The following is a 144,179-nucleotide window of genomic DNA, read 5'->3' as shown; positions in this document are numbered from 1 at the left end:
TACCTGGCATTTGTTAAATATTTTTTTTTGTGTATTTTACAATCAATTTGTGAAGTGCCAATTACAATTTCTCTCTCTATGCAAGAGTATACTTCGCATTTGCCAAGGGAGGTGATGTGGTGGTACATTTGTTTATGCAGTTCAGCAGTGTGCCATTAGGTGTCACCCTAGGCACAATCCACGAGGAGGCACTTTGACCCACACAGACCCAGTCACATCTCAACCCCAGCTAAGCATTCATCCCTCTTGTACACAATATACCCTTGGCATACATCTTACCATGTTGAACTTGGTCTTTTATCCAAAGAACTCAAATTATATCTGCTATTCATTCAATGTCTTTAAATGTGCTTTATAAGAATTTCCTAGCACCACCTGTACCAAAATCATTTCCAGCATTCCCACACTGTTTAAGGCTTGCTAATGGTTTAACTCTAACATTAATTACTTAACCAACCTCCCTGCTGCTTACTGCATTATAGGGATTAGAAGGAAGAAGTAGTGTGTTGAGCCAAGAAACAAGGGTAGAGAAAGGCAAGGAAGCCATATGCTTGATGTTATCTCATGCAAGGTTAGGCATTCAGTAGTTCTCCGGAATCTGTTAAACATATGGATTAACCAGCAACAAATGAGAGGGATGACAGCTATACTGTGTCCCCTTCAATTGAGTTTATCATCTGCCTTTATTGAATTCTAAAGTTTGTATGTTTTGCATTTGTTTTCAAGGGAGTTCAAGAAAGAATGACAAGGAATGATATGTCTCTAAAAATATTAACAGCAGTGCTGTGAATACTGGAGATTGCTTCATCATTGTCAATGACAAAATTGACCCTTCTAGTTAATCATTTGATGCTTCATTAAAGTGTGTAGATAAGTCAGAGGTCAAATCAATTCCAAAAGTTGACCGTAATTTGTCTGGCAATGAGGAAATTATAAATTTGGGGATTGTGCATTTTTATGTTTGCTTATTAGCCATCTGTGCTTTGAAACCAATGCAACTTAAGGTTTCAATTTGCTCTTTAAATTTGAACTATCTCCCTTAAACTGTCTTTTCCTTAAACCTCTAATTTATTTTCACCCTTAAGGATTGCACTTACCATTGTTCTCCTTTCATAAGGACTGCACTTACTATTGATATCTTAACAGTAGTGGTTAGTAGAATGTAAACTCTTCCATTAATATTTTTAATTATATGGAATTATTTAGAAATTGCTGCATGTGAAATGATGGTCTTTTTTCTTACAGGACCCTTTGTAAGATGGCAAATTACACATGCCCAATTAAGGAAAAGGTTTCATGTTAACATCTCTCAGGAGAAATTATTAATCAAGAATTATTAGTTTTTTTACCTTTGCCTCAGGAAAATCCCTTTTACTGAGAAAACATCTGTTTTTGATGAGCAGCTACCAGGACACCTGTCACATGTGATTACCAAAGAAATCATTATAAAAGTCCAAGCCTTGATCCTTGCTGATCAATAATTAAAAGTGCTTCAAGTAGCAGAGGCCATGAATGCGTCGACCAGAATGGTAATTAATATTTAACATAAGTTGGCGATGAAAAAATGTTCTCCCCAATTGATGCTGCGATTGCTCATGGTGTACAACAAGCTGATTTGGCTGACAACTTTGAGCAATTGAGTATTCAGCAATTTAATCAACATCTAGAGGAGTTTTGTGTTGAGTTATCAATGTTGATAAAACCTGGATTCATATAGATTGTTTCTTTGTATTGAAGAGGCACCTATCTCATGCATTATTTAGACAAAGGAAGAATGATCACTAACAAATACTACATTGAGTTATTGGAGCGTATTAATAAAAACTTGTAGACAAGGCTTCATTTGGCAAAGAAGAAGGTGCTTTTTCACCACAATAATGCACCAGCATATTCATCCAGTGTAGCTACTGCCAAACTGCATTAACTACATTAGGAAATGCTGCAACATCCTATGTATTCACCTGGAAAAATTGTTATTCAAACAAGGAAGTTATTCCTGAGACAGAGGTGTGTTTTGGAGAGTTAGGCAAATCTAATTTTTTGGAGGGGTTATACAAATGGCAAAATTGGTGAGAGAACTGTATATTTCTTAAAGGGGACTATGTTGAAAAATAAAATAAATGTTTTTTTGAAAAAATTGTTTCCTTATTTCCAACCTGGGTACTTATTGAACCTCCCTCTTAGATGCCACCTTGAAAGTGTACTTGAATGTTAACCTGAGACTGAATACCAGTGAAGGGAGGTAAAAAGAAGAGGATTTATTTATATAAATAAACATTGATTAATAATTAAAACTTTAAATATTTAGTTCTTTCATCCTTTGTTTTAAAAGAATACATGTGTATAAATCCAGGTAATAATTGCATCTCTGTTTTAATATTACATGCAGCATCAAACTGCAATATATACAGTGTTGCATCCAAAAGTGGTAGGCCTGATTTTCTCTGGCAGGAATGGAGGGGGGTCTGCCTGGCAAGGTAAGATGGAGGGGGCGCAAAGTAACAGACCAGCATAAACCTCATTTGCCTGCAAGCCGTCGTTGAGTGAGGACACCGTTTTTAGTGAAGCAAATTTTTTGTCCACGTCAAAAGACAAAAGGAATCTAAATTTAGAGCTTTATCCTGTGAAGTTTTGTGCAAAACTTGGGAAGACTAACTAAGACCTGCGATATGATCAAGCAGGCTTATGGGGACACTGGCTTATGCCATTCCACTGTATTTGAGTGGCACAAGTTGTTTAAAGAGGGTGCGGAACTCATTGAAGACAACCATCACTACGGATGGCTGTCAAATGCAAGAACTGAGATAAATGTGGACAGAGTGAGGACACTGCTAAACACAGATCAATGCTTAACCAGAACCAGTGAACAAATTGCAGACCAGTTGGGTCTGTCTGCATCCAACGTCCAATGCATTATTTCACAGGATTTGGCCATGTGCAAGGTGTGCGCCAAGATGGTGCTTAAAATTTTGCCATGGCATGCTTGTCGTCAGACAGCTCTAGGGCAAAACTGCATTGCGACATTGTTGCACCCGCCCTATTCCCCCATCTGGCGCCACCAGTCTTCTTCTTCCCCCTGATTAAAAGAATGCTCAGGGGATGACGTTTAGACTCAAGACCTTCAAGAGGCTTCTACAAGGGTCATCAATGCCAATGGGCGTATGTATATGGAATGGGAGCAATGTTATACTAAGTGTGTAGCAGCTCAAGGAGCATACTTTGAAGATTATTAATCTGATGTAAGTATTTCGTCAATAAAATTCTTCTGCAAAATCAGTCTTTCCACTTTTCGGGCAACATTGGGTATGCTATTGGAGATTTTGCCAATCCAGATAGATACAATTAATACTTAAATAAGCCAATAATTTGCAAACCTAAAAATTTAATTAGGTTTAAAATATGACCAAATGAGAGATAGCTAACCATATTTATATGAATAAATATGCATGATAATAGCGTAAAAAATTACAATTAAGCTGCTTTTAAGCTTTAAAAAATGCTTCTAGAGATTTGAGAGAATTTATCAAGGGCCATTTGGAAAACAGGCTTGCATACGAGCAAATATCATAAAACTTACTAAACTTTAGTCCAAGTGACTCAGTGACTGATGTTGAACAAAAATCAAAAAAGGTAATAAAATTCAATTAATATCAGAATATAAAAATTCCATCTGCTCTTTTTGCAGTGGGGTTTTTTACACCACATATTTAAATTTTTATTTAATCTAGTTTAAAACTTTGTTTATTGTGTCTCTTAGACTCCTTTTTCATGGTTACTCTGTTCAAAAACCAATTTTTAAAAATGAGAATGAGTATACTCATTTCCAACCCCTAGCTTTGGAATTTCCTCAACTGTTCTGACTAAGAAGAAAAAGGTTTTTATAGCTGTTTACACTGGTAAATGTGTAAAATTTATTATTCTAGAAAGGTAAGAATGCTGTTATCCTTATGAAATGCTCAACGGTTTGTTACAGAACCATTTTTTAAAAAATGAGGTTTGGAGAAACAACTATTTCTGCAGCAGCATTTTTTAAATCATTAATGTCTAAAAATTAAACTTTTTCAATTGGTAAAGCTTTATAACAAAGTGTTCTAATTATGAGTTGACTCTGTGTGGCTTTTTCAATCTCTTTGGTTGTATTTACAATTAGATACATGAGAATAGATTAAAAATTAATTCATACATGTTTGCAGACCACATTGAAAAAGACCTTCATGACCATTTCTTGTGATATTTGGAAGTCACCTTTTTTCTTAATAAGCATGCATAATTTTTAAGTCATTGCATTCATCCAGTATATTTGAGGAGTATCTTTGACAAAAATATATTCTAGGGCTAAAGCAAGGAAAGGTAAACCTTATGCTGCTATCAAATTTCAGTGATTTAGAGAGTTGATGAATAGAAGATGAAGTTGTTTCAAGAATGACAGAATTCAGTTACCTTAATGAGGAAAATCCTCATTAAGCTGATAATTCTCCTGAGAGAACGAAAAGACATGATAATAAGGGATAAGTATAAAAGTTCTAAACTAAACACGAATGGTATTCCAATCAGAGAAATATTTATGATTCTAGCCTGGGTGCAAGTGTGTTTAGTTTCTAAGCAGAGTTCCAAATGGTTCCGTCAAATAGAGTCTGTAATCAAATTGTGGCAGAACATGATTTCTGATTAAAATTTCAACAGGGTCCAAAATCCCTTGGAGAAGCCCTCCCAGAAGGATAGCACTCAAGTGCCACAACACAGAACATTATCAAAAAAGATACAAAACATCATGTATGACATTGAGCCACCAAAAGGGCATGAGATACCTTAGACCATGAGGATAGCAAAAGAAAAGTTGCAAAATAACTTGCATTAAGGAATATGGATGGGTATACTCTGGGCAAGGTGAGTGCTGCATTTCTTAAAAGCCCTTTAAAAGCAATCTTCCCAGCAAAGTTTCATAGATTCCAGAAGTTACCAACATATTTAACCTTGCCGCTCAGTGCCAAAGAAACCAAAGTGAAAAGCATATGTTTCAGCAAATTGCAAACAAATCCAAACCCATGCATTTCAATCCCAGAATACCAACAATTTCATTTATATTTCCAACTAAGTGCCATTTCTCCAAAAGAAGCAAGAGTATTTGAGATGATTAAATTTGAAATGTTTGGATGAGTAAAACTTTCTTCATAGACCCCTTATTTTGCTCCTTAAACAGTGTGATTTGGACTGAAATACCTTAAAGACTCCTTATCTGGAAGGAAAATACCACAAATAGTAATAGCATTCCAATCTTTATTTTTATTTAGAAACAGATACTTTAAACTCTTAACTTCCCAATGCACTGTCTCAAAGACAATGTCAGCATTGCAATTCCATTAATGATAACTTAGAACTAGGGAATTCCCTAGCAGCTTTTCAGCAATGAACCCTATGTAGATATACCTCAAATTCATTTGAACTAAATATTGTGCAATTGAAAATGGATTCCTAATAGATTTAACAATATTCAAATGATAGATAGCAAAATAAAATATTTCATAGCTGGTAATTTTTATTCAAATAAGTTACACAAAACAGAAGAATGATGACACTTTTTGAAAAACTTGAAATAAATGTAGTAGGATTGTCCTTGGTAGTGATATAATTATTTGGAAGAGTATATGATCATTCATTCATACATTGCCTCTGTAACTCTTGGGAGAAGGATTTGTATAATTCAAGCACTTTAGTTTCTTACTTTTGTCTAAGCCTTCCTGTATTCAATGATGATGCTTCGTTGTTAAAATTCTGATGAACGTGTAACTCATTTATGTGGGCTTTCAGAAGTATATGGCTGTGAATAAGGCTCCAGTTGTGAACATGAGTCAATGATATTGAATATTATTTACATTGCTCACTGATCATTTTGCAGTATGTGACTTCATGTGTGACTTGAAATTATTGTTCTGAATGAATGCTTTAGAACAGATCCCGCACTGATATGGCTTCTCACCAGTGTGAGTCAACAAGTGTCTCTTTAGATTAACATTCAGAGAAAATGCTCTTGAGCATATCTCACACTTGTGGCTCTTTTCTCCAGTGTGAGTCAACAAGTGCCTCTTTAGATTACTATTCAGTGAAAATGCTCTTGAGCATATCTTGCATATATACTTCTTTTCACCCGAGTGTGTCAACAAGTGAATTTTTAGATTACTACTCTGTGCAAATCCTTTAGAACAGATCGGGCACGGGTATGGCTTCTCACCAGTATGTGTCAACAAGTGCATCTTCAGATGACTCTTCTGAGCAAATTCTCTTGAGCAAATCTCACACTTGTGCATCTTTTCACCAGTGTGGGTCAACAAGTGAATTTTTAGTCTACTATTCCCAGCAAATCCTTTAGAACAGATCCCGCACTGGTATCGCTTCTCACCAGTGTGCGTCAACAAGTGTCTCTTCAGATTAAAACTCAGTGCAAATGCTCTTGAGCATATCTCACACTTGTGGCTCTTTTCACCTGTGTGTGTCAACAAGTGCCGTTTTAGATCAATATTCTGAGTAAATGCTCTTGAGCATATTTCACATTTGTGTCGCCTTTCTTCAGTATGGGCCAAAATGTGCCTCATTAGATACTGCTTTTGAACAAAACCTTTCAAACATATTTCACATTTAAATAGTCCTTCTGCAGTATGTGATGACTTGTGGATTTTGAGTCTACTCAAAAATAGAAAGTTTTTGGTGCAGAATTCACATTGATACTTATTTTTTGCAGCATGCACCAAGTTGATGTGACATGCAAGGTCATTTCTCCTGTCAAATGCCTTTGAGCAAGAGTCACACTTAAATTGTGTTGCCTTCCTTACATGCACTTGCAAGACATGATCTTTGAGAAGGTCCCTTTGTGCAAATTCCTTGTAGCAAATTTGACAAGCATGCAATAAAATGCCTCCTGCATCCTTCCCTGCACCATCTTGTTTCTTACAATAATCTGAAAGATTTGAAGAAAAGGAATCAATGAAAAATTATATACCTGCAATTAACAAGTTTATTATCTCCAATTGGTGGTAAATAGACTTACATACATAAAAAATTATCAAGAAAAGGGTTCAATGCCATCATTCATTACATATCCACAAATGATTACTTAGCATATACAAATGCCTAGAAAAAAAATTTGTAAAAGGATTTTCAGAAGAAATAAGAATATTTCCTGTTTTAAAAGACTGGAATGTGAGAAAAGACAAATGTATAAAGAAAGGAAATTCATTTCCTAGGGAATAGATATTTCATTGAAATTAACTGTGTGGCTGTTTTTTACCCAAAGCACAAAGTCCAACAATAGAAATTAAAATACCAAAATTACAAAATATAAGATGGAGACTTAGAGAATGACATATTTTATTGATTAATAAAATCATCAATTCATTCATGGACAAATTACTAATCAGGTAAATTGGTCAATTTAGTGAATGATTTAGTCATTTACCTCAAATAATTTATGTTCAATACTTAATTTATTTACTACTTCTATTTCATTGTGTGAAACTACTATTAGTATGGCAATCTGTGATTTCCAGCTGACAAATATAGTGCCCTTAAAATTACTTTTATTAAGAATTTTTATACAATTTATCTAATAAAGACTTCTTACATTTTCCGGCATAACATTTCCTATAGTGGTCCTTGAGATTGCTTAAGTTTTTAACAACAAATATATTTTACATTGGAAATTTAAGAAAGAAAATAAAACCCCTACTTTAACTTTTCTGTCAATAAAATGATTTAATAACATATTTAACACTTTAAAAGGAAATTTTTTTCCGGGTATATGATCAGAAAACAAATTTTATGGTGCTTCTTTTAATAAAAAGAAAATATCAGTGTATAATTTATGACAATTCTTAAATTAAAGAGTATGATCTTGTTTTAATCATGGGCAGATAATTCTGACTCAATTATATGTACTTAAATATTTCTAAAGAAAAAATTACATTTACTGAAATATTCTTTTTCTTGATATTTTTTAAATTTCATCACCTAGCAATGAAATAAATATAAGACCAATTGGCAAAATTACAACCTCAAAGTGACCAAGCTAAGGTAATATTAAACCATGCCAAAATAACTCATTAGGACCTTAGAATTAATAATATGTTAGTAGCTACTAAACTTACTTTTAGCTGAAATAATATTATCACACAAACATTACAACAGAAGGGATATTATTTTTGATTTTTTGTGACTTCATGATAATGTCAAATGTGCTTAATTTTTAAAAGGTAATTATTTCTCACAAGGACTTAAATAAGGACTAGGGGATTATTTTCCAAAAAAACTAGAAACTAAATAAGCAATTTGGATATATAAATTTAAGGATGTAGGCCATTTCTATAAAAGTACAATATATGAAACTTTTGTTTTATACACAAGAAAAAATTACATTATTAAGGAATTATAAACAAAACTAAGAAAATACTGAAACTGCAAAATTTGGATCTGTACACTTAATAAATAAATGGCATTGACAACTAGGGCCTGATAATACAGCTCTTCTTAAACAAAAGGCTTCAGACTTTTTTATGGAAAATAGTGGTTTTTGTGTGAATCCAGTTATAGGGTCAGTATAATAGGTGTCAGGACTGGCCTGCTGTAGCCTAAATAGAGCATTGGATAGGTAACTGACTTGTAGGCTTAGTAGAGGATATCTCCAAAAATAATAAATATTAGTTTATTTGGCTTTGTGCATATTGAGAAAGATGGTGGATATTAGTTATGACTGATTTTATTTTGTTTTCATGCAAGCAATGAGTGTATATGGGAGCGATTCTCTAGTTCCAGGTTTAAATTTGGAGACCTGGAACAAATAAAACAGGCTTATGAAGAAAATGTTTTAAGCCAGAGAAGTTTTTGAGTGGTAAAAAATGTTTAAGAAAGCATGACACCTTGTTAAAGATAAGGGCCATGTAAGTTACCTGATGACCACTCCAACTGACTCTCAGATGGCTAATATATAACTGTTTTTCACTATGATATGCATTTAATAACCTCCCTTATTAGTAAAGAATCCACCCTTTTGGGTAGAACTTCATTAACAGTTTAATGAGGATCTTGTATTAAGGGAGATATGTGCAAAGATGATGGCAAAAGTCTTGGGCAAGGAACAAAAATAGAAGGAAGCTTCTGACTTAATTTGCCATTCCAATGCTCTTAAAAGCCCTGATCTGGCTATACTGTCCCTTTTCTTGTATTTGAAATAAAAAGGCAGATCAAGAGATATCAATTATACTCCAATCTAACAGTAAAATACTGATGATGAATGCTGACACAATATTCTGAAAAATGATTTTCAGTAAACTGTTGACGAGTGGCAGATAAACCAACTTGGTATATTGATGCAGGAAGAACATTTTTTCAATTTATCTATGTAGCTGTGAGGATAAAATCATTGGCTTTTGATTTTTAGAGCCAACAATAATACTTATTGTATGGATCCTGCTTAATTTTATGCCAAAAATCCCTAAAGAGAATAGTAAAGGGTTAAATATTCAAAACAAAAAAGCTGGAATACATATAGAAAAAGTTTTACTATAAGTTAAGACCATAATAAATAAACCTGGAGTTAAATTGATCAGTGCACTAAAACCTTGACAAAGGAAACTTCAGAACTGAGCAAGAATATTCAACAATTTCAATTACAATCTTGGTCAAAAGGGGTAAAGATCCTTTCTGTTAGTTTGAAATGTAAAAAAGGCCACCATTGAATATTTAAGGTTCAACATATGTATCAGATTGATACTCAAATTATTAAAGTTTGAAAACAAGAGGGACTTAGAAAATAACAACCTGCGGCAGTGAAATGAAATCTATTATGTGCAGTTTATTTTATTTATTTTTAGGATTTTTGCCCTGCCAATGCCTGAGAGCATTTTATTTTGCAACATCTTCTGTTGCAGTTATTTTTGGGATCATAAACAAAAGGAAAGAGAGTAAGGCAATCAATTACTTAGAGGATGATCACTTTGGATAAAAGAAGGTGGGAGATACATGTTATGCCATTGCAGTAATGAGATTATTATTCAAAAGGAATATAGAACATACCCAGGAATTAATTGCCTGTTTCTTAGATTTTGAAAAAGCTTTGGATAGAGTGAATTGGGAAAAAGTAATGAGTATAATGGAGAAAATAGGAATAGATTAGAGGGAAATGAGGCTAATCTGCTACCTGTTCATGTCCAAGACTGCTCAGCTGCAAGTAGGGAATGAGGAGTCCAGATGGGCAGTGCTAGAAAGAGGTGCAAGGAATGGTTGTCCATTATCACCGTTGCTGTTCAACATGTAGCAGAGGAAATGAATAAAAACGCATGGGAAGAACTGGAGGTAGGAATGAAAGTGGGTGGGGAATTGATAAAATCAGTTAGGTTTCCTGATGACCAAACTTAGTTTGTCAGTTAGCCAAGGGGCTACAAGCATTGCTTAGTGATTTGGCAAATCAGTACAACAGGTATGGGATGAGAATCAATGTTGATAAAACAAAGAAAATGCAATTTTCTTGGATGAAAAAGGCTAAGCTTAACATTAAAATAGGATGGCAAAAACTAGAGCTGGAAAAACAGTTTATGTATCTCAGTATTGATTGGACCAACGCAGCAGAAGTAATAGGGACATAAGGATAAGAATTGCTTTAGGTGAAGGGATGTTGAGCAAGGACATTATGAAAAGACTCTTTAGGAAACTTTGAAATAAAAGATAGCTCTGTATAGCGCAGTCATTGAAACAGGAGGATACACATTGACTGAAGGATTTTTAAATGTAGGTGTGGAGAAGAATGGAGAAGGTAAAATGGACAGAAAAGAAAACAAATAAGGAAGTACTTGGTATAATGGGCAAAGAAAGAGGTTTGCTTGGATATCTTATGGAGGCAGGAAATGTTTCTGAGGAGGGTATTGACTTGCAGCTGGATGTTGAAGACTAATGGAGGGTAGAATGTTAGGCAAATGAGGAAAGAGAAGGAACAGAATAGGGATGTTAGACTGGATGATGGGAGGAAGAAAGAACTCAGAGCTAAAGAGGGACCTGATATAGCATAGAATCTTGTGTTTTGCAAGGGGTCGAAATTATTAGTTAGTTTTTATGTCTATCCATAAACCTACATTGACCGGTAGATTACCTGATAATAATAATTTTGTTACAGGTTTATTCGGATTTAAATATTTTCCCATCAATTTTTTTAATTAGTCATAATAATGTATCTGACATTTTCAGTATTTCTAAAATATTCAAAATGCAAAAGTAAGACAACAGTCTCTCCAGCTCCCCTCACCTTGTGTCTTCAACTGTTCCGATGGAATTCTATCCATCTCCTGCAAAGTATCACCATTACATTCTTCCTTATTATCTACTTCTTCATCAGAGGATAAATGCAATTCTAAATCTTCTAAATCATCCTGAAAAATACCAATATAGCCAATGTAGATTGTATTCATGTAAAACATTAATAAAATGCCCAAAAAACTTTCAAACCTAATCTATAAAATTACACAAGGTTTAAAATTATACATTTCGATTTAAATTAATAATTTTACCATGCATTTATACAGAACATTTGTCTTAATTTCTTCAAAAGCATTAACATTATTCATTGAACCTTCTAATACCTAATGATATGGCCAGTGTTTCAATTCAAGTTTAGAGAAGGTAAATTATAGGAGAGCTAACTGTTAAAATATAAGTAAACCTTTGATATCCATGGATTGAAAATATAAAATCAAAATATTTAAATACTGTTAACAAGAAAATGCCTCAACATTGTGAATAATAGTTTTGGCCCACCAATTAAATTAAATAACATATGAAATACAGAGAATAGGTCTTGTGGCTTATTTTTCTCATAACAATAAGCTTCCTTAACAAACTATAAGAAGTCATCACATTTTTTATTTGGAATCATGATCTTCTTCAAGAATACAACCTGGTCATTTTGAACATTGACAGCCCCAATTTATCACCAAAGAACACTATCTATAGCTCTCCTCATCTCTCATGATACTAATGCCAAGGATACCCATTCTTATCTATTATGACAGATGGTCAAAATTTCAAAATAATTTAATCAGGAACAAAAAACTTCAGACATAATTTCTTCAAATTACTCTGGTACTTGAATCATTTGGTAGTCCTTCATTTTCTTAAACACAGAACATTTGATAGTGTTAATAGTTGAATCAAATGAAAGTATTATTCAATAATGATATTAAAGATTTTTTATGCTGGTCCTAATTTAAAGAAAGATTTAGCCATGCAGAACCACATGGAAGGCCATTTCATCTCATAACACTACCTAAGATTGAAAAGCCCTGCACTCAGGATATAACATAATGCATATTGTTATGAAAGAGCATTGGTAATGAAAGCAATGCATAAAAGCTTTCTTTCCTTACCTGAATATCAACTTCTTCACCGTTATCATCATCCATCAAATTCACATTACTCTTGGCTGAGTAATTGTCCTCTTCCTCAATTGATGACTTTTGTACTGAATGGCCATTATCCTTCATTGAGCTTCTCAACACCATCAAATTTCTTCTTTTACCATTTACCAAATCAACACCATGACTCTCTGAATCCTTCTGAAGGCTTGGGTGCACACACAGCTCCTTAATAAACATAAATAATCATACTTGACACCAAGATGTTTGATAGGTAAATATAAAGGTCACCTAAAAATAAGCCCTATATAAGCATTTCATATTTTTTTACCTAAAAGTCCTGAAAGGGCTAAGAAAAAGTGTCAACAAGGTTATTACAACCAACAGAAAATACATGAAATTATATAAAAAAAACATTTATGACACTTTATGACACCTCCAATTAGCCTTACCATGACACCTATTACTGTTCCTTCAAAATGAAAACTCTTAAAAAGACATTTTGATAGGGTTCTTCAATGCAAAACAAAAATCTGTTCTATTTTGGGATATTCACGAGTTGTAAAAAGAAGCATTTAAAATAACAGCACATATATCACCAAAATAATTTGGTTATATTGGTGACATTATGGTAAGAATGTTTCTTAAATACCTCAGAAGTCACGTCTGGATTCTCCACATTGTTGTCCATATCCCTATGCCTAGCTGGAACAGTTTCCTGCTGTTCAATTGCTATTTTATCCATGTCTACAATCGTCTGCAAAGTTAGTTAAATGGTGAGAAAACAGTAAAAATAAATGATTTTAGGTATAATTTAAGTATTTATGAGTTGAAAAAAGAAACATGAGCCATAATAGCACTAATATCAGAGATTTAGTTTATTAATTACCTTTAGAGAAGTTCCTTCCAGATTCTTGACATTTTGGTCCACATCTCCCTGGCTAGCTACAATTTCATTGGTGTCTTGGTCTTCAACATCCACTTGCTCTGTCTTCACTACGATCCCCTGAGTTAATTGAATAATAATTAAACAGTAAAAATATGGAACTTCAGTTACTGATAGAAAATTATAATAAACAAATTTCTAATATTAAGTAAAAATCAGTGTCACTAAAGTCTTTTCAAATGCAAATGAATAAGTATTTGCAAAATAACAAAAGCTTTGGATAAACTTTGAAAATGTCAACCTGTTCCAGTGTCTTCCTTACCTGAAGAGAATCTTCTTCATGATTATCCATAATGTGGTCTCCTATTTTTAGCCTAGCTGTCATTTCAACAGTATCCTGATCTTCATAATCTGAAGTTTCTCTTTTAACTGTGATCTGAACCTAATTGTTCAAAATATATATATTGAAAAATATTTTAAAAAGGAGATGAACATCAAAATTGTATTTCAAATTCTTGATAAACATTTTCCATTTCATTTCTATGCATATATATTTCTTATGCATGAATGCAATTCAAAATTACACACCAGTGCATTTCTCTTAATATTTTATGGATATGATATGAGAGTATCAACGTTTACCTGAGGGGGATAATTTATACCTGAAACATGACTAGATATAACAGCAACAGCAATTATTAAAAGATACAATTCGAAAATGCAAAACCAGACCACCTGATAGATGATTTCAGCATTAAAAATGAGAATTTTAAGACATTAGATACATAATATCAGACCATTATTGACATGTATGAAGGATTTAAAAAAATCTCAGTTTCTCATGATTTGCTGAATAATTAGATTGAATGGATTTATTCAAAATTGTTATCAAAATTCTTTTATTAAGATGCCAGAGGATGAAGGTATCCATTTTAGAATTTCAATGATTACCTACATTGTTTACACTGGGAATGCATATTTCTCCTAATATGCTTGATGCTCTAGTGACCACCCGCAAATTGGCAATTCCCACATCACTATCACTGGAGGCATCATTTGACTCCCTCTCTACCTTTAGATTCCTCTACAAACAATCAATGGAGAAATATATTAAAATTAACAAAACATTATTATTATTATTATGAAATATATATTTTCCAGTGGATACAACAGTACTCCCCTTCCTCTCTACCTTTAGATTCCTCTGCAAACAATCAATGGAGAAAAGATAAGCAAAATACTGCAAAATGAAATTGAGTGGCCTGCAATTATACAGCCTTTATTAGATATTAATAACTATTTAAATAGGGTCATTGCTACTAAAGTTAACAGAAGCCTTAGTTTTTGAGCTTAAAAATATTAAAAAACTGTTCAAAAAAATGACAGAAACACCATTTCTAAATTACATGTTATTCATTAAAATAGAAGATATCAATTGAAAAAATATATTTATTAATAAAATATATCAAAAGGATCAATCTCTTTCCAACATTCCACTCAACACTTGTATTTTTTTATCTTTTTAAAATTATGATGACTAGATGGTTTGGCTTCACAAAATAATTCCTACGAATTACCTTTAACATCACTAAATAAGTGCTATCAACGAGTTTATTGTGGTTTAACTTCATTGAGTTACAAATATTAGAGGCAATTTCATTAAAATTGAAAGACTTAATAAAATTACGAATAAAAAAGTTATTCTAGGAAGTACTACATGATCATATTTTAATACGAGATACCGTTGTTTACATGGACATTTATATATTATAATCCTTTTCGGTTTACTCACAATTTATGAAAACTGATTGCATAAATACATTCAATATTTTCACAATTTTAGTAAAATTCAATCTTAGTACACTGCTACTTGAGATTTCCAATTGAATATAGAACGAAATTGCATTAAATGTTACCAGGAGCGTAGTTACTTCCAAATTTTTATATAAACGCCATAATTAGTCATTTGCTAATAAGACCTTAAGACTTACTTACAATAGGGAGGACAATTATTAAAAATAAAACATGTTCATTATTCAATTTAAGTTACTTCCGTTTACGCATAACGTTATCCACAAACATTGCTCATAACACTACAAAATACCAACCATAATTGGCCTCGACTAACCGTTGCGTGGCGGTTTTTTCTCTCCGCGTGTTTCTTTGCCCTTTGCCTGTTCAATAGATGGTGGTTTTCGTGGCACTGCTGCTTAAACATGTAGAAATCCGTCAGCAGTTTAAAGCATTTATAGCACAGCAACCACGGGTTGTTCCTTTCCCTGACTACCTATATAAACATGATTATCAAAGTATTAAACCCTAAACTTTCGCTCTTAATGGGGCTCCAATCACTATCTGAATAACTTACAGGCTATTTTAAGCTAAAATAGGGCACTAACGCACATTTCGTGGTTAATTTACTATAAAAGCCTCATAATCAATAATACGTAAACATACAACGGGTAGCTTACTTCCAATTCCAATAACTCTTCTATTGCTTCCCGCACCAATTTCTCAGCATCGTTGTTTTCATAAAAAATATTTGTGAACCGTCCACCACGGCTAAGACATAATCTACACTTTAAACTTTCGTGTCGAGGCATCTTTGGAGCACTTCAATCAGTCAACATTAACTACACCAAAACAGTGATTTTCAAAATGGCCGACTACATTTCGATGGGTCGTTCGTTGTGAATCGATTACTAATTGCGAGTTCGAGAGTCGATTCTGTTTTGTTTCGGCGCTAGGTGATCACCATATTCAAATATATTTCAATATTTTTAAATTATTTAAACATCCACTCAATAGATTGTGGTAATTCATACTTACATTGCTACTGCACTACCGTTAAATTTTTAAAAATACTTCTATTTTTAAATAAGAGACATTAAATCGAATATTACCTAAAACGAGTATATTTTATTTTCTATGTAAACTGAAAACTTTAATCTTGTTAAAGTGATGTTAAGTGTATATAAATGGGTTCCCGGCATAAAAATTTTAAGAAGAATAATAGCAAAATGGAAATTATTTTCATTAATTCTTTTCGTTGGAAAGCTCTGAAGTGAACTTAAATGTGGCGAAAAAAATGCATTTACTTAATTTAGCGGATTCATTTAGAAAATGATAATTACGTGGGTTATCTGAGAGGAGGGGGAGGAAAGGATATGTCCGTCTCAAGCTCAACATTGTGAGCCCGGACCCTGACCACGGGCCCTAAAAGAATCATCATATAAATAAGTATACATGTACACATGAAAAAATTGGATCTAATTACGTCTAAATAAAAATCCTCGAAGCTCACGCAAAACACGTATACCCTGTGAAGGCTGAGGAAATATTATATGCAATCACAGAGGACGTATAATCAATCCTTAATCTCCTTTATTCGCGGCAAACGCTTCATTTTCCTTTTTTTCCACGTCTTCTTCTTCTCCACCCCTCTCCACAGTCAATTTTCAAAGGGCTCAAAACGGCACATTTAATACATATTAACATCACAAGCAAAATCGCAATACACCCCATGACAGAGTGTTCTCTTCACGCGTACCTGAGAAAAGTCTGAGAAAACTAATTGTTGCGCATTAGCTTCATGTTCCCCCAATTTCTTAATTTGTTCTTCATTTTAATTTTTAGTTTTACAAAATATATGCTACAAAATCTACTTTAAGACATTTACAGAACTGGAAAATACATCCTCATTGTATTATATTTGTTCCTGTACTTATTAGTGCCCTCATTGCTATGTTAACTTTCACCCTCCTGATTTAAAACTGAACATGTGTTAGAGGTTATTCCTTTGACATTGCCCTCCATCCTCTTGTAGATACATTTGAGTATCTTGTTATCTTCCTATACTTCCGTATTTGTTATAAATTGTAGAATTACCATTTCTTGGAAGAGGAATTCAAAGTATTTTGAGAATACTTTCAGAGGAGTTATGCACTCATATCTATGCAATGATATAATCCTTACTTATTCTTTCTCTCCCATATTCATTTAGCCAAAATCAGTTTATTATAATTATTATGTTATGATGATTCAGTATTTCAGATTCTTTTCACAATTATAACATTAGGATTAGAAAGTAGAATATGTGTCTTAAATAGCATGTATGTACATAGCTAAATAATAGTTTACAAATGAGTAATAAAATGATTAATATTTACTTCAAACCAATTGATTAGAATGTGCAATGAAGCGGAATATGAAGTGTACTGTTTGTGATGAAACAGGTTTAGAGTGTAAAATATGTTTTTGGCTAAAATAGAAATTAGCAATTCACCTTTGGAAAATACTGCAGAGAATATTATAAATGTTAAAGTAAATTAAGCTGTCCTGTGGACATTTTTTTTTAATTCTTCGCCGACCCTATCATCAACTCTTCCTTTGTTTTTTTGCTTTTAATTCCAAATTATTATCAAATGATATCCCCCAGGAATGCATGCCTTTTATACACATGCCATATATCCTATAGCTGATAATAGTATATTCTATCAATCTCTCTCTCCTTATGTTTGCGTAGCAGCATGTAGATCTGTACAATGAGGAAGGGTATCAGTTCCTTGTGCACTTGTACTAAAAATGTTTTCTAAGTTAATAGGTCTATATTAACTATGGTTTAAGCAATGTTTCATCAATATTTTTGCTAACCTGATATTAAGTGTAAGGAATGTTCAGGGGTTTTTGGTTAAGTATTTTGTTTTGCCAGGTCTCATCTAAGACATAGCCTCATAGCAAAGGATTTTCCAATAAATTATTAGTTATGTTAGTTAACTGAAATGGTATGCATAATTTTCTTTACTTAAAGCATGTGTTAAAAAGGAGGAATAATTAATAAATTCTGACCTAGTGCTCATATTAGGAAGTATAAAATAAGATTTCTTACTCAGAACCCAAGGTTTGATTCATATAAACATTTCTCTGGCCCTTCTTTACTGTATATTTGAGTTGTATGATCCTTACCAGGATACAAGGTGTTCTGAGAAATTATAGGTAGGCAAAAGAAGAATACCATACTCCTCATGAAAGAATAACCTGCAAAAGGTAAATATCACATAATGCTATGTAGGTCTTAGTTATATGGTATTGGTATGCTGGTATTAGTTCAACACTAACATTAGCTACTCACTTATCTCTTTGTTTCTCATTGCATCTATTGTTTGTAAGGCAAAGAGTGATTTCCTGAGCCAGTACAAGGCGCAGAAGGGCAAAGAAGGGATACGGATTAAGGTAAGCCATGCATGGTTTAGGCATTGAGTAATTCCATGGCATCTGATAATCATGTATATAGACTAGCACAATTTGACAGGGATGAATAATTTACCACCATTTCATTAATGATTAATAAGATGGCTAATAATTCTATTGAGTGAAAGTATAAGGAAAAGACCCTGAAATTTATGAATCCATGTCAAAACAAATGCTGGTTCCTAAAATTTTACCATACTGTCTTTAAATGCTAATACTTTTGAAAGTGCATCAGCTCGATTTATAGAATTGCTAAGTGTTTATGTTTTGAATTAATTTCCTAGTGAGATCAGGAAACATTTGATCAGTACAGACTTTCCTACGGTATTATTGGCATCAGTGCTGGAGATGCTTTAAATGACATGATCTTAATCAAAGAGGAGATTGACCCTGCTAGTGCATGCTCTGATGCCCCAGAAGAGTATATATGTTTTCCAATGGACAAATCAATGCAAGAAGGTGACAGTAAATGGTCGGTTTGTGCTTTGAAACCAGTGTTACACAAAGTCAAACCATGCTCTTGCAATTATTATCTCCGAAAACATGACTTTTTCACTAAATCTGTCATTTAATTTAACCAAATGTGACACTTAAAACTGCATTATCATTCTCTTTGCAGTAGCGGTTAGGAGAATTTAAATGGTTCCATGAAAATGATTAATTCCATAAAAATATATAAAAACATTTATGAATCTGTAATGTTGGTCTTTGTTATAGTAGTATCCTTTAAAAGATGAAGAATTGAATTTGTTCTTAATAAGGGAGTAGGTGTTCATTAAGGAAGAATGGATAGCTGTTTTTCTCAGGAAAAATCTGGCAGCTAAACTTTCACAAGAGCAAAGTAAGATGTCTCAGAACTCTTCAATTTTTACTTATGCCACAAGCAAATCCCTTTTGCTGCTCTTAGTGTTTCCTCTTTAGTCATTTAGATCTTTGTGTATATATAGATGAACATACCATTAGTGTATGTAAAAATTTAAACAAGTATCTTTCATTTGCAGGTAATTTGTTATTGTCATTTCAGGACCATGGCCTAATATTTAGTCCATTTTTTGGGACATAAATTATGGTATAAGAACTTTTAATTTTTTATGATTTAGTCAGCAAGCATGCAATTTTGAGGATACTTTTGACTCATAACATTCAATTGAGTTAGGTTTTCCCCAGCGGTTTCCTCTGACATTTTTATTAGCACTTCTTCATTTGATTTTCTTTCTGTCAACTTCTATTTCTCCAAATCCCAATTTTAAAAGCAGCCAATTACTGTCTTTCATCTTGTTTCAATTAACATGGTTCTGAAGTGCACAAAACAAAACATATAAGATGAAATTACTAAGACTGGATCAGGTACCAAGCAGAAAAATTGATCGATTCCAAAACAGCCACTCTCTATCTTCGAAAACAGAAGTCACAAAAATACTTTTTTCGAAATTCTTCTCAATTACCTTTAAACTATCAGACCTTAATCAGCCATCCCTCTCTGAAACTTTACCATTGTAAGCCACTCACTACTTTCTGGCCTTTTTCAGGGGCAATATGCATTGGAATATGATAAGGAGATGAAAGTATAGAGGAGCAGATATGGGAATAAGATGCAGTAAGGGCTGATCCATTGCATCTGTTAGCAAGAAATCTGGCTGGAAGACTTTATAAGATCAATTTGAGGCATGTCCAGGTTGCAGGTTTGCTTCCCTTCCTTCCAATTAATTCTTCTTGGCTGCAATTTGGTCTATATATTTTCCTTTTTCATAGTATCTAATGACTTTTATAAATATTTCAAACTGGCAAATATAACTTGGTTGTATTCTATATTCTCTTTACTTTCTTATCCGATTGCTACTATGGCACCTATGCCTCTCTCCTTCCTACTGTACAACTCATATGATATACCTTTTACATTTTTCAGAATAAGAAATAAGGCTGATTTCACTATCTTCTCACCAGATTCCTTCCTCTTACTGTATAGTATGCCTTAACCTAACTTGAGCTTTCTCCAACATGACATGTTCCCTTTTTCCCTTTTACATTTTTGCAAATACACATTACCAATGAGTTGCTCTTATGCTTTCCAACACTCTTGAATCTTTTTTATGCCAACTATAAACTGAAATTACTTTTCCCTACCGGTCAGCTCAGATCTTCCCTTCTTTCTTCCTCATTGTGATTTTTATCCTGCTATTTAGTGCCTCAATTTCATCCTTCCTTGACACATTTTCCATATCTTTGAAACCATGCTTCTTCAGCTATGTTAGTGGCACATTTAAATTTATTTTTCAACTCATTGTGCTTCTTTTTGTATAGGTCCATGTTAATGTTCTTCCATTATTTTATATAATCTATATTTCCTATCATTTCATCTGTGAATAATGGTTTCTCTGTCCTTTTCCCATTAACCATTCCAATAAATTCATGGAAAGCTCTATATTTTGATACATTCCCAATTTTTCCATAATACTCACCTCTTTATTATCTTATATGTTTCTTCTACAGCCTGCCAGTACTCCTACCTTGTCAATCTATTAAATACTTCTAGAATCCATTTCCTAAATCATTGTCCCAAAATTGACTAAGCACTTCATAACAGCCAAATGGTGGCATGATTCTTCATTGGCTTCTGGGATGATGTGCACATTGAACATAATGTTCCTTAAACTGTGAATAACAAAAATATTATCGAACTGTATTTATTCTTAGTCATCTAGCGTTTTTCATCTATACCTATGCCTTTAATGGTGTGGAAACCATGATTTGATAATGATTAAATTTTGACTCCTTTGGAACTTAAAGGTCTCAGAAATTTGACAAGTATTTAAATACATTTAACAATCCCTGAAAGTTTGTATGTTTATCTATACTGAGGAAAAGTCTCACAAATGTGAGTTATGTTTGAAGGATTGTTTCTCACTCAGAAAATAGCTTACCAAGCACAGTTTGACATACAGTGCCACAAGGCCCCTCAACTCTGACTTATGTTCTCCAATGTCCAACTAACATTCCCATAAAAAAGAACTTTTAAAAGCCTCATAAAATCATACATGGGTATCAACCTGAAGCCTACAAATAACCATGTGGCAACTGGTGCACATCAACTTCCCCCTGGGACAAAGAATATCTAGATAGAATATCAATGTTGGACACTTGAATGCTGAGAAGCTTATGAAACCCTAATTCATATATGTTTTAGGAATCATATATAATTAGCAAAAATAATGAAATCATTTTTTTATTTTTGGTAACATGCCTGTTTGAATTAAAAAAACGTTCTATAAATCCAAACATATAAGGCATCCTGAAACTTCTTTTCCCACAAATGTCTTTCTCCTTGTTTAACCCACGCTGATTTTTCCTTATTTATTATTTAAATTTGACCTGGATAATCTTGTAGATGATATTGAGCATAATGATAGCAGCATGCACAATCAAACTTCCTCTATTTTTTAATTCCTGACAAAGTGAATCTTTCATCTTTTTTAGAATAGGAACTAATGTTGATCTGAGGAACATTTTTGGCCAAATTACTCCTTTATTTCAATGCTATGATTGCAGTTTGGTACTTTTTCTCCCTCATTTTCCCATAAGCTGTGTGCAATAACAGACTTCCTTATCCCTCGGATGTTAGAGCATTTAATTTTTTAGGTAAAGGAACTGACAATAATCTGACCAATTTTTTTGGGAAAATCCTCCCTCTTCTCAAGAATAAAATAGATTCTCTAGAAACATTTCCTCCTATATTATGGCAAACTGGATTCTAGTAATTCATATTCTAATTCTAATTCATTCTAGTAATTTATAATATCACTTTTTTCATAATTGATTACCATATGATAGCAATATGCCTAGGTAAATAATTGACAATAATATGTAAGATCATGTCCAAATAAAGGTTTATATGGTTATTATAAACCATTAAATGATAAAGTTCAATTAAAACCATTCATAGGTTTCTGAATAGATTTTATCACATATTTCCAATTTTAAATTTACAGAACAGCATTTATAGTATCATGCTATAAGAATTATTTGCATGTGTTTTTTTATTCTTACTGAGGGGTTTCTTTCAAGGATATCATCCGAAAGGAACCAAAGAGAAAAGTTTTAAAATTTAATTTAAAAACAGAATATTTTTATATTTATCTAGAGGTATGTAAGCTAATGCATGCATGAATTTATAGTTATACTTCAATGCTTTGGTCAAAAAATTACCAATTGCAAATTTAATGATCTCAATCAACAAAAATAATGCATTAGACATTGACAAACAGGCTCCAGGGCCAATGAATATTAAACAATTCCTGTTTTACTTCATGAGCGCATTAATATCTTAAGGGGGTTGATTACTTCTTTTGTTTATCTAGTTACATAATCAAATTTATTCAATGTAAGGAATTTATCTTGACTCTCTTCATAATTTCTCTCCATATATGCAAATGCAAGTTATTATCTTAACAACCTTCATATAATTCTTCAAAGAATGCAAAATTACTCTAAAAGACCCTAATTAGGACTTGTTTACACACAACTTTATCAAATCTAAGCTAAGAAATTAAAGAAATCCATATTAAAATCCTTCATAATGCCTTAAATTAGGGATCACCATTAGAATGTGATTGTAAAAATAAATATAATTACAAACACACTTTATTATATCCTTGGTCAGTTTCTCCTGTAGCAGCCAAAAAGGATCTTGTTTCTGCTTCCACCTTAGATGACACTAAGTTACGTGTTTAAATGGTCATTGTTTCAACCTGGATAAGGATTAAGTGACTGTAACAAAAGTATTTATCTTTATTGATCAAAGAGCAGCAGTTATGACTGAAATTGTGGTCAACAAAACATACAAATAAATAAATTTATTACTCCATTGAATATTTATGCATGTACTTTATGATTGTGAGTTGTACAGAGCTTGGCAGAACAACAAACTCACCGGTCATAGTTAAACATGTTTTTAGTCCAAATAAGAATTAAAATGGGTCAAAAGATTCAATTCTTTATCATTTATCATGCTAAAATTAAATTAATCTATTCATACATCAGTTGTCTTTTTTACAGAAATGTAAAAATATTATAAACTTACTATGATGTGCTTCTATTGACTTCCTTTCTATATACATGTCAAAATAATTCCTTCGTCGTTGATGAGGCCCCACTTTATTGAAAATAAAAATATGTGGTTAAGTATAATATAAACCTTTGATTGGTTTGAACCTAACAGAAATCATTTTATTACTCATTTGTAAACAATTATTGGCTTTGTACATACATACTACGACCCCACTTTTTAGAAAATTCTATATTTGTGATAAAGAATAATATAAACCTTTAAATGGTTTGAAGTTAACAGTAATCATTTTATTACTCATCTATAAACAATTATTGGCCATGTACATACATACTACTTTAAGTTGTACACCCTACTTCCAAATCATATTTTTATGATTACGAAAAGAATCTGTAATATTGAATCATTCAACTCATGATAAATGAATTATGGGCCAATTAATATGGGGAAGAGGGAGTAAATAAGGATTTTATCACAGTATTGAAAGGAGAGAGTAACTTGTCTGAAAGTATTCTCGAATTTCTTTTAATCCTAATTCCAAGAAAAAAAATTCTTTAATTTTTAAGGAATATTGGCAGTTTAACTTTGCACTTAGCTGACAAGATACATTTGGTTGTATAAGAGAGAATGAAGAGCAATGGCAAATGAGTAATAATAGTTTATTTTCAGGAAGAGGAAAGGCCTTGCAGTAATGGTGGCCCTTTAATGTACGTTAACAAATGAAATACAATCAAGATGTATTTTCCGATTCCATCAATATGTATAAGTAGATTTTTTTGCATATATTTTGAAAAGATAATATTTTGAATAAAGACCAAATTATAAAATTGGGAAAGCATGAGTCTAACAAGTTTATGTCTCAGACCGCTTACAGGTACAAACAGAGAAAATATGGCAGTATATGGCAATGTATATTAAAATTTTGTCTGTGATACCAACATATGTAACAAGCATTTTGTGGAGAGCTTTGAAAATTGAACGTGGCGGCGGATGGAGAAGAATTAGAGGTTAAAAGGAAAATCAATTGCAACGAGAAAAGGAGATTGAGGATTGTTTATTCATTAATTTTGTTTAGACTTTTAGTTTCTCTGCCTTCACAGGGCGTACTTCTATTGCGTGAGCTTTGAGGCTGTCTTTTTATTTAGATATCAAAGGCATTTTTTGCTGTAAACATGCATACTCATTTTTGTGATACATCTTTAAGAGACCAAATCACAATATGAAAGGTTTAATTTTAGGATGTCCCCTCAAAAATTAAACACTGAAGGTCAAAATACTTAAATTCTAAATAAATATGCCAAATTTAGTTAATGCATATCGATGATCAAAACATACAATTTTCTCTTTTAGAATTTTATTACTTAATAAACAATTGCACAATTTCTAGTCATTATACTACCTAGAAATATTTATACCAGGAGCCTATTTATTTATCATAACATCACTTTAACAAGATTAAAGACTCAGGCCTTTCACTTATGTTATCCCATATAACTACAGCAATATGATACATTACATCACTTGCAATTTCAGCTCTTTTATCCTCAGAATAAATAATTGAGCTGCAAAATCTATACTTTTCTAAGTTCTATTTGGAATAGTAAAAAAATATATCTTTTAATGCAACAATTTCAGAGGGTAAAAATCATTCGCCTTGACTGGGATTCGAACCCAGATCCCTCAATATCTGGTCAAGTGCTTTAGCCACTTAAGCTACCGAGGCGACCGTTAGCGGATGACTCCATTAAAAGTTACTGTTGCGGTATCTCCCGCAGTTTCTTTGGAATGTATCTTTTAGTTTAATTCTGACCTGATCCCTACATTTACCTGAATCATTTGGGACCACTCCATCCTCATTTCCTGAACTGTTATTGTCAGGTGATTCTCCTTCCTCATTATGCATTCAATTATGCTAAGATATTTCCCCCTATTCCACATTCCGAAGAAACAGACATTTATAAGGCTTAACTAAAAAAAGTATAATGGGATCTATGAAAATGACAATACTTAGTGATTAATAAAATAATGAGTTCAGTCATGACCAATTATTTAATGAAAAAAATGGTCAATTTAGTTAGTGAAGCTTTTAATTCACCTAATACCAAGCCTTATATTTAATCATGTGAACCTAATTATTGGCGCAGTATTATTAAGGGGACATATCCTTATCCTGTGGCACCTGATTTCCCAATGAAATATATGGGACACTTATTATTTTGATTACTTTTTGTTTAGCAAAAAATGATGAAAAAGAATTATCTAAAAAAAGAGGTTCCATGTTGTCTTGCAAAACTTTTCCAAAAGTGTTAATTTAGAATATTTATTTTTCAAAAAAATATATTTTTTACAGGAACTTTTAGTAGGAAATAAGAGCCAACCCTTAACTTAAACAAAATAATAAATATATCATTAAGCAAAAAAATTCTTTAAAAGGTCAAAATACAACTTTCATGCTGCTGCTATTAATCAAAAGCAAACAATAAATCAATAACAATTGATATGGCAACACATATGTCAGTGAACTTAGGGTAATGTCATTCCCTAGTTTTGGCAATGGCATATTTTATGGAGCATACAGATTGCTATTCTATTAAATAACTGTAATTTTTTCTTGGCTTGCCAAGTCTTTTCTCTGGAACAGGGATAGGGACCGGCTCCTTTACCCTGATGTGTTGGTGAATTCCATAGTCGGGCTTAGTACTGGGTGAAATCTACTGCTTGCTAGCATACAAACCTTTAAGTTGATTACAGTTTATAGATTAACCTCTTAACCACTTAGCTGCATGTTTAAATATACTATATATATGCATGCATACTGTATGTATATAATTATATGTATGTATTTACTGCTTAGCCACATACAAATAGGTAAATATATAACTCTCCTAAATGAGAGCAGTTCAGTAAGTACCCGTGTTTTACAACAAAGGACATTTCTGAGGGAAGTATATGTTTTTACTGTGTGCTGCCATTTATCAAATGACGGGAAATAAATTTCAGAATGATTTAAAGGTTAGTTTGGATATGGCAGCAATTTGAGAAAGACATGCTTCGTGATTTTTGCTGAGATGGAAAAAGAGTGGTATTACTCAGTAGTTCACTTTTTGTTTTTTGATTCGTTGAAATGCAAGGAGATAAAAGCAAAGTTGGTTGCTGTTTATGGGTAAATTTTGCCAACCATGATCACAGTTAAATATCAGTTGAATGAATTTTAATGTGGACAAATATCTGTTTTTGATGAGAAGTGACCAGGACATCCAGCAGACATGGTCCCTCAAGCAAGTCTACACCATGGTTTCTCATGGTGCACAAAATAGCAGGCATCATGGGTGTGTCAACCAGAATGGCAATACTTCACATGATAAGAAGGGGATGAAAAAATTGTTGGCCCAATGGTTGCTGCATTTGCCCATTGTGGACAACAAGCTGATCTGGAGTTGTCGCCACCAAACTGCATGAGCTACATTATGAACTCCTGGCAAATCCCTCTTATTTACCTGATCTGGCTACATGTGCCTTCTTTATATTTCTTAACATGAAGAAATGCCTTGAGAGAGAAAAATTCAGCTCAAATGAGAAAGTTATCGCTGAGACATAGGCATATTTTGGAGATGTTGACAAATCCTACTTTTTTGGAGGGGTTAAAAAATTTGCCCCATTGTTGGGAGAATTATATATTTTTAAAAGGGGACAATGTTGAAAAATAAAAAAAATTGTTTGAAATGTGGTTTCTTCATTTCTAACATGGGTACTTATTGAACTGACCTTGTACATGAAGAAAAGTTGCAAGAAACTTTTTTAAGGAAGGGACGGAAGGAACTAAGGAAATTATTTTAACAGAAGAGACTGAGGATGCTGGATGGAAAGGATAGGTTTGGTATGATATGGAAAAGTAAAAATTGGATGATGGGTTTCTAGAAGGATGGGAATAACATGTAAGGTGTTGGGGATAGAGGGGATTATCATTTGTGAATGATCTGCAAAATTGAAAAAAAAACACCATTTAACTTTTGTTTCCAGAAGTAATGATTATGTATGGAAAACTTATTATTCTGTATAAATCTGAGGATTTGATGGAGAGAGGTCCTTTTGAAAAGGACAGCATAGGTTTGAAAGAAAAATATCTCAATGGTCTGGGTAATTACAGACTATATCTTTTTATGGACTGGTAGTAAGGAATGGACCATTTGGTTGGATATGGATAGCAACTGTTACAATATAAGCATTGCTCTAAATTGTTCAGTTGCGTATGTACGAAGAGTAAAATATGGGTTCAGGAACATCTCAATCAGTGTAAATACTTTGCATGAGGCCGGACATGATTATTAATTCAAATATTGAGGGATGTGACACACTGTCCAATATTAGAGGGAATGGCAAAGTTGGTGATTCAGAAGATAAACTACATTATTGGAGGTCATGATGAGGAGGGAAATGGTGAGAGAGTTAAAAACTGTATGGGATATGGGTGAGATTCTGGTTTTTAAAACAAATATTTTACATTTGATTTTATTGCAGGGAATGGGAGTTATTATTATAAGAGGTTGAGATGTTAAGGATGGGATTGTTTGATTTGAGGTTTGATAAGTTGGTAGGGCATTTGAAAGTTAACAAGAAGCATTTAGGAAAAAGAATAAAGAAGGAACTATCATGTTTGAGGTAAGGCTAGAGATCTCTAAGGATTGATCTGTCTCCCTGATTCATGAAATCCCCTGGTACTAACCTAGGGTATGTGGTAGGGAATGAATGTAATAAGGAATAGAAACCTTTTAAATTTTGTTGAATGGATCATTAAGCTCTGGCTCTGTGTTGCTTGGAAACATAGTCATTGAAACAAGAGGAGAAACAAGAGTTGATTGCTTTTGAAATGAAGGTTTGGAAAAGAAGGTGGAATGGACAGAAAAAAAAACATAATAGAAAGTGCTATTTGTGGAGAGAAAGTGGACTGTAAGGATAAACCCAAAGGAAGCAGGATTGATGGATGGTCCTCATCCAATGGCATTAGTCCACAGAATTTGCCAATTGGCATGCATGCAGACTACATCGTGAAAAATAAACTTGACTTATATTGCACAAAATGTTAAAAAAGAGAATAAAGTGTTATCAAAGACATTGCTTTGGCTTTTACAAATAAGGAACATTAACAAGTTCCTTGAAATTTGGTTTTGACACATACTGTTGGTATACCCAATAACAGTTCTATCTCACTGAATAGGAAACACTGAGGGCAATGAAAGGGTCTTGCCTAAAGAAAAGTGAAAAACTAATAGGCATGAGACCTTACCTTGTTCCTGCAACAGATCCATTCCCAGGCATTTATCCTCTTGAGGAATGTCAAAATGAAGGTTTTCCTTAATATCCACTTCCTCATTAAAGGATAATGAAACATCTCCATCTTCCAATGGTTCCTGAGAAATTTCAAAATGACAGTCTTCCTTAATATCCACTTCCTTATTAAAGGATAATGAAACATCTCTATCTTACAATAGGTCCTGAAAGACAAACATTACAGATAGAGTGAGATCTCATTACAGAGAGATGTGTTTTCATAGAACAATAATGACTAACGAAAGTGTAAATATTCTCCTAACAACTTCTACAAAAAGGAGAATGGGAATTGAATTGCCTAATGGTCAAAAACATACAGAGGAATGAAAGCATAACAAACAATCAAGTGCAACCATCAAGATAAAAGGGGGGTTTCAAGAAAATAAACAGGAAATTTTATTCCAAAGAAACTGAAGGAGATGCCACAAAAGTAACTTTTAACAGAGTCATCTGCTAATCTGCATTTCAATGCAACAATTTCAGATTGTAGTGGCATCTCTCCCAGTGTCGTTGAAATTTGTCAATGTATAAATGCCATAAGTGTTTAAAGTTGGCTTTAACCTTGTGGGATGTGGCACGTTGTGCATAAATACCAATGCTTGTGACATTGTATGCACCATAATTCAAAACAACATCTAGTTCCTTTAAAAGCCCCAAAATTTCAGAGTTTAAGAGGACGCCTCAGTAGCTTAAGGGGCTAAAGAACTCTACCGGATATTGAGGGATCTGGGTTCAAATCCCAATCAATGCGAATGATTTTTACACTCTGAAATTGTTGCAAGGAAAGTTTTACCTTAAATAGGCTACATTACATATCCAGATGGTTAATTGTGTACACATTGTTATACATACACACACAACATTATATATAGACACTCATCAAATTCTTTGCTTCTACATTACTGCACCAATGATTTTCACCTTCCTGAATGCATGCAACCATTGGCAGTTCTACATCCCTTTCTGGAGGAAAAGAGCATCCACTAAAAGTGTCAGCCCCTTCTTTTACAATAAACAAGTCATCTTGGACATTCATGGCACTACTGCCAACAGTGTCAAATTCGAATGCATCCTTATCCAAGTCTTTCTGATTCTCAGTGGGCAACTAATGGAAAGCATAAACAGGTTATAATATCATAATGGCAGATGATAAACATTTACAAATAAAAGCATCAGGACAATACATCTTTCCAGTTAAGCAAACACTAGAAACAGCAGTAAAAAACTTGATCACGCCAAATGATATGAGATGCTGCAGCATTACTCAAAGCCCATAATTTGCATGACCTACCACAAACCATATCCTCTCCTAGCCTCTATGCACCTTTGTTGTCATTGCTCAGGGCATCAATCTCCTTATTATAAAGCATTAACACAGCAATCAATGGGAACCTCCACTTGGCAGATGATAATGTTATAGTTCACCGAATGTTAACCCTCACATGTCATTATGTGAAATTCAGCCATTACAAGTGTATTAATAATTGGGAGTAAAAAAATTATTCACTGTGCCAACAATGATTTTTCAGGATTACATCTGGTAACAAAATAAGATTGAAAATGCTGAAGTCCATGGTATAGAGTGACTATAGTGGTGTGTGTACAAATCCAATTGAAGTCTCCCAGTTGGCGATTCAATATCTATCACCTGAGGATCACACCTCAATCTACCACTTATATTTCTTCTTAATCCCATTTAAAAAGCAAAGAAACATCCTGCCTTGATAACATTTAATAAAACCCTTCTCAATTCATTGGAAAAACCTTTAGTATGAGGGAATGTCATTGATGGACATTGACCCCACCAAATATGCAAAATTAAATATCAGGGTGGCCAAATTATGATTTGAAAAAGTAAATATAAGCCTAATCAACATAGACCTAGCAAAAGATAGAATACCATTGGTAGAAGTACACAGAACTGACAGACTTGATTATTGATCAGGTCTTAATGCCTCTGAGCAATCATGAGGAATAAATTGACATAATATACCATCACATAGAAGACATAATAGGGTATGTTTCACTCAGGGAAACCCTTGATAGTGACTGCAGAGAAATATGCAATACTGTGCAATGGAAGAGATGGTGATGACAAGGGAGACTATGGTTTATGCGCAACTAATGCCTGTAGGGAGAAAGAAATTGAGTTCTGCAGGAGAGAGACAGCGGATAGTCATCAACAAACTTGGCAATGACTAACCAAAACCAAAAAATGTATTTGAATACAAGGAAAAGTTATTCCAGGTGACTCAGAAGATTATCAGTAAGATTACTTATTATATTCAAGAAAACATTTCCAAATCCATTCCAGAGAATATGCAATAAAAGATTCCCTCTAGCTCAAAGCTGTATTCGTTTTTGATATTGTTCAATTTAATGAATTAATATTATAGAATACATGTCCGTTTTTTTTAACTTTTTTAAAACGAGGAAAGTTATCTCTTGTTACAAATTTTCCTAGAATATAAAATTTAGAAACTTTGATTTTACCCCTTTTTAGGATTGGGTATCTTCGCAACACTTAACAATAACTGGCATTGATCATGACCTTGGTGATGACAAAATTCTTTTCCCGCAGATTCGTTTTCGCAGAGGAATACAGTATTCGTTGTTGATACAGTTCAATTTAATAAATACAACTGACCTCCTCTCGATTGGTTATCCCCTCCTTCGTCTTAAAATTGCACCCCTTTTTCATGCGATCATAGAAAACAGACAAACACTCCCCATATTGACGCTTAAATAGCCGGTATTCAGTCAGTAACTCCATGCAGAAAGAACACACCAACCAGGGATGAATTTCATCCTGCACAACCTGATTAAATATTTCATAAACAGATATTTACCAAATAACGCACTAAATCTTCTGGTCTTAATATCACCATTATTTTACGAAATAGTGTACGCGACATACAAACGAACTTCTATCTCGTATAAGATTTTTTACGCACATAACATACTAAGCACTGAACACAGACAACTAAACTTACTTTGAAATCTATTAAATCTTCTATAGTCTTTTGCAGCATGATTTGTAATTTAATATTCTCGCCGAAAACATTGATCAACAGTCCACGACTGTTTCAACACAATCTGCACACTTCAAATTCGGCTTTACCGCACATTAAGAAAGTTTTAGACTATTCCGAATAATTTATTTTACAATGTTACCAAAAATAATTCTGCAATATGTCACAGTTTACTTGAAATAGAACTAAAGTTTATTAAAACAGGCGATAACTCAAAGTAAACAACTCAACAGCTGGACACTTGCATTCCGTTCTTCATCTGTCACACTCTTCAATGGAATTGAGTGATATGGAAAAAATGATCTTAATCCGATCAGATATATGTCTGGGTATTTCAATGTAATCAAGTAATTAAGGGGAGGAAAAATAATTCCGTTTTATATCATTTTATTAGTTGGTGAAGAATGACCGGCATTCTTTGGTATTATATACAAATCGAAAAAACTAAAAAGGTCTAATATGTTCCGATCATTCATTTGAAAGACCTGGATCAATAGATTCAAATACGTTTTGGTGATGATTGCTAAATGTAAGAATAACCCAGTATTTATACATGCGAAAGTTATTGTGCGTTGTAGACATATAGTGTATTAAAAATATTACAAGTTCCATGCTCCCGTCTCTTCATTCTGTTCATTCCTGAATAAACATCAAAATAAATCTTCAACCCGTAGGAACCGGACTTTGACGAACTGAATCTTTGTCTGACGATCTGAATCGATGTCAAGTTAACATTGAACGTTGTTTGTCATGGTTAATCAGATAATTAAGATCTCAAAATAATCTTAAGGTAATTTTAAGTGTCAACGTTTCGTGATACGTCTAATAATTCCCAAATATGTTCATATGTTCTGACCCAGATTCAGATCAACTATACTCGTACCATTCCTTTGATTTACAATAAATACCGCAGAAAAAAAATGAACAGATGAAGAACCAAACGCATGTGCCCAGCTGGGAAGTTTTTTTGTTTACAAAGGTTTTTTTTATCAATTTTTGAACAGTAATTCAAGTAAATTGGGAACGATGTTATCATATATTTACCGTAAGGTTCTTCAGTAAATCCCTGTCCGATTCCTGTGACACTCCATCCTGCTCAAATCTATTTAGAAAAACACCTATTCCGCCTTTTATTCATCTCTTACTGGATTAGACGTGATTCACCGGGTGGGATTCGTCAAATTGTGTAATGTGAGGAATTGTGATCCTCTTTCTCCAAAGAGTCGGTCATTTTTATCGACCCTTTGGCTCTTGCACATGAACTGCTGTGTTGAAGAAAAAAGAAGAAGAATGAAATGCCAATCTCAAGTTGTCGAAGCATTTCTGATGTTGTATTGTGTGAATAATCGAACTATTTCACGTAATTTTTGACTGATGTTTATATATTTAACGTTATATTGTCCGGTCAATCATCCGCCGTAATCTTAAACGTTCATAATGTGTGATAAAATTGATTTTGTGGTATGCAGATTGTGTTTAAACAGTGGTGGGGTTCTGATAAACATTTTCGATAAGAATAATAAATCGGAATTTATGTTGGAAAACACTATAGAGGATTTGATAAATGTAAAAGTAAGTGAATTGTATGTGTGATGTCCTTTCTAAAATATTTTTTGAAGATCTTCGTTGTACTTAAATGCAATTAGTTCTTGGAATACGTAAGGTATTGGGGAAAACTATAGTGATTAGTAGACAGGAGAAGATTTCAGCATTATAATGTCAAAATATTGATTGGATGTATTTTATCAGGTTGTGGAGGATGCAAATTATCCCTGGTTGATTTGTTCGACCTGCATCGAGAAGCTTACGGAATTCCGGCTATTTAAGCATCGATGTGCAGAGTGTCTGTTTGTTTTCTACAATCGTATCCAAAAGGGGTTCAATCCTGTGACGGACGGCTGGTTAACTAATCGACAAGAGGTCAGTTGCATCCATTAATTTGAAAGATGTAACAAAATTATATCTTGCCCCAAAAGAATATATTTCATTGGAAAGCTTGGAAAAGTGATTTTGTTTAAATTACTGTTTATTTCACCACTCCCAAACCGACATATGCAAAAGCATCCTATCTTTTATTTCAATCATATTGCATCTTCAATTACCATGTTCCCGCACATTTCATACCTGCACTCCATGTCAAAGTAAATGCGATCATTTTTTTGAACATCCTTTCATTACGCCCTGTCATATCTATGTATAAAATAATTCAAATGATTCAAAAACCATTCTTATTTGACATTTTCACACACTTTAAACAGCGGGATTGGGTTTGATTCCCTTATACTTCTTAATGGGGTCCACGGTAATAGGTGAATTTAACATAATGCCATGAAGGACTTAGTATTGGGTGAATGCTACCATCACCTACCAAACCAACTGAATTTGATTACTGTTTTTATTGTTTATAAGGAGGTGAGTGATGTCCTGACCCAAGACAATAATAATCCTAGAGAGCATATGGTTGATGGTACATCAGACAAAGTGTGGGCTTCAAGTAGTACCGTGGAATCTGCTGTACATTCCGTGGGAACAGCATCAGTTGAGATGAAGAACCCATATTCACCAGTCCATGGAATGCATTTTATGGCCATGAATGATTGCAATGAAGTGAATATTGAGGTGAGTGAATTGAGCTGTTATCCATTGCAATAATAACCAATTCTATTTTGCAAATTAATATTGTAGTGTCTTGAAAGTTTAAGTTTTTTTTTCTTAAGCATGGAGAAGAAGTGCAATAGGTATCAATGGCTCTGGCCTTTCAAACACCTACACTGAAATGGTGAACCATAATATGATAATGTTTATTCCATTGAATGAAGGTGGATGCATGCAATTTAAGCACCTAAAGTCATAATCATTTTCTGTTTAATGAAATAATGGATTCCAAAATTATTTTCGAGCAAGACTTACATAACAAAGTTTGACCAAAAAGATTTTTTGCTCTGAATCACTTATTTTGAAATGTTAATAAAATACCATTATTGAATAATGATGTTTAATAATGTGCTTTGAATTAGTTTCCTGGTGAGATCAAGAAAGAGATTGAAGATGAGACCATCGCCAGTAATGCTGTTGACGGTAGTGAGGTGGATGTCCAAGATGACATGATCATTGTCAAAGAAGAAATTGACACTACCAGTGGATGCTCTGTTCATCTGAAAATTGATACTGGCTCATCAATGCAGGAAGGTGACAGTCATTGGTTGGACAATGAAGATTCAAGCCATTTGGTGATTGCATCTATTCATTTCAGGAGCATAATTATCAATCTACACTTTAGATCAAATTTTCTTTTCAGTTTCAAAGTGGTGTTATCATCGACAAATGTAATGAACATTTCAATTTTCTCAGACTGATTGGGCAAAGATCACGTAAGATAAATTTTGTCTGCCAGATTTTGTGTATAGGGTCAAACTTATAACCATAATACCCTCGGTCAATAAGAAGCAGAATGAGTCAGAATTCTTTAAATGCTCTCCCATATATATATACAGGGTTTATTCCAAAAGTAATGCAATCACATTTCCCATGCCACTCCTATTGAATAGAGTGGATTTAAGTCACTGTTGGTAAGAAGGATGGTCTCTAAGCTATGCTTCAAACCAGTTTCAGTGCTCTCCAAGTTGTGGAAGCAGCAGGACATCAGTTATTGTGCGCCAACCAGCAATCTGTATCTACTGTAAATTTGCTGTAAATATCATGGTATTTACTTAATGGTATTAGTGTATATAAACAAGACTACTGCTTTTGTTGTATAAGATGATTGCAATGGTCTGCATATGCAACTCTATTCAAATGAAAATGACAAAAGCATTGAGTTACTGCTCATGATAAAGGTGGTGTATTCAAATAGGTAAATGTAGAAGTGATTTGTCAGTTTTTTAAGAAGAGATAAGATATGCCCAGGATTCTATACCGAATAGAAGCGTTAGGATAGATAATGGCTATTATGTAGCATTATATGTATTAGGTTAGTGTGAAAGTTATGGCAGGATTTAATTTTCAGAACAGGAAATAGACAGCTTGTGCAAAGTAATGACTGTTCAGGTAAGCCAGAATTGTAGACATGCTAGGTGTTTGCTGGGATGACTTAGCATCTCTACATAGAAATCATATTATTTGTTCTTTCCATGAAACAAAATTTATTATTTGTAGCCAGGTATTCGATGCATTGGTTAGGCTGAAAGGCCTTTAATGACAGGAGCACTCTATCTGTCTGTTGCTTGACAGTTTTTTAAGGTTTTTAATCACCTTAACAGAGAAGTGGTCTTCAAAAATTGGTAGTGGGAAGCAGGTTGATTAAGGATGGGATAGATAAGGATCATGATGGTTTTGGTAAAATTGTATTATTTATGTAGAAGAGAGAAAGGGTGATGTTTAATTGACTGACGTACTGAGCAGGGCAGAAGTTAAAGTAAAGGCTAAGTTCAAAGATTGTTAAATTTTATGGTATTTGGTCAAAGAAGTGATGATAAGGTAAGGGCTTTTCAGGCAGTTTGGTTCAAAGAGAGAAGTGTATTGGGTTGAAGGTTTGAGAATTTTAGTATTCGGCAGTTTTTCAGGGTAATCACTTTTTCTGAGACAGTAAAGTAGCTGGTTGGTGTATTTTTAATGGAGAGGAGTTTTCTTGTTGAAACAGAAGCTACAGAACGAGTCAGAAGGAGATGAAGGACTTTGCATGTGAACAGAGGCCACAGTTGGAGATAAAGTTATTGTTGATAGTTGGTAAGTTTCATTCAGACTGAGTGAAAATTATATTTCTAGGGGTGAATGTTGATAGCTCGGAAAGTTATATTAGAGTCAGATATAGATGAATTGAAAGATTCTGGAAAAGAAGAAGAAAAAGACATGACAGTACAGTGGGGATCAAGATGGTGCGGGGGCTAATGTACTGGCTTCCCACTCTGAGGGCGCGGGTTCAAATCCTGGCAGTGTAGAATATTTTTCAGAGGTATCTCAATCCCTATTTAAGGTGCTTTGTGGAGGGCAATTGAGTGAGTATGCATCCATCAGATGGGACGTTAAGCTGCAGACCAATTGGCACCTTTCATAATGAGTTGGCTAATGCAGATGCTGGGTTTCTCTCCACCCTTCAACCTTTCCTATCTATCCCCTATGGTGCAAATGACCTTGGCTGTTGGTTGCCTTCCCTGAATAATACTACTTGATTTCAAAAGCTCGTTTGTTAGGTTGAATTGGGATGAACTAGAGTAAAATGCAGAAAATAAGAATGGATAGGATAAACAGAAGTCTAATCATTTATCAAGTAGAGGTAGAAGTACTCAGAGATGAAGTGGGACTTAATGTAAAGTATGTCACTGGATTTTGTTTTGTTAGCAGTCCCAAAATATTTATTTGGTACTTATGTCCATCCATAATCTACCTAACTGGTAATTACCTAAACAAAATTAAAATGCATATGAAGTTATTACATGTTTGCAAACTATACAGCCTTGTTTGATGGATTCTTATAATCCGTTCCATTGGACAGAGGCCATAGAAATATTATGTCTCAAGGGTCATTTCTGTTCATCATTTTTTTAAAACAAGTGGTTTTAAGAGTTTTTCACCCTGTAGTCATATGTAGTTATTTCTCTTGTGTTTCTCAACAGAACAGAGTGATAACTTTACAGAAAGTCTCTGATTATCTCTGTATTCATTAATCCTATCATCCTAACCAATGCAAGTAAATTATTTGAAGAAAAAATTTTTTTCAAGAGGTATTAGCTAAAATATTATTTATTATAACAATTTAATGTATGCCAGTTAACAATTTTTTCATCTTAATTTTACAAATAACCTGTTATTCAAACATTTTTCATGGATATCCTGAAAATCTGTTATTTTTTTCTTTGATCTTGCAGGATAATTTGGAGGATGCAGAAATAAGTATGCCCTCCGAGGAGGAAGTAAACATTAAGGAACATTTTGATACTGAAATTCCTCAGATGGAAGTAAGACTGGAATGGGAGGTGTTGCAGGAACAAGGTAATTAGAGCTGAGGACTGTGCTATCACTTCACCTTTGCTACTTTCTAGTGTAATACAACTATTGTTGATTAACCCTTGCAGTACCATTAATGTATCTTGGAAAGACTGAGTTAACTTTATAGAATTTTATTTAAAATATCTGAAAGACCATTTAAAACAGTATGATAAATTGCAAAAAGGATGATAATATTGTCATCCCTTTTTTGCAATTATTTATAACATATTTAATATTATTTTAGAAGCTACTCAGACTAGATCTTTTAATAATCTTGCTGCGTTTTCAAGCCATTTCTTTGTTTGCTTGATTATTCTGATTTTAAATTTAATTGCTTAGGACTTATAAATGAAATAACCCAAAACAACCATTTTGACTTTCAATATCTTATGTTTTTCCCCAAGTAAGATCTAAACTTAGTGTGAAAGGCTGAATTTAGCTCCCTGTAACTTCTTTAGGTTTCTCTGGCTCAAAAGAGCCTTGAAAGGAAAGCACTTGCCACTGAGGAAGGTAAAACCAAAATGGCTAGATAGCCTAATTCAGGTCAGCATTAGTTGATGACATGCTTTGTTCCTCGGATTGAAGCACAGCTGATGTTGCTAAAATGTATACATAGAGTGATGAATTTCTACAGGAAAAGACTAGACATACGTTAGTATGCAAATTCATGTACACATATGTGATTCAATGTGAACATGCATATCTATAATTATAATTTTACATTAATTAGTATATTCAAACTTGTGAAAACAATTTTTTCATCAGAAGTATTTATTTTTTAATGAGTATATACTTTACCTTATGCTTCAAATCTTTCAGATAAACACCAAAAACAAGTAAATGCAGGGGATGATGCTTCAGCCTCTCAAAGCTATATGTGTGCAACTTGCTACAAGGTATTTGAACAAAAGGACCTTCTCAAAGATCATGTAATGCATAAGCACCTTAAGAAAATGATGCAATTCAGATGTGATGTTTGTTTGGAGGCATTTAAGAGAAAAATTGACCTTGCTAGTCATATCAAATTGGTGCATGCTCTTAAGAAGAAGCACCAATGTGAATTCTGCTCCAAAAACTTTCCATATTTAAGTAAACTCAAAATCCACATGTTGACACATACTCGGAAAAGACCATTTCAATGTGCATTTTGTTTAAAAGGTTTCGCTGGAAAGATACATTTAAAGAAGCACATGTTGACACATACTGACAGAAGGGAACACATATGTGAGATCTGTTCTAAAGTATTTACTTGTATTGGTACTTTAAAGAGGCACTTGTTGACACACACTGGTGACAGGCCTTACAAGTGCAGGATATGTCACAATACCTTTACCAGAAATTTTACCTTAAAGACTCACATGTTGACACACACTGGTGACAAGCCACACAAGTGCCAGTTGTGTCTAAAAGCATTTACTGTCAAAAGCCATCTAAAGTCACACATCTTGACACACACTGGCGAAAAGCCTTACAAGTGCAGGATATGTCAAAAAACTTTTACCCATAGTAGTAGTCTAAAGACTCACATGTTAACACACACTGGCGAAAAGCCTTACAAGTGCAGGATATGTCAAAAAACTTTTACCCAGAAGTGTCATTTAAAGACTCACATGTTAATACACACTGGTGAAAGGCCATATAAGTGCAGGATATGTCACAATACCTTTACCAAGAATTGTATTCTAAAGACTCACATTTTGACACACAGTGATGACAAGCCATACAAGTGCCATTTGTGTCTAAAAACATTTATTGTCAAGAGCCATCTAAAGTCACACATCTTGACACACACTGGCGAAAAGCCTTACAAGTGCAGGATATGTGAAAGAACTTTTACCCAGAGTAGTGGTCTAAAGACTCACATGTTAATACACACTGGTGAAAGGCCATACAAGTGCAGGATATGTCAAAAAACTTTTACCCAGAAGTGTCATTTAAAGACTCACATGTTGACACATACCGATGAAAAGCCAAATATGTGCCGGATATGAGATAAAGAATTCACTTTCAACAGTCAGCTTAAGTCTCACATGTTAACACACTAGTGAAAAGCCATTCAAGTGCATCATATGTTCTTAAAGGTTTACTAAGAGTAGTTATTTAACTCTTTGCTGTCCAATATTTATTTCGGAATTCCAACAGTCTGGTCCAAATTATTTTAAGAAAAAAAGAAATAAAACGTCAGATGCTAATGTTGTATATTTTATTGTTCAGATTTGCATTTTTTTAATGTGGGTTTCCTCTTTATTATAGTGTAGCACATCAAATGATTTAATTTATTCTTTAAAATCTTAAAGCGTGTTATATCTTTTGAAGCAATTTCCTACATGTAGTCCAGGATTATGGTCACAAGTTTCACATATATAGATTGTTTCCCTTCTTCCACCCGGCACATTTCTTTTCGAACACACAAGACAGTCTTTGTGCTTTCCCTCTGGATTCGGAACAATTATATGTAGCTTCCCATTTAGTCTCCGCTCCTTGTCTGAATCGGAAGTTCTTCCTCTCTTGGTTGCAGAATTTCCCTGGCTGAAGTTGCCAACTAGCTCCATCTACAACTGCCTTCTTAATCTTAGGTGACTTATAGGTTTTTTATTTTGAATCTTGCAGTTTTCCTGGTAAAGGATATACCCATTTATTATTGATACCTCCATGCCCCAGAAAAACAGCTTTCACCACCACTTTAGTCTTTCGAAGGAAGCAGTAGGAAGAGGTATATTGATCTGCAGTGTCCACTGCACCCATATTTTTTGTATAGTGCACAACGACACTTGGCTTCTCAACCTCTTGAATCTGACAAGTTCCCTTTGCTTTCCTTGAAACAGCCTCCGAAGATGATGTGCTCCAAGTACTGAGCAAAGAAACAACGCGTTTAACGTCACAATTTAATCCAAATCATTCCCGAAGCTGCAATCTTCTTCACTAGACAAATCTGCAAACTCGTCATCAACATCACACATATAGTCATCTTCGTCACAACTATCAGCATAAATTTCTTTTCTTATCTCATCTTCATCCATTTTTGAACCACTAAAAATAAGAAGAGAGCTTGTAAATGAAATCCATAGAAATGAATCACTGGTATAAAAAACAAAGAAAACTGACTTTACTATGCATTATGTGCGCAATATTTGGAACGGAATAATAATACATTCTAATAATTAGGTAATTTTACAAAAGAACTAACCGATAGTTTGCAGAAACCTCCAAAGTTAGTTGAAAAACACTGAAAAATAATGTCAACCATGGCTAAATTGCATCAGCTACGATCGTAAACTATGCAAAATTGAACATCACGTGTTCCATTGTATTCATATCCTTAAAAGGTATTACATCCAAGAAAGACACGTGGAAAGGTTTAAGTAGGTCTAAGAAGTACAACCAAATATTACCAGATGGTAGAACCATACTGATAAGGCGTATAAATGCCGCACGCAGCTCTGTCGAGCCTGACTCGACGTTGGACCAGATACTTACGTTGAGACTGTCGAGTCCGACTCGACGTTGGACCGCAAAGGGTTAAGGCTAAATGAGGTACCAGGCAGAGATAAATCTTGATAGATTAATCTTAATAAGATCATTTGCTATTGTCAAAACATAATTCATCTTTAACCTTTTCCCCAAATGCACCTTCATAGCTTTCAAATGCCCCATTAACTAATGTTTCAAATTAACCAATCCATTTCTAAAATCACCAACCCATCCCTATGCCACTCACCAGTCCCAGGCTCTATTGAGAGAAGGTTAGCATTGGAGCAACATGATGAGGCAATAAGGGGTTGTGGGAAGAAAGGTTTAGATCTACTAAGCTGACATGTATTTATTGGGGTTTGTTGCAAGAAGAGAAACTATGAGGACATTTCTTAGGGTGGGAGTAGGCAAACAGATCAGTTGATATCATAAGGCTTTTTAATTGGCAGGTCATCTATAGGTGAGAGATGAACATGGGGGCTTTAAAAATGAGGTACCATTGTTGCAAAGTGAAATAGGCAATAGATCTTTCAGAAAGGATTTCAGTCTGTGGGATCCCAGGAAAAAGGTGATACAAAGGTTGAATCCTATATCAGATGTGTGGCTTTTTCTGTAAATTGTGATGCTGGGTGAAATGGTTTATTTTATTCTCTTTGAGATTTTTTGGGTATATCTTTATACCTTTTTGAGGAGTACATTGCATAGATTATGGGGTGTTTGCTAAGGGTGACTGTAACGTTATAAATTGGTGGTCAGCAGAAAGTGAGACAGCAAAAATTTTGTCATTGTCAAGCACTTGTGGTCATGCTCTTCATTTTATGCAAGGGAATGGATTACTAACTTGTTCAATCAAATAAACAAACTCCCTTACCCCTGTTATTCCACCTTCCTCTCTTTTATCCAATCTTTTTACAACCAAACAACAATTCCTTGGACCAGTGATCTTCTATTACCATCCTAGAATCCCAATTGAGCCAACAATATAGAGGTAAGACCTCATAAAGCTTTGTTTATATAAGATTACATATTGTTCTAAAAAAAGTTAAAAGAATTTCATGAGAAACGACCCCTTAAGTATCATATGTTGACCCTTATTGGGGAAAAGCCTAGCAAATACGAAAAATTTTTCAGGATCAATATCTGAAAAGAGCAATACATGGAATGTTATATGTGAATCAATACTGGGGAATCAAAGCCTGCACATTTGTGAGGTCTTTAAGTGTTAGCAGTACCTCAAAGGGCACATTTCCAACTATAAAGAAAAATCCCAGCAATGACATATTTCTTCATGGAAGAAAATATTGTTAAAGATAGTTCAATAAGTATCTGTGATTGATGACAAAGGGTATTCCTGAGGGAAGTGTATGTTATCATTGTGTGTAGCCATTAATCAAATGATGGTTTAACAGATTTAAAGGCTAATTTGGATTTCACAGCTCTTTGAAAAAGAGATGTAACCTGATTTTTGCTAAGATGGAAAAAGCAGTATTCTTCAGTAATTTGCTTTTTTTGAAATGCAAAGAAATGCAAGGATATACAAGTAAATTTGGATGCTGTTTATGGTAACATTTTGCCATCTATGGCCATAAAAAGATATTGGTTGAACAAATTGAAGTGTGGGAAGACATCTGTTTTTCATGAGAAGCTACCAGTACAACTGTCGGATATGATTACCAAGGAAATCATTCAAAAAGTCCATGCCATGATTCTAACTGATCAACAATTGAAAGTATGCAAATTAGCAGGGGCCATGGATGTGTCGACTGGGAATGGCAAGTAATATTTTACATGATATGTTGGTGAAGAAAAAACAGTAAACCTAATGTGTGCTGCAATTGCTAATGGTGTACAATAAGCTGATCCACCTGTCAACTTTGAAACATAGTTTACATCAATTTAAGCAAGATCCAAAGGTGTTTTTGTGTTGAGTTATGAATGTTGATGAAACCTGGATTCATCCGGATGGTTTTTGGGATGCAAAAGGCATTAACCTGGTGGATTATTTAGAAAAAGGAAGAATGATTACTGGGAAACTCTACAGTGAGTAACTGAACTGCTTTAAAAAAAATTGGAGACATGGCTGCATTTGGCAAAGAAGAAGGTGCTTTTTCACACCAATAATGCACCAGCACATTCATCTGGAAATGTTACCACCCAACTGCATGAACTACATTATGAATTGTGGCCATTCACCTGGAAAAAATTTAGCTCAAACTAGAAAGTTATTGCCAAGACAGAGGTCTATTTTGGAGAGTTAGATAAAGCCTCTTCTTTGGAGGGGTTCCTTCTGGGCAAACACTGCCTAGGCTGAATATCAGTGAATGGAGCTAAAAGGAAGAGGACTCATTTTTATAAAAAAATATGAATTAGGAACTCAACCTATAAATACTTAATTCTTTTATCCTTAATTTAAAAATAAAATAGGTATAAATTTATGTATTAATTGCATCTCTGTATTAATATTACATGCAACAGTAAACTGCAATATATATATATATATATACACATATTTATTCAATTGGCATTGTCCTGTCATATTTATTTTTATGAATCAGGTTACTAAGCTGTAATTTGCTTTCATGATATAAACTAGGTGATTGAGACTTACTTCTTACATTATATTTGATGTTTCATCGAGTTAGTTTTCACAGAGAAACAGCTTCAACCTAAAAGGTGGGTAAGAAAGATGTGATATTTGAGTTGAACAATTTTGGATTATTTTGAAAAATTGCGATGACCATGTCCAGTTTATCTTCTTACATTAGATTTCTTTGCAAAAAAAGGAAATTTCCTTTTCTCTGTGTCTTGTCTCTTTAAAGCAGATGTAATCAGTTTACAATAGTGAGACTGTTTCATTGATGCAGAAGTTGTAACTTTACCCTTCATATGTCTCTGTTAAGTTATGGTGATTAAAATATTTATTATCCCTACCAGAAAAGATATTGAAATTACTTAAAAAGGATATGTAAAAAGTGCTTGTTAACTTTGTGAAATGGATAAATAATGGGACAATTTTTTAACATTAAGCTTCATTGCCTTTTTAAAGCTCTCAAGTTGAGTGGCAATATTAAAAAATTCATTTTGCTTCAGACCAAATCACAAATTTTCATGATATTTTTATTTCTGCTAGTTTCTGTAATTTTTGTAGGAGAAATTGAATTTTTATACATGTTGAGGAGGAGATGGTGTGTAAAATAAATTTGGATAAATACCTGGCAAGGTATTGGAATTCTTAATTGTTATATAACCTGGTGATACAAAGGTTAAATCCTATTTCAGATGTGTGGATTTTTTCTTTAATATGTGATGTTGGGTAAAATGGTTGATTTTATTATCTTTGAGATTTTTATGGTATACATTTTTGTGGACATTACATTGTCTAGATTATGGGATGTTTGCTGAGGGTGACTGTGATGTTGAAAATCGGTGGTCTGCAGAATGTGAGAGAGCGAAACTTTTGTCATTGTCAAGCACTTGTTGTCATGCTCTTCATTTTATGCAATGGAATGCATTACCAACTTGTTCAATCAAATAAACAAACTCTCTCACCCCTGTAATTCCACCTTACTCTCTTTTTTCCTATCCCTTTTCACACAAACAACCATTTCTTGGACCAGTGATCTTCTATAACCATCCTAGAATCATAATTGAGCCACAAATGTCAAGGTAAGAACTCATGAAGCTTTGTATGTACTAGATTACATATCATTTTAAAAAATATTAAAAGAATTTCATGAGAAACGAAACCTTAAGTATCATATGTTGACCCTTGCTGGGGAAAAGCCTTACAAATACAACAAATTTCCAAAGATCAATATCTGAAAAAAGCAATATATGGAATGTCATATATATATCAATACTGGGGTGAAGCCTGCACAATTGTGAGGTATTCGGGTGTTAGCAGTACCTCAAAGGGCACATGTCCAACCACAGAGAAATATCCCATCAATGAAATATTTCTTCATGGAGGAATATTTTGCCAAAGGAGGTTCAATAAGTATCTGTGATTGATGACAAAGGGTATTCCTGAGGAAAGTTTATGTTATCATCGTGCACTGCCATTAATCAAATAATGGCTTAACAGATTTCAGACTGATTTAAAGGCTAATTTTGATTTCACAGCCATTGGAGTAACACATGTTTCCTGTTTTTTGCTAAGATGGAAAAAAGAGCAGAATTCTTCAGTAATTTGCTTTTTTGGGATGGGAAGAAATGCGAGAAGATATAGGTAAAGTTGGATGCTGTTTATGATGACAGTTTGCCATCTATGAATATCCATCGTTGAAAAATATGGATTATTTTTAAAATTTTGATGAACATATCCATTTTATCTTCTAACATTAAATTTCTTTGCAAAAAAAGGAAATTTCCTTTTTTCTGTGCTTGGTGCCTTTAAAAGCAGATGTAATCAGTCTATAATTGTGAGACTGCTTCATTGTAGCGGCAGATATAACTTTACCCTTCATGTCTCTGATTAGTTTTGGTGATTAAAATGTTATCCCTACCAGAGAAGATTTTGAAATTGCTGAATATTATATGTAAAAAATGTTTGTTAACTTTGTGAAATGGATAAATAATGAGACAATTTTGTAACATTAAGCTGCATTGCCTCTTTAAAACTCTCAAGATGAGTGATAATAGTAAAAAAAATTCTTTTTCCTTTGGGCCAAATCACAACTTCAAACATTTCATTATATTTTTATTACTGCTATTTTCTATAATTTTTGTAGGAGAAATTGCATTATTATACATGTTACTCAATGCTATGCAAGCAAAACTTCCCATAACCTAAAAATCAATGAAGTACTTGAAATTAGTTCTTTTAAACTCATTTTTTGTTAATTATATTGCTCTCTGATGTCATTCCATATTTGTTCAATTTAGTATGTCCTTTGCTATCCATGAAATCTATATTCTAAAGAATTATTTTACTGAGTAGAAAAGGTGATGGCATGTAAAATAAATTTAGATAAAAACCCTGGCATGATATTGGTATTCCTAATTGTTATATAACCTTTCAGTATAATCCTTTTTCATCATACATATTATTGTTTGGTAATCCCTAAACCAGTTCAATGCTTTTAAAGTCAGTGAAATTAGCATCATTTTGCCGGCTTTACTGAACACATCACAAGACAACTTCATTGGGTTTATGTAAATTAAGCCAAGGTTTGATACAAAATCATTTTTAGTATCATAAAACTGTAATTTGGCTGTACAAGTATCCATTTTCAACTTCTGCTTAGTTCAACAACTTTAAGTAAATTTTAACTTAAAGCATAAGTCTAACTAAGGTGAATGGAAATAATTTTCTGCCTTTTAATCTTATTGTAAATGAGTAACATGAAAGTAATATAATGAGTTACAAATTAAATTATTTGAAATTGGCTTTGGGCAAAGTTATTTAAACCTCTACTTTATCAATTCTTTAGTAATACTGTTTAAATTTTAAAATAAGTATACCTGCAATAAGGAGAATTTCTTGGCGTTAATGATCAATTCTGGTCACTTACAGTGCATGTACATACAGAAAAATAGCATAAGTGACAAAATTCTCTCATAAAGAATGACAATATAAGATTACCAGGTCCTAATTTACCATTACACAGGGGTTAGATTCACACCATACCTAGATCTCTACACTTCATCCATAATCATTCAATTTTTTAAAAATATGAATGAGTATTTTAATGGCAGACCCCTAGCATTGGAATTTCCTCAATTGTTCTGATTTTTCAGGAAAACCTTTTTTAAAGCTGGTTACACCTTGAAAATGGTTTGTTTTTAATCCATAAAGATAGAAATGCTGGTTTAAGTAAGAAAATGCTCAAGGATTTTTAATGGTAACATTTAAAAATAATAGGGATTTTTTAGAGCTGAATAGTAATGCAAAATGGTTTTTTGTTTTCATAATATTCTTAAAATTAGGTTAAAATGGGTGAACCTTTCTAATAAGCTGACTCACTCATGACAGTTTACTCTTGGCAGCTGTTGTAGGCAAGCAAGTGTATGCTGATAACTAATGTACACATGCCTGTAGATCACAAACAAAATGACCTTAGGAAGCACTCCCTTTGATATGTGAAAGTAACCTTTCCCCTCAGTATGCATGCACTGCTACGAGATTTTTACCTTCATCCAGTGTATTTTCAGATTTATATTTTATAAAGATCTGTTCTTGTGCTATTGTAACAAAATACATATAGTTTCCTGTTGTCAAATTTGATTTAAATAGTTTATTGATAAGGAGAGAGTTATTTTCAATGATGAAAGAGGAATCCAGTCACTTTCATTGAAAATATGGACAATAAAACAAGAAATCTCTTAAGCGTATGAAATGGCATGATATAAGGAGGCAAGTAAAAAAGTCCTCATCCTGACATAGAGATGGTACTCATATCAGAGAAACATTAATGATTCCTGCCTGGGTGCACTTGTCTTTACTTATAAGCCAAGTTTCAAAATTGTTTTCTCCAATAGTTTGTTTACAAATATTGTATGAGTACATGTCATTTATGTTTCTGGTAAAAATTGGAAATCTTTAATTTCTTCTACCAGTAAATTTCTTTGATTTGAATGTATCTACTCTTAAGTAAATTCAATTAAAGTTAACAAAAGTGAATAAGGACTCTGGTCCTTTTATTTCAGCTGCTGAATAGGGGGCTGCTGATTTTAAACATGGTCCAATTCACTTGGAAATAACCGATGAGAAAGATGGCTGCAAAATGATACCATAACATAAAACATCAGAGATGCTAAATATTGAGTTTGATGTTAGGCAATTGGAGGTGTATCAGATAGCTAAGGCAGTGATGATATTCAAGGAAAATATGCAAAATGACTTGCACAGAGAATTAGGGATGGGAAAACTCTGGGCAAGGTGAGTACTATAATGGTTAAAAGCCTTTTTCAAGCAATTTTCCCAGCAATATTTTGACCAATTCTAGAGGAAACCAACACAATTTGTGCAATGATATACGTCCAAAGATGACACATGGATAGCAAACTATAAGGCAGCAACTAAAAGGCAGTCAGAGAAGTGCATAGAAGCTGGGGGCTCAGTACCAAAGAAACAAAACTGGAATATATCTGGTTTTGCAAAATGCCTTCTTATCCAAACCTATCCATTTCAAAGCCAAAGTACAAACAACTGGATTAATATTCCCAACTAACTAACGTTTGTTGCCCCAAATGTTGGTAATGATGAAGAAAGCAAGGATGGGAGAATTGCCAGGGTGGCAAACCTATGCATTTCAAACCCTAAGTACAAACAACTTCATTAATATTCCCAATTAAGTCACACTTCTTGACCCAGATGTTGGTAATGATGAAGAAAGCAAGGCTGGGAGTATTGTCATGGAGCTTGACTGCACCTTGGCATTGTTACAAAGTAAAAAAACACTTTTCTTGGAGGCATATCTTTAGACTCAGGCTGTTATAAATGGAAACACATGCTTCAGGTAGAGGCATACCTCATCACTAAGACTGCTTAGAGCAAACTGAAGGGCATTTGAGTTGGATGGACTGATATCTCCTTCACATTTCCCAAGGAGTTCTGCCTCATTTTCATTGATAATCATCTCACAATAATAAAATGTGTATAATTTCATGATAAACATTATATATTGAACATATCCATGTCAAATTTGTTGTGTTAGGCATGCCATAATGGAAATTGCATTATATATTTAAATGAAATAAAATAATTGACATTTTAATTCAACACACTTTAATTTAAAAAACATGACACAGGTTTCTGGGTTGAATGTCATTATCAGGCATTGAACATCATTGTTATCCTGATGATGACGTTCAATGTCAAAACTGGGATCATGTTTTATAAAATAATGTGTGTGGAATTACAGTCAATTATTAAATTTCAGTATCCAGGTAATTTGGGGACAGACCTTATAAAGGCATTAGCAGAAATTAGTATTACTACTTTTGTAAATCAGTTATTGACACTTTCACATTTCATAATATCTTAGTTTAACATAATATCAGTTTAGAACTCAGCCAGAAAATAGATATTGGTAATATATTTACTAACAATTATTAGTTAATACCCTCTTTGTTTAATCACTTACCTTACTGCTTGAGAATTCCTCTTCTGTTACAGCTACAATATCATCCAAATTATCTAACCCTTTTTAAACAGTGTTGGTCGCATAACATAGTGTGTTCAGAAACTGTTCATTAAACTTATAATTTGTACATCTATATCCAAGGGTGGAAACAATTTTTCAGATGTCAAATAGCTGAGGTAATTAGCAAAACAGGGAGGTGTAGCAATGATGGAGTTAAACCTAGTACTAACTACCTAACTGTTAATGATGAAAGGAATCAATGGGTAACATAGGTTAACTTCTCATCTGATGGACAGTGTTATCACTCAGAGTACCTTCTACAAAAAACTTCTTGTGCCTATTAGAAAGTAAATAAAACTACTTGCCATCTCATGGATTCAAACCTGGGCCCTTTGAATTATAAGGCAATACATAACCAATGATATTATCTGAAACCACAAAGATATTTCAATTTTTCTTAGTAGTTAGGATTTGACAGCAACAGAGAAAGTCATTAACCATATAATTTTTGAATCTAATCTTTGAACATTTTGATATACCTGGCACACTCTTAAAAAGAATGAAGATTAGAAGCTAAAGTTGGCCAATGAATTAGTAGAATATTTTTTTTTTGTTTAAGAGAAATATTCAGTTCAAACATTTAGGGATAAATAAATCAATGCCTAGGAAAAACATAGTTTAGAAATTTTTTGTTTTATTTAAGTTTTTAATCCAACAAAATAATAGATTATATTGAAATAGATATTTGATATTTTGGTTCTAACATTTTTGTATTATCCATTTGGAAAATATTGACAGTGATAGATCCATATTCTTGCTCAAAGACAACATTAGGTGATTATTATGCAACAGAAAGCCATATGCAAATACATTTTTATGAATTTCATGTGACACATCAAGATTTCATTTCAATATCAAACATCTTTAGCAATTCCTTTGTAAAGTTCAACATTTGCCAAAGCTGTGTTTTGTCAGGCTAAACAATTGGTTTAGGCAGCCATGATGAACATTTTCTTGCATTAATTTGATATTTTGATTTTCTTTTACTGTATTTACATGATATCCTTGTCTTAATTGTGTTTAAAAGTACAAAAAATAAAATTTCCGCCATTATTTAAAACAATTATTGTATAGCTTTATTTATCAAAGTATACAACAACCCTAGTTAAAATATATAAGTTATCTGGGCCCTTTAACTATCAATCAGGCATTCATTAGCATAGAAAATATGAAATTAAAGAATATTTTATCCATATCGATTAAAGTAAACATAATTCAACAATTTCAATTGCAACTGTACATAATGTAAAAGGTATAACATATACAAGGTCAACTATAAAAGTAATGCCCTTTCTCTGGGAAATAATACATGTATTAATAAACATGCTTGTACAAATGTTAAAAATTCTTTCATAAATACCTCTCTCCCCTCTTCATTAGCAATTTGCTTGTGGGCACGTGTCTACCATATTCATGATGGCTTCCTAGAAATCTCAATAGGAATTCCTCTCTCAGGAATGATGTGACATGCTTTCGAGTGATTAATCCATTAATTTTTTTTAATGCTTCCTTCCTATCTTCATTTGAAGAAACAAGTCAGTTGTGGATTCTAACAAGAGTTGAAGAAAATAGTAAGATTAAGTAGAGAATGAAGAAGTTAAGATTAGAGATTATTCAAATGGATAAGGAAGTTTTGGAGAGTTAATTGTTGAGGGTTTGGTATTAGAAAGGAATACCTGTTTAAAGCTATGTTAGAGAGAATATTAAGACCCAGTGGCAAGCATAAATCAACACATTGGTAGAATGTTAATAAAAGGAGCCATTTTCATGATACCATGTGATAATTACGGATTATAAAGAAACTAGTATCCTCTTAAGTAGCAGATTTAACTCCAAAGAGGCTTTTCTTCTTTCAAAAGCCACATTAGGAAGTTACAAGTTACATACCAATGGTGATTGAATGATATTTCCTGCTCTGCTCCCATTAATTGAAATTGAATCAAACTACTTCTCACAGGGAGAGGATTTTCCTCAAAAACCAGTCTTAATTCTCTTCAAATAATTTAAGCAGCAAGAAGTTATTGTAAACCCCTACTTGCTGACTGTGTCATGAAGGACCACATAAGCAGATATTTAAAGTAAAACTTTGCAACATATTAAATATGACCATGATAATTTAGACTATTTTGTCAATGATTATAAAACCTCTTATCATAAATACCATCGCTCTCCAAGTGGTACACCTAATTAGTCCCCTAAGCCAAAAAAGGGATGAAAGAGCAAATCAAAAGGGAAACAATTCTACTTGTTTCTTTTTTCAGTTAAAAATGGTCCATAATGAACTTGTTCTACAAAGACAGGCAGTAAATGCTGCTCTCAATGTTAATTTCGCAAAAAGACTTCAAAAAAGTGTTATTAATATGAAAAACAAATTTTTGCTACCTGGAAACTCCATCATGACAATGTGCCTTGCCACAATGTTCTATGAGCCAAATACAAGGTATCTCCTTGTAAATTCTGATTAAAGTAGTCCATTGTGTGGTTTAAAAGGAAAATACAGCTCTACAACTACTGTTACCATAAATGTGGACCATATTGAAACATAAGAAAAGACAAGATTATTTAAAAGTAAGGAAGAAGGCTACAGAAAAATGTGTAAGCATACCCAAATAAGGGTATCATCATTTCAAAGCAAGCCACCATTAAAATGGTATAAAGCCAGCAAAATAGCAACATAATGAAATAAAATAAATATAAAAGTGATAATATTTTACAATGGGTTTCAGGACAAGATGTAACAGAAAAGTTGAAATGTTTTTATAAAGAAAACTTGTAAATTTCCGCTTTATATGCAATTGAAGATTTTGCATCCCTAGATAGATACAATTCATATTTAATAAACAAAAAATTCCCAAACCTGAACGCTTTAATAGGTTTAAAAAATGACCAAAAGAGAGGTAGCTGACCATTTTTGTATGAACAAATATGCATGATCATAGTGTAAAAAATTACATTTTAGCTCTTTTTAAGCGTTCATAAATGCTTCTAGAGATTTGAGAGAATTTACCAATTGGCATTTAAAAAACAGGCTTGTATTACAGGCAAATAACTTAATTACCTTCTTCATTTAGTCTAAATCAGAGACTGATGTTAAAAAAAAAGGTTAACGGAATAAAAAATTACAACTGCTATTTTTGGATTGGGGTTTTTAATTTAACATTTTAATTTTTATTTATCTAGTTCAAAACTGTGTTTATTGTGTCTCATAGGCCCCTTTCTCCTGGGCACCCTGTTGAAAAACCGATTTCAAAAATAGGAATGAGCATAATCATTTCCAACCCGTAGCATTTGAATTTCCTTCATTGTTATGACTAAGAAGGAAAAGCTTATTATAGCTGTTTACACTGGTGAATGTGTAAAATTTATTATTCTAAAGAGGTAAGAATGTTGTTTTCATTATGAAATGCTCAAGGGTTTGTTACAGTAACATTGTTAAAAAAATGAGATTTTTGGAGAAACAACTAGTCCTGGAGCAACGTTTTTTAAATCATAGATGTCTAAAAATCAAACTTTTTTAATTGGTAAAGCTTTCTAACAAAGTGTTCTAATTATGAGTAGACTCTGTGTGGCTTTTTAAATCTCTTTGGGTGCATTTTTAATTAGATACATAAGATTAGGTTATAAACTAATGCATACATGTTTGTAGACCACATTCAAAATGCCCTTTTTAACCATTCCTTGTGTTTTTTGGAAGTCACCTTTTTTCTTGATATGCATTCAAAATTTTTAAGTCATTGCATTCATCCAGTATATTTTGAGGAGTATCTTTGACAAAAACATTTTCTTTGGCTAGAGCAAGGAAAGTTAAAACCTTATGCTGCCATCAAATTTCAGTGATTTAGAGAGTTGATGAATAGAAGATGAAGTTGTTTCAATGACGGTGACAGAATTCAGTTACTTTAATAAGGAAAATCCTCACTAAGCTGAGAATTCTCCTGAGAGAACGAAAAGGCATGATAATAAGGGATAAGTATAAAAGTTCTCAACTAAACACGAATGGTATTCCAATCAGAGATATATTTATGATTCTAGCCTGGGTGCAAGTGTGTTTAGTTTGTAAGCAGAGTTCCAAATGGTTCTGCCAAATAGTTTCTTTAAACAAATTGTGGCAGAACATGATTTCTGATTAAAATGAAGAACTTGAATTTATTTCTGTAATAAAATACCTCATTATAGAGGGATTAATAGGAAATCCATATGAAGTTTACAAAAGTAGAGAGGGACTCATTTAATTTCAGCCAACCAAAACTGAGTTGCTGAATTTTCAACAGGGTCCAAAATCCCTTGGAGAAGCCCTCCCAGAAGGATAGCCATCAAGTGCTACAATACAGAAAAATATCAAATAAGATACAAAACATCATGTATGACATTAAGACACCGAAGAATCATGAGATACCTTAGACCATGAGGATAGCAAAAGAAGAGTTGAAAAATAACTTGCAGTAAGGAATATGGATGGGTTAACTCTGGGCAAGGTGAGTGCTGCATTTCTTAAAAGCTCTTTAAAAGCAATTTTCCCAGCAAAGTTTCGCAGATTCCAGAAGTTACTAACACATTTAACCTTGCCACTCAGTACCAAAGATACCAAAGTGAAAAGCATATGTTTCAGCAAATTTCAAACATACCCAATTCCATGCATTTCAAAACGAGAATACCAACAATTTCATTTATGTTCCCAACTAAGTGGCATTTCTCCAAAAGAAGCCAGAGTATTTGAGATGATTAAGTTTGAAATGTTTGGATGAGTAAAACTTTCTTCAAAGACCCCTTATTTTGCACCTTAAACAGTGTGCTTTTGACTGAAATACCTTAAAGACTCCTTATCTGTCACCGCAGGATGCTCTCCAACTCCTTTCCACTCAAAATACCTTGACCCCCACAGGTAACATCGCTAATCCTTGTCCCTCATACACGACTGAATTCCCCGATAATGACCTTGTGTCATTACATTTTACCCAGCTACCCACAAAATACCAGTTCGGATTTCCCCAAACCTTTTCGCCCTTAGACCCTTTTGCACCAGAATTCTTCCCTAAAAGCCACCACAGATCCCTAAATCCTCTGGCACCGGAATTCGTCTCTTTCCAACTTGAAGGTAAAAATACGTCTCGAAGACTTTCCTCTGCAACCATTGATCTACGTGAACAATACGTGGCTCCAAGTAAATTCTTTAACAATAAATTAACCTTATGCAGCATTTTTAGATCTCACCCTCGTTCTTTTCAAATAATTTACCTCAACGCCCAAAGTCTCTCTGCGCACCTTGACGAATTGTGTCAACTTCTACCTGACAACGACGTTCATGCAATTTCCATCGCTGAGACTTGGCTTAAGCCTCATATGCCTACCTCATCCATCGACATTCCTGGCTACAACTTCTATCGACATGATCGTATCGGCAAGGGTGGTGGAGGCGTAGGTGTCTACGTGTGAAAAGATCTCTCATTCAAAATTATATCAAAAAGTTCTTCCGTTTACTGCAAAAGACCCGAGTTTGCATTCTTAGAGATAACCTTCAACCTACAAAAAATTCTTTTAGGCATAGTTTACCGCCCACCCAAGATAGGTTATTTTTCCGACTTGGAAGAAGCATTATCTTCCCTCATTCCGAACTATGACCATGTTATTATTACTGGTGACTTCAATGCCAACTTTCTTTCCTCAACTCATGACTCTAAAACAATTACTAACTCTATGTCATCCCTCGGTCTTAGTATACTTCCCCTAGAACCTACCCATCATACATCTTCATCAGCCACTTGGCTTGATGCAATAATTACAGCCAACCCTGACAAAATCACAACATATGGGCAACTTTCTGCCCCAGGAATATCCGTGCATGATGTGTTATTTTTAACATACTCAGTTAGATGTCCTAAATTTAAGCAGAAATTCATTCTTACTCGCGATTTCAAGTCCATAGATGACAAATACCTGGTATCCGATGCGGCTACCATTCTTGGCAGTCTATAGAATTCATCAACGACATAGATAAAAAAGTAGAACTATTTTATACGTTCTTAAATGATCTAGGAGACAAACATGCACCGTTTAGAAAAATCCGACTGTCCAAACCACGCTCCCCTTGGATAACAGATGAAATAAAATACTTGATGCGTAGGCGTGACGCAGTCTATAGCCTGTTTAAAAAACATAAAAACGAAAATGTATTCAATATCTACAAAAAACTGCGTAACAAAACTAAACAAGTCATTAGAAATTCCAAAATCAGATATGCCTTCCAAATATCTAAAGAGCCCCCGTCACATATTTGGAAAAGCTTGAAGTACCTTGGTGTCGGAAAAACTAAAAATCAACACTCCCTACCTGCTGACATTTCTCCAGACGACCTAAACCGTTTATTCACAACCCCACCGACGGAAATCAACTTTAATGCGAAAAATGAATACATATACAGTTTGAAAAATTCTGAACCAACTCCAGTTTCTGCTGGAAGCTCATTCAAAATTTCTCCCGTCACACAAATGGAAGTCCTCCAGGCCCTCGAAAAAATCAAGTCCTCCTCAGATGGAGCTGACGGAATTTCAGCTATTCTCATACAAAAGTTACTTCCCATTGTACTTCCTGTTTTAACTCATATCTTTAATTGGTCTATTTTAACTGAAACATATCCCTCCCTCTGGAAACGTGCCCTCGTCCGTCCCATCCCCAAAAAATCCACACCCACTAACATTGCTGAATACAGACCAATCAGCATCTTGCCTCCTTTATCAAAAGCATTCGAGAGACTCATTCATGAACAAATTTCAAAGTTTCTGAATGAAAATAACTTACTTGATCCTCTACAATCTGGCTTTCGGTCCTCTCACAGCACTGCTACCGCTCTCCTTAAAATAACAGATGACATCCGACTATCCATGGATCGCAAAGAGGTGACAATAATGACTCTCCTAGACTTTACCAAAGCCTTCGACTCTATTGACAAAGATATTCTCTTAGCAAAACTTCAAAACCTGAATTTTTCTTCCTCGTCTTTACTGTGGATTCGCTCATACCTAAGTAACCGATTCCAAAGTGTCACTACACCTAATTCATCCTCTAACTGGCTTCAAATACACAGGGGTGTTCCACAAGGATCCATTCTTGGACCTTTGCTTTTTTCCCTGTATATAAACGATATTAGTAAATGCATTTTAAATTGCAATCATCACCTTTATGCCGATGATTTACAAATATATCACCATTCCCGCCTTCAAGACCTACCTACAATTATAAACGAAATTAATGCAGATCTGGCTGCTTTGTCACTATGGGGAATAATAAATTTATTGAAAATAAACCCAATCAAAAGTCAGTCCATCATAATTGGATACCATAAAATACATTCTAAAATAAGTATTGATAAACTACCACCACTAAAATTGCAAGGATCTATCATACCATACCTAAGGACAGTAAATAATTTAGGCTTAACCATAAATGAAACATTATCTTGGACTGATCATGCAATTGCTATCTGCAGAAAAATTAACTCATCCCTGCATTCACTGAAAAGGTTAAAGCACATTGCTCCCCCCTCCTTAAAGATGCTTCTTGTGTCCACTCTTCTCATACCCCACTTTGACTACTGTGATGTAGTATACCAAGACCTTTCAGGCGAACTAAAAACCAAACTCCAGAAGACCCATAATTCCTGTGTGCGGTTCATATGTGATCTTAGGAAGTACAATCATATTTCCGACTTATTTAATAGAATATCCTGGTTAAAGCTAGAAGGCCGCAGGCATTTACATATTCTTTCACTTCTCTACCGAATACTTTCAAAGCACACACCTAAATATCTATACAAAAACTTCCTCTTCATCAACTCAATCCACAACAGAAATACCAGGGGTAATAATAAACTTCTTGTCCCACACCATCGCATGGAAATCTATCACAAATCTTTTCATGTTACAGCATGCCGTCTGTGGAACTCTCTCCCAGATGACATAAAAAACTCTTCATCAACAACAACATTTGGAAGAGCACTTCACAAGTTCATTTTCCTCAGTTACTTAACTTAACCAGTATCCCTCCGTCATTCCACTAAGCTGTTTTACAGATCACTGTGTCTACTTTGTTTTTTACCCTGCTTTTGTTTTGTCATCTCAAGCGGTAGGAGTTTGCATAATTATTTTTAAAAACATCACGCTTCTCATTACTCCGCATGTGTTGTCAATGTATTTAATTTCTCCAATTCAATTTCAGTAACTTAATAATATGTATACTCTGTAAAAATGATTGTTACAATGTACATGTATCTTTCCTCTAATTAATAGGGTTTTCGCAGGTTTTTCACACCCCCCTTCTCTTCATGGGTGTTTTTCCTGCGTGGGTTTTTACTAGTTGAGCAATGCCACGCTCTCCCTAGCTTTTCCCACAAACCTCATTCTTTGCTTAGACTTTCCTCATTTTATTGTACTATATCTTCACTGTCATTTAATTTGAGTATTTTAAGGAGTATTCTTAATTTATATATGTATATGTATGTATGTATGGGTGTGTATGTGCGTACTTATGTATGTATTTATGCATGTGTATGAATGCATGTATGTATGTTTTTATGTGTGTATATGTATGTGTGTGTGGATATGTATGTATATGTGTATGTATGTGTATGCATATAGGTATATATGTATGTGTATGTGTGTGTCTATATATATGTATATACTTTTCTCTTTTCGATGTGCAAATTTGGATTAATGAATTTATGTCCATCTCTTTGTGTTTTATTTTAGATTTGAATGTAACTGTAAGTTTAAATGGCTAATATAATATGTATATGACGATGGGTTAAATGGAAGAAGGGACCATTTGGTCTCAATTACGCCCAAATAAAGACCACTATCTATCTATCTATCTATCTGGAAGGAAAATACCACAAATGGTAATTGCATTCCAATCTTTATTTTTATTTAAAAACAGTTACTTAAAACTCTTAACTTCACAATTAAATGTCTCAAAGACAACATCAGCAATAGAATCACAATAATGATCACTTAGAACAAAGGAAATCCCTTGCAGCTTTTCAGCAATGAACTCTATGTAGATATACCTCAAATTCATTTGAACTAAATATTGTGCAATTGAAAATGGATTCCTGATAGATTTAATAATATTCAAATGATAGAAGCAAAATAAAATTTTTCATAGCTGTTAATTTTTATTCAAATAAGTTACACAAAACAGGATAATGTTGACACTTTTTTTTAAAACTTGAAATAAATTTATTACAATGGTCCTTGGTAGTGATATAATTATTTAAAAGAGTATGATCATTAAATAATCGTTATTATCTAAATTATGCATATCATTCATACATTGCCTCTGTAATTCTTGGGAGAAGGATTTTTATAATTCAAGCACTTTAGTTTCTTACTTTTGTCTAAGCCTTCCTGTATTCAATGATATTGCTTCATTGTTAAAATTCTGACAAATATGTAACTCATTTATGTGGGCTTTTAAAAGTATGTGGCTGTGAATAAGGCTCCAGCTATAAGCATAAGTAAATAACTTTGAATAAAATTCACACTGCTCCCTGATCATTTTGCAGTATGTGACTTCATGTGTGACTTGAGATTATTGTTCCGAATGAATGCTTTATATCAGATCCTGCACTGGTATGGCTTCTCACCAGTGTGTGTCAACAGGTGTCTCTTTAGATTAACATTCTGAGTAAATGCCCTTGAGCATATCTCACACTCTTGGCTTTTTTCACCTGTGTGTGTCAACAAGTGCCTTTTTAGATAATAATAATGAGTAAATGCTCTTGAGCATATCTCACACTTGTGGCTCTTTTCACCTGTGTGTGTCAACAAGTGCCTTTTTAGATAATAATAATGAGTAAATGCTCTTGAGCATATCTCACACTTGTGTCAACCCTCACCAGTATGTGTCAACAAGTGCCGTTTTAGATTATTTTTCTGAGTAAATGCTCTTGAGCATATTTCACATTTGTGTCGCCTTTCTTCGGTATGGGCCAAAATGTGCCTCTTTAGATACTTCTTTTGAACAAAGCCTTTCAAACATATTGCACATTTAAACGGTCTTTCTGCAGTATGTGATGACTTGTGGATTTTGAGTTTACTCAAAAATAGAAAGTTTTTGGTGCAGAATTCACATTGGTACTTATTTTTCGCAGAATGCACCAAGTTGATATGATTTGCAAGGTCATTTTTCCTGTCAAATGCCTTTGAGCAAGAGTCAAACTTGAATTGTGTTGCCTTCCTAACATGCACACGCAAGACATGATCTTTGAGAAGGTCCCTTTGTGCAAATTCCTTGTAGCAAATTTGACAAGCATGCAATAAAATGCCTCCTGCATCCTTCCCTACACCATCTTTTTTCTTGCAATTATCTGAAAGATTTGAAGAAAAGGAATCTTATCAATGAAAAATTATATACCTTCAATGAACAAGTTTGTTATCTCCAATTGGTGGTAAATTGACTAATATACATAAAAAATTATCAAGAGAAAGGGTCCAATGCCATCATGCATTACATTTCCACAAATGTTTACTTGATATGAACAAATGCCTATAATTTAAATGCCAAATAAAACTTGTAAAAGGATTCAAAGAAGGGATAGGAATATTTCCTGTTTTAAAAGAATGGAATTAAGAAAAGACAAATTTATAAAGAAAGGGAATTCTTTTTCAAGGGAGTAGATACTTAAATGAAATTAACTCTGTGTGGCTGTTCTTTATCAAAAGTCCAAAGTCCAACAATAGAAGTTAAAATACCAAAATTACAAAATGTAAGATGGGAACGAGGAGAATGACTATCTTTTTATATTTATTGATTAATAAAATCATCAATTCATTCATGGACAATCTACTATTCAGGTAAAATGGTCAATTTAGTGGGTGATAAAGTCATTCACCTCAAATCATTTGTTTTATACTAAATTTATTTATTACTTCTATTTAATTATGTTTAAATACTATTAGTTTGGCAATCTCTGATTTCCAGCTGGCAAATACAGTGCCCTTAAAATTACTTTTATTAATAATTTTTATACAATTTATCTAAAAAAGACCTTTCACAATTTCTGGCTTAACATTTCCTATAGTGGTCCTTTAGATTGCTAGAACTTTTAACAACAAATATATTTTACACAGGAAATTTAAGAAAGAAAATGAAACCCCTACTTTAACTTTTCTATCAAAAAAACCATTTAAAAACATGTTTATCACTAAAAAGGGAAATTTATTGTTTGGTTTATGATCAGAAAACAAATTTTATGGTGCTTCTTTTAAACAAAAGAAAATATCAGTGTATAATATGTGACAATTATTTTGGGTTTAAGAGAAAACATGTTATTGAAACAAGTTATTATTACCAAATTTAAGTGTCACAAAAAGTTATGCTGAAAATCTATTGCTAGCCGCTGGCTAGCTTTTGCCAAGATCAATTGTGAGGCACATCTGTGTCATAACTATTTCAAATGCCAGCATTAATTGTGCTTTAATTAAAAATAGGAATTAAAGGGTATGATCTTGTTTTAATCATGGGCAGATAATTCTGACTCAATTACATGGGCTACTTTTATAAATATAAATAAAAAATTACATTTACTATAGCATTCTTTTTCTTGATATTTTTAAAATCAAACTATCTTGCAATTTGAAAAAAAGACAGATCAATAGATATCAATTATACTCCAATCTAACAGTTCAAGAACTGATTACAAATGCTGACACAATATTCTAGAAAATGATTTTCAGTGGAAGGTACCAAACTAGCTATTAACCAACCAACTAGGTATTAAACCAACTAGGTATATTGATGCAGGATGAACATATTTTCAATTTATTTAGGTAGCTGTGAGGATAACATCATTGGCTTTTGATTTTTAGAGCCAATCATAATACCTATTGCATGGATCCTGCATAATTTTTTACCCAAACTCCCTAAAGAATATAATTAAGGGTTACATATTCAAAACAAAAAAGTTGGAATACCTTTTGAACAAACTTTTCTACAAATTAAGACCATAATAAATAAACCTGGAATTAAATTGATCAGTGCACTAAAACCCTGAAAAGGGAAACTTTCAAACTGAGAAAGATTATTCAACAATTTCAATTGCAATATTGGCCAAAAGGGGTAAAGATCCTTAACTGTTAATATGAAATGTAAAAAAGGCTATATGTGGTTCAACATATATATCAGATTGGTACTCAAATTATTAAAGTTTGAAAACAAGAGGGACTTAGAAAATAACAACCTAAGGCAGTGAAATGATATCTATTATATGCATTTTATTTTGTTTATTTTTAGGATTTTTGCCCAGCAAATGCCTGAAAGAGAGCATTTTATGTGTCAACATCTTCTGTTACAGTTGTTCTTGGGATCAGAAGCAAAAGGATAGAGAGTAAGGCATTCAATTAGTTAGAGGATGATCAGTTTGGGTAAACGAAAGGAGGAGGTACATGTGATGCCATTGCAGTAATGAGATTATTAATCAAAAGGAATATAGAACATAACTAGGAGGTGTAATGCCAAAAATGGAGATAGTTTGGAGGGAAATGCGGCTAATCTGCAAACTGTTCATTTCTGAGACTGCTAAGCTGCAAGTAAGGAATGAGGAGTCCAAATGGGCAGTGTTAGGAAGAGGTGTAAGGCAGGGTTGCCCATTATCACCATTGCTGTTCAACATGTATGCAGAGGAAATGAATAAAGAGGCATTGGAAGAACTCGAGGTAGGAATGAAAGTGGGCAGGGAATTCATAAAATCAGTTAAGTTTCCTGATGACCAAGCTTTAGTTTGTCTGTCAGCCAAGGGGCTACAGCTAAGGGGCCCCCTCTAGTTTGTCTGTCAGCTAAGGGGCCCCCTCTTTTCACCATTCGTTGATTTTTTCGTGTTAATACACGACGCAATATTACACACTACGTTTTTAAGGTTTTTTCTTGAAAAATATATCTTTTCAATTCATTTTTCGTGTTTCCAAAAAATCACGTATTTTTACTAGATATTTTCCATGCAAATAGTTTGTCCACCTAGGTTCCCCATTCGCTGAGTTTTTAATGAAAAAATATTGCGTTGCTATTCAATTTGCGGTTGTGAATTAGTTTGTTCCTTAAAAACGATCGTTTTCCTTCATTTGGCTGGTTTTAATTAAAATCTCGTATTTCTTCTCTAGTTCTTTCCTTTTGAAATTTTAACCAGCTTGTTTCAACATTCGTTTAACGATTCGTCTTACAATACGACGCGATAATTCACGCCTTTTACGTTTTAAGGTTTGGTTTTGAAAAATAGGACTTATTTATCCATTTTTTGTGTTTCAAATGAAATACAGTATTTTTACTTAAAAATTTTTGCTGAAAGTAGTTTGGCCACTTATGTTCCCAATTCGTTGAGTTTTTCATCGAAAAATATGGCGTTGCTTTAAATTCGCGTCTGAGAATTGGTTTGCCCGCTTAAAAATACCAGTATTTCTTCATTTTGAGTGTTTTCCGATGGAATCGCAAATTCTTTCTCAATTTTTTTCCATCATATATATTTTGCCCCCTCTATTCACCATTTGTTGATTTTTTCGTGTAAATATACGATGCAATAATTCACCCCTTCTACGTTTTTCTGGTTTGGTCTTGAAAAATATATCTTATATATCCATTTTTCGTGTTTACAAAAAGATTATGTATTTTCACTTAATTTTTTTCATTTACATGGGTAAGCCATCGTTGTTCCCCATTCCATGAGTTTTTTATCCCAAAATACACCGTTGTCATTCATGTGCTTATGTGCATTTGTTGCTCTCTAAAAAACGACCGTGTCACTTTATATTTAGTGTTTTCAATGAATTCGCGTATCTTTCACAATTTCTATCCCTTAAAAATTTTAACCAACTTGTTTTACCATTCGTTTAGTTTTTCGTCCAAAATTACGAGGTAATCATTCCAATCTTCTAAGTTTTTAAGGTTTGGTTTTGAAAAATAGGTCTTATTTAACCATTTTTCGTGTTTCTAATGACATCAAGTAATTTTACTTAATATTTTTCATGAAAGCAGATTGGCTACTTATGTTCCCTATTAGTTGTGTTTTTCATAGAAAAATATGGCGTTACATTAATTTCGCGTCTGTGAATTGGTTTGCCCGCTAAAAAACACCAGTTTTTCTTCATTTTGAGTGTTTTCCGATGAAATCGCAAATTATTTCTGAATTTGTTTCCATCGTATTTATTTGGCCCCCTCTTATCACAATTGATTGATTTTTCGTGTTTAAATACGACGCTATAATACCAAACGTTTTCGTGTTAAGATTTGTTCTAGAAAAATAGATCTTTGTAATTTATTTTTCGTGTTTCCACTGAAATCAGGTATTTCTACATCATGATTTCCGGGCAAGTAGGATTTTACCTTTTTTTCTCCATTCGTTAAGGTTTCCTTCGCAACATACATCGCGTCTAAAAATTGGTTTGTTCTCGAAAAAACGACCGTGTTTCTTTATTTTTAGTGTTCTCAATGAATTCGCGTATTTCTTCTCAAATTCTTTCCTTTTTAACTTTTAACCAGCTTGCTTCACCATTCGCAGAGTTATTACTCCAAAAATACAACGCATTAATTACAATCTCTTACGTTTCTAAGGATTGTTCTTGAAAAATATATCTTTTTAATTTATTTTTCGTGTTTCCAATAAATCACGCATTTTTACTCGATATTTTCCATGTAAATAGTTTCTCCACCTAAGGTATCCAATCCCGCAGAGTTTTTCATCAAAAAATTTTGCGTTGGAATTCAAATCGCGTCTGTGAATTTGTTTGTTCTCTAAAAAACGACGCTTTCCTTCATTTTTCAGGTTTTAATTGAAATATCGTATTTTTTCTCTAGTTCTTTTCTTTTGAAATTTTAACCAGCTTATTTCACCATTCGCTGAGCTATTTGTCTTCCAATACGACGCGATGATTCACGCCTTTTACGTGTTAAGGTTTGGTCTTGAAAAATAGATCTTTTTTATCCATTTTTCGTGTTTCCAATGACATCGCGTGTTTTTACTTAATATTTTTCATGAAAGTAGTTTGGCCACTTATGTTCCACATTCGTTGAGTTTTTCATCGAAGAATATGGCGTCGCATTAAATTCGCGTCTGAGAATTGGGGTGCCCGCTAAAAAACGTGTTTTTCTTTATTTTTAGTGTTTTCCGATGTATTCGCGAATTTTTTCTCGATGTTATTCACAGAGTTGGAATTAACCCCATTATTATAACTTTGATTTCATTTACAGAGAAACTCCACGTAGTTCTTAGTTCAATATTTTATATAATTTTAGCATTTCAGGATACTCATTGTAATGTTGGGACCAATACAAGTGTTGATTTTAATCCTCTATCAGTAAGAAATTTCCTAAATTTGCTATTTAAAAATCCACCACCCCTATTCCTTTGAATTTTCAATGGTTAATGCTCAAAAAAAATATTTTTAAATGCTTCAGTTACCTCCACTGGCCACTTCTGGATTGTAAAGTTCTCGCTAAAGCAAACCTCCAAAATAAATTAATAGCCATTCGTATGCAAACATTACCATGATAGAATTCTCTCAAACTGTACATATTTTTCAAGTTGCATTGCTAGCCTTCATCAATATTAGACTTTTCACAGCTATTTCACTGAAATTTTCTTCTCAAAGTTTTACGAGGTATATATGCCTCTCGACCTTCAAACTATCCCTGCATAGGTGAAAGTTCCATTCCCACTGCTTCCCAAAACGGTTTATTAAAGGGCTACATAATAAAAACATGGCCATGGAAGCCTCATGGTTGATATATTGTTAAGTACACCAAAAACATGAAAATTCATTTTTCAAAAACAATGTAATTAAATTGAAAATATGCTAAATTGATGATTATGGTATTTTAATTTAAACGGATGAAAGAGTTCTTTAATAAATCGATGTAATCATAAAAGAAAAGTATAAAGTGATGTATTCTATCATATTTTATTAAGAAAGTAACGGTTTAACGGTTTATTAAAGGGCTACATAGTAAAAACATGGCCATGGAAGCCTCATGGTTAATTCATTGTTAAGTACACCAAAAACATGAAAATTTACTTCTTGAGACAATGATATTAAATTGAAAGAAAGCTAATTTGATGATTATGAAATTTTAATGTAAATGTATGGAAGAGTTCTGTAATAAATTGATGTAATCATAAAGGAAAAGTATAAAGTGATATATTATATCATATTTTATTGACAAAACCACAGCACAACAGGATAATATGTACACAATGACATTTTTATTGTGATATTAGTGATTATAATGGAATCTAGTTAATGTGAGGGAATTGATGCAAGAACCTTTTTAAATTTTATACAGTACTCAGTGTTCTATTGCACTTCAAATATTAGTTCTCATTTTGGTTCAATTTTGCATCTGTGGAGCCTTTCATTAGTGTGTCTTAACATGTGACTCTTTAGATTTCTAAGGTGAGTAAATTCCTTTGAGCATATATCACACTTGTATGGTCTTACACTGACATGCGTCTTCATATGCGCCTTCAGATGACCATTGGAAGAAAATTCTTTCAAACATATATTACATTTGTGCCTCATTTCAGCAGCGTGTGTCAGGATGTGTTGTCTGAGGGTTCTTTTCTTTGAGAATGCTTTTGAACACATATCACACTTATGCTGCCTTTCATGTGAATGTTTCAGCACATGATTCCCAAGGAGACGTTTCTCCTTAAAAGATTTCACACATATCTTACATTTGTGAGGACTCTCCTTAGAATGTGTGAACAGGTGTCTCTTTAAGATCCACCTTCGAGAAAAACTTTTCGAACATATTCCACAATTAAATGGCTTTTCTTCAGCATGTGTTAACACGTGGATTTTGAGTTGACTCAATCTTAAGAAGTTTCTGGTGGACTGTTGGCATTGATGATATTTCTCCAGAGTGTGCATCACTTTGATATGTCTTGCAATGTCATTTTTACACTTAAATACTTCCAAGCAAATATCACATATGAATTTTATCCTTTTCTTAAGCTGCACGGCAAATTGACAAGAGTGCAGTAGGTTACTTACAGCATTTTCCCATTATCATCCTGCTTCTGGCCTTTCTCTAAATATTTTAAGAAAAATATGATAACCAATAACTAGTTATAAACGAGTTTTTCATCACAAGTGGGGATATTCACGTTTCTATACATATATAATAATATTTAAACATATTTGTATACATTCTTATTGTATTAATGCATGTAGGTTTACAATCAAATGCTTAAGTCTGCCTTCATACAAATTCATCAGCCTGTCTGTGTATCTTATCAACTGCAATAATGCTAAAATCTCAGGAAAAAGGTAGCTGTCATCACATAATGATGACCTTAATAGTTACTTCAATGAGATTTTCCCAGAATGTCCACTTAAAATACTTGTACTCACAACGAAAAGATAGACTCAATACTTCTTAGCCTCTATATATACCCCTTTTAAGTAGTATACTACCTTATTCAAAAAGTTCCCGGAATAACCACCGTGTGGCGCTCCAATCGTTCTGATTTGAGTTCTGTTTTTTTTGTTAAATTGGTACATCCGTTGTTGATATTCCCTTTAAATCTTAGTGTCATAACTTGACATTTGCAAAAGTTACGTAGCCAAGAGTACATCTATCCTTGTGTGTGTTTGCGATTTTTTACAATTGCAGAAATGGATTTAAATTTGCAACAACGAACTTGTATTAAATTTTGCGTAAAAAACGGATTTAGTGGCGCAAGGACGTTGGAAATGTTGGAAAAGTGTTTCGGCAACGATTCCCTAAAAAAAACGATCGTTTACCATTAACACGAGCGGTTCAGAAGTGGTCGTGAGTCAATCGAAGATGATGAACGCAGTGGCAGACCATCGACATCGAATGTCGGTGAAAAAATTGATAAAGTAAAAGAAATGTTGGTCAATAACCGCAAATTAACCACCAGAGAAATAGCGAAGGACTTGAACATTGCCTATGGATCCGCCCAAGACATTGTGGTTAATGATTTGGGTTTCCGTCGTGTAGCAGCAAAGTTGGTGCCAAAAGACCTCAATTTCATGCAAAATAGAGACCGTGTTGACGTCGCAAAAGACATGATTTGCGAGGCTGAATCCGATCCCACATTCATCAAAAGGATCATTAATGGAAACGAGACGTGAGTTAATGAGTACGACACGCAATCCAGACATCAGGCAAGTGAATGGCGTTCACTAAATGAGCCGAGATCAAAAAAACCACGTCGTTTTCAGTGAAAAAAGAAGGCAATGCTGACGGTTTTCATGGATTACAACGGTGTAGTGCATCATGAACTTTTGCCAGAAGGCCAGACAGTATACAAAGAGTATTATTTGGGCATTATGGGACGTTTGCGAGAAGCAATTCGCCGAAAGAGACCAGAAATGTGCGCAGAAAACTCGTGTATTATGCACCATCATAACGCACCGTCGCACAGTGCTATCATTATTCGTAATTTTTTGACGAAAAATGCAACAAATACCATCCAACAGCCACCGAATTCACCTGATTTGGCTCCCTGTGACTGTGAGTTTAAAAACCATTACGGGGAACGCGTTTTAGCAGCCGAGAGGAAGTAATGGAAAAATCGCAGGAAGCACTGATGGACATACCAAAAACCGAATATAAAAAATGTTTCGGGGATTGGATCAAGCGCTGGCATAAGTGTGTTGCAGTCGATGGGGATTACTTTGAAGGGGACAATATAGATTTAGATGAATAAACTTGTATTTTTAATTTTCTGAATAAATTCCGGGAACTTTTTGATCAAGGTATTAATAATTCCAATCTTCTACGTTTTTTATGGTATGTTCATGAAAAATACATCTTTTTAATTCCTTTTTCGTGTTTCCAATAAATCACGTATTTTTACTTGATATTTTTCATAAAAGTAGTTTGGCCACTTTTGTTCCCCATTTGTTGAGTTTTTCATCGAAAAATATGGTGTTGCATAAAAATTCGCGTCTGTGAATTGGTTTGCCCGCTAAAAAACACCAGTTTGTCTTCATTTTGAGTGTTCCCGATGACATCGCGAATTTTTTCTAAATTTTTTCCATCTTATTTATTTGGTCCCCTCTTTTCACCATTCATTGATATTTTTGTGTTTAAATACGACGTACTAATTCCAAACTTCTTCGTGTTAAGATTTGTTCTTGAAAAGTAAGTCTTTTTAATTTCTTTTTCGTGTATCCAATGAAATCACGTATTTCTACATGATGATTTCCGGGAAAGTAGGCTGTTACCTTATGTTTTCCATTCGTTGTGGTTTGTGTGAGATTCGTTGAGGTGAGCGTTGCAACATAAATCGTGCCTAAAAATTGTTTTTTTTTACGAAAAAACGACCGTGTTTCTTTATTTTTAGTTTTTTCAATGTATTCGCGTATTTCTTCTCAAATTCTTTTCTTTTAAACTTTTATCCAGCTTGTTTCACCATTCATAAAGTAATTTGTCCAAAAATACGACGTAATAATTCCAATCTGGTAAATTTTAAAAATTTGTACTTCAAAAATTGATCATTTTAATGTTGTTTTCGTGTTTCCAATAATATCATGTATTTTTTCTTAATAATTTCCATGTAAGTAGTTTGTCCTCATTTGTTCCCCATTCGTTTAGTTTTTCATGGCAAATTATGGCGTTACTATTTAAATCGAGTCAGTGGTATTGGTTCGCACTTTAAAAAAATACCGTCTTTTCGATGAAATCTCGTAAATTTTAACCAACTTTTTTTACCATTCATTGATTTATTCGACCAAAATTACGACGTAATAATTTCATTCTGATACATTTTAAAAATTTGTCCTACAAATATTGATCTTTTAATTTATTTTTCGTGTTACCAATAAAATCATCTATTTTTACTTGATATTTTCCATGTAAGTAGTTTGTCCTCATTTGTTCCCCTTTCGTTTAGTTTTTCATGGCAAATGATGGCGTTGCTATCCAATTCGCATCACTGGTATTGGTTCGCATTTTAAAAAAATTTCCATTCCGATTTCCACCATTTTTAGTGTTTTCGATGGAATCGCGTATTTTTTCAGAATTTTTTTCCTTTAAAGTTATTTGAACCCCTCTTTTCAAAATTTGTTAATTTTTTCGTGTTAATATACGACACAATAATTCACACCTTCTACGTTTCTCAGGTTTGGTCTTGAAAAATAGATCTTATTCATCTATTATTCGTGTTTATATTAAAATAATGTATTTTCACTTAATTTTCTCCATTAAAATTGGTAAGCCAACTTTGTTCCCCATTCCCTGAGTTTTAAATCCCAAAATATGGCGTTGTCATTTAAATCCTCATGTGCATTGGTGGCTCATTAAAAAACGGCCGGGTGTTTACAATGAATTCGCGTATCTTTTACAATTTTTATCCCTTTAAAATTTTAACCAACTTTTTTTACCATTCGTTTAGTTATTCGTCCAAAATTACGAGGTAATCATTCCAATCTTCTAAGTTTTTAAGGTTTGGTTTTGAAAAATAGGTCTTATTTAACCATTTTTCGTGTTTCTAATGACATCAAGTAATTTTACTTAATATTTTTCATGAAAGCAGATTGGCTACTTATGTTCCCTATTAGTTGTGTTTTTCATAGAAAAATATGGCGTTACATTAATTTCGCGTCTGTAAATTGGTTTGCCCGCTAAAAAACACCAGTTTTTCTTCATTTTGAGTGTTTTCCGATGAAATCGCAAATTTTTTCTGAATTTGTTTCCATCATTTTTATTTGGCCCCCTCTTATCACAATTGATTGATTTTTCGTGTTTAAATACGACGCTATAATACCAAACGTTTTCGTGTTAAGATTTGTTCTAGAAAAATAGATCTTTGTAATTTATTTTTCGTGTTTCCACTGAAATCACGTATTTCTACAGCATAATTTCCGGGTAAGTAGGATGTTACATTTTTTCTCCATTCGTTAAGGTTTCCTTCGCAACATACATCGCGTCTAAAAATTGGTTTGTTCTCGAAAAAACGACCGTGTTTCTTTATTTTTAGTGTTTTCAATGAATTCGCGTATTTCTTCTCAAATTCTTCCTTTTTTAACTCTTAACCAGCTTGCTTCACCATTCGTAGAGTTATTACTCCAAAAATACGACGCATTAATTACAATCTCTTACGTTTCTAAGGATTGTTCTTGAAAAATATATCTTTTTAATTTATTTTTCGTGTTTCCAATAAATCAATTATTTTTACTCGATATTTTCCATGTAAATAGTTTCTCCACCTAAGGTATCCAATCCCGCTGAGTTTTTTATCGAAAAATATGGCGTTGCAATGCAAATCGTGGTTGTGAATTTGTTTGTTCTCTAAAAATCGACCGCTTTCCTTCATTTTTCAGGTTTTAATTGAAATCTCGTATTTTTTCTCTAGTTCTTTTCTTTTGAAATTTTAACCAGCTTATTTCACCATTCGCTGAGCTATTTGTCTTCCAATACGACGCGATGATTCACGCCTTTTACGTGTTAAGGTTTGGTCTTGAAAAATAGATCTTTTTTATCCATTTTTCGTGTTTCCAATGACATCGCGTGTTTTTACTTAATATTTTTCATGAAAGTAGTTTGGCCACTTATGTTCCACATTCGTTGAGTTTTTCATCGAAGAATATGGCGTCGCATTAAATTCGCGTCTGAGAATTGGGATGCCCGCTAAAAAACGTGTTTTTCTTTATTTTTAGTGTTTTCCGAAGTATTCGCGAATTTTTTCTCGATGTTATTCACAGAGTTGGAATTAACCCCATTATTATAACTTTGATTTCATTTACAGAGAAACTCCACGTAGTTCTTAGTTCAATATTTTATATAATTTTAGCATTTCAGGATACTCATTGTAATGTTGGGACCAATACAAGTGTTGATTTTAATCCTCTATCAGTAAGAAATTTCCTAAATTTGCTATTTAAAAATCCACCACCCCTATTTCTTTGAATTTTCAATGGTTAATGCTCAAAAAAAATATTTTTAAATGCTTCAGTTACCTCCACTGGCCACTTCTGGATTGTAAAGTTCTCGCTAAAGCAAACCTCCAAAATAAATTAATAGCCATTCGTATGCAAACATTACCATGATTGAATTCTCTCAAACTGTACATATCTTTCAAGTTGCATTGCTAGCCTTCATCAATATTAGACTTTTCACAGCTATTTCACTGAAATTTTCTTCTCAAAGTTTTACGAGGTATATATGCCTCTCGACCTTCAAACTATCCCTGCATAGGTGAAAGTTCCATTCCCACTGCTTCCCAAAACGGTTTATTAAAGGGCTACATAATAAAAACATGGCCATGGAAGCCTCATGGTTGATATATTGTTAAGTACACCAAAAACATGAAAATTCATTTTTCAAAAACAATGTAATTAAATTGAAAATATGCAAAATTGATGATTATGGTATTTTAATTTAAACGGATGAAAGAGTTCTTTAATAAATCGATGTAATCATAAAAGAAAAGTATAAAGTGATGTATTCTATCATATTTTATTAAGAAAATAACGGTTTAACGGTTTATTAAAGGGGTACATAGTAAAAACATGGCCATGGAAGCCTCATGGTTAATTCATTGTTAAGTACACCAAAAACATGAAAATTTACTTCTTGAGACAATGATATTAAATTGAAAGAAAGCTAATTTGATGATTATGAAATTTTAATGTAAATGTATGGAAGAGTTCTGTAATAAATTGATGTAATCATAAAGGAAAAGTATAAAGTGATATATTATATCATATTTTATTGACAAAACCACAGCACAACAGGATAATATGTACACAATGACATTTTTATTGTGATATTAGTGATTATAATGGAATCTAGTTAATGTGAGGGAATTGATGCAAGAACCTTTTTAAATTTTATACAGTACTCAGTGTTCTATTGCACTTCAAATATTAGTTCTCATTTTGGTTCAATTTTGCATCTGTGGAGCCTTTCATCAGTGTGTCTCAACATGTGACTCTTTAGATTTCTAAGGTGAGTAAATTCCTTTGAGCATATATCACACTTGTATGGTCTTACACTGACATGCGTCTTCATATGCGCCTTCAGATGACCATTGGAAGAAAATTCTTTCAAACATATATTACATTTGTGCCTCATTTCAGCAGCGTGTGTCAGGATGTGTTGTCTGAGGGTTCTTTTCTTTGAGAATGCTTTTGAACACATATCACACTTATGCTGCCTTTCATGTGAATGTTTCAGCACATGATTCCCAAGGAGACGTTTCTCCTTAAAAGATTTCACACATATCTTACATTTGTGAGGACTCTCCTTAGAATGTGTGAACAGGTGTCTCTTTAAGATCCACCTTCGAGAAAAACTTTTCGAACATATTCCACAATTAAATGGCTTTTCTTCAGCATGTGTTAACACGTGGATTTTGAGTTGACTCAATCTTAAGAAGTTTCTGGTGGACTGTTGGCATTGATGATATTTCTCCAGAGTGTGCATCACTTTGATATGTCTTGCAATGTCATTTTTACACTTAAATACTTCCAAGCAAATATCACATATGAATTTTATCCTTTTCTTAAGCTGCACGGCAAATTGACAAGAGTGCAGTAGGTTACTTACAGCATTTTCCCATTACCATCCTGCTTCTGGCCTTTCTCTAAATATTTTAAGAAAAATATGATAACCAATAACTAGTTATAAACGAGTTTTTCATCACAAGTGGGGATATTCACGTTTCTATACATATATAATAATATTTAAACATATTTGTATACATTCTTATTGTATTAATGCATGTAGGTTTACAATCAAATGCTTAAGTCTGCCTTCATACAAATTCATCAGCCTGTCTGTGTATCTTATCAACTGCAATAATGCTAAAATCTCAGGAAAAAGGTAGCTATCATCACATAATGATGACCTTAATAGTTACTTCAATGAGATTTTCCCAGAATGTCCACTTAAAATACTTGTACTCACAACGAAAAGATAGACTCAATACTTCTTAGCCTCTATATATACCTTTTTAAGTAGTATACTACCTTATTCAAAAAGTTCCCGGAATAACCACCGTGTGGCGCTCCAATCGTTCCGATTTGAGTTCTGTTTTTTTTGTTAAATTGGTACATCTGTTGTTGATATTCCCTTTAAATCTTAGTGTCATAACTTGACATTTGCAAAGGTTACGTAGCCAAGAGTACATCTATCCTTGTGTGTGTTTGCGATTTTTTACAATTGTAGAAATGGATTTAAATTTGCAACAACGAACTTGTATTAAATTTTGCGTAAAAAACGGATTTAGTGGCGCACGGACGTTGGAAATGTTGGAAAAGTGTTTCGGCAACGATTCCCTAAAAAAAACGATCGTTTACCAGTAACACGAGCGGTTCAGAAGTGGTCGTGAGTCAATCGAAGATGATGAACGCAGTGGCAGACCATCGACATCGAATGTCGGTGAAAAAATTGATAAAGTAAAAGAAATGTTGGTCAATAACCGCAAATTAACCATCAGAGAAATAGCGAAGGACTTGAACATTGCCTATGGATCCGCCCAAGACATTGTGGTTAATGATTTGGGTTTCCGTCGTGTAGCAGCAAAGTTGGTGCCAAAGGACCTCAATTTCATGCAAAATAGAGACCGTGTTGACGTCGCAAAAGACATGATTTGCGAGGCTGAATCCGATCCCACATTCAATTAAAAGGATCATTACTGGAAACGAGACGTGGGTTTATGAGTACGACACACAATCCAGACATCAGGCAAGTGAATGGCGTTCACCAAATGAGCCGAGACCAAAAAACCACGTCGTTTTCAGTCAAAAAAGAAGGCAATGCTGACGGTTTTCATGGATTACAACGGTGTAGTGCATCATGAACTTTTGCCAGAAGGCCAGACAGTATACAAAGAGTATTATTTGGGCATTATGGGACGTTTGCGAGAAGCAATTCGCCGAAAGAGACCAGAAATGTGCGCAGAAAACTCGTGTATTATGCACCATGATAACGCACCGTCGCACAGTGCTATCATTATTCGTAATTTTTTGACGAAAAATGCAACAAATACCATCCAACAGCCACCGAATTCACCTGATTTGGCTCCCTGTGACTTCTTTCTGTTCAATCGAGTTAAAAAACCATTACGGGGAACGCGTTTTAGCAGCCGAGAGGAAGTAATGGAAAAATCGCAGGAAGCACTGATGGACATACCGAAAACCGAATATAAAAAATGTTTCGAGGATTGGATCAAGCGCTGGCATAAGTGTGTTGCAGTCGATGGGGATTACTCTGAAGGGGACAATATAGATTTAGATGAATAAACTTGTATTTTTAATTGTCTGAATAAATTCCGGGAACTTTTTGATCAAGGTAGTATTGTCAGGTAATGGCATTAAATTTGGGACAATTTATGTGAACAGTTACTTTTTGGTCAATTCTGTGGTTTTATAAAATCATATCCAAGAGTAATTTTTAAATATTTTAGAAATTATTTCCTCTTGTTGATAATATAAAATTTAACTGCCATTGAATGAAAACTATGACCCTTGTGCAAAATTTCACCCTATTGTTGACTATGTCAATAGACTTTTTAACCCTACATACACCTTTTTGTTGACTTAAAACAAGTAGGTATTAAAAGTCAAGAAGGGATAGGGTTGATTAATGTTCAGAAGGGATAATTATATTTCCTATGCTTTAAAAGAAAAGCAAGCAGGAAAAGAAAATAGCACATAGAGAAGGAAATTCTTTAACATAAAGAACAGAAAATTAAATTAAAAACATAACATTATACTGCTTTCAACAAATGGAACAAAGTAAAACAACAGTCACTGAAAAGGCTAAACTAAAAAAAGTAAAATGGGATCTATGAAAATGACAATACTTAGCGATGAATAATATCATGAGTTCAATCATGACCAATTAATTAATGAAAAAAATGGTCAATTTAGTTAGTGATGGTTTAATTCTCCTAACAACCAAGCCTTATATATAATTATGTGAAACCAATTATAAGCGCAGTATTATTAAGGGGTCATATCCTTATCCTGTGCTACATGATTTCCCAATTAAACATATGGGACACTTATTATATTGATTACTTTTTGTTTAACAAAAAATGATAAAAAGGAATTATTTAAAAAAAGGGGTTTCCATGTTGTCTTGCAAAACTTTTTCAGAAGTGTTAATTTAGGATATTTATTTTTTAAGAAAATATATTTTTGACAGGAACTTTGAGAAGAAAAAAAGAACCTTCCCTGAACCCGAATCATTAAGGAAAGAAATTCTTTAAAAGGTCAAAATACAACTTTCATGCTTCTGCTATTGATCAAAAGTAAAAAATAAATCAATAACCATTGATATGGCGATGAACATATGTCAGTGAACTTAGGGTTATGTTATTCACTAGTTTTGGCTATGGCATATTATATGGAGCATACAGATTGTTTTTTCTGTTAAATAACTGTAATTTTGTCTTGGCTTGCCAAGTCTTTTCTCTGGAACAGGGAAAGGGACGCTCCCATTCCCTGATGTGTGAATTTCAGTCAGGCTTAGTACTGGGTGAGCCCTACTGCTACCTAGCGAACCAACTTTCATGTTCATTACAGTTAACAAATTAACCTCTTAACCACTTACCTGCATGTTTATATATGTTATATATATGTATGTATACTGTATATATATATATATACAGTATACATACATATATATAACATATATAAACATGCAGGTAACATATGTATGTATTTCATGATTAACCACATACATATAGGTACACATCTATATCTATCCTGAATGAGGGCAGTTCAATAAGTACCGGTGTTTAATAACAAAGGGCCTTTCTGAAGGAAGTATATGTCTTCATTGTGTGCTGCCATCTATCAAATGATGGGGAAATAAATTTCAGACTGATTTAAAGGTTAGTTTGAATTTGGCAGCCATTTGAGAAAGACATGTTTTGTGATTTTTGCTGAGATGGAAAAAGAGCGGTATTATTCAGTAATTCACTTTGTGTATTTGAATGGATAGAAATGCAAGGAGATAAAAGCAAAGTTGGTTGCTGTTTATGGGGAAATTTAGCCAACCATGATCACAGTTAAATATTGGTTGAATGAATTTTAATGTGGACAAACATCTGTTTTGATGAAGAGTGACCAGGACACCCAGCAGACATGGCTACCCAGAAAATTATTCAAAAAGTCCACACAATGGCTCTTCATAGTGCACAAAATAGCAGCGGCCATGGGAGTGTCGACCAGAATGGCAATATTTCACATGATAAGTATGGGATGAAAAAATTGTCAGCACAATGGTTGCCACAATTGCCTATTGTGGACAACTAGCTGATCTAAAGATGTCGACCAAAGTGCATGAGCTACATTACGAACTCCTGGCCCATCCCTCTTATTCACCTGATCTACCTGAGCTACCTGTGCCTTTCTTATATTTCCTAACATGAAGATATGAAAAATTCAGCTCAAATGATAAAGTTATCGCTGAGACATAGGCATATTTTGGAGATGTTGACAAATCCTATTTTTGGAGGGGTTAAAAAATTGCCGCAATGTTGGCAGATGTGTATATTTCTAAAGGACTATGTTGAAAAATAAAAAAATATTTTTGAAATGTGGTGGCTTCATTTCTAACATGGATACTTATTGAACTGCCCTTATACGTGAAGAGAAGTTGCAAGAAACTTTTTTAAGGAAGGGACAGAAGGAACTAAGGAAATCATTTTTACAGAAGGGTCTGAGGATGCTGGATGGAAGGGATAGGTATGGTGAGATATGCTAAAGTAAAAATTGGATGAAGGAATTGATGGAAGGTATTGGGAGTGGAGGGGATTATCATGTGTGAAGGATCTGCGAAATTGAAAAAAATCACCATTAAATATTTGTCTCCAAAAGTAATGATTATATATGCCTTATTTATTATTCTGTATAAATCTGAGGATTTGGTTGAAGAGAGGTCCTTTTGAAAGGGGCATAGCGTAGATTTGAAAGGAAAATATCTCAATGGTCTGGGTAATTACAGATTCTATCTTTTTATGGATAGGTAATAAGAAAGAACCATTTAGTTTGATATGGATAGCAACTGTTACAATGTAAGTATGGTTCTTTGTTATTCAGCTGTATATGTAGAGAAGAATAAAATCTGGGTTCGGGAACATCCCAATCATTGTAAATACCTTGCATGAGGCCGGACATGATTATTAAGTCTAATATTGAGGGATGTGACACACTGTCCAAAATTAGAGGGAATGGCAAAGTTGGTGATTCAGAAGATAAACTACATTATTGGAGGTCATGATGAGAAGGTAATTGGTGAGAGAGTTAAAAACTGTATGGGATATGGGTGAGATTCTGGTTTTTAAAACAAATATTTTACAAATAATTTTACTGCAAGGAATGCGAGTTATTAATGGAAAAGTTGAGATGTTAACGATGGGATTGTTGGATTTGAGGTGTGATAAGTTGGTAGGGCATTTGAAAGTTAACAAGGAGCAATTAGGAAAAAGATTGAAGAGGGAACTATCAAGTTTGAGGATAAGCTAGAGATCTTTAAGGATAGATCCATCTCCCTGATTCATGAAATCCCCTGGTACCAACCTAGGGTATGTGCTGGGGAATGGATGTATTAGGGAATTGAAACCATTAATATTTTTTTGAATGGATCATTAAGCTCCGGCTCTGTGTGGCTTTGTATCATAGTCATTGGAAAGAAAGAAAAACATAATAGAAAGTGTTATTTTTGGAGAGAAGGTGGACTGTTAGGATAAACCCAAGGGAAGCAGGATTAGGGGATTCACAGTGCTGCTCATCCAATGGCATTAGTCCACAACACTTGCAAATTGGCATGCATGCAGACTACATCTTGAAAAATAAACTTCACTATGTTTGCACAAAATGTTAAAAAAGAGAATAAACAGTTATCAAAGGCATTGGCTTTTGGCTTTTACAAATAAGGAACATTAACAAGTTCCTTGAAATTTGGTTTTAACATATACTGTTGGTATACACAATAACAGTTCTATCTCATTGAATAGGAAACACTGAGGGCAATGAAAGGGTCTTGCCTAAAGCAAAGTAAAAAACTAATAGGCATGAGACCCTACCTTGTTCCTGCAACAGATTCGTTCCAGGAATTTATCCTCCTGAGGAATGTCAAAATGACAGTCTTCCTTAAAATCCACTTCCTCATTTATGAATAATGAAACATCTCCATCTTCCAATGGGTCCTGAGGAATGTCGAAATGAAAGTCTTCCTTAACATCCACTTCCTTATTAAAGGATAATGAAACACCTCCATCTTTCAATGGGTCCTGAGGAATGTCAAAATGACAGTCTTCTTTAATATCTACTTCCTTATTAAAGGATAATGAAACATCTCTATCTTTCAATGGGTCCTGAAAGACGAACATTACAGATAAAGTGAGATCTCATTACAGAGAGAGATGTGTTTTCAGAGAACAATAATGACTAATGGAAGTATTAATATTCTCCTAATAACTTCTGCAAAAAGGAGAATAGGAATTGAATTGCCTAATGGTCAAAAAACATACAGAGGAATGAAAGGATAACAAACAACCAAGTGCAACCATCAAGATAAAAGAGGGTTTTCAAGAAAATAAACAGGATAGTTTTATTCCAAAGAAACTGAGGGAGATGCCGAAAAGTAACTTTTAACAGAGTCATCTGCTAATTTGCATTTCAATGCAAAAATTTCAGATTGTAGCGGCAACTCCCCCAGTGTCGTTGAAATTTGTCAATGTATAAACACCATAAGTGTTAAAAGTTGGCTTTAATCTTATGGGATGTGGCACATCATACACCAATACATGACATGCCTGTGACATTGTATGCACGATAATTCAAAACAACATCTTGTTCCTTAAAAAGCCAAAAAATTTCAGAGTTTAAGAGGACACCTTGGTAGCTTCAGTGGCTAAAGAACTCGACTGGATATTGAGGGATCTGGGTTCAAATTCCAATCAATGCGAATGATTTTTACACTCTGAAATTGTTGCAAGGAAAGTTTTACCTTAAATAGGCTAGATTTAATGTGCAGATGGTTAATTGTGTACACATTGTTATACATATACACACAACATTATATATAAACACTCACCAAATTCTTTGCTTCTACATTACTGCACCAATGATTTTCACCTTCCAGAATTCATGCAACCATTGGCAGTTCTACATCCCTTTCTGGAGCAAAAGGGCATCCACTAAAAGTCTCAGCCCCTTCTTTTACAATAAACAAGTCATCTTGGACATTCACGGCACTACTGCCAACAGTGTCAATGGCGAATGCATCTTTAATGAAGTCTTTCTGATTCTAAGTGGACAACTAATGGAAAGCATAAACAGGTTATAATATCATAATGGCAGATGATAAACATTTACAAATAAGAGCATAAGGACAATACATCTCTACAGCTAAGCAAATACTAGAAACAGCAGTAAAAAACTTGATCACTCGAAGATAATTTGGTAATAAACTTTGTTAAACAACATTTATTTTCACTGCATTGCATAATAGCTCAATTCTTTAACCTTGATCAATACTTTGTTGTAATTATTAGTGGTAATCCAATTCTTCCAAGTGCTCATGAAATAATTGATATCTCTATCAATTATTTCTGTTCAAGGCGAATGATATAAGATACTGCAGCACTACTGAATGTTCACAATTTGCATTACATACCTCAAACCATATCCTCTCCTAGCCTCTTTGCACCTTTGTTGTCATTGCTGAGGACATCACTCTCCTCATTATAAACCATTAACACAGCAATCAATGGGAACCTCCATTTGGCAGTTAATGTTATAGTTCACAGAATGTTAACCCCCACATGTCATTATGTGAAATTCAGCCTTTAGCAGTGTATTAATAATTGGGAATAGATTAATTCTTTCCCTGTGCCACCAATGGTTTCCCAGGATTAACTCTGGTAACGAAATAAGATTGAAAATGCTCAAGTCCATGGTATAGAGTGACTATAGCGGTGTGTGTACAAATCCAATTGAAGTCTCCTAGTTGAAAATTCAGTATCCTGCCTAAAACACCCCAATCTAACACTTATATTTCTCCTCAATCCCATTCTAAAAGAGAACAAACATTCTGCCTTGATAACATTTAATTAAACCCTTTTCAATTCATTGGAAAAACATTTGGTAAGAAGTTATGTCCTTGATAAACAGTGGCTCTAACAAATATGCAAAACTAAATATCAAGGTGGCAACAATTGGAAATGAAAAAGTCAATATAAACCTAGTAAACATATACCTAGCGACAGTTAGAATACCATTGGTAGAAGTACACAGAACTGACAGACTTGATTATTGATCAGGTCTCAATGCCTCCAAGCAATCATAAGGAATAACTTGACATAATATAGCATCAAATAGAAGACATAATAGGGTGTGTTTTACTGCAGGGAAACCCTTGATAGTGACTGCAAAGAGATATGCAATACAGTGCAATGGAAGAGATGGTGATGAGGAGGAAAAGAAGAAAGACGGAAAAGATGGAAAAGAAGAGTGAGACTATGGTTTATGTGCAACTAATGCATATAGGGAGAAAGAAATTGAGTTCTACTGGAGAGAGACAGGGGATAGTCAACAACAAAACTTGGCGATGACTAACCAAAACCAAAAAAGGCATTCGAATACAAGGAAAAATTATTCAAGGTAACTCAGAAGGTTATCAGTAAGATTACTTATTACGTTCAAGAAAACACTTCAAAATCCATTTCAGAGAGGATGCAATGAAAGATTCCTTCTAGCTCAAAGCTGTATTCGTTTTTGATATTGTTCCATTTAATGCATTAATTTTATAGAATACATTTCCGTTTTTTTTAACTTTTTACAACGAGGAAAATTATCTCTTGTGACAAATTTTCCTAGAATATAAAATTTAGAAACTTTCATTTTGCCCCTTTCTAGGATTGGGTATCTTCGCACACTTATTAATAACTGGCATTGATCATGACCTAGGTGATGACAAAATTCTTTTCCCGCAGATTCGTTTTCATAGAGGAATATAGTATTCGTTGTTGATATAGTTCAATTTAATAAATACAACTGACCTCTTCTCGATTGGTTATCAAGTCTTTCGTCGTAATATTGCACCCCTTTTTCATGCGACCATAGAAAACAGACAAACACTCGCTACATCGACGCTTAAATAGCCGGTATTCAGTCAGTAACTCCATGCAGGAAGAAAACACCAACCAGGGATGAATTTCATCCTGCACAACCTGATTTAATATTTCATAAACAGATATTCACCAAATAACGCACTAAACTTCTGGTCTTAATATCACCATTATTTTACAAATGAGTATACGCGATATACAAACGAACTTCTATCTCATATAAGATTTTTTACACATATAACATTCTAAGAACTGAACACAGACAACTAAACTTACTTTGAAATCTATTAAATCTTCTATAGTATTTTGCAGCATGATTTGTAATTTACTATTCTCGCCGAAAACATTGATCAACAGTCCACGACTGTTTAAACACAATCTGCACACTTCAAATTCGGCTTTATCGCACATTATGAAAGTTTTAGACTACTCCGAATGATTTACTTTACAATCTAACCCTAAATAATTCTGCAATATGTCACAGTTTACTTGAAATAGAACTACAGTTTATTTTAACGGCCGAAAACTAAAAGTAAACAACTCAACAGCTGGACAATTGCATTCCGTATTTCATCTGTCAGACTCTTCAATGGAATTGAGTGATATGGAAAAAAGAATCTTAATCCGATCAGATATATGTCTGGGTATTTCAATGTAATCTAGTAATTAAGGGGAGGAAAAATAATTCCGTTTTATATAATTTTATTAGTTAGTGAAGAATGACCGGCATTCTTTGGTATTATATACAAATCGAAAAAACTAAAAAGGTCTAATATGTTCCGATTATTCATTTAAAAGACCTGGATCAAAAGATTCAGATACGTTTTGCTGATGAATGCTAAATGTAAGAATAACCCAGTATTTATACAAGCGAAAGTTATTGTGCGTTGTAGACATATAGTGTATTAAAAATATTACAAGTTCCATGTAACCGTCTCTTCATTCTGTTCCTACCTGAATACACATCAAAATAAATCTTCGACCCGTAGGAACGGGACTTTGACCAACTGAATCTTTTTCTGACGATCTGAATCGATGTCAAGTTAACATTGAACGTTGTTTGTAATGGTTAATCAGATAATTAAGATCTCAAAATAATCTTAATGTAATTTTAACCGTCAATGTTTCGTGATACGTCTAATAATTCCCAAATATGTTCATATGTTCTGACCCAGATTCAGATCGACTCTACTCGTATCATTCCTTTGATTTACAAGAAATACCGCAGAAATAAAATGAACAGATGAAGAACCAAACGCAAGTGCCCAGCTGGGAAGTTTTTTTTGTTTACTTATGTTTTTTATCAATTTTGAACAGTAATTCAAGTAAATTGGGAACGATGTTATCATATATTTACCGTTAGGTACTTCAGTTAATCCGTGTCCGACACCTGTGACACTCCATTCTGCTCAAATCTATTTACATACACACTTATTCCGCCTTAAATTTACTTTGTTACTGGATTAGACGCGAATCACCGAGTGGGATTCGTCTACTTGTGTAATATGCGGAATTGTGATCCTCTTTCTCCAAAGAGTCGGTCATTTTTATCGACCCTTTTGCTCTTGCACATGAACTGCTGTGTTGGAGAAAAAATAAGAAGAATGAAATGCCAATCGCAAGTTGTCGAAGCATATCTGATGTTGTATTGTGTGAATAATCGAAATATTTCACGTAATTTTTGACAGATGTTTATATATTCAACGTTATATTCTCCGGTCAATCATCCGACGTAATCTAAAACGTTCATAATGTGTGATAAAATTGATTTTGTGGTATGCAGATTGTGTTTAAATAGTGGTTGGGTTCTGATAAACATTTTCGATAAGAATAATAAATCGGAATTTATGCTGGAAAACACTATAGAGGATTTGATAAATGTAAAAGTAAGTGAATTGTATGTGTGATGTCCTTTCTAAAATATTTTTTGAAGATCTTCGTTGTACTTAAAAGATTTTAGTTCATGGAATACGTAAGGTATTGGGGAAAACTATAGTGATTAGTAGACAAGAGTAGATTTCAGCATTATAATGTCAAAATAATGTTTTGATATATTTTATCAGGTTGTGGAGGATGCAAATTATCCCTGGTTGATTTGTTCGAACTGCATCGAGAAGCTTACGGAATTCCGGCTATTTAAGCATCGATGTGAAGAGTGTCTGTTTGTTTAATACAATCGTATCCAAAAGGGGTTCAATCCTGTGACGGAAGGCTTGTTAACTAATCGACAAGAGGTCAGTTGCATCCGTTAATTTGAACGATGTAACAAAATCATATCTTGCCCCAAAAGAATATATTTCGTTGCATCTGTGTTGATTTATATGCTGTACAATTCATTCCCGTATCTCATAATGCCTGTGATTGATAACTTTGTTATCAATCACAGGCATTATCATTTGTGGCAAAAATGTGCACTATTTGAGCACGTAAGCTTGGTAAAGTAAGTAAAAAAGTAAATAAGTAAATATGTTGAAATTACTGTTCATTTCACCACTCCCAAATCGACATATGCAAATCATCCTGTCATATCTATGTATAAAATAATTCAAATGATTCAAAAACCATTCTTATTTGACATTTTTACACTACCGAACAGTGGGGTTGGGTTCGATTCCCTTATACTTCTTAATGGGGTCCACGGCAATAGGTGAATTTAACATAATGCCATGAAGGACTTAGTATTGGGTGAATGCTACCATCACCTACCAAACCGACTGAATTTGATTACTGTTTTTATTGTTTATAAGGAGGTGAGTGATGTCCTGACCCAAGACAATAATAATCCTAGAGAGCATATGGTTGATGGTACATCAGACAAAGTGTGGGCTTCAAGTAGTACCGTGGAATCTGCTGTACATTCCGTGGGAACAGCATCAGTTGAGATGAAGAACCCATATTCACCAGTCCATGGAATGCATTTTATGGCCATGAATGATTGCAATGAAGTGAATATTGAGGTGAGTGAATTGAGCTGTTATCCATTGCAATCATAACCAATTCTATTTTGCAAATTAATATTGTAGTGTCTTGAAAGTTTAAGTTTTTTTTTCTTAAGCATGGAGAAGAAGTGCAATAGGTATCTGGCTCTGGCCTTTCAATCACCTACACTGAAATGGTGAACCATAATATGATAATGTTTATTCCATTGAATGAAGGTAGATGCATGCAATTTAAGGACCTAAAGTCATAATCATTATCTGTTTAATGAAATAATGGATTCCAAAATTATTTTCGAGCAAGACTTACATAACAAAGTTTGACCAAAAAGATTTTTTGCTCTGAAACACTTATTTTGAAATGTTAATAAAATACCATTATTGAATAATGATGTTTAATAATGTGCTTTGAATTAGTTTCCTTGTGAGATAAAGGAAGAGATTGAAGATGAGACCATCGCCAGTAATGCTGTTGACGGTAGTGAGGTGGATGTCCAAGATGACATGATCATTGTCAAAGAAGAAATTGACACTACCAGTGGATGCTCTGTTCCTCTGAAAATTGATACTGGCTCATCAATGCATGAAGGTGATAATCATTGGTCGGAAAATGAAGATTCTAGTCATTTGGTGAGTGCATCTATTCATTTCAGGAGCATAATTATCAATCTACACTTTAGATCAAATTTTCTTTTCAGATTCAAAGTGGTGTTATCATCGACAAATGTAATGAACATTTCAATTTTCTCAGACTGATTGGGCAAAGATCACTTAATATAAATTTTGTCTGCCAGATTTTGTGTATAGGGTCAAACTTATAACCATAATACCCTCGGTCAATAAGAAGCAGAATGAGTCAGAATTCTTTAAATGCTCTCCCATATATATATATATATATATACAGGGTGTATTCCAAAAGTAATGCAATCACATTTCCCATGCCATTCCTATTGAATAGAGTGGATTTAAGTCACTGTTGGTAAGTAGGAGGGACTCTAAGCTATGCTTCAAAACCAGTTACGGTGCTCTTCAAGTTGCGGAAACAGCAGGACATCAGTTATTGCGCTCCAACCAGCAATCTGGTTCTACTGTAAATTTGCTGTAAATATCATGCTATTTACTTAATGGTATTAGTGTATATAAACAAGACTACTGCTTTTTGTTGTATAAGATGATTGCAATGGTCTGCATATGCAACTCTATTCAAATGAAAATGACAAAAGCATTGATTTACTGCTCATGATAAAGGTGGTGTATTCAAATAGGTAAATGTAGTGATTTGTCAGTTTTTTAAGAAGAGATAAGATATGCCCAGGATTCTATAGCAAATCAAAGTGTTAGGATAGATAATGGCTATTATGTAGCATTATATGTATTAGGTTAGTGTGAAAGTTTTGGCAGGATTTAATTAGAACAGGAAATAGGCAGCTTGTTTCAAGTAAGGACTGTTCAGGTAAGTCAGAATTGTGGTGATGCTGGGTGTTTGCTGGGATGACTTAGTTGTTCCCTTCTTTATTCTCTTTAGTAACTCTACATAAAAATCATATTATTTGTTCTTTCCCTGAAACACGAATTTATTATTTGTAGCCAGGTATTCGATGCATTGGTTAGGCTGAAAGGCCTTTAATGACAGGAGCACTCTATCTGTCTGTTGCTTGACAGTTTTTTAAGGTTTTTAATCACCTTAACAGAGAAGTGGTCTTCAAAAATTGGTAGTGGGAAGCAGGTTGATTAAGGATGGGATAGATAAGGATCATGATGGTTTTGGTAAAATTGTATTATTTATGTAGAAGAGAGAAAGGGTGATGTTTAATTGACTGACGTACTGAGCAGGGCAGAAGTTAAAGTAAAGGCTAAGTTCAAAGATTGTTAAATTTTATGGTATTTGGTCAAAGAAGTGATGATAAGGTAAGGGCTTTTCAGGCAGTTTGGTTCAAAGAGAGAAGTGTATTGGGTTGAAGGTTTGAGAATTTTAGTATTCAGCAGTTTTTCAGGGTAATCACTTTTTCTGAGACAGTAAAGTAGCTGGTTGGTGTATTTTTAATGGAGAGGAGTGTTCTTGTTGAAACAGAAGCTACAGAACGAGTCAGAAGGAGATGAAGGACTTTGCATGTGAACAGAGGCCACAGTTGGAGATAAAGTTATTGTTGATAGTTGGTAAGTTTCATTCAGACTGAGTGAAAATTATTTTTCTAGGGGTGAATGTTGATAGCTTGGAAAGTTATATTAGAGTCAGATATAGATGAATTGAAAGATTCTGGAAAAGAAGAAGAAGAAAAAGACATGACAGTACAGTGGGGATCAAGATGGTGCGGGGGCTAATGTACTGGCTTCCCACCCTGAGGGCGCGGGTTCAAATCCTGGCAGTGTAGAATATTTTTCAGAGGTATCTCAATCCCTATTTAAGGTGCTTTGTGGAGGGAAGTTGAGTGAGTATGCATCCATTAGATGGGACGTTAAGCTGCAGACCAATTGGCACCTTTCATAATGAGTTGGCTAATGCCGATGCTGGGTTTCTCTCCACCCTTCAACCTTTCCTATCCATCCCCTATGGTGCAAATGACCTTGGCTGTTGGTTGCCTTCCCTGAATAATACTAGTTGATTTCAAAAGCTCATTTGTTAGGTTGAATTGGGATGAACTAGAGTAAAATGCAGAAAATAAGAATGGATAGGATAAACAGAAGGCTAATCATTTACCAAGTAGAGGTAGAAGTACTCAGAGATGAAGGGGGACTTAATGTAAAGTATGTCACTGGATTTTGTTTTGTTAGCAGTCCCAAAATATTTATTTGGTACTTATGTCCATCCATAATCTACCTAACTGGTAATTACCTAAACTAAATTACAATGCATTTGAAGTTATTACATGTTTGCAAACTATACAGCCTTGTTTGATGGATTCTTATAATCCGTTAGATTGGACAGAGGCCATAGAAATCTTATGTCTCAAGGGTCATTTCTGTTCATCATTTTTTTAAAACAAGGGGTTTTAAGAGTTTTTCACCCTGTAGTCATATGTAGTTATTTCTCTTGTGTTTCTCAACAGAACAGAGTGATAACTTTACAGCAAGTCTCTGATTATCTCTGTATTCATTAATCCTATCATCCTAACCAATGCAAGTAAATTATTTGAAGAAAAAATTTTTTTCAAGAGGTATTAGCTAAAATATTATTTATTATAACAATTTAATGTATGCCAGTTAACAATTTTTTCATATTAATTTTACAAATAACCTGTAATTCAAACATTTTTCATGGATATCCTAAAAATCTGTTATTTTTTTTCTTTGATCTTGCAGGATAATTTGGAGGATGCAGAAATAAGTATGCCCTCTGAGGAGGAAGTAAACATTAAGGAAGATTTTGATACTGAAATTCCTCAGATGGAAGTAAGACTGGAATGGGAGGTGTTGCAGGAACAAGGTAATTGGAGCTGAGGACTGTGCTATTACTTCACCTTTGCTACTTTCTAGTGTAATACAACTATTGTTGATTAACCCTTGCAGTACCATTAATGTATTTTGGAAAGACTGAGTTAACTTTATAGAATTTTATTTAAAATATCTGAAAGGCCATTCAAAACAGTATGATAAATTGCAAAAAGGATGATAATATTGTCATCCCTTTTTTGCAATTATTTATGAACATATTTAATATTATTTATGAAGCTACTCAGACTAGATCTTTTAATAATCTTGCTGTGTTTTCAAGCCATTTCTTTGTTTGCTTGATTATTCTGATTTTAAATTTAATTGCTTAGGACTTATAAATGAAATAACCCAAAACAACCATTTTCACTTTCAATATCTTATGTTTTTCCCCAAGTAAGATCTAAACATAGTGTGAAAGGCTGAATTTAGCTCCCTGCAACTTCTTTAGGTTTCTCTGGCTCAAAAGAGCCTTGAAAGGAAAGCACTTGCCACTGAGGAAGGTAAAACCAAAATGGCTAGAAAGCCTAATTCAGGTCAGCATTAGTTGATGACATGCTTTGTTCCTCGGATTGAAGCACAGCTGATGTTGCTAAAATGTATACATAGAGTGATGAATTTCTACAGGAAAAGACTAGACATACGATTGTATGCAAATTCATGTACACATATGTGATTCAATGTGAACATGCATATCTATAATTATAATTTTACATTAATTAGTATGTTCAAACTGGTGAAAACAATTTTTTCATCAGAAGTATTTATTTTTTAATGAGTATATACTTTACCTTATCCTTCAAATCTTTCAGATGATTACCAAATACAAGTTGATGCAGGGGAAGATGCTTCAGCCTCTCAACAGTATGTGTGTGAAATTTGCTACAAGGTATTTGAACAAAAGGACCTTCTCAAAGATCATGTAATGCATAAGCACCTTAAGAAAATGGTGCAATTCAGATGTGATGTTTGTTTGGAGGCATTTAAGAGAAAAATTGACCTTGCAAGTCATATCAAATTGGTGCATGCTCTTGAGAAGAAGCACCAATGTGAATTCTGCTCCAAAAACTTTCCATATTTAAGTAAACTCAAAATCCACATGTTGACACATACTCGGAAAAGACCATTTCAATGTGCATTGTGTTTAAAAGGTTTCGCTGGAAAGATACATTTAAAGAAGCACATGTTGACACATACTGACAGAAGGGAACACATATGTGAGATCTGTTCTAAAGTATTTACTCGTATTGGTACTTTAAAGAGGCACGTGTTGACACACACTGGTGACAGGCCTTACAAGTGCAGGATATGTCACAATACCTTTACCAGAAATTTTACCTTAAAGACTCACATGTTGACACACACCGGTGACAAGCCACACAAGTGCCAGTTGTGTCTAAAAGCATTTACTGTCAAGAGCCATCTAAAGTCACACCTATTGACACATACTGGCGAAAAGCCTTACAAGTGCAGGATATGTCAAAAAACTTTTACCCATAGTAGTAGTCTAAAGACTCACATGTTAACACACACTGGTGAAAAGCCATACAAGTGCAGGATATGTCAAAAAACTTTTACCCAGAAGTGTCATTTAAAGACTCACATGTTAATACACACTGGTGAAAGGCCATACAAGTGCATGATATGTCACAATACCTTTACCAAGAATTGTATTCTAAAGACTCACATGTTGACACACACTGCTGACAAGCCATACAAGTGCCATTTGTGTCTAAAAACATTTACTGTCAAGAGCCAGCTAAAGTCACACATCTGGACACACACTGGCGAAAAGCCTTACAAGTGCAGGATATGTGAAAGAACTTTTACCCAGAGTAGTGGTCTAAAGACTCACATGTTAATACACACTGGTGAAAGGCCATACAAGTGCAGGATATGTCAAAAAACTTTTACCCAGAGGTGTCATTTAAAGACTCACATGTTGACACATACTGGTGAAAAGCCATTCAAGTGAATCATATGTTCCAAAAGGTTTACTAAGAGTAGTTATTTAACTCTTTGCTGTCCAATATTTATTTCGGAATTCCAACAGTCTGGTCCAAATTATTTTAAGAAAAAAGAAATAAAACGTCAGATGCTAATGTTGTATATTTTATTGCTCATATTTGCATTTTTTTAATGTGAGTTTCCTCTTTATTATAGTGAAGCACATCAAATGATTTAATTTATTCTTTAAAATCTTTAAGCGTGTTATATCTTTTGAAGCAATTTCCCACATGTAGTCCAGGATTATGGTCACAAGTTTAACATATATAGATTGTCTCCCTTCTTCCACCTGGCACATTTCTTTTCGAACACACAAGACAGTCTTTGTGCTTTCCCTCTGGATTTGGAACAATTATATGTAGCTTCCCATTTAGTCTCTGATCCTTGTCTGAATCGGAAGTTCTTCCTCTCTTGGTTGCAGAATTTCCCTGGCTGAAGTTGCCAACTAGCTCCATCAACAACTGCCTCCTGAATCTTAGGTGACTTATAGGTTTTTTATTTTGAATCTTGCAGTTTTCCTGGTAAAGGATATACCCATTTATTATTGATACCTCCATGCCCCAGAAAAACAGCTTTCCCCACCACTTTAGAGTCTTTCAAAGGAAGCAGTAGGAAGAGGTATATTGATCTGCAGTGTCCACTGCGCCCATATTTTTTGTATAGCGCACAACGACACTTGGCTTCTCAACCTCTTGAATCTGACAAGTTCCCTTTGCTTTCTTTGAAACAGCCTCCGAAGATGATGTGCTCCAAGTACTGAGCAAAGAAACAATGCGTTTAACGTCACAATTTGATCCAAATCATTCCCGAAGCTGCAATCTTTTTCACTAGACAAATCTGCAAACTCGTCATCAACATCACACATATAGTCATCTTCGTCACTACTATCAGCATAAATTTCTTTTCTTATCTCATCTTCATCCATTTTTGAACCACTAAAAATAAGAAGAGAGCTTGTAAATGAAATCCATAGAAATGAATCACTGGTATAAAAAACAACAAAAACTGACTTTACTATGCATAATAAGCGCAATATTTGGAACGGAATAATAATACATTCTAATAATTAGGTAATTTTACAAAAGAACTAACCTATAGGTTGCAGAAACCTCCAAAGTTAGTTGGAAAACACTGAAAAATAAAGTCAACCATGGCTCAATTGCATCAGCTATGATCGTAAACTACGCAATATTGAACATCACGTGTTTCATTGTATTCACATGCTTAAAAGGTATTACATCCAAGAAAGACACGCAGAAAGGTTTAAGTAGGTCTAAGAAGTACAACCAAATGATACCAGATGGTAGAACCATACTGATAAGGCGTATAAATGCCACACTCAGCTCTGTCGAGCCTGACTCGACGTTGGACCAGATATTTACGCTGAGACTGTCGAGTCTGACTCGACGTTGGACCGCAAAGGGTTAATATCCACTTCCTTATTAAAGGATAATGAAACATCTCTATCTTCCAATGGGTCCTGGAAGACAAACATTACAGATAGAGTGAGATTTCATTTCAGAGAGAGATGTGTTTTCATAGAACAATAATGAGTAATGGAAGTATTAATATTCTCTTAACAACTTTTGCAAAAAGAAAAATAGGAACTGAATTCCCCATTGGTCAAAAAACATTAGGAGGAATGAAAGCATAACAAACAACCAAGTGCAACCATCAAGATAAAAGAGGGTTTTCAAGAAAATAAAAAGGATAGTTTTATTCCAAAGAAACTGAAGGAGATGCCGCAAAAGTAACTTTTAACAGAGTCATCTGCTAATTCGCATTTCAATGCAACAATTTCAGATTGTAGCGGCAACTCCCCCAGTGTCATTGAAATTTGTGAATGTGTAAACACCATAAGTGTTTAAAGTTGGCTTGTGGGATGTGGCACATTGCACACAAATACCAATGCCTGTGACATTGTATGCACGGTAATTCAAAACAACATCTTGTTCCTTTAAAAACCCTTAAATTTCAGAGTTTAAAAGGACGCCTTGGTAGTTTAAGTGGCTGAAGAACTCGACTGGATATTGAGAGGTCTGGGTTCAAATCCCAGTCAATGCGAATGATTTTTATACTCTGAAAATGTTGCAAGGAAAGTTTTACCTTGAATAGGCTAGATTTAATGTGCAGATGGTTAATTGTGTACACATTATTATACATACACACACAACATTATACATAGACACTCACCAAATTCCTTGCTTCTACATTACTGGACCAATGATTTTCACCTTCCTGAATTGATGCAACCATTGGCGGTTCTACATCCCTTTCTGGAGCAAAAGAGCATCCACTAAAAGTCTCTGCCTCTTCTTTTACAATAATCAAGTCATCTTGGGCATTTATGGCACTACTACCAACAGTGTCAATGGCGAATGCATCCTTAATGAAGTCTTTCTGATTCTCAGTGGACAACTAATGGAAAGCATAAACAGGTTATAATATCATAATGGCAGATGATAAACAATTACAAATAAGAGCATAAGGACAATACATCTTTCCAGTTAAGCAAATACTAGAAACAGCAGTAAAAAACTTAATCACTTTAAGCTAATTTGGTAATAAACATTTGTTTTCACTGCATTGCATAATACCTCAATTCTTTAACCTAGATCAATACCTTGCTGTATTTATTAGTGGTAATCCTATTCTTCCAAGTGCCCACAGTATAATTGACATATCTATCAATCATTTCTGTTCAAGCCGAATGATTTGAGATGCTGGAGCACTACTGAATGTCCACAATTTGCATTACGTACCACAAACCATATCCTCTCCTAGCCTCTTTGCACCTTTGTTATCATTGCTCAGGACATCACCCTCCTCCTTATAAACCATTAACACCGCAATCAATGGGAACCTTCATTTGGCAGTTAATGTTATAGTTCACCGAACGTTAACCTCTGCATGTAGTAGATAAATTCTTTCCCTGTGCCACAAATGGTTTTTCAGGATTGCATCCGGTAACGAAATAAGATTAAAAATGCTCAAGTCCCTGGTATAGAGTGACCATAGTGGTATGCATATAAATCCAATTCAAGTCTTCTAATTGGTAATTCAATATCTATCACCTGCCTACCAAACCTCAATCCACCACTTATATTTCTTCTTAATCCCATTCAAAAAGAGTAGAAGCATTCTGCCTTAATAAAATTTAATTAAACCCTTTTCAATTCATTGGAAAAACATTTGGAATGAAGGTATATCCTTGATGCACAGTGGCTCTAACAGATATATGCAAAATTAAATATCAGGGTGTCAAAAATATTAAATGAAAGTAGATATAAAACTAATCAACATAGACCTAGCAACCAATGGAATGACAGACTTGTTTATTGATCAGGTCTTAATGCCTCTGAGCAATCATAAGGAGGAATAAAATGACATAATATACCATCACATAGAAGACATAATAGGGTGTGTTTTACTGCAGGAAAACCCATGATAGTGACTGAATAGAGTTATGCAATACAGTGCAATGGAAGAGATGGTGATGAGGAGGAAGATTATGGTTTATGCACAACTAATGCCTGTACGGAGAAAGACAGGGAATATCACCAACCTTGGCGATGACCAGCCAAAACCAAAAAAGGTATTCGAATAGATGGAAAAATTATTCCAGGTCACTCGGAATGTTATCTGTAAGATTACTTATTATGTTCTAGAAAACATTTTAAAATCCATTTTAGAGAAAATGCAGCGAAAGATTGTGTCAAACCCAAAGATGTATTCGTTTTTGACATAGCTCAATTTAATGCATTAATTTTTGGGAACACATTTCCGTTTTTTTTTTAATTTTAAATAAGGAAAATTATATCTCCGGTCAAATTTTCCTAAAAAATAAAATTTAGAAAATTTCATTTTACCCCTTTCTAGGATTGGGTATTGGCGCAACATTTAAAAATAACTGGCATTGATCATAATAATTATAGTGACGAAAAAATTGTTTTCCCGCCGATTCGTTTTCGCAGAAGGAATAAGGTATTCCTTGTTGACGTAGTTCAATTTAATAAATACAACTGACCTCTTCTTGATTGTTTATCCAGTCATTCGTAGTAAAATTGCACCCCTTTCTCATGCGATCATAGAAATCAGACAAACACTCGCGACATCGACGCTTAAATAGCTGGTATTCAGTCAGTAACTCCATGCAGGAAGAACACACCAACCAGGGATGATTTGCATCCTGCACAACCTAATGAAATATTTCATAAACAGATATTCACCAATTAACGCACTAAATCCTCTGGCCTTATTGTCATCATTATTTTACGAAACAGTGTAGGTAGACAGAACAGACGTACAAACGACATTCTATCTCATATAACATTTTTTACACATATAACATTCCAAGCAATGAACACAAACAACTAAACTTACTTTGAAATCTATTAAATCTTCTATAGTCTTTTCCAGCATCATTTGTAATTTTTTATTGTCGCCGAAAACATTGATCAACAGTCCACGACCGTTTAAACACAATCTGCACACTTCAAATTCGGCTTTATCGCACATTATGAAAGTTTTAGACTACTCCGAATGATTTACTGGACAAACTCAATTAAAATATCATTTCAATATGTCACATTTTACTTGATATAGAACTAAAAAATAATAAAACATCCGAAAACTCAAGTTAAACAACTCAACAGCTGGACGCTTGCATTCCGTTCTTCATTTGTCAGTCACATTTGGGAAGTTTACTTGAATAACAATGGTTTCAATTCATATGGAGGTAAAGTATTTTAATCCGATTACAAATAAGTCGGGGTATCTCCATGAAATCTAGTCATTAAGGGGAGGAAAAATAATTCCGTTTTATATTATTTTATTAGCTAATGAGGGATGATGGGGATTATTTCATTTGAAATAAAAATCGAAATACTAAATAGTTCTATTATGTTTAATTCATTCATTTTAAAGAGCTGGATCAAAAGATCCAGATATATTTCGCTTACGATTATTAAATTTAAGAATTACCGAGTATTTACACAAGCGATAGCTATTCATCATTGTAGACATAGAGTGTACCAAAACGTTACAAGTACCATATAGCCGTTTTTTCATTTAGTTCCTTCCTGAATAAACATCAAAATAATTCTTCGACCCGTAGGAACCAGACTTTGAGGAACTGAATCTTTTTCTGACGATGTGAATCGATGTCAAGTTAAAAGTAATAGTGGTTTGTTATGGTAAGTCAGATACTTAAGATCTCAAAATAAGGTTATTTATTTTTCGCTCTCATTGTTACGTGATGCGTCTAATAATTCCCAAATTATGTTTCCATGATCTGTCCCAGATTCAGATCAACTCTTTTCGTATTAATCCATTGATTTACAAGATATACATCCTAATTAAAGGGAACACCTGATAAAGAGGACTTAAATGCCCAGCTGGGCAGTTGTGCTGTTAACCAGTGTTGTTTCAGTATTTTTTTAGGGTAATTTAAGTAAAGTTTGACCGTTGTAGTCGTATATTTAGCGTTAGGTTATTCCGTAAATCATTGGTAGAACTTGGAAACGACTAGGATGGGCGAAAAAGCCGAATTTAAACTGCAGATTATGATTAAAAAGTCGCGGTCTGATGATGGATGTAAGAAAGTAAGGTACTCAATTAACTAAGAGTTGAAATAATTTTAAGATGCATCTAAAATACGAAAAATGTGATGTATTATATTCCAATATGGATGAATGACTTCATGCTAATCGTAGTCTTTTCATCAACCATTGGTAAAATTATAAACATTTATTCCGTTTTCATTCTACACATCGATGTAAAAAATTTACGTTCTTAAGTGGATATCTCATAATATGATCGTTTTCTGTCTGAAAAATGACGCTTTTAGGAAATGTTTTCTTCGGAAACCCAGCTGTCAAGTTAAAACACCCCTTTAAAATGATTAAAATTGTTGGTCAACGTACAAATAATAAGTAAAGTATTCTCTTAGCCTTCGGACAATGTAATATTGTGTTCAGGTTGTCATTTTTAGAGAAAGTTTAGTTCTATTATACTCTTGCTATTCGGACCGTTTTATTAGTTCGAAAGAATGATTAAACTCAATTAAGTAAGAGTATAAATAATTTTAAAATGCGGAAATTTATTTGAATTTGGTGATAACTTGGAGCCAAAATATAACCAGATCGATTCTCCCACTCCCACTTCGGAATCGATTCAAAACGAACGACCAGTCGACAAGTAGTCGGCCATCTTCGAATCTATTGCTTACGAGTTTTTAATGTTGACAGTCTGAAGTGCTACGAAGATGCCTCGACAAGAAAGTTTAAAGTGTAGATTATGTCTTGGCCGTGGTGGTCGGTTGACAAATATTTTTAGTGAAAATGACGATGCTGAGCAGTTGGTGCGAGAAGCAATAGAAGAGTTATTGGAATTGAAAGTAAGCTATCCATTGCTTGTTTATGTTATCACCATGACGCTTTTATCGAATTTTTACCGCAAAGTTTTTGGTTGTTCCCGGTTTTATGTCAAAAAAAGCCTTTGTATTACTATGTTAATAATTAAGGTCCTTTGTAAAGAAGATGTGTGGGGTTAATTAGCTTGATAATCTTGTTTTTGTAGGTAGTGAGGGATGGAAGCCACCCGTGGTTTATTTGCTATCAGTGCTTTAAAATACTGACCGATTTCTATATGTTCTATAGCAGCAATGCTACGAAAACAATCTTATGTTGGAGAGGCAAACGGAAAACAAAGAGGAAGAGGGAAATATTATCCCCGATAAGGTGAGTTGTGTTCCAGCCATGGTTTTATTTTATAGTGTTCTGAGCATGTCCGTTATAAGAATATGTGGTAGGGAAAGTAAGTTATATTGATTAATAAACGTGTGATCATAATTAATTTCCTCCCTAGTGTGTAACTGTCTAATGACCAAATGGCAAATACTGGCAATTACTTAAAAATTGCGTATATTGTATGCATTAGATGTGCCGGAAGGAAAAAATTGAATACTTATACTTTTATAATAAGAGCATGTGTAAGAGTACTTTGACTCCCTTTTTTTGACGCGTTTTATTCTAATTACAAATGGGGCGTTTTTCTTTATTATATCACGACATTCATTTTGTATGCTTCGTAAAGGTAATTAGTTATAGATACAGTAATTTCCAATGCATTGCCGATGTTATTCCCCCCCTTTTTGGTATTTTTTACCACTCTGTCAGTTTCATTAATGTATCAGTTTTTAATATATCTACTTGTATACAGAAATATGTCATTCATGTAAACATTGACCCAATGGTAGTTTTTCATTTAAACTTGGAAACAATTTGCCAAATAAATGCCTAGCATCTTTTCTTATAATGTCTTAGATTTACATTTTCACTTCATGTATGTCCAATGATAATGTAATATAATTCATTTTTATTACTCAATATCTTTAAAAAATTCTCATCCCTATACATTAAAATTGGCAAGAAGATGATGTTTTTTTTGATTTAACAACTATTTATCTTATTAATTTCTTTTGCTGTGATATCTAGCTCTGCTAACTCTTATGTATTTATATGTCTGCCCAATTGTTTAAATGGAAATCTGTTGTGCCATAATCATAATCAATTAGCATGAAAACACTGCTGTTTAATTTAAAATTGCAATCATCCCAATCATTTTCATTTGATAAAAATTGTTGATCATTCACTCAATTTCAATTTTGATATTGCTAGTCTAATTTTTTTTAAATATTTTTCAACCTTTTTAAGAATTATTTACAGATCACAGTGAAAAGTGAAAAGATGGATTTTGAAGAGCCAGAGATTATTGAAATTCCAGCTAGCAAGGAGGAAGTGGACCACAATATTCAAATTAAGGAAGGGACTTCACTTGAGGTGAGGGTAAATTGAAGTGTTTGTGCCATACTGACTAATGCTTAATTTTTTAAATCATGACTACCATGAGAAGAACATGTTTATTGATCATGCCGTAAATGTAACGGTATTTATCCAAGTTAATGGTATAGGTCTTCATGAGCATAACATATATTTAGCCTAATAGCATTTTTGTGATGGTCTGTATATATGTTTTTCCTTTAGAAGAAAAAGTCAAAACGATGGATTTTCTGCTTGTGATATGAGTCATGTATTCAAATGAGTGAATAAAGTGATTCATTTTTTAGGATGGGATAAGGTGTGCCCAGGATTATGAAGCAAAGTAAACTGTTAGGATAGGTAATGGCTATTGTGTAGCATGGAAAGTACAAGTTTTGTGAAAAAATTGTTGGGATTAATTTCGTAAAATTAAAATTTTGTAATGCATGATAAAATGCCTTGAAAGAGATTTATATCCATTTTGGATGAAAAAAACTAGTAAGCAGATGTTCTACGGTTTGAAGGTGCCCTGGTAGATGGATTTAGGGAGGTCATTGGGAGTTTGAATGAAAACTAGTTTGATGAAACTTAAAGAGCCCTATAATGGTGTCTATTTAACCAGGATTTCAAATGAAGAACAGGAAATGCATAGCTTTTACCAAGTAAGGACTTAAATGAGATGTCAGAATCATGGAGATTATTCAAATAAGGTGGGGTGTATTCAAATAGATTAATGTAGTGATTAGTCTGTTTTTTAAGATGAGATAAGGTATGCCCAGGATTCTATAGCAAATTAAAGTGCTGGGTAGATAATGGCTATTGGCTAAGTTCACAGATTATTTAATTTTATGGCTTTTTGATGTGAGATCAGATTAGAATTTTTCTGGTGGTTTGGTTTAGGGACAGGAATTTATTGAGATTAAGGTTTGAGAATTTTTTTATTCTTCAGTTTTTCAGGGTACCCACTTTTTCTGAGACAATCAAGTAGCTGGTGCCATTATTTTTCTTGGAGGGTAGTGTTCTTGTAGGAACAGAAGCCAAAGACTGAATGAGAAGGGGATGAAATATTTTGTTTGTGATAGATGACCCCAGTTGAAATAAATTTATTGTTAATTGTTGGTCAGAGACATTAAGAATGAAGAGTTAAAATTCTAATGGAAGGGTCTATTGTACCACATTTTACAAGGGAAATTTGAAAAATAAGGTCTTGTATTTGTTGATATTGAAAATTAAATATTTTCTCAACTTTCTGTACATCATAGGAAAGCCTAAGCATTTAAAGTTGCCTTGCCTTAAAGTTGCATGTTTTTCATCCACGTAAGCAGCTTTATAATATTGAAGTCATACATTTTCATACCACATCATGAAGCTAACTGACCACTGCTTCTTGCAGTTCCTCATTTGACTTTAAATTCTGTCCTCCAAGTCATGTTGTGAGAACAGAAAAGAAATGGTAGTCTCTGGGGGCAATGTCCAGGCTTAAAGGAGGTGAATCAATGATATTCCGGCCAAATTCATTCATTGATTCTTCATTCATCAATCTTCACATCAAATGACCAGCCAAAGTAGGCTGGTCATTTGATGTGAAGCCATGTGCACATGTATTGTCATTCTGCAAACACACTCCTTTGAATAGACAAGTTGATGTAACCAAGAATCTTTGACACAATATTCTGCATGGTGAAGTAGCCACACTCTTCATTAAGGCCTTTTCTATCTCATAAAGAATAATTTCCTGGTTATTGTGGGCAAACTTGTCAAAAAAGGCCACCATTGACTCCGGCAAATTGAGTTACCCTGATGACTGCTAATCTAGGAAATTTGGCCAGCATCAAACAACATCCTGCACTACTTTAGCATGTTTTCGATGTTAATACACCTTTTTACATACACTTTCACTGAATGGCAATGAATTTCAAGCGGTCATCAGTTGGCCTCCTGATGCAGCAGGAGCAAGGTATGATGCTGATATTAAAAGTTGCCTAAAAGGATGCAAAAAGTGATTGCTCATCAAATTGACAATGTAGGAAAATAGCTAAATGCTTAACCTTTCCAAAGATGTATGCAAAATTGAGAATAAATTTCATTTTTCATGAAAAAAAATTAGGGACTCTACTTTCCACAATCTTCCTCGTATTTGCAGACATAATTTGTCCTTAAATTGGGAAGCATTTTTGGTGAAGACCAGTTAGGTCAGTTGGAAGAGGAAATAAATGGATGGGGTTCATTGTGGTTTGTAGGGAAAGGTTATACTTCAGGGTTTCTAAGCCTTCTTTCTTCAGTGAATGTAAAGTATACTCTGGCCTTGAGAATTTTCATTCTGTAAGGAATTCGGATTGAGGGTCAATGTTCCAGAAAGTAGTACAAATTTTGAATCCAAGAATGGTTTGAATTAGCTATGGTTTGAAGGTGGTGGCCTATTAATTCCAAGATTTGTTCATCAGGTGACTTGATTCTAGAGACAATGAGGCTTTGTAGGTTATTGGTTCACTGAGTATTTGGGAGCATACAGAATTAAGGTTCCCAGGATTATGCAAGGATATGGTATATATGATATATATATTATTATTTTTATTAGGTAATGTACCGGGGTTAAGGTAGGTTTTTGGATGAATACAATTACTAATTAAATAATTTGTGATCCCTAGCAAAACATGACTTCCTAATTTACATCAAGTCCCTCTTCAGCTCTAAATACTTTTTTCCTTTCATCATGCCATCTAAAATCCCTATCCTGTACATTCCTTTTTTTGTTTGCCTAACATTCTCCACTCAATTAGTCTTTAACATCCCACTGCCAGTCAATTCCCCCTTCATCTACTTGCCTACTTCTCTACCTACAACAAACACTTATCTTCACCCACCATAGCAAGTACTTCCTCATTTATTTTCTTCTCTGTCCATTTCACCTTCTTCATTCTCCTCCACACTGATATTTCAACTAATTAAATAATTTGTGATCCCTAGCAAAACATGACTTCCTAATTTACATCAAGTCCCTCTTCAGCTCTAAATACTTTTTTCCTTTCATCATGCCATCTAAAATCCCTATCCTGTACATTCCTTTTTTTGTTTGCCTAACATTCTCCACTCAATTAGTCTTTAACATCCCACTGCCAGTCAATTCCCCCTTCATCTACTTGCCTACTTCTCTACCTACAACAAACACTTATCTTCACCCACCATAGCAAGTACTTCCTCATTTATTTTCTTCTCTGTCCATTTCACCTTCTTCATTCTCCTCCACACTGATATTTCAAAAGCGTCCAGTCTAGGTCTATCCTCCTGCTTCAATGACCAGGTTTCCATGCCATACATAGCTATGCTCCATATAAAATTTTTTAACGTCTTTTCTTCGTAGCTCAACATCTCCGTCATCAATTCACTCCTTATGAAAGCCTCTTTGCCTAGCGCAATTCTTCTCCTTGCGCCCCTACCACTTTGACCCTGTTGGTCCAAAACACTACAGAGATACGTAAACTGTTTTACCTGCTCTAGTTTTTGCCCTCCTGTTCTAAGGTTATCCTTAGCCTTTTTTTTCTAGAATATTACATAAGCTTTGTTTTATTAATATCGATTCTCATCCCGTACCTGTCGCACTGAATTTTCAATTCACTCAGCAATACTTGCAACCCCTTGGCTGACTGACAAACCAAAGCTTGGTCATCAGCAAATCGAACTGATTTCAGGAATTCCCTGCCCACCTTCATTCTTACCTCCAGTCCTTCACATGCCTCTTCAATTATTTCCTCTGCATATAGATTGAAAAGTAACGGTGATAATGGGCAAACCTGCCTTACACCTCTTCCTAACACTGCACAACCGGATTCCCTGTTCCCCACTTGCACCTCAGCAGTCTGAGACATGTACAGGTTGAGAATAAGCCTCCTTTCCCTCCAATCTACTCCTATTTTCTGCAATATACTCATTAGTTTTTCCCAATTCACTCTCTAATGCTTTTTGAAATCTACTAAACAGGTAAATACCTCCTGGTTGTGTTCTATATTCATCTCGATTAATAATCTCATTACTGCAATGGCATCATGCGTACCTCTCCCCTTCCTAACCCCGAACTGATAATCTTCTAAGTATTAATGCTTCCTACTCTCTAATTTTTATTTATGATCCTAAGAACAACTCTAGCTGCATGGGATATCAAACTCATTGTCCTGTAGTCCTCACATGATGTAGCCTAAAACTAATACTCTATGTTACTGATGTCACTAAAACTGATCTCAAAATTCTTCCAGCTAGATTCCTTCCTCATAAATACTACAGCCCATATAGCCTCTTCCTCTGACATTTTCCTAAGCATTAAAAGTTCTGCAGGAATGTTATCCATCTACTTGGCTTAGTTTGGTTTCATCTCCCCTACTGCCTTTTCTATCTCCTTGTCTAGTATGCTTGGACCTAGGCTATCCTCCTCTACATCATGATCCTTTCCTATGTCTATCTTTGTTGGTTTAAGCTCTTTACTATTCAGTTCTTCTATCTATTCCTTCCATCTCTCTTGGATCTTTCCTCCGTCAACTAATACCTTACCTGTCTTATATCTAACTGCTATCATTGATCTCTATTTCTTAAAAAAAATAAAACAAAGATTGTAGAATTTTGAAGAAAAGGCTAGAATAAAAAGCATTGCAAAAGAAAGGCAAAGATCACGAAGTTTACGTATCTAAGAAAGGTTCTGTCAAAATGCTGTCAATATGGCATTGAGATAGGGAGAAAATGTGGAAATTGATGACAGAGACATAAAGTGTAGATGTAAAGAAAAGATTTGTTCAAATTTGATATGGGACATTTACAGAAGAATATTGTAGGCTTTTGAAATGTTTGCATCTGTAGGGATAAAGAAAAGGCAATTGACCTAAAAGAAAACAAATCAGGGATTTCTCGGCATTGTAGGCTTGTCCAAGAAATCCTATGATGGCAGGAAAAGTTAGAAGAAAGCCATATATTGACTGGCCGTGAGAGGCTAAAAAGTAATAGAAGGGAGAATATTAATCAAACAAGGAAAGGGCAGGAACAAGATAACAATTTTGGATTCGGTTAAGGGAAGAAGTACTCAGAGATGAAGGAGTACTTAATGTGAAGCATGCCCCTGGATTTTGTGTTGTAAGCAGTCCCAAAATGTTTTATTTGGTACTTATGTCCATCCATAATCTACCTTAACTGGTAATTACCTAAATCAAATGATAATGCATATGAAGTTAGCACTAGTTGGCAAAGTGTACAGCCTTAGTTCATGGGCTCTTAATATCTGTTCATTAAGGCTAACGCCACATCTCAAGAGGTGTTTCTGTTCATCACATTATATTTTTTTAACCCTCTTAGTGTGATGAGGATTTCAGGGATACTAGTGAGAAGTGCGAAGGGTAATTTAAGAAAATGTGTCACCTTAGGAAAAAAAACATTATGAAGTTATCTGTTTAGATATCCAAATGCAGTTGTTTTATTTTAAAATATAATATTGTAGTTAATAATGATGTAATACATTTACATCATCTGAAAAATAAATGTAATTATTACAGTATCATAAATTTGAAGAATATTTTTTAGCAATAATATTTCGATTTTGAGACACAATACTAATATTTTTTCAAAAACATTTTTCAATTAAAGTACAATATTTAAAAAATAATAAAGAATCAAGAAGACTTGTAGAAAATATTATAAATAAATAAAGAAAAACCAGTGAATTGCAAATTTTTTTGTCAGCCTCTGCATAGTTCAACTGTTGAAAAGGCTGTTGAATCTCACTGAGTCAAATTGGGACTTTTCCCCTCTCCTTGAGACTGCAGCAATGTGCTAACAATCTAAAGGCAGAAAAAAACTAAGTTTTAACTCACAGAGAACTGCTGACAATGTAATCCATTACACAGGGCGCAATTCTTTAGACACGATGAGGGGAAGAGAAATCAAAATGATTACAAGGCAGTGCTCTTATTTCCATTGTCTCAACAAAGTCTGAATAAGCAGGTATATATCACTACCACGACACCAAAACACATTCAAGAGATTACAGATGGAAACAGATTAGTAGCCTTTCAGTGCCTTTTCATAGTGGAAAGACCACTCAGAAAAAAAAGAGAAAACAATTAGGCAGAGCTTCCAGACATGTACAAAACTGAACGAAAAATTATGGTAAGAATTACACTTTTTGAAAAGCATTTACAATTGCTAATAAAAAATTTAAAAAAATATTTACGCAATTCTATGTAATTCAACCTATTGATAGCAGAAAAACCATATATTATTAAAGAAAAAACCATATGTTACAACGATTTAAACAATAGCCTATACAAGAGCCAATATATCGGCCCGCCGCATTTTTCACCTGGGGCACAAAAGCCGATATATTGGCCTGCCACACTAGGAAGGTTAAAGAAAGGTTTGAAGTGTTTTTTTCTCTGTAAAGTCATATGCAGTTACTTCTCTTGTATTTCTCAACAAAACCGGCTGACAGAAAACTACAGTAATATAGTGCATTCAAGTTAACACTTTTTTATCTATATTTTCAAAATAATATGTTTTTAAAACATATTTTGCATGGATATCCTGAAAATCTGTAATATTTTTTCTTGCAGGATCATTTAGAAGATGCAGAAATAAGTATGCCCTCTGTGGAGGAAGTACACATTAAGGAAGATTGTGAAACTGAAATTCCTCTGATAGAAGTAAGACTTGAAGGGGAGGTGTTGCAGGAACAAGGTAAGGAGAGCTAAGGAATCTGCTGTCACTTCACTTTTCCTACTCTCTGGTGTAAGACAACTATCGTTGATTAACCCCTGCAGTACTTTTAATGTATTTTGGAGAAACTGGGTTAACTAACAGAATTTTTTAAAAAATAACTGAAGGGCCATTTTATATTATTATGATAAATTGCAAAAAGATGATAATTTTATCATCTTATTCGCAAATATTTATTTACCTGCTCAGACTAGATCTTATATTCTTCTTGCTTTTTTTTGTCCAGTCTCTTCTTTTGTTTTACTTGATTATGGTGATTTTAATCAGTTAAGAAAAATAAATGAAATAATCCAAAACAACCCTTTTCCCTTTCAATATCTTATGTTTTACCCTAAGTAAGATGTCAGCATCATGTGAAAGGTGTCAATGCCATTCATTTGTTCTTTTTATATGCCTCTATTTACAGTTAGACTATATTCTTTGATTTTTCATGTCTATTATTTCTTAGTAATGTGTTTTCTGCTTTTGTTTAAAGCAACAAGATAGGATTTATTTTTTTTTTCTAATTGTCGCATACTTTCATTCCTAATCTTAGTTTCCTGCTGTACTAATTCATTCAGTTTCCATGGGAATAAACCTCCAATTTCTTACCAAAGCACTTGTTAAAAGTATGTAGCTTTTTGAAAAATTAGAATGGCAAATATAATGCCCTAATTGTGATGTCTGCGCAATGGATTTCATTAACCGTTAAGATCAGTTAGGCTATCCATTCTCAGGATGTCGTCATATAGATTGTTTTTCTGACAACAGTTTTGCCTGTGTGTCAGCAAGCATCTTCAGGTCAAAATGATCTGATCTGGTTCACTTCAACCTGAAGTTGCTCGTTGAAACATGGGCAAAACTGTTGTCAGAAAAACAACTTACATGGTGATATCCTGAGCATGGGGAGTCTTTCATTTGAATGCCACAAAAACCTACAAACCCAAGATGAGAGTTAGTTCAGTGCTTTCTAATTTTACATTTACCCTAAGGGCCCCATGGGATATTGGTATGACAAAATAGACTTTTGGCTTGGTCAACTTGCTTCAATAGTTGCAAAAATTGTAATTTTTTTATTTTAAGTTGATAAAGATTTAAAAAAGACATATTATAAAACCATATCAAAAGTAAGAAAAATTGATTTTTTAGAATAATTGAATCTAATAATTTCATTACACAGCATTGCCTCACAATTGATCTTGTCTATAAGTTTTCAAGATAAGCTAAGATATATGCGGGACACCTTTTTATGCTGCAAAAATTTGGTATTAAAATTTGATACTTTTTTCTGGAAACTAAAAAGGATTCTCATAATATATCTTATGAAAAATGCTTATAGAGTTACTTATATTACATTGAAGGAAGTTGGAAAAATAATTTGCTACAAAATAATTCAGTAATTCATATAATTTAGCCAATCAAGACGTACAATTAATGTTACCAACAGAATTATTAGATTAATAAAATCGTCTGGGGAGCCTAAAATATGAACCACAATTAAAATTAATTAATTGCACAACTTTATGTTAACTGCTGTATACTCTCGTTTTCCCAGTCCTTATCTTACTTTTTTCTTAATTATGTCATATCCATTGTTATTGATTTATTTTCTGCGTTACGTTAAAAGCAGCAGCAAGAAATTTCCCTGATGTTTAAAAATCTTTTAATTGAAAAAATATATTAATCCTTAAGGGTATACTATATTTCCTTTTCTGAATGCTAATTTTATTGTAAATGCTAAAGAAATATTCTTTTTGTTCCTTCTAGAAGTCATTGCATAAAGAATAATTGTTCTTTCTGAGTAACCTTAAGTAAACCCATATGCAGCAGTAGTGTGACAGAATTATACATCCTTTTATTAGACAATTTCTTTTTTTCTTTGTAAGAAAAAAACTTCAATTTACTTCAAGTCTATATTATATTCTTTTTCTTTGCTCAAAAATAGCAGTTTTAATCTAAATAATAAAATACTTCCAAGCAAAATAATAAAAACTAGCTAATGCCACTGGATTAAGCCCCCTGTAACTGCTTTAGGTTTCCCAGGCACAAGAGAGACTTGAAAGGAAAGGACGTTGACACTGATGAAGGTAAAGCAAAAAGTGCTAGAAGGCCTAATTCAGATCAGCATTAGGTGATGACAGATGCGTTGTTCCTGGGATTTCAGCATTCAATCTGCTGATTTCAGCAGATTGAATGTGAACATTAGATACCTATAAGTATTAATTTACATTAATTAGTTTATCCAAAGTATTAAAACAATTTTTTAATCACATGTATTAACTTTTTAATGAATATCTACTTTACCTTATACTTCAAATCTTTCAGATAAACAGAAAAAACAAGATGATGCTAGGGAAGAAACTTCAGTCACTCAACTGCATCTGTGTGAAATATGCTACAAGGTATTTGAACAAAGGGACCTTCTCAAAGAGCATGTAATGAATGTCCACATTAACAAGGTGATTCAATACAGATGTGATGTTTGTTTGGAGGTATTTAAGAGAAAAAATGATCTTGCAAGTCATATCAAATTGGTGCATGCTCTTAAGAAGCATCAATGTGAAATCTGCTCCAAAAACTTTCTACATTTAAATGTTCTGAAAATTCACATGCTGACACACTTTAGAGAAAAGCCACACAGATGTGAAATATGTTCTAAAGGATTTTCTCGAAAGATGAATTTAAAGAGGCACATGTTGACACACACTGGGGAAAGGAGATACAAGTGTGATATATGTTTTAAAGTATTTGCCGATCGTGATTATATAAAGACCCATATGTTGACACACACTGGGGAAAAGCCATACAAGTGCAAGATATGTCCAAAAGAATTCATTAAGAGAACTATGTTAAATATGCACATGCGGACACACACTGGGGAAAAGCCCCACAAGTGCCGCATCTGTTCAAAAGCATTTGCCCGAAGCGCCTATCTTAGGGAACACATAAAAAGACATACTGGTGAAAAGCCATACAAGTGCATGGTATGTCCAAAAGCATTCGTTAACAGTACTATGCTGAAGATGCACATGTGGACACACACTGGTGAAGGGCCACACAAGTGCAATGCCTGTTCAAAATCTTTCACCCAGAGCAGTAAACTAAAGTTGCACATAATGACACACACTGGTAAAAAGCCATGTGAGTGCATGATATGTCAGAAAACTTTTAACAAGTGTGGTCTAAAGAGGCACTTGAAGACACACATTGGTGAAAAGCCACACAAGTGCAATGTCTGTTCAAAGGCATTCATTCAGTGTACTCACCTTATCACACACATGAGGACAAACCCTGCAAAATGATAATAAAAATGTAAGATATATAATTTATTACCTGGAGCATTATGAACAGAAGAGTGCCAAGGCAACATAAAATTAAAGTGCATTCGACTGCTGAGGATTAAATGTTATTCATAAACTGTTCTCAAATATTTGCTTACACTCTGAAAAAAACCTTTGTAAAACGTTAACTACAACTTTGTATCAAAGTGATATTATTTTCCTGTTTTCTGTAATTTCTTTAAATAAAAAAAATAGAGAAAGTTGAAAATCTCTGCATCGTTAAATATATTATGATAAAACTAGTCTAAACAGAAACAATTTAATCCGATAAGAATTAAAATTGCATAATTTTTTACATGATAATCTTGTAAATCATTATTAATTCAAACAATGATACTTTTCAATTTTGGGATCTCCTATACATGAATCAATTATAAGGCTTCCATGGCAATGTGTAAATTATATCACCCATTTGTCCATCAATCAATACTATCTACTATATTTACTGTGTACAAGGCAAAACACTTATGTCTCATGCCTTTTTGCCTGGAAATTTACCTCCATTCATTTTCCTTGAGGAATAAGATGACAAATCAATAAAATGCAGAAGAAATACGAATAAATATGAAATACTGAAGAAAATATATGCAAAAGTTTGGCAGTTCCTTGACGAATGTTAATTGATGGAGATTGCATGATGCTTCGGAAAGTAAGATGAAACAGTCTTTAATAACACAGCATTTTGTTTGTAAGAAGTAAAGTATGTTTACACAGGTGCCTATATGTTAATACTGGAATTCTTTGAAGGTGTTCCCTGGTTCTTGGTGAATAACTTATAGGATTGCATTGCTGACGTGGAAGTGGACTGGGATGTTAAGAGTTTTGATTATGTCATTATGCACAAAAATAACATTTAGAACGCTGCTACATTCTGCTGAACTTTAATTCAGAATAATTAGGTGTTGAGATATTTTAGTCTAGAACAACCTCTGTTTATGGATCAGCTGAAAACAGGGGTTTGATGATAAAATATCAACTATCTAGACATTTTGAGCTAAATTACCTCATATTTCTCCTGAAACTTCCGCTGCTTAGTAAAGAAAAGTAATTAAGTGGAGAATATAATGGAAGTTGTTTATTATAAGGGTATTAATAAGTGAGTTTTGATATAAAGTCCCTTTGGAAAACAAGAAACATTTGACTTCGGCTTTTTTGATGCTGAACCGCAGGCTTCTAAAACCGGCTTAATTTGCTCTTTTGATGCATTTTTTGATGGACCAACATCTCATTCATGGTGTTAAATTTTAGGACCCCCGTCTTGGGAATCGGTTGAAATATTACTTCAAAAATGTTTTTCACCCAGGTTGCATCGATCTTTAATTATAACTTGGTCTTCTCCAAGTTAAGTAATTGCATATACTATACAGTACAGTATAATGGCTCATATGCATGGCTCAATTAATATGCTGCATAAATTTTATCTTAAAATCTCAGTGATTCTCCAAGTTAAGTAATGCCATATATAATGGCTCATATGCATGGCTCAATTAATATGCAGCATAAATTTTATTTTAATATCTCAGTGATTCCTTTGTAATAATTGCTAAGATATTATAAAACCACATATTTATAACAGATGATGTTGAATGGTTTCACTCAGAAAAAGAGAATTATTGGAAAAGAGAAAATCAATTTAAATTGAGTAGTAAATGTAAGATATATATTTTTTTAGCATTTAAAATGCATGATACAGCATTGTACCATTGTGAAATTCAGAATGGTCAAAGGTAGGGGTACGTCTGATAGCTATTTTCCATATTTATGCACCTGAAAGGTTATGTTTATCTTTGATCTAAGAGAATCATTTGGAAAATGGAGAATTAAAGTTGTGTTATGATAATGAAATTGATCATTAGGAAGAGTATGACTTTGACATTCCACAAAAAGATGATGCATTTGGAGAGGAAGCATTTTAGGAACAAGGTAGAAATGGCAGAGCACAAAAAATTTAGAACTGGTATGAGCTTGGTTTGTGCATCTATCTTGTCTGTGGTCAATCTTCATGTATATTTCATTTGTGTGTATATAAGATATATTTCTTTGGTCATATTTTTTGTTAATTCTTCTGCAAGTCCTCAAGTGAATGTAATATTTGATGACCTATAATTTGCATCCCTATTTGAGTGGGATGCACCCAAGAGAAACATATGTCCAGTCTTTATTTAAGTATGACTTAAACAACTGAAGTGGAACTAATTTCATAATATATTGTAGAAAAATATTAAATACATGGCAATATAATTCACATAATTTTCATTTCCAGTAATTTAGTGAGGTACACTTTGTTTAAATGGAATTCTGTAATTAATTACTTGAAAACTGTGGTAACATTTACCATTGTAATTAAAAAGCTATTAACTAGCATATTTAATGTAAGTCAATGTTCATTAGATAAAAAAATTAGTTTTATTATAAGAAAATATAAATTTCCAACCATTTACCAATCTTTTTACATCTAAATTTAAAAACAAGTTTTGCAAAATAAAATTAGTCTGAAAGCATGCTTTTCTAATTTCATTATATTTTGTACAGATCTGCTCCTTCTATAGTTACTTCATCTCATAAAATACATTAAAAAAGAAAAAAACATGTCTTTAATTCAATTATTCTACTAAGTAGTACTTGTTATTTTTACTTCATATTACTTCATATATATGTAAAGTATATCACATTATATACAAATGCATAAATATATGGCAGGACACATAGTTTGTTTGAATCCAGGATATTTGTCACCTATTCCACAATTAAATGAATAAAGTGAATTTATTACCTCTTCAGGCACATTGACAAGTTGACTCTCCGAAGTTAACTCTTCCACTTTTTCTAACACTGACATTGAAATATTGCCCGACAGTTTTTCAAACTTATTTGTTATACAAGTGACACCCTGCCAACCTTCCAGGATCCCCTGGCTTATTTCTTCACAAGACATTCTTTTAATTCTTCTCGATTCAGTGTAGTCTTCCATATAATACATCATTCACTTCTCCCAACTAGATAGTAACTTTCTTTTAATAGATTTTTTATTTATCATCCAGAGAATAACTTAAGCTGTGTGGGATATAAAACTTATTGTCCTGTAGTCCTTACATGATGTAGCCTTTACCTTTTTTGGTATAAGAACTTAAACTGATCTCACAAAGTTTTCTGGCCAGATTCTTTCCTCATAGATACTATGAATAAGCCCATATAGCCTCTTTCTCTAACATTTGCCTTAACATTTTAAAAGTTCCGCCGGAATGTTATCTACCCCCATGGCCTTATTTAGTTTTATCTCCCTTAATGTCCTGTCTATCTCATTGTCATGTATGCCTGCACATACCTTTCCTACCTTATCTGTAACTGATAGCATAGATCTTCCTTAGTTACTTCCATGATGAGGGGGTTGTATGCCAGTGTGCTCACAGACTATGTTCATCCTACTCCATGTCCACAGACTCTGAGTCGCTTGATGTGGAAGAGGCATCTGCTGCAGCTAGTGCCCGTCTGGCCAAGCCGAAGGCCTGGAGTGATACCAGGGTGCCGGTTTTCCCAAGGTACCTGCCCAGGAGGGAGTTCCTCAGCCAAGGAAGGTGGCTGACAGGGGTCAAGTGGGAGAGGTGGAGTAAGGTCAGGATGGGATGGAGGCTGCTCTTGTCTCTCTGGAGAAGATTCACCGTCCCTTGGGTCCAAGCCTTCGAAGAACAGGAGCCATTCTCCCTTCTGTGAGTATACTGATAACTTCTTCAACCAATCCCCCTTCCAGAGCCAGTTCGAGATGAATCAAATGAACCTCAACCTAATGGAGGACAGCATCTCTAACATGGAGATCTTGCTGGAGATACTGAAGAAGACCCCAGGGTCACTACCCCCGACCAGCCAGGGCCTGTGCACTGGTGGGCCAGGGGATGGAATGGCCGGCACCACTGAGATGCACCACTACCAGCCAAGGCACATGCATTCCTTGCTGTGTGCCAAGCCACACCTCTTGATCAAGGAGTCAGCTTGAGAGGCAATCATCTCCAAAGAGATCTCTGATGACATGCATGGAGGTGGTGAGAATCATCTCGAAAACTCCATTATGGATTGATGCCGGCAGGATCACAAGCAAGGCCATGGCATCATTGGCTGAGGCGGCAGTCGGGTCGGAGGTCATTCGTGTTTAGGAGCCGAGGTGCTAAGGAATAATGAGATGGCACCCCAGGACGAACCGACCACCAGCACCAACTCGCTCAAGTTGGTTCAGCAGCAGCTCTTGTCTTTGTCTACATGAGACTCCAGCCACACGGACTCCTCCATGAGGGAACTCAGCTGGTCCAAGGAGCTTGAACTCATTACATCAGAGGTGTGATGAAGACAGGCAGAGGTGTGCCCTGCCCTTTGCCGGTGGAATGGAGTATTAAAATGATAAGGCTGAAATCAAAGAGAAGAAGAAATGAAGTATGATCCATAAAGAGAAATTATATTTCAAAAGTATGTGTGGAGAAAGGGGGGAGAGAAATGGAGGGGTTGATTTTCCTCCCCAAAGTATATCCCAGCATCTTCTCATACCTCTGCCTCGACCTTCTTCAAACCCTGGCTTTCCAGTAAATAATACTATTTTCTAGGTCAATATTTGCTACTTTTTCTTCCTTTAAATCAAATGCATAAGGTGAATAAATATTCCATATAAATGACATGTCATTATACTTTTAATCATTTATTTCAAAACCTGTGTGGCGATGTCTTAGATGGACCCCCGCATTACAAAGAAATGAGCCCTGTAACTCTGATATTCATGATATTATATTTAAGGATGGAGAAAATAGTGAATGAAATGGCCATTAAAGCATAGTTATCATAGATCTATCAACTGATAAATTCTTATTGGTACAAAGCTCATGCGTTCAAAACCCTTGATCATCATTCTGGTCTACATATGAAGGAAATACAAGCAGAAAGAAATTGATAGGATTTGCCACCTTTACAGGACATAGTATATAATGAGGTCTTGCTGGAAGAAAGGGCAGCAGTAAACAGTAACATACAATAGTGTTTTAAGGTAAGAAAAAGATGAAAGGCAAGAAAAGATGGAGATTAGGTCAGAGAGGACAGTTTATGCACAAGAAATTACTGCATGAAGAAAGGAATTGTGTTTTGCAGGTTAAAGTAATAGATCAGCCAATACATTTTCCTTGTGTTGACACCAAAAGACATATGTATGCAAGCAAAATGTCAGGTGACTCAGATAGGCATTAGTTAGATAATTAATCCTGAGATTTAAGTAGAGCTAAGCATTAAGAATTAAATAATAAATTAACAAAAATGAAACTAGTATAAAATGAATTGTAGAAAAGCTGTCTGAGGGTATTGTAAGTCTACAGGGTAAGGGTGAAATTGGTATACCATTTGGTAATACAGATTAATAGTCATTTGTATATTGTCATTGGCTTGCTGCTCCTATTATATTTCAGGGAGAGAGTACTCGGAATGGAGAGGGGGTGAAGAATTGAATCAATTTGTACAAGTGCATTAAACAATAAATTTATTTTCCACAAAAATGTGAATTATTTTATGCTGGAATATGCATGATTAGTCACCATATTACCTGCCTCTTCATTGTCTGACCAATGACTGTTACCTTCAGGATTTGATGCAACAATTGATGAATGAATATCACCTGCTGGAGAAATAGATCATCTAACGGCAATGTCAACCTCCTCTTTAAAAATGATCATGTTATCTGGGAGGCCACAGACCTCTTGTCAATAGCATCACTGTCAATTAGATACAACTCACCTCTTCTCGATTGGTTATTACATATTTCCTTGAAGGATAGCTTCCCTTCTATATTATTATAGAGAACAAACAAAGCACTCGGCACATTGACGTTAAAGCAGCTGGAATTCCATTACCTTCTCCACCCAGGGAGGACACACCAACCAGGGATAATTGGCATCCTCGATAACCTAAAGAATATGCTATAACCATGTATTAAGAATAGAATGCACTCCTCCCGCCTAAACTTCAATTTACATTTAGACAACAGTGTTTGGAGTATATAAACCTAATACCAATTATTTTAGATATCTCGCAAACAAAATTTTTGAAACACCTAAAACAGATAATTGAACTTACTTCGGCCTCAATTCAGTAATTTAATATCTATCACCTGCCTACCATACCTCAATCTACCACTTATATTTCTTATTAATCCCATTCAAAAAGAGAAGAAACATTCTGCCTTGATAACATTTAATTAAACCCTTTTCAATTCATTGGAAAAACATTAGGTATGAGGGTATGTCCTTGATGCACAGTGGCACTACCAAATAGGAAAACTAAATATCAGACAAGAGAACAATATTGAATGAAAAAGTCAATATAAACCTAATAAACATAGACCTATTGACAGAGAGAATACCTTTAGTAGAAGTACACAGAACTGACAGACTTGATTATTGATCAAGTCTTAATACCTAAGGAGGAATAAATTGACATAATATACCATCACATAGAAGAAGAAATAGGGTATGTTTCACTCCGGGAAACCCTTGATAGTGATGGCAGAGGGAAATGCAATAAAGGGCAATGGAAGAGATTGTGATGAGGAGGGACACTATGGTTTATGCGCAACTAATGCCTATAGGGAGACAGAAATTGAGTTCTGCTGGAGAGAGACAGCGGATAGTCATCAACAAACTTGGCAATGACTAACCAAAACCAAAAAATGTATTTGAATACAAGGAAAAGTTATTCCAGGTGACTCAGAAGATTATCAGTAAGATTACTTATTATATTCAAGAAAACATTTCCAAATCCATTCCAGAGAATATGCAATAAAAGATTCCCTCTAGCTCAAAGCTGTATTCGTTTTTGATATTGTTCAATTTAATGCATTAATTTTTTGGAATACATTTCCGTTTTTTTTTTAACTTTTTAAAACGAGGAAAATTATTTCTTGTGACAAATTTTCCTGAAATATAAAATTTAGGAACTTTCATTTTACTCCTTTTTAGGATTGGGTATCTTCGCAACACTTAATAATAACTGGCATTGATCATGACCTTGGTGATGACAAAATTCTTTACCCGCAGATTCGTTTTCGCAGACGAATATAGTATTCGTTGTTGATATAGTTCAATTTAATAAATACAACTGACCTCTTCTCGATTGGTTATCAAGTCCTTCATCGTAAAATTGCACCCCTTTTTCATGCGATCATAGAAAACAGACAAACACTCGCCACATCGACGCTTAAATAGCCGGTATTCAGTCAGTAACTCCATACAGAAAGAACACACCAACCAGGGATGAATTTCATCCTGCACAACCTGATTAAATATTTCATAAACAGATATTCACCAAATAACGCACTAAATCATCTGATCTTATTTTCACCATTATTTTACAAAAGAGTATACGCGACATACAAACGACCTTCTATCTCATATAAGATTTTTTACACACATAACATTCTAAGCAATGAACACAGACAACTAAACTTACTTTGAAATCTATTAAATCTTCTGTAGTCTTTTGCAGCATGATTTGTAATTTAATATTGTCGCCGAAAACATAAATCAACAGTCCACGACTATTTAAACACAATCTGCACACTCCAAATTCGGCTTTATCGCACATTATCAAAGTTTAAAGCTACTCCGAATGATTTACTTTACAATCTTATCCAAAATACCTCTGCAATATGTCACAGTTAACTTGAAATAGAACTAAAATTTATTAAAAACAGCCGAAACCTCAAAGTAAACAACTCAACAGCTGGACACTTGCATTCGGTTCTTCATCTGTCACACTCTTTTGAAAGACTTCAAATACAATGGAATTGAGTGCTATGGAAAAAAGGATCTTATTCCGACCAGATATATGTCTGGGTATTTCAATGACATCAAGTAATAAAGGTGAGGAAAAATAATTCCGTTTTATATAATTTTATTATTTAGTGAAGAATGACCGGCATTCTTTGATATTATACAGATCGAAAAAAACTAAAATGGTCTAATATGTTCCGATCATTCATTTGAAAGATCTGGATCAAAAGATTCAGATACGTTTTGCTTATGATTGCTAAAAGTAAGAATAACCCAGTGTATATACAAGCGAAAGTTATTATGCGTTGTAGACATATAGTGTATTAAAAATATTACAAGTTCCATGTTACCGACTTTTCTTTCTGTTCTATCTGACTAAACATCAAAATAATTCTTCGATCCGTAGGAACGGGACTTTGACGAACTGAATCTTTTTCTGACGATTTGAATCGATGTCAAGTTAACATTGAACGTTGTTTGTCATGGTTAATCAGATAATGAAGATCTCAAAATAATATTAATGTAATTTTAACTGTCAATGTTTCGTGATACGTCTAATAATTCCAAAATATGTTCATAAGCTCTGACCCAGATTATGGTCGACTCTTCTCGTATCAATCCTTTGATTTACAAGAAATACTTCGGAAATAAAATGAACAGATGAAGAACGAAACGCAAGTGTCCAAATGGTAAGATATTTTGTTTACTAAGGTTGTTTATATCAATTTTGAACACTAATTCACGTAAATTGTGAACGATTTTAACATATATTTAGCGTTAGGTTCTTCAGAAAATACCTTTGACACTCCATCCTGCTCAAATCAATTTAGACAAACACCTATTCCGCCTTTTATTTACTCTCTTACTGGATTAGATGTGATTCACCGGGTGGGATTCGTCAACTTGTGTAATGTGAGGAATTGGGATTCTCTCCCTGAAAAGAGCCGGTCATTTTTATCGACCCTTTGGATCTTGCACATGAACTGCTGTGTTGGAGAAAAAATAAGAAGAATGAAATGCCAATCTCAAGTTGTCGAAGCATTTCTGATGTTGTATTGTGTGAATAATCGAAATATTTCACGTAATTTTTGACAGATGTTTATATATTTAACGTTATATTGTCCGGTCAATCATCAGACGTAATCTTAAACGATCATAATGTGTGATAAAATTGATTTTGTGGTATGCAGATTGTGTTTTAACAGTGGTGGGGTTCTGATGAACATTTTCGACAAGAATAATAAATCGGAATTTATGTTGGAAAACACTATAGAGGATTTGATAAATGTAAAAGTAAGTGAATTGTATGTGTGATGCCTTTTCTAAAATATTTTTTGAAGATCTTCGTTGTACTTAAAAGCAATTAGTTCATGGAATACGTAAGGTATTGGGGAAAACTATAGTGATTAGTAGACAAGAGTAGATTTCAGCATTATAATGTCAAAATATTGTTATGATGTATTTTATCAGGTTGTGGAGGATGCAAATTATCCCTGGTTTGTTTGTTCGACCTGCATGAAGAAGCTTACGGAATTCCGGCTATTTAAGAATCGATGTGCTGAGTGTCTGATTGTTTTCTACAATCGTATCCAAAAGGGGTTCAATCCTGTGACGGAAGGCTGGTTAACTAATCGACAAGAGGTCAGTTGCATCCATTAATTTGAGATATGCAACAAAATCATATCTTGCACCAAAAGAATATATTTCGTTGCATCTGTGTTGATTTATATGCTGTACAATTCATTCCGGTATCTCATAATGCCTGTGATTGATAACTTTGTTATCCATCACAGGCATTATGATTTGAGGCAAAAATGTGCACTATTTGAGTATGTAAGCTTGAAAAAGTAATTTTGTTTAAATTACTGTTCATTTCACCACTCCCAAACCGACATATGCAAAAGCATCCTATCTTTTATTTCAATGATCTTGCATCTTCAATGACCATGTTCCCATACTGTTCATAACTGCACTCCATGTCAAAGTAAATGTGATCATTTTTTTGAAAATCCTGTCATATCTATGTATAAAATAATGCAAATGAATCAATTCAATTCTTATTTGACATTTTTACACTACCGAACAGTACAGAACAGGTTGGATTCCCATGTGCTTCTTTATGGGGTGCACTGTAATGGGCGAATTTAACATAATGCCATAAAGGACTTAGTATTGGGTGAATGCTACCATCACCTACCTAACTGACTGGGTTTGATTGCTGTTTTTATGATTGATAAGGAGGTGAGTGATGTCCTGACCCAATACAATAAGAATCCTGGAGAGCATATGGTTGATGGTACATCAGACAAAGTGTGGGCTTCAAGTAGTACCGTGGAATCTGCTGTACATTCCGTGGGAACAGCATCAGTTGAGATGAAGAACCCATATTCACCAGTCCATGGAATGAATTTTATGGCCATTAATGATTGTAATGAAGTCAATATTGAGGTGAGTGAATTGAGCTGTTATCCATTGCAATCATAACCAATTCTATTTTGCAAATTAATATTGTAGTGTCTTGAAAGTTTAAACTTTTTCTTCTTAAGCATGGAGATGAAGAACAATAGGTTTCAATGGCTCTGTCCTTTCAAAAACCTGTACTGAAATGGTGAACTATCATTTGATAATGTTTACTCCATTGAATGAATTGTATATGCATGCAATTTAAGCACCTGAAGTCATAATCATTAATCTTTTTCTAAAATAATGGATTCCAAAATTGTTTTCGAGAAAGAATTACATCACAAATTTAGGCAAAAAAAATTTTTTGCCCTGAATCACCTATTTTGAAATGTTCATCATATACAATTATTAAATCATATTTTTGATATGCTTTGAATTAGCTCCCTGGTGAGATCAAGAAAGAGATTGAAGACGAGACCATCGCCAGTGATGCTGTCGACGGCAGTGAGGTGGATGTGCAAGATGACATGATCATTGTCAAAGAAGAAATTGACACCACCAGTGGATGCCCTGTTCCTCTGAAAATTGACACTGGCTCATCAATACAGGAAGGCGACAGTCATTGGTCGGACAATGAAGATTCAAGTCATTTGGTGAGTGTATGTATTCATTTCAGGAGCATAATTATCAATCTGCACTTTTGATCAAATTTTCTCTTCCGGCTCAAGGAAGTGTTATCATCGATAGATGTAATGAACATTTCAATTTTCTCAGACTGATTGAGCAAAGATCACTTAATATAAACCTTGTCTCCAAGAACTTATATATGGGGTCGAATTTATAACCATAATACCCTAGGTCAATAAGACGCAGGATGAGTCTACTTTAAATGTTCTCCCATATATATACAGGGTGTATTCCAAATGTGATGCCATCACATTTCCCATGCCACTCCTATTGAATGTAGTGAAATTGAGTCACTGTTGGTAAGTAGGAGGGACTCTAAGCTATGCTTGAAAACCAATTTCAGTGCTCTCTAAGTTTTGGAAACAGCAGGTCATCAGTTATTGTGCGCCAACCAGCAATCTGTATTTAATGTAAATTTGCTGTAAATATCATGCGATTTACTTGATGGTATTAGTGTTTAGAAAGAAGACTACTGTTTTTTGCTGTATAGCATTATTCCAATGGTCTGCATATGCAATTCTATACAAATGAAACTGGCAAAAGCATTGAATTACTGCTCATGATAAAGGTGGTGTATTCAAATAGGTAAATGTAGAAGTGATTTGTCAGTTTTTTATGAAGAGATAAGATATGCCCAGGATTCTTTAGCAAGTAAAAGTGTTAGGATAGATAATTGCTATTATGTAGCATGACATGTATTAGGTTTGTGTGAAAATTAAGGCAGGATTTAGTTTTCAGAACAGGAAATACACAGCTTGTGCCAAGCAAGGACTATTCAGGTATATCATGATTGTGGTGATGCTGGGTGTTTGCTGGGATGACTTAGTTGTTCCCTTCTTTATTCTCTTTAGTACCTCTACGTAGAAATCATATTATTTGTTCTTTCCTTGAAACATGAATTTATTATTTGTAGCCAGGTATTCGATGCATTGGTTAGGCTAAAAGGCCTTTATTGGCAGGAGCACTCATATATGTGCGATGTCTAAGATCTATCTGCCTTTTTTTTGACATTTTTTTAAGGTTTTTAATCACCTTAACAGAGAAGTGGTCATCAAAAATTGGTAGTGGGAAGCAGGTTGATTAAGGATGGGATAGATAAGGATCATGATGGTTTTGGTAAAATTGTATTGGTTATGATGAAGAGGGAAAGGGTGGTGTTTAATTGACTAATGCACTAGGCAGGGCCAAACTTAGTGTAAAGGCTAAGTTCACAGATCGTTTAATTTTATGGTATTTGGACAAAGAAGTGATGATAAGGTGAGGGCTTTTCAGGCAGTTTGGTTCAAAAAGAGAAGTGTATTGGGTTGAAGGTTTGAGAATTTTAGTATTCAGCAGTTTTTCAGGGTAATCACTTTTTCTGAGACAGTAAAGTAGCTGGTCCATGTATTTTTATTCGAGAGGAGTGTTCTTGCAGAAACAGAAGCCATAGACTGAGTCAGAAGGAGATGAAGGACTTTGCATGTGAACAGTGGCCACTGTTGAGATAAAGTTATTGTTGATAGTTGGTAAGTTTCATTCAGACTGAGTTAAAATTATTTTTCTAGGGGTCAATGTTGATAGTTTGGAAAGTTATATTAGAGTCAGATATAGATGAATTGAAAGATACTGGAAAAGAAGAAGAAAAAGACATGACAGTACGGTTTGAGTGTTTCTTTGATGAGAAAACTTATGTCAAAGTTTACCCAAAAACAGATTTTCATATGCATTCACTGCATTTTATAATGACCCTTCAAAAATTGAGGTCTTGCAATATTTTTCTATGCTTAATGGTAATGATGTTACTCTGCATGAGCTTCCCGGCACTCCTCCTACCATTTCACAAAGGTCAAGTCCCAGTATGTAACATCGGAAGACATTCCACTGTAGACCTGTGGGTGATTGAGTTAGTTTTGCAAGGGTTAAGGCATCTTCGAATACTCAAGCAAGTGAGTGATTCGTGGGCCACTGGTGCAGAGGGAAACCTCTCGTAAGCCTTAATAGAGCATGATTGCTTGAGACTAACAAGGATCGATGGTGCTTAATATATCCAAGCCAGAGAATTTGTAATTATTTTGTTTTTATTATTATTATATTACTTGTGACTTATGGGCCACTGGTGCAGAGAAAATCTCTCGTAAGCCCTGATCTAATGTGAGTGCTTGAGAGAAGCAAGGATCACTGCAATATAGTACATCCACGCTAGAGGGGAGATAATTATTTTTCATTTTTTATAATTTTTAATTTCATTTCATTATATGTGATTAGTGAGTACATGCGACGAGCAATGATCAATGCTGATTAATACATTCATGCTATAGAGTTTGTAATTATTTTGCCTTTATAATTATATTATGTGTGACTGATGAGCCGCTGGTGCAGAGGGAACCTCTTTGAAGCCCTGATGGAATTGGAGTGTTTAAGACTAGGAAGGATAAATGTGATTAAGAACATCCAAGATAGAGAGTGCATGATTATTTTTCATTTATTATGTTTTTAATTTTATTTCAATATGAGTGATTAGTATGCCCCAGATGCATAGGTGAACCTCTTGTAAGCCCTTATAGTATAAGTATATGTGGCAAGCAAGGATCAATGCTGCTAAGTATATCCAAGCTAGACAGTTTGTATTTTTTTTGTTTTTATTATTTGATAATAAATGACTTATAGGTCACTGGTGTAGAGGGAACTTCTTGTAAGCCCTGATTGAATGTGATTGCTAGAAAGTATGTGATTAATTGGCAGTCTACCATTTAATTGTACTAACCATTTATGGTATCGATTTATTTCAATTATTTTTAGTTTTTTATTTTTTTTTCTTATTGGTTTTATTCAGTTTTTTGTATATTTTTAAAGATTTACTGCTTATATTTTCTCTAATTTCCCTCATCCATCCTTTGCCCATTCATAAGAGTAAGGCTGGTATTGACTCTTCACATTATTTTCGGAGGTTATTGGTTTTCGGAATTTTTGGTAGCTTAAAAAATAAGGGTTCTCAGGATTATACAAGTATATGGTAAGTTTACAGAAGATGGGAAACATTTAAGTACTGTTCAGTGGGTAAAATCATTATCAGAAAGTAAGAAGGAAAGATCTATTCAAACAATCAGGCATAAATTAATGTTGATTATGGCTGACGTAGAAAAGATCCAAGAGAAATGAAAGGAATTATGTGAAAACCGTTTGTTACAGAACTTAGGTCAACATGGTAGCACAGTAAAAAACTTGACTTAGATAAAGAAATTGGGAAAGAATATAAACAGAAGTGATGATTAAGACGTAAGGTAACCAATTTTATACATGATAAAGTAAGTAAACAGTGAGGAAGTTAGCTTAGGTCCAGACATATCCAATGATGGCATACAAAGGGCTTTAAAGCAGATTAAATTAAATAAGATGGTATGGGTAGACGATGTTTGCAGAATTACCTAAAGGTTTTGGAAAATATGAAAGAAAAAGTAAATGGACTGATTAATAGTGGGTGTGAGGATGGAATCTGGCCAGAAAAAGTTTTTTGATAAATTTTAGTTCCTTTCCAAATAAGCTATAGTTCACATTCACATGTGAATGCTACGGAACAATAAGTGTGAAATACTGTACATCTACAGAGGTCTTCTTGGGATTATCAACAAAAGGATAGAATCGAGCAAATAATTACTCAGGGAATTTTTTTCATGAGCTATCAACTAAAATATTTATTAAGTTGCATACAAGTTAACAATTTTTTTATCTTCAAAAAACCATGTTTAACAATATTTTTCATGATATCCTGAAGATCTGTAATATTTTTTCGTTGATCTTGCAGGATCCTTCAGAAAATGCAGAAATAAATATACCCCCTGAAGAGGAAATTGATATTAAGGAAGATTGTGATGCTGATATTCCTCAGGTGGAAGTAAGACTGAGAGGAAAGATGTTGCAGGAACAAGGTAAGGAAAGCTAAGGACTTAGTTGACACTTCACTTTTTCTACTTTCTGGTGTTATATAACCATTGGAGATTAACTCTTGCACTACTACTAAACACCTTAATGGCTATGTAACCTGTTCTGGTTTACTTAAATCTGAATTTGCTCGTTGAAACACAGGCAAAACTGTTGTCAGAAAAATAACCTGCATAATGATTTCCTGAGAATGAGAAGTCTTTCATCTGAATGCTACATAAATCTATGATCCCAAGATGAGAGTTAGTTTAGTGCCTTTTAATTTTACCCTAAGGTCCTCATGGGATATTTTGGTATGGCAAAATAGACAGTTGGCTGGGTTAGCTTGATTAAATTTTGCCGAAAGTTGATATTTTCTATTTCAGCCAATAAAAGTATATACAATTCATTCAATGAAATCAAATCAAAAGTAAGGACAATTAATTTTTTGAAATAATTGAATTTAAGAAGGTCATTACATTGCACTGCCTTACCATTGATCTTGTCAATAAGTTATCAAGATAAGCTGAGACATATACAGGATACCTTTAGTGCTGCAAAAATTTGGTGTGAAAATTTGATTAATTAGTTTTTTCATGAAACTAAAAATAATTTGAATTAAATATCATATGAAAAATGCATATAGAGTTAATTATAATTCATCATAATAAGTTGCAAAAATAATTTGCCACTAAGTAATTCATAATATTTTAGCCAAGAAAGATGTTCAATTTATGCTGCCAACACAATTATTGAATAGTTCAAATCATCTGGAAACCCTAACATATGTACGATAATTCAAACTAATTAAGTGCACAACTTAATGTTAACTGCTGCATACTCACATTTTCTTAGTCTAAATCTTATTTTTTCTTAATTATGTCATATGCATTGCTATTGATTTATTTTCTTCATTACATTAAATGCAGCAATATGAAATTTCCCTGATGATAAAAATGCTTTTTACAGAAAAAAATATATCATTCTTTAAATGATATATTTCCTTTCCTGTGTGCTATTAAATGCTTCAGAAATATTCTTCTTGATCTTTTTAGAAGTCCTTGTATAAAAAATAATGGTTTGGTATCAGGGTAACACTAAGTAAACCCATGCGGAACATTTATGTGAGACAATTATAAACCCTATAAGGAAGAAAGGACTATTAGTCTCAACCTCGCCGGTTTCAGTCTATAAATAAATAAATACGTTTCTTAAGGATCCTGCCAATCTTTTCAATATGGTAGACAAAAACAGGATGTAGGCTCTGGCAATCACAAGACAACAGACTCCACGCCAAACATATAAATACTGGGCACCATCCCGGCAATGTCACTTCATCATGAGGACAATGGCGGAATTAGCTGTCAAAATGTTGGTGCTACTCAACCTGACCTGGTGCAAAACTAGAGAAGCCCTTATGCACAGGCATAATTCAGGTCAGCTTTAGTTAATGACAGATGCCTTGTTCCTGGGATTTCAGCACAGCTGAAGTTGCTAACATACAAACAGGGACAAATGGCTTTTTACAGGAATAGATGTATTAATGCATACCTATAATAATTTATTTACAATAATACATTTGTCAAAACTGGTTTAAACAATGTTTTTCATTGCAGGAATATATTATTAAATGAATATCAACCTTACCTTATCCTTCAAATGTTTCAGATGATTACCAAAAACAAGGTAATGCAGGAGAAAATGCTTCAGCCACTCAACCGAATGTGTGTAAAATTTGCAACAAGGTATTTGAACAAAGGGACCTTCTAAAAGATCATATAATGCATGTGCACCTTAACCAGGTGATGCAATTCAAATGTGATGTTTGTTTGGAGGCATTTAAGAGAAAAGAACACCTTAAAAGTCATATAAAATGGGTGCATGCTCGTAAGAAGAAGCACCAATGTGAATTCTGCTCCAAAAACTTTCTAAATTTAAGTAAACTCAAAAGGCACATGTCAACACATACTGTGGAAAGGCCATTTCAATGTGCATTATGTTTAAAAGGTTTTGCTAAAAATATAAATTTACAGGCGCACATGTTGACACACACTGGAGAAAGACCACACAGGTGTGAAATATGTAGCAAAGAATTTGCTCTTAATAGTAACTTAAAGAGGCACATGTTCACACATACTGATGTAAAGAGGTATAAATGTGATGTATGTTTAAAAGCATTTGCTTATAAATGTTTTCTTAAGGATCACATATTGACACATACTGGTCAAAGGCCACACAAGTGCCATATCTGTTCAAAAGCGTTCACTCAGAGAATTCATCTGAAGTCAAACATGATTACACACACCGGTGAAACACCTCACAAGTGTCATATTTGTTCTAAACCATTTGCAACAAAAGGTTCTCTAAGGGGCCACATGCTGACACACACTGGTGAAAAGCCGCACAAGTGTGACATTTGTTCAAAGGCATTTGCTATGAGAAGTAATTTAAAGACACACATAATGGCACACACTGGTGAAAGGCCACACAAATGTGACATTTGTTCAAAAGCTTTTACCCAGAGCAATAAACTAAAGTCACACATGCTGACACACTCTGGAGAAAAGCCACACAAGTGTGTCATTTGTTTAAAAGCTTTCGCTCGGACTAATCATCTAAAGACACACATGAAGACCCACACCGGTGAAAGGCCTCACAAGTGCAATGTCTGTTCAAAGGCATTCATTCAGCGTTGTCATCTAATCTCACACATGAAGACACACTCTGCAAAATAATCATAAAAATGTAAGATCCTAGAGCTTATTTCACTCGAAAGAAAGGATATTAAAACTTTAATAACAACTTTGTAACAAAGTGACATTATTATCCTGTTTTATGTAATTTCTTCAAATAAAAAATTATTGATAAAGTGACTTATCTCAGCATAATTATGTATATCATGATAACAATAATTAACCCTCTTAGTGCGGCGGGGATCTCAGGGGTACTAGTGAGAAGTGCGAAGGGTAATTTAAGAAAATGTATCACCTTAGAAAAAAAAAATTATGAAGTTATTTGTTTAGATATCCATATGCAGTTGTTTATTTTAAATCCATCATCTGAAAAATTAATGTAATTACTACAGTATCATAAATTTGAAGAATATTTTTTTAGCAATTATATTTCGATTTTATGACACAAAACTAATGTTTTTTAAACACATTTTTCAATTAAACTACGATATTTAAATATAATAAAAAATCAAAAAGACATGTAGAAAATATTATAAATAAATAAAAACCAGTGAATTGCAAATTTTTTTGTCAGACTGCATAGTTCGATTTTGTTGAAATGGCTGATCTCACTGAGTCAAATTGGGACTTTTCCCCTTTCCTTGAGACTGCGGCAATGTGCTTACAATCAAAAGGCAGAAAAAAATCAAGTTCCAACTGACAGAGAACTGCTTACAATGTAATCCATTACACAGGGCGCAATTGATTAGATAGGATGGACGGCAAGAGAAACAAAATCGATTACAAAGCAGTGTTCTCATTTTCATTGTCTCAACAAAGTCTGTACAACTCTGGGGATTGTATTGCTGACTTCATCTTAAAGAATGTGGGTTGGGATGTTTGCAGTTTGCAGTATCAGGCTCTGTACAAAATAAGGTATTGGATTGCTGTTACCTCTTGTGGAAGCAGCCTTCAGGATAAATAAGCATTGAAGTAATTCATTCATGAGGACCATCTCTTGATGGAAGAATGGGAAATAGGGTAGACTACCTAGAAGGTTCACTTATCTAGACATTTAGAACTTTGGGTTCCGGATGGGTTTGCATATCAAGGCACTTTGCCAAAATAGATGTTTCAACTTGGGTATTTTTGGCACTAAGATTCTGGCTTTTAAGGAAGGGTTTGATGGACATTTTGTTTCTTGCTGGTAGTGTTAGGATCCATGTCTCATTAATTCTGATAATTTATAGCAAAAAATGGATCAGTTTCCTCTTGAATTGTTTCAAACATTCCTAAAAATTTGTTTGGACATTTGTTGGTAAATGGCTTTCAGCAAATGCAGGATGGATGCCACATGCCTATGCCCATGCCAACACACCCTGTGGCACCAAGCATTCTGCACAAGATGGCTTATCAACCTGGGGTCCTTGTTGAGTTCCTCAAATTCCAGAGCCCCCAGATCCCAAGGAGTGGGAGGCAGACTCCTTTTCCTCAAGAGAATCGATGATAAATGAAAGTGAGAATCAGGGAATAGTGACAAGTGAATCAAACACAGTGGGAGATAGTGGACTTGATATGGACCCATTCCAAGAGATGAGTGTATAGCAATTGCCACGGCAACTCATTATACATGAAATGCATGACAATGACAAAGGCTTTGTTTCTCAGAGCCAGACGAGGAACAGGAGCCAAGAGAGCAGCCACTGTCACCAGGACCAGAAGAAGAGGGAGGCTCTTCTTCCTTACCATAGGCATATACCCATATAGATTTGCATCCCCAGTTAGACCATTGGTTGGGGTGCCAACGCACTAAGACCAGAAAGGACAACCCTTTACCTTCCTGCCCACGTGGTCGACACCGGTGATCAATGCATATATGACAATGCTGGTAAACAGATCCTGACAATGGAAAAGACGACGTGCACCTTTCCCTTTGTAGCAATCTTAAAAGCGGGAGGTGGCAAGAGGATCATTCAAGACCTGTCACCATCATATCAATTATATCGGAACTGCAAAGTTCACCCTCCACTCAGCCACACAGGCGCTGGAGATAATTCCCATCAATACCCAATTGATTAAATTTGATATAAAAGATGCCTTTTAACTCAGGAAAAATATTATCTTTGCTTTCTAGAAAATAAACTTTATTGGTACACTAGTTTCATTACACTGTAACTTCCTTAGGACTAGTGGTACAATAAAGATTTATCTGAGTTATGTACGCAGTTGAGTAGAGGTAACGGATGGGAGATGGGGGAGTGTAATTAAGGAAAGGAGAGGTGTAAGAGGGAGGGGAGGGAAGGGTTGGGAAGGGAGCATGGATTTGCATCATGGGGATTTTTTGGGATGTAGAATAGGAATGTCCAGGTGGGGTGAGTGAAAAGGGAAGAGATGGTCATTAGTTATCTTTTCCTTCTTCTTAACCATTTTTAGAATTTCTAACTGCTCTCGGATATCCAGCTGCATTCATTTCTTCACTCCAGGCAGTAATTCATGGGTGAAATCTGCTCGGTGGCCTTCCATCATAAGATGAGTTGTAAATTGGGACATCCCAGTATGCTTTATAAAATCCGTCCGGTGTTCTTCTGCTCAAACCGTTAAATTCCTCCCTGTCTGATCAATGTACTTAGCATCATAGTCGCCACATTTCAATTGGTGAACCCCACTCTGGAGAGTTGGTTTCATGGGGTCTTTGACTGCCGGTAGCAAACTCCTTAGGTTTTTATTATTGTAGAAGGCAGGTTTTATGTTCATATCTCTGAGTACACGGCCTATTTTAAAAGGAGGGTTTTCATACATATTTAATGCGTCGCCATGGCTCCAGGTCTCTGGGTGGGGCACAGTAAATTTCCCTCAATAAAAGTTTTTTCCTTTTGTTATCCAACAAGTCATCAATCAATTTTTCTGTGTGCCCATTGGCCAAAGCCATTTTTAAAAAATTGGTTATTTCCAACGTGAAGGCTGATAGATCTAAAGAGATAGCTATTGCCCTGTGTATCATGCTTTGAAAGGCTGCAAGTTTTTGGTGAAAACCATGTTTTGATGATGCATGGATGCCCTGGTCTGTACAAGATTTCAAAAAAAAATTGCGTTTTTCCTCTTGAATAGAAATAACTAGATCCAGGAAATTCAAATTATAACCCTCGTTGGTTAATTTTATTCCTTGAAGTTAAAGAATTGATGAACTTTAAAAAATTTACCAATTGTCTCTTTGTATGTGTCCATAAACATAACACATCATCTACGTAACGGAACCAGTGGTGCACATTTTGGAGGAGAGGATTTTCACTTTTGAAAAGTTCCATTTCTAGGTTATTCATAAATATTTCAGCCAGTAAAGGTGATAGGGGGGACAGCTCATAGCTATACCTTCCAATGGTTGATATAGGTTTCCATTAAACAAGAAATAATTCTAGGGTTGTGAAGTGCAAATTTGTAAAACATTCCCAATTTTATGGAAAATATAGCAGAAAGAATTCCATAGAACTGACAAAGTCCTAAACACATATAACTCCACCAACGAATTCCATATTAGTATCATTTGATGTTGTACACTTATTCACAAGTGTCCCAAGAGAAGAAGCAATGCTCCTAGCGAAGGAAGTGCTACTCAATACTAAACCACCAGAAATTATTTGCAATGAAGTCATATCTCTATTCACATTTTGCATAAATTGCATGTTGTCTGCAAATTTTATGCTGACTTAGTTTTCTGGTGAGATTGAAAAAACATTGGCGATGATGCCACTGAGTGATGCTGAAGAGAGTAAGGCTGTGAGTGTCCAAGATGATGTGATCCTTGTCAAAGAGGAGGTTGACACTTCTAGTGGTTGCTCTGCTGCTCTAGATTGCATAATTGCCAATGTTTAAATCAATGCAAGGTGACTGGTCCAGTAATGATGAAGCAGAGAATTTGGTGAGTGTTCATATTCAAGTTGTTTGCATAGTCAGCAATCTTTGCTTTGAAATCAGTTTTGTTCACAGTTGAACTTTGCTATGTGAATTTTAATTATCTTCCCTCTTTACTTGAATTTGCACTTTCTATTTAGTTATCCTATCACCTCACTTGAGTTGTTGTGACCATCAATGACTGCAGTGAATGTACCTCTGTTTGCATTAGTGGTTAGGAGTATGTAAACAATTCCATCAGTCATTATAACTATGGAAGTATGAAAACATCTTCGCAGCTGTAATGCTTTTCTTTGATCTTGCAAGATCCTTCAAATAATGAATGATTCTGCTCATCTTTAAATTAAGAATTGGAAATTATGGATGAGTGTGTAATTAAGATTCCTTGGGATGAAGGATGCCTGGGAAAGGATCAGTTGCTGAAACAAGATAAGATGGTCTGACCACTTTTATGGGTACAGTTTTTCATCAGGAACAGCCTTTTGACTGCCCTCAGTATGTCCTTTTTAGTTATTATGAACCATCAGTTGATATGTATCAAGTATATGTAAAATCAAAATGCAAATAACTTTTTTCAGTTGGCAATTTGTAAATGCCTTTTCAATATTTTTGGGTAACATTTTATTCATTTTTTTGAGGGTTCATTTTGATATAAAGGCAGTTTCTTTCTTAGAGTTTAGTCTGCAAACCATGCCATTTTATATGTGCTTTTGGCTGAACCATCAGATTGACCAAAACTCTGACTTCATCATGTCTTCCTCCTTAAGGTGTTTCCCTGTAGTACCCTCTCAATCTACCAATAGCAATTACTCATTTGTTTTCCTTTCTGTCCACCCTACCCTCTCAAAACCCACATTTCAAAAGTGTTTCAATAATCATGCTTCTGAGTGATGTGAAAATGAAGCTGGAAGATCCAGTCACTAAAATTATTAAAGGCTTGTTATATGATGAGGTTCACTGTCTGAAGTGCCAACCTAGCCATACCTTCTATATTGGAGAATATACCACAACCATTCATATTAGAATCAATGACAACCTCAAGGATCATTCTAGAATTCTTCCAATTGCCCAAAAAATCCCCAGAACACTATAGTTCCTTTGATAAATAATATAATATCTCCATTTCAATATCCTTCTCATCCTTAGACCCTCAACTTAAACATAAAATAACAGCTGACTCATTGATTCTTCAAATACCAAGGTGTTAATGTTAGTTTCTCTCCAATCTCAATCTTAAGTTATGTTCATCTTCTCTCTGCAGATTGAAATGATGTAACTTTGGAAGGCTCATGTAATTGTAAATTGATATTAACTAAATACCAATTAATGCGTATTTGGCTACCATTGAACATTCACTTCCTTCTGGGATAAATAGTGCCTTGGCAGAATATTTATGGATGATATTAGAATGCAGATGATTGATTGATGCCTGGGCTCATATCTGTTTGAATAACTCTACCATAATTACAGGTGAGATCATTAAATTAATGCAAAAAATGTATTCATTTGTTATGATTTACCTGTCATTTTCAATGAAAACTTCTCTTAAATTTCGTGTAATAATGTCTTCACTGTATTATTATTTTACACAAGCACAAACTCTAATTATGGATATCCATTGAATAAATATTTAATAGAAAATAAGTCAATTTTTATTAATATAATCTAGGAGAAGTCCTGTTACATTTATTTGTGAGGATAAGAATATTAAACTGTACTATATGCTTCCATACCAAGTGGTTTCAACTTATAACTACAAGTCGTAGTTGATGTGTCATTAAGCTTGTTTTTAGAGAGGAACTGTTGGAACCTAAATGATAAATAAGAGAAATATGTCATTTGAGTTTGATTTCATTATGGATTTTTTTAAATATTCTTATATCAGTTCCCTTATTATTCTTCGATAAATGTTTTTTGTTTGAAAGTGGGAAATGTCCTTCCTTTTCCTTTTTCCTGTTTTTAGATGGCATCCTCCATCATATATTAGAGATGGAGGATGAAATTGCATGACCACTGGAAGAATATGGTAAAATATTGACAGAAATTGGAGGCTTTGAACAGTGCCTTTGCACACATTGCAGCTTTGCAACCCCGAGTAAAGGACCTGGAGGCTCAACTCCAGTGGAAGGTGGCAACAAAAAGAAAACTACAAGTGAGAGTGAAGTATTTGTCTGAGAATTTAGAATGGGAATGCCATCAGAATGAGTAGCTTGCCCTGGAGAACAAAGTGTTGAAGTGGAAAATTAATGAGAACAGTAAGCTAATGGCATCCTACTCTGGGCAATTGGACATGTCATCACCTATGACTTGCTCTATGATGGCATCCTCTAGTCCTAGCAGCGATCCTCGTGGTATTTCCCCAATGGCAATTGTGCTTGGAAGCCCTGATTGACCACCCAACCTCATGTTTATTAGGTTTTCAACTTGACTATCACCAAAATCCTCATTTTCTGATGTAAGCAGGACAATTAAGCTAGAGGAGGAAGGGGAAGATATGGAGGACGATGAAGAGGAAGAAGAGACAAAGGTGAGAAGAGGTAAGGCCATATGCCATCTCCTGCACCATACCTCCCCCCTCAACCTCCTGGGAGCTGACTTCCCTGGCCAACTCTCCCTCTCTTACCTTGCCCACATCCTCTAATCCCAGCAGCAGGGTGTTCCACAAAGGGATCCTGCCTTTATCCCCATCAGAAGCCACCCCCAGATGGGCCTCTACTGCGGTATTCCTTGCCAAGAAGACTCGCCTCAAGAGGAATAAGCTGGCCGGTCATGGGATGGTCTAAACCTCGTCCCCTTTCATCAGACACTGCCCCCTGGTGACCTTGTCAGGGAGGTTACATCACTACTTTCATAAATACCAGCTGAGGTCCGTGACTTGCCCATCCAACTTATTTATCTCCTTCACCAGGTACACTGTGTCCACAGACTCAGTTTCTTGATGCAGAAGAGGCATCTGCTGCAGCTGGTGCCTGTCTGGCAAGCTGAAGGCCTGGAGGGGTACCAGGGTGCCGGTTTTTTGCCAAGGTGTCTGCCCAGGAGGAGCCACCCCTGCCAAGGAAGGTGGCTGATGGGGGTTTAAGGGGAGAGGTTTAGGAAGGTCAGGATAGGGCTGCTCTCACCTCTCTGAGGAGGACCCACCGGCACTGTTGTCCAAGCCAACCATGCCCTCCAAGAACAGGAGCCATTCACCTTTCTGTGAGTACAGTGACAAATTTTCCGACCAATTGCCTTTAACAGCCAGTTCAAGAAGAATGAAATGAGTCTCAACTGCTTTGGCATGGAGATCTTGTTAGAGATACTCAGAAAGACCCCAAGGACACCGCTCCTGACCAGCCAGGGCCCATCCAAGGGTGTGCCAGGTGATGGAATGGCCTGCACTGCTAAGATTCAACACTATCAGCTGAGGCATGAGCTGTCCTTCCTGTGATCCCAATTGCAACCTCTCTATCAAGGAGTCAGCCGGAGAGATGATGATCTCTGAGGGAGAGGAGGAGAGAGAGGAGGAGGAAAAGAGGTGAAATGGGAATTTGCTAGAGGACAGTGCGGAGGTGTTGGCAATCTTCTCATCAACTCCATACCAGTAGTGCCAGCAGGATCCCTAGCAGATCCAGGGCATCATATGCTGAGGCGGCAGTAAGGTCAGAGGTTATTCATGTTAGGAGCCAAGGTATAAAGGGAATAATAAGATGGCACCCCCGGATTAACCAACCCCTGGCACCAACTTGCTCAAGTTGGGTCAGCAGCCACTCTTGTCTATCCACGCTGCTTACTTAGTGACTTAAGCCACTTGGCCAGAGCAACTCCTCTGTGATGGAACTCAGCTTATCTGAGGAAATTGATCTCAAGCCTTCAGAGTCAGAGATGTAATGGAGACAGGCAGAAGTATGTCCTACCCTTTGAAGGTGAAGTGGATTCTTAAAACAATAGGGCTGAAATCAAAGAGGAGAAATGAAACAATCCATTTGAAGACGTTGTATTTTAAAATTGTGTTTGGGGGACAATGGGGAGAGAGAGATGGAGGGGGTGATTTTCTCTTCTTCTTAAACCCCTTCTTTTACCTTCCTCAAGTCCAGGCTTCCCAGTAAATAATCTTTATTTCTAGTTCAATTTTTCTACTTTTTCTTCCTTTGAATCACATGTATAAGGTGAATAAATATTCCATCTAAATAACATGTCATTAAACTTGTAATCATTTATTTCAAAACCTTTGTGGCTTTGTCTTAGATGGACCCTGGCATTACAAAGTAATGAGCCCTGAAACCCTGATATTCGTGATATTATATTTAAGGATGGACAAAAAGGGTGAATGAAAATGTTGATAAAAGTCGAGTTATCATAGACCTATCAACTGATAAATTATTATTGGTATAAGTGCACATATGAACAACACCCTTGACCATCATTCTGGGCTACATGCATAGAATCATTAGCAGAAATTAATTGATAGGGTTTACCACCTTTACAGGACATAATAAATAATGAGTTCATGCAGGTAAATAGGGCAGCATTTGTAGCATAGGATAGTGATATAAGATTGGAATAAGAAATAAGGCAAAGTAGACACAGTGATTTGGTCAGAGACCACAGTTTGTGCACAAGGAATCATCACACGCAGAAAGTTCTGCGGGTTAAAGATGGAGATTAGCGATTAGTTTCTCCTTGGTATGACACTAAAAGACATAGGTATGCATGAAAATTGCCAGGTGACTCAGATAGGTATTAGTTAGATAATTAACCCTTTTAGTGCGGCGGGCCGATATATCGGCTTTCGTATCCCTGGCGAAATGTGCGGCGGGCCGATATATCAGCTCTTGCGTAGGCTTTTGTTTAAATCGTTGTATGTTATGGTTTTTTCTTTAATAATTTATGGTTTTTGTGCTATTGATAGGTTGAATTCCATAGAATTACGCAACTATTTTATAAATTTTTTTTAGCAATTTTAAATGCTTTTAAAAAAGTATAATTCCTACCATAATTTTTCGGTCAGTTTTATACATGTCGGGAAGCTCTGCCTAATTGTTTGCTCGTTTTTTTTCTGAGTAGTCTTTCCACTATGAAAAGCCACTGAAAGGCTACTAATCTTTTTTCATCTGTAATCTCTTGAATGTGTTGTGGTGTCGTGGTGTTGATATATACCTGCTTATTCAGACTTTGTTGAGATGATGGAAATGAGAGCACTACTTTGTAATCATTTTGGTTTCTCTTGCCGTCCGTCGTATCTAATCAATTGCGCCCTATGTGTTGGATTACATTGTCAGCAGTTCTCTGTGAGATAGAACTTGGTTTTTTTCTGCCTTTAGATTGTAAGCACATTGCCGCAGTCTCAAGGAAAGGGGAAAAGTCCCAATTTGACTCAGTGAGATCAGCCTTTTCAACAAAATCGAACTATGCAGAGGCGTACAAAAAAATTTGTAACTCACTGGTTTTTCTTTATTTATTTATAATTCTTTCTACATGGCTTTTTGATTCTTTATTATATTTAAATATCGTAGTTTAATTGAAAAATGTTTTTAAAAAAATATTAGTTTTGTACCTAAAAATCGAAATATTAGTGCTAAAAAAATATTCTTCAAATTTATGATACTGTAATAATTACTTTTTTTACTCAGATGATGTAAATGTATTACAACATTATTAACTACATTATTATATTTTAAAATAAAAAAACTACATATGGATATCTAAACGAATAACTTCATAATGTTTTTTTTCCTAAGGTGATACATTTTCTTAAATTACGCTTCGCACTTCTCACTACTACCCCTGAAATCCCCGCCGCACTAAGAGGGTTAAGTAAAAATTTGATCCAGAAATTTCTTAGTAGAAATGATGCCCCAGAGATAACATGTTGCAGTAGCAACAGGTCATCTCTCATTTAGGTAAGAAGGTCTGACAAGTATTAATTTTTTACTTTTGCCTCAAGAAAATCCCTTTTACTGCCATCAGTGTTTCTCCTTTAGTGATTTAGAATTGTTTTTGGACATGCAATCAGTATATGCAAAAACAATATTGTTAGTATCTTGTATTTGCAGGTACTGTGTTAATGTCATTTGAATATATTTTGCTAATATTTAATCCAATTTTGTGTACATTAGTTTTGCTACAAGGAAAATCAATAGTTTATGGTTTATTCTGCAAGCATGCTATTTTGCAGGTGCCATGCACTAAATAACATATGATTCAGGAGAACCCTGAATTCATAATTCCTTCCTACTTTAGGTTTTTCCCAGCAGTTCCCCCTGACTGACTGACTTTTTTTTCCCTCCTGTCAACTTCATTTTCTCCAAAGCCACCATCAAAAGCAACCAATTCAGGTGTATTATCTTGCTCCAATGACCAATTTTCTGAATCACAAAAAAGCTGATATATCCAGTCCTTAAGGCTAAATGAGGTACCAGGCAGAGATAAATCTTTATAGATCAATCTTAATGAGATCATTTGCTATTGTCAAAACATAATTCATCTCTAACCTTTTCCCCAAATGCACCTTCATAGCTTTCAAATGCTCCATTACCTTATGCTTCAAATTAACCAATCCATTTCTAAAAGCACCAACCTATCCCTATGCCACTCATCAGTCCCAGGCTCTATTGAGGGAAGGTTAGCATTGGAGCAACATGAGGAGGCAATAAGGGGTTGTGGGAAGAGAGGTTTAGATCTGCTAAGCTGACATATTTATTGGGGTTGGTTGCAAGTAGAGAAAATATGAGGACATTTATTAGGAGGAAGCAGGCAGGCCTATCACCCTGCAGCCAATAAGATGGTGGAATGCATTACCAACTGATTAAATCAAATAAACAAACTCCCTTACCCCTGTAAATCTACCTTACTCTCTTTTTCCTATCTTTTTACACCCAAACAACCAGTCCTTGGACCAGTGATCTGCTATAACAATCCTAGAATCCCAATTGAGCCACCAATGTAGAGGTAAGAACTCATTAAGCTATATATATACTAGATTATACATCGTTTAAAAAATATTTGAAAGAAGTTCATGAGAAACGACAACTTATATTTCATATCCTGACCATTACTTGGGAAAACCATATAAATACAATGAATTTCCAAACATGATCATTCTGAAGCAATATCTTTAAGGTCATATGCATATCCATGCTGGGGTGAAGTCTGCACAATTGTGAGGTATTCAGGTGTTAGCAGTTCCTTAAAAGGGCATGTGTCCAACCACGGAGGTAAATATCATCAATGATTTTGTTTAGGATGAACATATATTTTCAAAGTTGGTTCAATGACAGATGACCAAGGGTATTTTCGAGGGATATTTATGTTATCGTCATTTGCTACCTTCTATCAAATAGTGGTTTAACCTATTTCAGGCCGATTTAAATATTAGTTTGCATTTCACAGCCATTTGATTAAGGCATGTTTCGCGATTTTTCCTAATATTGAAAAAGAGCGGCATTTTTCAGTAATTTGTGTTTTTCTGGTTAGCTGGATCCATCAATAACCACAGTAACACATAGGTTCAGCAAAGTTAAAAGTGGGAAAATATCTGTTTTTGATGAGTAGCTACCAGGACACCTGTCATATGTGATTACCAAAGAAATCATTACAAAAGTCCAAGCCTTGATTCTTGCTGATCAACAATCGAACGTGCTTCAAGTAGCAGAGGCCATGAATGTGTCGACCAGAATGGTATTTAATATTTTACATAACTTGGCAATGATAAAATGTTCTCCCCAATGAATACTGCCATTGCTCATGGCGGACAACAAGCTGATTTGGCTGACAACTTTTAAATATTGTATTCAGCAATTTAATCAAGATCTAAAGATGTTTTTGTGTTGAGTGATCAATTTTGATAATGCCTGGATTCATCCATATTGTTTTTTGGGATGTAAGAGGCATATCTCATATATTATTTAGAAAAATGAAGAATGATCACTAAGAAATACTACATTTAAGCGGTTTAATAAAGCGGTTTAATAAAAAAATGGAGACATGGCTTCATTTGGCAAAGAGGAAGGTGCTTTTTCACCACAATAATGCACCAGCATATTCATCCAGAGTAGCTATTGCCAAACTGCATTAACTACATTAGGAAATTCTGTAACACTCCCTGTATTCACCAGGAAAAAATATAATTCAAACAAGGAAGTTATTGCTGAGACAGAGGTGTGTTTTGGGGAGTTAGGCAAATCCATTTTTTTGGAAGGGTCACCCAAATGGCAAGATTGGTAAGAGAACTGTATATTTCTTAAAGGGGACTGACTATGTTGAAAAATAAAATAAATGTTTTTTGTTGAAAAAATATTATCCTTATTTTTAACCGGGGTACTTATTGAACCGCCCTCTTAGATGTAGCCTTGAAAGTTTACTTGAATCTTAACCTGATAATAGTAATTGATTATAACTCCACCATTCCACATTCACTTCCTTTGGGACAAACGCTACCTCGGCTGAATATCAGTGAAGGGAGCTAAAAAGAAGTGGATTTATTTATATAAATAAACATGGATTAATAATTAAAACTTAAACTACTTAGTTCTTTTATCCTTTGTTTTAAAAGAATACATGTGTATAAATTAAGGTAATAATTGCATCTCTGTTTTAATATTACACACAGCAGCAAACTGCAATATATTCAGTGTTGCATTCAAAAGTGGTTGGACTGATTTTCTCTGGCAGGGGAGGAGGGGGGTCTGCCTGAAAGGGAAAGTTGGAGGGGGTTCTAAGTAACAGACAAACTTATATCTCATTTGCCTATGGGCCATCGTTGAGTGAGGACACCGGTTTTTAGTGAGGCAAGTTTTTATGTGAATTATTCTGTGAAATTTTGTGCAAAACTCGGGAAGATGGAAACTGAGACCCTCGATATGATCAAGCAGGCTTATGGGGACACTGGCTTATGCCATTCCACTGTATTTGAGTGGCACAAGTTGTTTAAAGAGGAAAGGGAACTCATTGAATACAACCATCACTATGGATGGCCATCAACTGCAAGACCTGACACAAATTTGACAGAGTGAGAACACTGCTGAACACAAACCAATGCTTAACCAGAACCAGTGAACAAATTGCAGACCAGTTGGGTCTGTCTGCATCCAACCTCCAATGCATTATTTCACAGGATTTAGCCATGCGCAAGGTGTGCGCCAAGATGGTGCTGAAATTTTGGCCATGGCACGCTTGTCGTCAGAGAGACCCTGGCCAAATATGGCAATGCAACTTAGCCGTACCCCCCGGATTCTCCCGATCTGGCACCACCGGACTTCTTCTTCTTCCCCCTGATTAAAAGAAAGCTCAAGGGATGACATTTATACTCAATAGAGGCCCTTCAAGAGGCTTCTACAAGGGTCATCAATGCCATCCCCAAAGAAAATTTCCAGCGGGCGTACGGGGAATGGGAGCAACATTATTTCAAGTGTGTATGGCAGCTCAAGGAGCATACTTTGAAGATTATTAAGTCGATGTAAGAATATCCTCGATAAAATTCCTGTGCAAAATCAGTCCTTCCACTTTTGGGTGCAACCTTGTCTATGCTATTGAAGATTTTGCCACTCCAGATAAATACAATTAATACTTAAATAAGCCAATAATTTGCAAACCAAAAAATTTAATTAGGTTTAAAATATGACCAAATGAGAGATAGCTAACCATTTTTATATGAATAAATATGCACGATAAAAGTGTAAAAAATTACAATTAAGCTGCTTTTAAGCTTTAATAAATGCTTCTAGAGATTTGAGAGAATTTATCAAGGGCCACTTGGAAAACAGGCTTGCATACAAGGAAATAGCGTTAAACTTGCTAAACTTTAGTCCAAGTGACTCAGTGACTGATGTTGAACAAAAATCATAAAAGGTAATAAAATTCAATTAATATCAGAATATAAAAATTCCATCTGCCATTTTTGCAGTGGGGTTTTTTACACCACATATTTAAATTTTTATTTAACCTAGTTTAAAACTTTGTTTATTGTCAAATGATGAGGTCTCAGGCGTGATATGGTGGAAGCGTAACATATTAAACAAGTATTGCAATTTTCCACTAGATATTAGTGGAAAATTGCAATACCTGTGGTTTTAATTTGTTTATTGTGTCTCTTAGACTCCTTTTTCATGGTTACTCTGTTCAAAAACCAATTTTTAAGAATGAGAATGAGGATACTCATTTCCAACCCCTAGCTTTGGAATTTCCTCAACTGTTTTGACTAAGATGGAAAAGGTTTTTATAGCTGTTTACACTGGTGAATGTGTAAAATTATTATTCTAAAAAAGTAAGAATGCTTTTATCCTTAAGAAATGGTCAAGGGTTTGTTCCAGAACCATTTTTTAAAAAATGAGGTTTGGAGAAACAAATAGTCCTGCAGCAACATTTTTTAAATCATACACGTCTAAAAATTAAACTTTTTCAATTGGTAAAGCTTTCTAACAAAGTGTTCTAATTATGAGTTGACTCCGTGTGGCTTTTTCAATCTCTTTGGTTGCATTTACAATTAGATACATGAGAAGAGGTTTTAAATTAATGCATACATGTTTGTAAACCACTTTCAAAATGAACTTCACGACAATTCCTTGTGATATTTGGAAGTCACCTTTTTTCTTAATATGCATGCATAATTTTTAAGTCATTGCATTCATCCAGTATATTTGAGGAGTATCTTTGACAAAAACATTTTCTTGGGCTACAGCAAGAAAAGTTAAACCTTATGCTGCTATCAAATTTCAGTGATTTAGAGTTGATGAAAGAGGATGAAGTTGTTTCAATGATGGTGATAGAATTCAGTTACTTTAATGAGGAAAATCCTCATTAAGCTGAGAATTCTCCTGAGTGAATGAAAAGGCATGATAATAAGGGATAAGTATAAAGGTTCTCAACTAAACACGAATGGTATTCCAATCAGAGAAATATTTATGATTCTAGCCTGGGTGCAAGTGTGTTTAGTTTGCAAGCAGAGTTCCAAATGGTTCTGTAAAATAGAGTCTGTAATCAAATTGTGGCAGAACATGATTTCTGATTAAAATGAAGAACTTGAATTTATTTCTGTAATAAAATTCCTTATTATAGAGGGATTAATAGGAAATCCATATGAAGTTTACAAAAGTAGAGAGGGACTCATTTAATTTCAGCCAACCAAAACTTAGTTGCTGAATTTTCAACAGGGACCAAAATCCCTTGCAGATGACCTCCCAGAAGGATAGCCATCAAGTGCTACAATACAGAAAAATATCGAAAAAGATACAAAACATCATGCATGACATTAAGCCACCAAAAGGGCATGAGATACCTTAGACCATTAGGGTAGCAACAGAAAAGTTGCAAAATAACTTGCAGTAAGGAATATGGATGGGTAAACTCTGGGCAAGGTGAGTGCTGCATTTCTTAAAAGCCCTTTAAAAGCAGTTTTCCCAGCAAAGTTTCGTAGATTCCAGAAGTTACCAACACATTTAACCTTGCCGCTCAGTGCCAAAAAAACCAAAGTGAAAAGCATATGTTTCAGCAAATTGCAAACATATCCAAACCTATGCATTTCAATGCCAGAATACCAACAATTTCATTTATATTTCCAACTAAGTGGCATTTCTCCAAAAGAAGCAAGAGTATTTGAGATGATTAAATTTGAAATGTTTGGATGAGTAAAACTTTCTTCATAGACCCCTTATTTTGCTCCTTAAACAGTGTGATTTGGACTGAAATACCTTAAAGACTCCTTATCTGGAAGGAAAATACCACAAATAGTAATAGCATTCCAATCTTTATTTTTATTTAGAAACAGATACTTTAAACTCTTAACTTCCCAATGCACTGTCTCAAAGACAATGTCAGCATTGCAATTCCATTAATGATAACTTAGAACTAGGGAATTCCTTAGCAGCTTTTCAGCAATGAACCCTATGTAGATATACCTCAAATTCATTTGAACTAAATATTGTGCAATTGAAAATGGATTCCTAATAGATTTAAAAATATTCAAATGATAGATAGCAAAATAAAATATTTCATAGCTGTTAACTTTTATTCAAATAAGTTACACAAAACAGAGGAATGATGACACTTTTTGAAAAACTTGAATGAAATGTAGTAGGATGGTCCTTGGTAGTGATATAATTATTTGGAAGAGTGTATGATTATTCATTCATACATTGCCTCTGTAATTCTTGGGAGAAGGATTTGTATAAATCAAGCACTTTAGTTTCTTACTTTTGTCTAAGCCTTCCTGTATTCAATGATGATGCTTTGTTGTTAAAATTCTGACGAACATGTAACTCATTTATGTGGGCTTTCAAAAGTATATGGCTGTGATTAAGGCTCCAGTTGTGAACATGAGTCAATGATATTGAATATTACTTACATTGCTCACTGATCATTTTGCAGTGTGTGACTTCAGGTGTGACTGGAGATTATTGTTCTGAATGAATGCTTTAGAACAGATCATGCACTGGTATGGCTTCTCACCAGTGTGTGTCATCATGTGCCTTTTCAGATTAATATTCAGTGCAAATACTCTTGAGCATATCTCACACTTGTGGCTCTTTTCTCCAGTGTGTGTCAACAAGTGCATCTATAGATTGCTATTCAGTGCAAATGCTCTTGAACATATCTTGCACGTATACCTCTTTTCACCCGAATGTGTCAACAAGTGAATTTTTAGATTACTACTATGTGCAAATCCTTTAGAACAGATCGGGCATGGGTATGGCTTCTCACCAGTATGTGTCAACAAGTGCATCTTTAGATGACTCTTCTGAGCAAATTCTCTTGAGCAAATCTCACACTTATGCCTCTTTTCACCAGTGTGGGTCAACAAGTGAATTTTTAGATTACTTTTCCCAGCAAATCCTTTAGAACAGATTCGGCACTGGTATGGCTTCTCACCAGTGTGCGTCAACAAGTGTCTCTTCAGATTAAAACTCAGTGCAAATGCTCTTGAGCATATCTCACACTTGTGGCTCTTTTCACCTGTGTGTGTCAACAAGTGCCGTTTAAGATCAATATTCTGAGTAAATGCTCTTGCGCAAATCTGACACTTGTGTCGCCTTCCTTCAGTATGGGCCAAAATGTGCCTCATTAGATACTGCTTTTGAACAAAACCTTTCAAACAAATTGCACATTTAAACGGTCTTTCTGCAGCATGTGATGACTTGTGGATTTTGAGTTTACTCAAAAATAGAAAGTTTTTGGTGCATAATTCACATTGGTACTTATTTTTTGCAGTATGCACCAAGTTGATGTGACTTGCAAGGTCATTTTTTCTCTCAAATGCTTTTGAGCAAGTCACAATTGAATTGTGTTGCCTTCCTAACATGCACATGAAAGACATGGTCTTTGAGAAGGTTCCTTTGTGCAAATTCACTGTAGCAAATTTGACAAGAATGCAATAAAATGCCTCCTGCATCCTTCCCTGCACCATCTTGTTTCTTGCAATTATCTGAAAGATTTGAAGAAAAGGAATCTTATCAATGAAAAATTGTATACCTGCAATGAACAAGTTTGTTATCTCTAATTGATGGTAAATGTTTACTTGATATGCACAAATGCCTAGAAAATAAAATTTGTAGAAGGATTCAAAAAAGGGATAGAAATATTTCTGTTTTAAAAGAATGGAATTAAGAAAAGACAAATTTATAAAGAAAGGGTATTCTTTTCCTGGGGAATAGAAAATTAAATGAAATTAACTCTGTGGCTTTTCTTTACCAAAAGCACAAAGTCCAACAATAGAAGTTAAAATACCACAATTACAATATGTAAGATGGGAGCGAAGAGAATGACTATCTTTCTATATTTATTGATTAATAAAATCATCAATTCATTCATGGACAAATTACTAATCAGGTAAAATGGTCAATTTAGTGAGTGATAAAGTCATTCACCTCAAATAATTTATGTTTTATACTAAATTTATTTATTACTTCTATTTAATTATGTGAAAATACAATTAGTTTGGCAATCCCTGATTTCCAGCTGGCAAATACAGTGCCCTTAAAATTACTTTCATTAATAATTTCTATACAATTTATCTAAAAGAGACTTCTCACATTTTCTTGCTTAACGTTTCCTATAGTGGTCCTTTAGATTGATAGAATTTTTAACAGCGAACATATTTTACATGGGAAATTTAAGAAAGAAAAAAAAACCCTACTATAACTTTTCTGTCGATAAAATGATTTAAAAACATATTTATCACTTAAAAAGGAAATTTTTTTTCCAGGTATATGATCAGAAAACAAATTTTATGGTGCTTCTTTTAATCAAAAGAAAATATCAGTGTATAATATATCACAATTCTTTTGGGTTTAATAGAAAACTTTTATGAATCAAGTTATTATTACCAAATTTAAGTGTCACAAAAAGCTATGCTGAACAGCAATTGCTAGCTGCTTGCTGGCTTTTAGCAAGATCAATTGTGAGGCACTTCTGGGTCATGACTATTTCAAATGCCAGAATCAACTGTGCTTTAATTAAAAATAAGAATTAAAATCATGTTTTAATCATGGGCAGGTAATTCTGACTCAATTACATGGGCTACTAAAATAAATCTAAATAATAAATAACAACTACTATTATATTCTTTTTCTTGATATTTTTAAAATTTCACCACCTAGCAATGAAATAAATATAGGACCATTTCTCAAAATTTCAACCTCAAACTGACCAAGCTAAGTGTATAACTTAGCTTGATAAAGCAAAAGTTAAACCATACCAAAATAAATCATGAGGACCTTAGAAATAATAATATATTATTAGCTACTAAACCTCCTTTATGTTGCAATAATATCTATCACACAAACATTATCATAGTAGGGATAATATTTTTGAATTTTTGTGACTTAATGTTACATTATTATTTGGTATTCTGGTTAAATTTTGAAATTAGGAACTATGGAAAGATTTGGACCAATTCGAGGCTGAAATATTGGTCAAATATAAGAAATGAAATATAATA

The 144,179-nt window shown here is 34.3% G+C and overlaps 4 protein-coding genes across 4 annotated transcripts; all 4 read left to right on the top strand.

The window, feature by feature from the left end:
* The first annotated feature begins 34,529 nt into the window (after window positions 1-34,529).
* Window positions 34,530-122,754, top strand: LOC139691703 (uncharacterized). The gene is made up of 3 exons (XM_071589551.1): window positions 34,530-34,566; window positions 34,965-35,177; window positions 122,575-122,754. Exons 1-3 carry the CDS (start codon window positions 34,531-34,533, stop codon window positions 122,710-122,712), a joined length of 387 nt encoding a protein of 128 aa, XP_071445652.1. The 5' UTR covers window position 34,530; the 3' UTR covers window positions 122,713-122,754.
* Window positions 39,215-40,020, top strand: LOC139691665 (zinc finger protein 121-like). Its single transcript, XM_071589509.1, has 2 exons — window positions 39,215-39,470; window positions 39,546-40,020. The coding sequence occupies exons 1-2, from the start codon at window positions 39,291-39,293 to the stop codon at window positions 39,921-39,923; spliced, it is 558 nt and encodes a 185-aa protein (XP_071445610.1). The 5' UTR covers window positions 39,215-39,290; the 3' UTR covers window positions 39,924-40,020.
* LOC139691664 (uncharacterized) lies at window positions 84,409-90,545 on the top strand. The gene is made up of 5 exons (XM_071589508.1): window positions 84,409-84,605; window positions 85,002-85,214; window positions 87,885-88,008; window positions 88,826-88,935; window positions 90,534-90,545. Exons 1-5 carry the CDS (start codon window positions 84,444-84,446, stop codon window positions 90,543-90,545), a joined length of 621 nt encoding a protein of 206 aa, XP_071445609.1. The 5' UTR covers window positions 84,409-84,443.
* A 1,826-nt stretch (window positions 122,755-124,580) lies between the features above and the next one.
* LOC139691668 (zinc finger protein 596-like) lies at window positions 124,581-129,232 on the top strand. Its single transcript, XM_071589512.1, has 3 exons — window positions 124,581-124,878; window positions 124,921-125,356; window positions 129,071-129,232. The coding sequence occupies exons 1-3, from the start codon at window positions 124,646-124,648 to the stop codon at window positions 129,230-129,232; spliced, it is 831 nt and encodes a 276-aa protein (XP_071445613.1). The 5' UTR covers window positions 124,581-124,645.
* The last annotated feature ends 14,947 nt before the right edge of the window (window positions 129,233-144,179 follow it).

The sequence above is a fragment of the Hetaerina americana genome, unplaced genomic scaffold (genome assembly GCF_022747635.1).
Source record: "Hetaerina americana unplaced genomic scaffold, ioHetAmer1.1.p SCAF_39, whole genome shotgun sequence".
In the NCBI taxonomy this organism is placed as follows: Eukaryota; Metazoa; Arthropoda; class Insecta; order Odonata; family Calopterygidae; genus Hetaerina; species Hetaerina americana.
This window is presented reverse-complemented; position numbering and strand designations above follow the sequence as displayed.

What these genes read in the sequence shown, in the direction of transcription:
- LOC139691664 (XM_071589508.1), top strand. Translation starts at nt 84,444, where the DNA reads ATGGTTGATGGTACATCAGACAAAGTGTGGGCTTCAAGTAGTACCGTG. An exon ending in GCAATGAAGTGAATATTGAG is followed by an intron (nt 84,606 to 85,001) that starts GTGAGTGAATTG and finishes GCTTTGAATTAG; the next exon opens with TTTCCTTGTGAGATAAAGGA. An exon ending in ATGAAGATTCTAGTCATTTG is followed by an intron (nt 85,215 to 87,884) that starts GTGAGTGCATCT and finishes TTGATCTTGCAG; the next exon opens with GATAATTTGGAGGATGCAGA.
- LOC139691668 (XM_071589512.1), top strand. Translation starts at nt 124,646, where the DNA reads ATGTCAACACATACTGTGGAAAGGCCATTTCAATGTGCATTATGTTTA. An exon ending in TTAAAAGCATTTGCTTATAA is followed by an intron (nt 124,879 to 124,920) that starts ATGTTTTCTTAA and finishes TACTGGTCAAAG; the next exon opens with GCCACACAAGTGCCATATCT. An exon ending in AAAGGCCTCACAAGTGCAAT is followed by an intron (nt 125,357 to 129,070) that starts GTCTGTTCAAAG and finishes ATGCTGACTTAG; the next exon opens with TTTTCTGGTGAGATTGAAAA.
- LOC139691665 (XM_071589509.1), top strand. Translation starts at nt 39,291, where the DNA reads ATGTTGACACACACTGGTGACAAGCCACACAAGTGCCAGTTGTGTCTA. An exon ending in AGACTCACATGTTAACACAC is followed by an intron (nt 39,471 to 39,545) that starts ACTGGCGAAAAG and finishes AAGACTCACATG; the next exon opens with TTAATACACACTGGTGAAAG.
- LOC139691703 (XM_071589551.1), top strand. Translation starts at nt 34,531, where the DNA reads ATGGCCATGAATGATTGCAATGAAGTGAATATTGAG. An exon ending in GCAATGAAGTGAATATTGAG is followed by an intron (nt 34,567 to 34,964) that starts GTGAGTGAATTG and finishes GCTTTGAATTAG; the next exon opens with TTTCCTGGTGAGATCAAGAA. An exon ending in ATGAAGATTCAAGCCATTTG is followed by an intron (nt 35,178 to 122,574) that starts GTGATTGCATCT and finishes TTGATCTTGCAG; the next exon opens with GATCCTTCAGAAAATGCAGA.